Below are 144,179 nucleotides of genomic sequence, written 5' to 3' on the forward strand. Positions count from 1 at the left end.
GACAAAGGATGAGAGGTTGGATGGCATCACTGACCCAATGGACATGACTTTGAGTAAACTCCAGGAGTTGGTGATGGACAGGGAAGTCTGGCGTGCTGCAGTCCATGAGATTGCAAAGAGTCAGGCATGACTGAGTAACTGAACTGAACTGAAACCATATAATGCTGGAATCAAACTTGACCCATTTATAGAGCTCTACCACTGTTTTCATTTAGCAGGAAAGCAATGAAGTGTTATGTTGTGAGTGTGAGTTTGAAACAGGAACTCTCATGGGTGAATGCCTTTGAACCACACCAAATCCTTTCTTTTGCTAAAATCCCCCTTCAGACTTTCCAACTGACTATACGTATTTGTCCTTTATGCTTCATCGGTTTCTCAACTTGTAGATAAAAATAAAATGTTTTGCTCAGTGAATCTGTTCAATTGTAGTCACTGTAATTATGACTTTATTTTTAAATGATCCATGTGGTATTTTTTATGCTGTATAATAAATTAAAAATTTGTTTTGGGGAATTTCACTCTATTTTTTGTAGCAGCATAAGGTAACAGTTTTGCTCTACTTTCAAACAGACTTTTCACTCTATCTTCTCTCACTGTCCTCTGGAGTGTTAATTACATGTGAAATCTGATACTAATTGGACCAATTGTTATATATAGCCATACTTCTTTCAGAATTATTATATTTACCATATTTATTTAACTATAGATATCCACAAAAATATACTAATGATGTTGTTTTCCGTGTCTCCCCCTCCTTATTCTCATCAGAACATCTTCCTGACCTTTTGAAGGGAATTCATGTGTGTGTGTGTGTGTGTGTGTTTATCATATTTTTATAAAAAAATTTTTCTTAGTAATTTCTAAGCCATGAGGTGACACAGACATTAAATTTTATGACAGAGTTTCAATTGAACAAAATGTCCCTTAAAACGCAGTAGCAAAAAAGGAGGTTCTCTTTCCACTTTAGTCATGGAAAGCAAAGTATGAAAAACTGGATGTTTCTCTTTCTCCTATGGCACCCATTTTTCTGTTCACAACAGTGATGTTTTTACATCAGGAACAGCTAACACCTGGTTCCAAATGCAGTAGCAGCTTAAAGTTGTATGCACATCAGTTTCAGCTATAGAAATTTTAGGTGTTCACTCAGGCATTACCAGCGAGGTAAAATTTCCAAAATTTTACTAAGAATGTATAAACATGCCATGTCAAATCATTGTTCCATCATATCCTGCTACAAGTCTAAATGCTTTAGAAACCAAGTAAATTAAATTTGGCCACCTAACAAACCTGTATGAAATCTGTTTATTTGCTCATGCACATTTGTAAAAGCAGCAGTGTCATGATCCAATAGATAAATATTCAATTTATGAGGTAAGAAAATTTGTGACCATAGCATCAATATATTTATTCAAAAGATAGAATTAGTTTTTAAGTGTATTCAAATTTTTAGCCTCTGTGATGATTCATTTATCACGACTGAATGATAATATTCATTCATTCTCAGTGTGTGTTGTTGCTGCTGCTGCTGCTAAGTCGCTTCAGTCGTGTCCGACTCTGTGCGACCCCATAGACGGCAGCCCACCAGGCTCCCCCATCCCTGGGATTCTCCAGGCAAGAACACTGGAGTGGGTTGCCATTTCCTTCTCCAATGCATGAAAGTGAAAAGTGAAAGTGAAGTCGCTCAGTCATGTCTGACTCTTAGCGACCCCATGGAGTGCAGCCCACCAGGCTCCTCCGTCCATGGGATTTTCCAGGCAAGAGTACTGGAGTGGGGTGCCATGTGTGTTAGACCCTGGGAAACACTTACCTGGTATACAAAGTCTCTGGCCACACTGAAGAGCTGATCTTCTAGTGTAGCAACTTGGCAGCAAGCTAGCAATAAAATAAATCAGTGAATTAAATAAGTATAAAAGGTGATGAGTACAAGGGAAAAAATGACCAGTTTATTCTGAGAGAGAATAAAAATGATGACGTTAGACAAGAAAGGTCTTTCTATGAAACTAAGACTCAGTGCTTGCTTTGGCAGCACATACACTAAACTGAGACCCAGAAGATGAGAAAGCCTCTTTGGAAATAGTTGCAGGTCTTGTGGTTCTGCTGGAGCAAGGAAAACAAGTGAATGATGAGAAAATGGACTGTTGATTAAAACAGTTTGCTGATCATGGGGTAGGAGCTCTAGGACACGGTGGTGGCCAAGGGAGAGTGAGTTAGACTGGCCACAGTGCACAGAGCTCAGAACAGGGATGAGGCAACAGCATGGACTGGAGGGGCTCGGGCTTCATGTCACCAAGGAAACGAGCTGGGAAGACAAGCAGAGTTAACTGCAATATATTCTTAATTAAAAGTAAGCATTGTTTCAGCACTGCAGTCTCAAATATTTTGTTGGGTGGTATGGCATCCTACCACCAAAGAGGTGGCAAAAATACACAGATCACATCAGATCAGATCAGTCGCTCAGTCGTGTCCGACTCTTTGTGACCCCATGAATCGCAGCACGCCAGGCCTCCCTGTCCATCACCAACTCCCGGAGTTCACTCAGACTCACATCCATCGAGTCAGTGATGCCATCCAGCCGTCTCATCCTCTGTCGTCCCCTTCTCCTCCTGCCCCCAATCCCTCCCAGCATCAGAGTCTTTTCCAATGAGTCAACTCTTCCCATGAGGTGGCCAAAGTACTGGAGTTTAGCTTTAGAATCATTCCTTCCAAAGAACAGGGCTGATCTCCTTCAGAATGGACTGGTTAGACCTCCTTGCAGTCCAAGGGACTCTCAAGAGTCTTCTCCAACACCACAGTTCAAAATCATCAATTCTTCAGCACTCAGCCTTCTTCATAGTCCAACTCTCACATCCATACATGACCACTGGAAAAACCATAGCCTTGACTAGACGAAACTTTGTTGGCAAAGTAATGTCTCTGCTTTTGAATATGCTATCTAGGTTGGTCATAACTTTCCTTCCAAGGAGGAAGCGTCTTTTAATTTCATGGCTGCAGTCACCATCTGTAGTGATTTTGGAGCCCCCAAAAATAAAGCCTGACACTGTTTCCACTGTTTCCCCATCTATTTCCCATGAAGTTTTGGGATCTTTGTTTTCTGAATGTTGAGCTTTAAGCCAACTTTTTCACTCTCCACTTTCACTTTCATCAGAGGATTTTTAGTTCCTCTTCACTTTCTGCCATAAGGGTGGTGTCATCTGCATATCTGAGGTTATTGATATTTCTCCTGGCAATCTTGATTCCAGCTTGTGTTTCTTCCAGTCCAGCGTTTCTCATGATGTACTCTGCATATAAGTCAAATAAGCAGGGTGACAATATACAGTCTTGACGGACTCCTTTTCCTATTTGGAACCAGTCTGTTGTTCCATGTCCAGTTCTAACTGTTGCTTCCTGACCTGCATACAAATTTCTCAAAAGGCAGGTCAGGTGGTCTGGTATTCCCATCTCTTGAAGAATTTTCCACAGTTTATTGTGATCCACACAGTCAAAGGCTTTGGCATAGTCAAGAAAGCAGAAATAGATGCTTTTCTGGAACTCTCTTGCTTTTTCCATGATCCAGCAGATGTTGGCAATTTGGTCTCTGGTTCCTCTGCCTTTTCTAAAACCAACTTGAGCATCAGGAAGTTCATGGTTCACATATTGCTGAAGCCTGACTTGGAGAATTTTGAGCATTACTTTACTAGCGTATGAGATGAATGCAATTGTGCAGTAGTTTGAGCATTCTTTGGCATAGCCTTTCTTTGGGATTGGAATGAAAACTGACCTTTTCCAGTCCTGTGGCCACTGCTGAGTTTTCCAAATTTGCTGGCATATTGAGTGCAGTACTTTCACAGCATCATCTTTCAGGACTTGCAATAGCTCAACTGGAATTCCATCATCTCCACTAGCTTTGTTCGTAGTGTTGCTTTCTAAGGCCCACTTGACTTCACATTCCAGGATGTCTGGCTCTAGGTCAGTGATCACACCATCGTGATTATCTGGGTCGTGAAGATCTTTTTTGTACAGTTCTTCTGTGTATTCTTGCCATCTCTTCTTAATATCTTCTGCTTCTATTAGGTCCATACCATTTCTGTCCTTTATTGAGCCCATCTTTGCATGAAATGTTCCTTTGGTATCTCTGATTTTCTTGAAGAGATCCCTAGTCTTTCCCATTCTGTTGTTTTCCTCTACTTCTTTGCATTGATCGCTGAAGAAAGCTTTCTTATCTCTTCTTGCTATTCTTTGGAACTCTGCATTCAGATGTTTATATCTTTCCTTTTCTCCTTTGCTTTTTGCTTCTCTTCTTTTCACAGCTATTTGTAAGGCCTCCCCAGACAGCCATTTTGCTTTTTTGCATTTCTTTTCCATGGGGATGGTCTTGATCCCTGTCTCCTGTACAATGTCACGAACCTCATTCCTTAGTTCATCAGGCACTCTATCTATCAGATCTAGGCCCTTAAATCTATTTCTAACTTCCACTGTATAATCATAAGGGATTTGATTTAGGTCATACCTGAATGGTCTAGTGGTTTTCCCTACTTTTTTCAATTTAAGTCTGAATTTGGCAATAAGGAGTTCATGATCTGAGCCACAGTCAGCTCCTGGTCTTGTTTTTGCTGACTGTATAGAGCTTCTCCATCTTTGGCTGCAAAGACTATAATCAATCTGATTTCGGTGTTGACCATCTGGTGATGTCCATATATAGAGTCTTCTCTTGTGTTGTTGGAAGAGGGTGTTTGTTATGACCAGTGCATTTTCTTGGCAAAACTCTATTAGTCTTTGCCCTGCTTCATTCTGTATTCCAAGGCCAAATTCGCCTGTTACTCCAAGTGTTTCTTGACTTCCTGCTTTTGCATTCCAGTCCCCTATAATGAAAAGGACATCTTTTTTGGGTGTTAGTTCTAAAAGGTCTTGTAGGTCTTCATAGCACCATTCAACTTCAGCTTCTTCAGCATTGCTGGTTGGGGCATAGACTTGGATTACTGTGATGAATGGTTTGCCTTGGAAACGAACAGAGATCATTCTGTCGTTTTTGAGATTGCATCCAAGTACTGCATTTCGGACTCTTTTGTTGACCATGATGGCCACTCCATTTCTTCTGAAGGATTTCTGCCTGCAGTAGTCGATATAATGGTCATCTGAGTTAAATTCACCCATTCCAGTCCATTTCAGTTCGCTGATTCCTAGAATGTCGACATTCACTCTTGCCATCTCTTGTTTGACCACTTCTAATTTGCCTTGATTCATGGACCTGACATTCCAGGTTCCTATGCAATATTGCTCTTTACAGCATCGGACCTTGCTTCTATCACCAGTCACATCCACAGCTGGGTATTGTTTTTGCTTTGGCTGCATCCCTTCATTCTTTCTGAAGTTATTTCTCCACTGATCTCCAGTAGCATATTGGGCACCTACTGACGTGGGGAGTTTCTCTTTCAGTATCCTATCATTTTGCCTTTTCATACTGTTCATGGGGTTCTCAAGGCAAGAATACTGAAGTGGTTTGCCATTCCCTTCTCCAGTGGACCACATTCTGTCAGATCTCTCCACCATGACCCGCCCATCTTGGGTCAAAATACACAGAAGAACTGTACAAAAAAGATCTTAATGACCCAGATAACCACGATGGTATGATCACTCACCTAGGGCCAGACATCCTGGAGTGTGAAGTCAAGTGGGCCTTAGGAAGCATCACTATGAACAAAGCTAGCAGAGGTGATAGAATTCCAACTGAGCTATTTCAAATCCTAAAGGATGATGCTGTGAAAGTGCTGCATGCAATATGCCAGCAAATTTGGGAAACTCAACAGTGGCCACAGGACTGGAGAAGGTCAGTTTTGATTCCAATCCCAAAGAAAAGCAATGCTAAAGGATGTTCAAACTACCGCACAATTATACTCATCTCACATGCTAGCAAAGGAATGCTCAAAATTCTCCAGTCTAAGCTTCAACAGTACTGAAAACTTCCAGATGTTTAAGCTGGATTTAGAAAAAGCAGAGGAACTAGAGATCAAGTTGCCAACATCCACTGGGTCATAGAAAAAGCTAGAAAATTCCAGAAAAACATCTACTTCTGCTTCATTGACTATTCTAAAGCCTTTGACTGTGTGGATCACAACAAACTATGGAAAATTCTTAAAGAAATGGGAATACTAGACCACATTACCTGCCTCCTTGAAGGTCAAGAAGCCACAGCTAGAACCGGACAAGGAATGATGGACTGGTTCAAAATTGGGAAAGGAGTACATCAAAGCCGTTACCTTGCTTATTTAACTTCTATGCAGAGTACATCATGGGAAATGCCGGGCTGGGTGAAGCACAAGCTGAAATCAAGATTGCCAGGAGAAATATCAATAACTTCAGATATGCAGATGATACCACCCTTATGACAGAAAGTGAAGAGGAACTAAAGAGTCTCTTGATGAAAGTGAAAGAGGAAAGTGAAAAAGTTGGCTTAAAACTCAACATTCAAAAAACTAAGATCATGGCATCCAGTCCATCACTTCATGGCAAATAGATGGAGACACAATGGAAACAGTGACAGACTTTATTTTCTTGGGCTTCAAGCAGATGGTGACTGCAGCCATGAAATTAAAATATGCTTGCTCCTTGGGAGGAAGGCTATGACCAACTTAGGCAGCATATTAAAAAGCAGAGACATTACTTTGCCAACAAAAGTCCATTTAGTCAAAGCTATGGTTTTTCCAATACTCATGTATGGATGTGAAAGTTGGACCATAAAGAAAGCTGAGCACCAAAGAAATGTTGCTTTTGAACTGTGGTGTTGGAAAAGACTCTTGAGAGTCCCTTGAATTGCAGGGAGATCAAACCAGTCCATCCTAAAGGAAATCCTGAGTATCCATTGGAAGGACTGATGCTAAAGCTGAAACTCCAATACTTTGACCATGTGATGTGGAGAGCCGAGTCATTAGAAAAGACCCTGATGCTGGGAAAGACTGAAGACAGGAGGAGAAGGGGACGACAGAGGATGAGATGGTTGGATGGCATCACCAACTCAATGGACGTGGGTTTGAGTAAACTCTGGGAGTTGGTGATGGCAGGGAGGCCTGGCGTGCTGCAGTCCATGGGGTCACAGAGAGTCGGACACGACTGAGGGACTGAACAACTATAACAAATGGCATCCGAAGCCCACTGACTAGTTAATAAAGCACCGCAGCTCAGATTTGTGATGACAAAATTTTTTCATCATTTTCAACTAATTATAACAATTTAAAAATAAAACGTGATAAATTTGCATGACATTTTTTTGACACTACCTAATACCTCTTGTTGGGCTGAACATTCAGTAGGAGTAGAACTGGGTACCAATGTATTTTGACTCCCTACTGGAGTCACTCCCTGGAGACACTCCTGGAGGCTCCCCTGGTGGCTCAGTGGTAAAGAATCCACATGTCAATGCAGGAGGCATGGGTTTCATCCCTGGGTTGGGAGGATTCCTTGGAGAAGGAAATGGCAACTCGGTCCCATATTCTTGCCTGGAAAATCCCCATGGGAGAGAAGCCTGGGGGGCTACAGTCCATAGGGTTACACAGAGGCAGACATGACTTAGTGACTGAACAACAACAACCACTCCTGGAACTTTTACCACTGATAAACACACTGTCAAACGATGGTTTTAGGATAACAAAGTATTGTGTGCTAAATCACTTTTTCTTTACACAAAGCTGGTTATCACAAAGTGGGCTCAGTTGATTATTGCCAATGCTGATGGTTAGTAACTGAGTTAGATTTGCTCTCTTCCAAGTCCTCAAGTGGTACTCCTAAAACAACCAGTTTCACAAAAGAGCATGTCTGTTGTTATTGTTAAATTATCTGCCATTACAAAATAACTCAAAGCACAATTCCTAAAATCACAGATCAAAGGGTCATACTCAAAAGATGTTTAGTACATTCTGTTTTCATGTAGTAAAATTTTTGTATCATACTAAAACATCGACATTAACAAATGTATGTGACTTGCTGGAATCATCAAGAACAACCATGATGAAAAAGAGAAATGAATACCCAGCCTTGACAGTAAAGAATATTGAGGCTTCAGTTATGTTAAAAGCAGCCTTATCATACATATGATCACTAACATGACCCAAAAAGAACTGCCTGGCCATTTACAGGCAAATGTGGTAGAACACCGAGAAGATGATGGCACCCCACTCCAGTACTCTTGCCTAGAAAATCCCATGGATGGAGGAGCCTGGTGGGCTGCAGTCCATGGGGTCACTACAAGTCAGACACGGCTGAGTGACTTCACTTTCACTTTTCACTTTCACACACTGGAGAAGGAAATGGCAACCCACTCCAGTGTTCTTGCCTGGAGAATCCCGAGGACGCAGACGCCTAGTGGGCTGCCGTCTATGGGATCGCACAGAGTCAGACACGACTGAAGCGACTTAGCAGCAGCAGCAGTGGTAGAACAGAAGGAGAAAGGATCACGTTAACCAATTCATTTAAAGTTTCCATCTTCCTTAAAAAAAATAAGAGTGAAAAGAATGAGTTTTTTAATCTTTACTGTCAAGACAAAGAAACAAAAGTCTGTTAGAAGCTGGAAAAATCTAGGTGTCTGGAGGTTACCTAAGAATAGGAGAATTAAAGACATGAGCTCCTATAAACATAGAAGTAATAGTCTGAGAGGCAGAGATTTACTTAGAGAACCCAATAACAGAGCAAGGAACTCCGGTAAACTGTAGAAAAGCTTTTTTAAAAGGGGTGACCTCTAGAGAAATGCATTAGGCTACCTTTTATTCTCTGCTAAAGAATTGAAGTCAGCTCACTGACAGAGCAAACTGAGAGCACAGTCATAACACAGTGAGTCTTGATGTGTCTAAAGAAGATATAACCCCAAGGACACTGTGACTTGGTCACCAGAAGCAATGGCTGTATTATTGCATATGACAAGGTATCCAAATGGTTTCCTCAAAATCCAAAGGCCAGTGAATTTTGGAAGCTTTCCATAATCACATCAGAACACTATGAATTTGGAGTAGAATAGATTTCCCTGGCCCCAAATGACAAGCTTGTTTTGCTTCCATAGGACATGATTGACAGGAAATATTACAAGTTCAGGCAACAGAGGTGCAAAATATAATAAGTCGTAAATGTGTAGTTCTAGAGAACACTGACCTTCTGGTCCACGAAGGGATAGCAAAGATTGTCAATCACTTTTTTGGTTGGGAAGAAAGTACAAATCCAGGCCCCCTGCATCAAGGATCTAAATGTCTCACCATTTCACTACAAGAGTAATAGAAAAGAAATACTTTCCATGGTACAGTTTCCGTGTCAAACTCCAATCCAACTAAGAATGTCCTTGAAAGAAATAAGGTCCCCAGGGCGGTGGGTACTAAGAAGTCTAGACTAAACTCCACCAGTCACAAAGTTATCTTTAACCAGAACTTTTCAGCCATATATGGTGAAAGAGGCTGAAGATACTTAGGTCAGAACAGATGGCATGATAGTGTTACCAGCTTCCTGCTACATGTTCACATGTTAAACTTAAAGAAGTGATGTGAACGGTATTAATTCCCCCTTAAGTGTCCCTGAGTCACACTGATGCAAAGCAATGGGTACCAAAAGAAATAAGGCCATCACATTCTGAACCAAAGTAAGCAGTTTATCTCTAGTCATAATAGCGTTGTCCAGTAGGTAGCCTCTAGCTACATGTGGCTATCGAATACTTGAAATGTGGCTGGTAATGTGTTTATAGTACAAAATATGAACTAGATTTAGAAGACCTGGTACCCAAAAATGTACAATAATTCATTAATAATCTTTATATTTACTACATGTCAAAATTATACTCTATTAGAGATATTGGGTTAAATAAAATATATTATTAAAACAATTTTACTTCTTTTTAATTTTTAATGTTACTAGAAAATTTTAAATTACATATGTGTCTCACAATATTTTTCTATTAGATAGCACTCAGTTACGGCTGCCATATGGTCCTGATTGAAACAGATGAAACAGCCATGGCGACAGGAGTTTCCTCTTCCAGGAAGTCTTGGCTGGAAACAGCCTTACCACATAGTCTTTGTATCACTAAGAAGCTGATAGCGAAGGCTGTACTTTTCCAAGGTGACTAAGAAACTAGGAAATCTGTGAGTCTGCAAAAATTAAACTGCAGAGCTATGAAATAAACTATTCATGTTGGAAACTGTACGGGCTTTTAAAAGAACAAGAGAAAAAGGGCTCAAAGAATCGTGGCATACACATCACTCACACAGATGTACTAAAGATAATCAGTGTGAGAACTGTGTGAATTCGTATATAGAAACCAAAGTGAGACACACTCCAGAATGCATAGGTAATCATGTTGTAGGCATGCTCCCACAGAAACCGATCCCAACAGTGAGAATTTTGCTGTGAGATAATGAGGATTAGCTTGTCCTACATCTATGGTTGTAGCCTTCTGGTGTTCCTTCCTATAACACAGAGACGGAAAGCGGAAGAGTACCTCTCCTAGACTCTATAACAGCTTGGCTTCTAGATGTGGGTTCGGTGGTATCGCAAATCATCGGAGAATAAGTCACTGATACGATGTGCCATCACACTCATGAAGCTGACGTTCATTTCCTACTAATGAGGACATTCTGCTATACAACCACAACGCAATCATGCAAAAGTTAACACTAATACGTTACCACCAGCTAATCCTCAGGCCCCACTGGAGTCTCACTAATTGTTTCAATGATGTCCTGTATGGGATCCACTTTAGAATCATGCACTGCATCTAGTTTTCTTTATTCTCCTCCCATTTGGAATAGTTCCTTGACTTTCATGAAAGAGGCATTTTTAAGGTTTATAGGTAATTTGTTTTGTGGCATTATCTTCAGTTTTGGTTACTCTGATGTTTTTTTCACAATCAGATTAAAACAACACAGATAAGAAGCTGTATTCTTCTCATTTCACCCTATCAAGTGGCAAACAACCTATTCCCACCATTGCTACTAATTTCACTTTGATCATATCTCTGAGGTGGTAACTCTCTGTACTTAATAAGTGTTTCCCACGAACTTAATAAGCTGTTTTCCACAGCTCAGTGGTAAAGAACCCACTTGCCAAAGCAAGAGATGCAACAGACATAGGTTCGCTCCCAGGGTCAAGAAGATCCCCTGCAGAAGGCAATGGCAACCCACTCCAGTATTCTTGCCTGGAAAATCCCATGGATAGAAGGGCCTGGCAGGCTAGAGTCCCCAGGTCACAAAGAGCTGGAGATGACTGAGCAACTGAGCAAGCACATAAGAAGTAGTTGTGGAGAAGCATTTCAATCTATGTAAATATCCCTTCTCTTACCAAAATTTTAATTTATTCAATTATCTTTCTATATCAATATGGATTCATGGTTTCTGATTTTATTAAATAGGTTGTAATCCATTATTCGCATTACTGATTTTGATGCTCAAATTGCCTCAGATCTGGTCAGTGGGAGTTCCATCAGCCTGGCTCTGTGTCAGGTTGTTATCGTCCACATCATCCTTAAATCACTTTTGTACTTTCTAACACAAAAAGATGTTCCAGATACATACGGGACTTTCCCCGCCCCAGCCCGGAATGAACCATTTCTCCAGGAAGCCCTGATTCTTCTTGGTTGAAAGTAGGAGTAATGTTAGCAGTCAGCCACTTCAGGGAGTGCCTTGGCTCCAGAAAGCCACCTTGCCCAAGGTCACACTCTATCCGGGCAGCCAGGCCCGGAGGGAATGAAAGTCTGGTAAACCCAAACTGCACCTGCAACCCAGATCTATCACCAGCTGTGGTCACTGACTGAGATGCTGCTTTCCCTAGGCCCTCTCAAGTGGGCAGAGGTGTTGTGTGTGGGTGTGAACATGAGCACATTTACAAGAGTAACTATTCACACATCTGCAACAGGCTGAAATACGACACCACAAAAGATATTCACACCCTAACTCTGCAAGCTGTGAATGCCACACAGTTGAAATGCTACATACAGTTGAAAGGGAGGAATAACAGAAGGAGAGACTTCATTGTTGTTCAGTCACTCAGTCGCGTCCGACTCTGCGACCCCATGGACCGCAGCACGCCAGGCTTGCCTGCCCTTCACCATCTCCCAGAGTTTGCTCAATTCATGCCCATCAAGTCAATGATGCCATCCAACCATCTTGTCCTCTGTCATCCCCTTCTCCTCCCGCCCTCAATCTTTCCCAGCATCAGGGTCTTTTCCAGTGAGTCAGCTCTTCACATTAGGTGGCCAAAGGATTGGAGTCTCAGCTTCAGCATCAGTCCTTCCAATGAATATTCATGGTTGATTTCCTTTAGGATGGACTGGTTTGATCTCCTTGCTGTCAAAGGGACTCTCAAGAGTCTTTCCCAATGCCACAGTTCAAAAGCATCAATTCTTAGGTGCTCAGTCTTTTTTATTGTCCAACTCTCACATCTGTACATGACTACTGGAAAAACTATGGCTTTGACTGTATGGACCTTTGTAGGGAAAATAATGTCTCTGCTTTTTAATATGCTGTCTAGGTTTGTCAAAGCTTTTCTTCCAAGAAGCAAGCGTCTTTTAATTTCAGGTCTGCATTCATCATCCATAGTGATTTTGGAGCCCAAGAAAATAGTCTGTCACTGTTTCCACTGTTTCCCCATCTATTTGCCATGAAGTGATGAGACTGAATGCCATGATCTTTGTTTTTTGAATGTTGAGTTATAAGCCAGGTTTTTCAGTCTCCTCTTCCACTTTCATCAAGAGGGTCTTTAATTCTTCTTCGCTTTCTGTCATAAGGGTGGTGTCATCTGCATATCTGAGGTTATTGATATTTCTCCCAGCAATCTTGATTCCAGCTTGTGCTTCATCCAGCCCAGCATTTCACATGATGTACTCTGCATAGAAGTTAAATAAGCAGGGTGACAATATACAGCCTTGATGTACTCCTTTCCTGATTTTGAAGCAGTCTATTGTCCCATGTCTGGTTCTAACTTTTGCTTCTTTCCTGCATACAAGTTTCTCAGGAGGCAGGTAAGGTGGTCTGGTATTCCCAACTCTGTAAGAATTTTCCACAACTTGTCATAATCTAGACAGTCAAAGGTTTTAGTGTAGTCAATGAAGCAGAAGTAGCTGGTTTTTTCTGGAATTCTCTAGCTTTTTCTATGATCCAGCAGATGTTGGCAATTTGATCTCTGTGCCTGTGCCTTTTCTAAATCCACAGCCTTCATAGAGAGAATTAAACAAAAAAACCTTGAGATGAGTAAGTTATCCTGGGTAACTGGGCTCAATGTCATCACATGGGTTCTTCTAAGAGAGAAACATGAGCATCAGAATCACAGAAGGAGAGACAACGATGGACGCAAAGGCCAGGGTGATATAGGGCCACCAGGCAAGGTATGCTGGCAGCTTGTAGAATCTAGAAAAGGCAAGAAAATGGGTTCTCCCCTATAGCCTCCAGGAGGAATATTAACTCTGCTAAAATGTTGATTTCAGCTGAGTAAAACTGATGTTGGATTTCTGGCCTCCAGAACCGTGAGAAAATAAATTTCTGGTGTTTTAAGCCACCACGTTTCCGGTGATTTTTTAATAGTAGTCATAGAAAATTCACCCCAAATCTTTGACAACATGGAAGCCTTCTTCACCCAGCTCAGGCCACCATCCTCCTCACCACACTGGGTGTCATGCTGGGGCACAAAGCCCCCCGGGAGAGTGACCAACTCACCCTGCTCAAAGTGGAGACCTCACCCATCTGGGTCACGCTCAGCACAGACACTGCGTCTCACCAAGGTTCCCACGCCGCCTTTCTGTGCGTTTGCCCGCCTCTCTGTCTTGCGCCCCTATAAGCACTCCAATCTGCCCTCCGTGGGTGTATCTTTTTCCCACTGTTGGCAATGAAGTAAACGTCTTCTCTCTTCCCATCATAGGAGGTCAGACTTCTGCGCTCTGAGAAATTACACCAGAGTGTCTCCAGACTGGAGAATACCAGGCCTCTGGGGGATTAACAGACTCTCTTCGGCCTTTCTCCAAAAAGGCTGTCAAGAGAAATTGCACTCAACCAGGGAAGAGATTAGGGGAATTGTCTCTGGAGAAAGTGAAAGTGCAAGTCACTCAGTCATGTCCAACTCTTTGCCACCCCATGGACTATCCCCGTGGAATTCTCCAGGCCAGAATCCTGGAGTGGGTAGCCTCTCCCTTCTCCAGGAAATCCCTACCCAGGAATTGAACCTAGGTCTCCTGCATTGCGGGCAGATTCTTCACCAGCTGAGTCACAAGGGAAGCCCAAGAATACTGGAGTGGGTAGCGTATCCCTTCTCCAGCCAATCTTCCTAACTCAGGAATTGAACCCGGGTCTCCTACATTGCAGGCAGATTCTTTAGCAGCTGAGCACCCAGGAGAAAGTGAACAGCCTCAAAGAGGAGACCTACAGATACTTGTATTTGAAGCAACTGTCCCAACAAACAGACTATTCCACTGTTTATAGGCTGACAAGTTCCACTCAGGCAAACAGGTTCTGATAAGGGTCTTCATATACAACACTTGATTTTTTGGACAGCAAAGTATCATCAGATTATTCAGAAAAATCCAAAATGAAAGTTCTTTTAAGAAATCAAGAAGACAAAAGAACTTAGAAAAAAAAAGTGCAGGGAATAGCAAAACAAAATTTAAAATATATTCTCAGAAGGATAAAAGGAAAATAGAATTATATAAAAGACAAATAGACAACAAGAAAGAACTCTTAGAAATTAAAATTGACTCAATTTTTAAACTCAGGAAAAATGGTAACTATGAAAAATTACAGATGAGTTAATTAACCTGATTGTGGTAATTATTTCATAAAGTATGCATATACCAAATCAACATGTTGTGCACTTTAAATATATACAATTTTGTCAATTATACCTCAGTAAAGCTGGAGAAAACATTTTAAATAAATGCAAATTCAGTAGAAGGGTTGAAAGTTAAAATTGAGGCTTTTTTTTTTTTTTTCACAAAATGGAACAAAAAGACAAAGGAAATAAAAAATCAGAGAGGAAAAAATGAGGAAAAAGAGTATCATTCTAGCCTATATAACATCCAACTAATAGGAATTGTAGAAAGAAAAATATGGAAAATTATCAAAGGTATAATACAAAATTTATCAGAGATGAATGGCATAAATCTCAATAATGGCATAAACCTCAATATATAAAAGCAAACAATGCTCACATCAAGACTCATCAGAGTGAAATTTCTAAGCACCGGGGTAAGTAGAAGACCCTAAAAGCTTCCAGAAAAATCTAGGTTACATAAAAAGGGGTGTGAGTGCATGCATTTTCAGTCGTGTCCAACTGTTTGCCACTCCAGGGACTGTAGCCCTCCAGGCTACTTTTGTCCATGGAATTTTCCAGGCAAGAATATTGGAATGGGTTGCCATTTCCTACTCCAACAAAGGGATTGGATTAGAATATAATCAAATTTCTCTATAATTTAGAGTTCTATATTCAACTACTCTGTTAGCCAAAAAAGAGGGTGGTATAGCAATGTTTTCAGATCAGAATGGCTCAAAAATCTATTTCCCATGAAAACTTTTGAATCAGTCAGGTGAGGCAGGTTACAAGTAATACCAAAATCTGAATCTGAATACAGCAAAGTTTTCTTGGTGTACTTGAAATTTATGTGAGTACAGGAGATTATCTGGGGTTCCCAGGTGGTGCTAGCAGTAAAGAACCCACCTGCCAATGAAGGAGACATAAGAGACATGGTTTAAATGCCTGGGTTGGGAAGATCCTCTAGAGGGAGCAATCCACTCCAGTATTCTTGTCCAGAATCCCATGGACATAGGAGCCTGGTGGGCTACTGTCCATAGGCTCGCAAAGAGCCGGACACGACTGAAGCAACTGAGCATGCATGCATGCACACATGAGAGATTCTCCAGGTCAACCATCTTACATGGCAACTTAGCCATCCAGGTTTAGTCTGGGTCTTATGACTACCTCCATTCAAGGCCTGGTATCTTCTTCCATGGGTAGAGTATGCTTTTGCCTGAACTGGTATGTGTCACTTCCACTCACAGACCACTGGCCAGAACTAGATAATGACTTACATAAAGCAAGAAGAAAGTGAAGTGTCTCTCTCCCCTTTGTCCAGGAAGGTCTTAGAGAAGTACTATAAGTGTCTGATTTTTTTTAAGAGTCACTGTTGAATGTGCTCAACCCAAGCAAGGAATTATCCAAGAAAAGGAAAAATATGAGACCCAGAAAATAAGGATTCCATGTCATTATATCTGGAAAACAATCAGTCCAAATTAAAGCAGGAGAATTCAGGGCTCTGGGAAAGAGGTCATGAAAGGAGGAGGGAAAATGGAATCGATGGACTATATTGCATGTGTGAGGATTTATAAAAAATGGTCATAGTCATCTATAATAGAATATATTAGAAAAGTTCTTAGAAAACAATGGAAATAAAAACATGAGTTAATTAGGGAAAATGAAAATTGTATAAGAAATAAAATGTAATTATATTCACTGCTTGGCTTAACCATAACATAATTTAACAAAATAATGCAAACATCACTTTGAAACAATTATTATTTTATTTATTTAGTTATTTTAATTGGAGGCTAATTACTTTACAATATTGTGGTGGTTTTTGCCATTCATCGACATGAATCAGCCATGGGTACACATGTGTTCTCCATCCTGAACCCCCCCTCCCACCTCCCTCCCCACCCCATCCCTCAGGGTTGTCCCAGAGCACCAGCTTGGAGTGCCCTGCTTCATGCATCGAATTTGCACTGGTCATCTATTTTACATATGGTAATATACATGGTGGCGGTGGTTTAGTTGCTAAGTCATGTCCGACTCTTGCAACCCCATGGATTGTAGCCTGCCAGGCTCCTCTGTCCATGGGATTTTCCAGGCAAGAACACTGGAGTAGGTTGCCATTTCCCTTCTGCAGGGGATCTTCCTGACTCAGGAATCAAACCCAGGTTTCCTGCATTCCAGGCAGATGATTTACTGACTGAAGCCCGGTTATATACATGTTTCAGTGCTATTCTCTCAAATCATCCCATCCTCGCCTTCTCCCACAGAGTTCAAAAGTCTGTTCTTTACATCTGTGTCTCTTTTGCTGCCTTGCATATAGGATCGTATTATTGTCTTTCTAAATTCCATATATACATGTTAATGAAACAAAAATTATTACATAACTATATTGGAGTGAGAATGAAAAGAAAAAGGGTGTAAAAGATAGTTAAATGCTCATCAGCCTGAATCAAGAAATCAATAATGTCTAAACTTGATATATCAAGGAATAAATACGGCATATGTGTTATACAATCACTCACATGGCCCCCACTGTCTCCTTTCTGAAGGCGCTGCCTATACCCTGGGCTGATCCACCACCCCACTGATCACTTTTGCCAAGCTCCCCAGCTGGCTGGAGTTAAGGTGAAGTCTAGCACTTGGATGGCCCACACAAGCCCTCGTCCCGTACTGAGCCTGTCCATGCAATGCAACGCAACACCACAGAGTGTGGGATAAGCTTCTAGGAGGTCACCCCCAGATGGCATGATTCTGAACTATGGAAGAGTTAGCTCCCCATAGAGTGAACTCAGACTAAAGAGAAAAAGTAGATCAGAGCAAGCCAAGCAGAGGAACTTCTGTCCAAGAAGTATTTGAAGGCGGGGCTACTGATCACGTTCCATGGTGACAAAACCACATGCCCGGTTGACGTGCTTGCTAAGCATCCGTCGTGTAATGTATTACGTGGCCCTGCTTTGCAGCTTTCCCTGCCTCACTTCTCTTTTTTCTTACCTTCATCTACTTGGGCTTATACCATCCAAATAAAGTATCAAAACATTAATCCCTGAATTTAATCTGTTTTTAGAGAATCTAGGCCAAGATAGCATATTATTTTTAAATATAGAGATGGGTATGTACTGTTGCTGGAGAATATGATTATATGATTACAGTATTGCAAGAATGAGAAGAAAGATTATTAATTTCTTTTATATATTTTCTGATATTACCGACTTTAAAAACTATCTCCATATATTACTTTTATAAATGAAAATTAATTTAGGAAGAAAATATGTGATGATTACCATTACATGCATTTTAAATTGCTTGCAAAAGTTTATATTGCTTTTGTAAGTTTTCCCCATAGACCAAAGAAACAAGCTAACAATTATTTTAGTAGTAGTATAATAATGTTGTAACTTAAATCTCTGTCGTCATACACATATTATAGATTTTTCTAAAAAAAAAAAAAAACCCTTTTATGAAAAACGAAGGAAGATGTCACCTTAAGATCAATACTTTCTTGTATCCTGCTTAAAGTGCTATATTCTTGAAATGACAGCAAGTGCTTTATGGCAGAGTAGCAATAAGTCAATCTATACTCATCTTAATGAATTATAGAGGAAAGAGAAGCAGCTAAAAAAAGAATCCATTTTATTTTTACATTGACTGTCTTTTGAAAAATGAAACTAAGGGTAGAATTAATGATTTAATTAAACCACTTAATGTTTTATTAAAGTCAATATGGCCTAGTGTTTCTGTGCAACCATCAGCTTATCAATAAAAGCTCATATTTGTTTTTGTCAAAGAATTCATAATTTTTATTAGAGGTGCCTGTATTATAGAGCCTGTAACTGTTTTCAGGAAATCATATATACCTTTATCTTATAAAACCTTTCCATTAGGGGACCACAAAATTCTACTGAAAAAAAAAAAAATAGGTCAGATTCTGAAGGCATGACTTATTCAGCCTGGTTTACTACTCACCACGAGGAGCTTTATTTCTGCTCTATTCAGCAGAATATCTGTTGAGCTCTCACAGCAAAGGAGGGACTCAAGGTCACCAGAGCAAAACCCACCTGAGGCTGATGTACTCAGCAAGAAGGACCGAAGCGCCAAAGATATTCTCTCACTAGAACCTGTTAGTCCTTCCCATTTCTTTGGAGTATGTCTTTATTTATCTCTAACTCCCCCATTTCTATATCCAACATAAATTACTGACAGTAAATAGCCAGTTAAGGAAAGAGGAAAGTAGGTAAGAAGAAGCCTCTGGGATAATTTACAAATGCAAACCCATCTATTTCATCTGAAGCATTGAGATCAGATGGGAACAATTCTGGCAGAGAGGAAGGGAGTGGAAACGCAAGGCCAAAGAATAAAATGTGACATAACATTTATGCATTCCCTGCCACCCCATTACCTTACACGACTTCCCTTACACATCTTCACTTATAAGACCTGGGACAGTGTGAGACTATAGATCAATGAGACAGAGGACACGTCCCCATGCCTACGCCATCCTATTAGTATTTCCCCTTGGTCTCTGTAGTGCTAGAGGGCATCTTTGCAGACAAAAAGCTGCCTTTTAACTAGAAAAGAGTATCTGTCCCTGAAATGCTGACTTCTATGTTCACAGATCAAAGCCTCTGTGGGTGGGTCGTGTTCCCACCCTCTCTTAGGACAAGCGTCTTCTCAGGCCCATCTTTTCAGACCCACAAAAGAACTGTTTTCATCATATTTGTCATAAATGCTTCAGGCCCACCCAATGTCACAGACTCATTTTCTCCACACTTTAGTCTAATGGATCTTTATGACACAGTTCAAAATAAAAATTTGAAATTCCCAAGTTTCACATTATTTCTTTCACAAGACATTGACCAACTGGAATGACTGACTCTATAATTGATTTTCTATGTAATATAATATACATATGTAATATAATATACTGGGGAGGCCTTATAAATAGCTGTGAAAAGAAGAGAAGTGAAAAGCAAAGGAGAAAAGGAAAGATATAAGCATCTGAATGCAGAGTTCCAAAGAATAGCAAGAAGAGATAAGAAAGCCTTCTTCAGTGATAAATGCAAAGAAATAGAGGAAAACAACAGAACAGGAAAGACTCGAGATCTCTTCAAGAAGATTAGAGACAACAAGGGAACATTTCATGCAAAGATGGGCTTGATAAAGGACAGAAATGGTATGGACCTAAGAGAAGCAGAAGATATTAAGAAGAGGTGGCAAGAATACACAGAAGAACTGTACAAAAAAGATCTTCATGACCAAGATAATCACAATGGTGTGATAACTCACCTAGAGCCAGACATCCTAGAATGTGAACTCAAGTGGGCCTTAGAAAGCATCACTACGAACAAAGCTAGTGGAGGTGATGGAATTCCAGTTGAGCTATTTCAAATCCTGAAAGATGATGCTGTGAAAGTGTTGCACTCAATATGCCAGCCTTTGGAAAACTCAGCAGTGGCCACAGGACTTGAAAGGGTCAGTTTTCATTCCAATCCCAAAGAAAGGCAATGCCAAAGAATGCTCAAACTACCGCACAATTGCACTCATCTCACATGCTAGTAAAGTAATGCTCAAAATTCTCCAAGCCAGGCTTCAGCAATATGTGAACCGTGAACTTCCTGATGTTCAAGCTGGTTTTAGGAAAGGCAGAGGAACCAGAGATCAAATTGCCAACATCTGCTGGATCATGGAAAAAACAAGAGAGTTCCAGAAAAATATCTATTTCTGTTTTATTGACTATGCCAAAGCCTTTGACTGTGTGGATCACAATAAACTGTGGAAAATTCTTCAAGAGATGGGAATACCAGACCATCTGACCTGCCTCTTAAGAAATCTATATGCAGGTCAGGAAGCAACAGTTAGAACTGGACATGGAACAACAGACTGGTTCCAAATAGGAAAAGGAGTCCGTCAAGACTGTATATTGTCACCCTGTTTATTTAACTTATATGCAGAGTACATCATGAGAAATGTGGGCTGGAAGAAGCACAAGCTAGAATCAAGATTGCTGGGAGAAATATCAATAACCTCAGATATGCAGATGACACCACCCTTATGGCAGAAAGTGAAGAGGAACTAAAAAGCCCCTTGATGAAAGTGAAAGAGGAGAGTGAAAAAGTTGGCTTAAAGCTCAACATTCAGAAAACTAAGATCATGGCATCTGGTCCCATCACTTCATGGGAAATAGATGGGAAAACAGTGGAAACAGTGTCAGACTTTAGTTTTTTGGGCTCCAAAATCACTGCAGATGGTGATTGCAGCCATGAAATTAAAAGACACTTACTCCTTGGAAGAAAAGTTATGACCAACCTAGATAGCATATTCAAAAGCAGAGACATTACTTTGCCAACAAAGGTCCATTTAGTCAAGGCTATGGTTTTTCCTGTGGTCATGTATGGATGTGAGAGTTGGACTGTGAAGAAGGCTGAGCGCCGAAGAATTGATGCTTTTGAACTGTGGTGTTGGAAAAGACTCTTGAGAGTCCCTTGGACTGCAAGGAGATCCAACCAGTCCATTCTGAAGGAGATCAGCCCTGGGATTTCTTTGGAGGGAATGATGCTAAAGCTGAAACTCCAGTACTTTGGCCACCTCATGGGAAGAGTTGACTCATTGGAAAAGACTCTGATGCTGGGAGGGATTGGGGGCGGGAGGAGAAGGGGACGACAGAGGATGAGATGGCTGGATGGCATCACCAACTCGATGGACGTGAGTCTGGGTGAACTCCGGGAGTTGGTGATGGACAGGGAGGCCTGGCGTGCTGCGGTTCATGGGGTTGCTAAGAGTCGGACACGACTGAGCGACTGAACTGAACTGAACTGAATATATATATATATAGGACTGTACCACAATACTCTGTTTTCTTGTCCGCTTCATCTTCTCGTCCACCATTTGTCCCTTATGTGTTTCCACTCCCCTTCAATCCTCTGCCTCAAGTGTTTCCACCTTCTTATTCTTGTTCTGATTGCTGCTTCTGCTGCTGCTATTTAGTCACTGAGTTGTGTCCGACTCTTTGTGACCCCCTGGACTATAGCCTGTCAGGCTTGTCCTCATTACGGAATATGAAATAGGAATTCTTTTTCTCATTCTTTTCTTCTCCTGGTTGCTGCTAAGGAGTATGTGGTAGGAAAACAGAAGACTGGTGTTAATGTTGGCATTTTAATACACCGCACATGATATGATGACCTTCAGTAAATGCTCTTTTTTCCCCTAAAACATCCAAAAATTAACACATATATTCCTACTATCCATTTCCAAAATTATTAACTTTTAATATTGAATTAATTGCTCTACTATTGCTTCTGTGTGGATAATTTAAAATAAAACTGCACAAGCAATTTATGCTTGCTTTGTTTAGGGAAGGAAGGGGTAAAGGGAAGCCAGGAGGGGAGGGAGGAACTTAAGTGCTCTTTGACAACCAGCAACTCCTTTCTCATTTCTCCTCCTTATTCTCTGCCCCACAGGGAACTCGCCCACACCAGGCAACCAGTAGCAGCACGTACATAACTTAGATTTTTTTTCATGCTTATATATGTATCCAGAAATAACACACTCTGCATATCTTCTGTCACTTGCTTTTTCACTCAGCATTAAGTTTTTGAGCTCCGTCCCTGATGATTTATATAGATCTAGGGCATTGTCATTTATAGCTTTGTCAAAAGTCCCCTCCCTGCTTGCTAAGGAAGTAGTGTCATTTGCTGAGTATATAGGGATATGCTCAGCCTCTACCCACATCAAGCCCTCTCATAAGTATGTTCACCATCACTGAAGGGTGGAGGCTACTTTGGCAAATTCGTAGAAAGACAAATTTACAGTAAAGTCCAGATTTAAAACCAAAATGAAAACTTTCTGTTGGAAAGTTTAAATAATTTTATACTCAAAAAAAAAAAAAAAAAAAAAAGGCATTTCTCCAGCTGGCTAAATTAAGGCACTACTAAAGTTCAAACCAAGAATATTCCTTGGCTTTGAATCTATTGCCTTTTCTTATGGCTGGAAATCAGATACATTTTTTTCCCCTAAAAGCTCTTGCCAATGTATACTTTCCTCTAAAAGAGTTAAATAAATGTCAAAAGGCAAGCCAGCTCCCTTAATATTTCCTTTATTCAGATGATCTATTTTGGTTGAAGTTTTGCATATAGAGATGCACTCGCTCTTCTTGACACATTTCCAGAAAATATGCAAATAAGGCTCATATTCTTCTAAAGTCTTTTGCTCCACTGATGTTCAATATGTAACTTTCCTTCCCTTCACTGCCCTGAAGGATTAACTCTTTATTCTGATGCTCTCAGAGAAGAGAAGATGCTTTTGAGAAGTTCTTCCTTTTCATTTGGTGGTCTTGTCCTACTAGTGACTGATTTAGGAACTGTTCTCAGATAGTATACACCTGGTTTTTTTCATTTCTTTCGCTTCTTCAAACTCTCTTTCTGGACCCCACTGGTCCTTATCCTTTAGAATTGTGAAAAAAGTGCCCAAGAAAGGCACACATGTGCACAGCAACTCCAACACTGTGCATATATGTATCAGAAGGATGGGGGCTCTTTAGATACACATCTAGACTCCAGTCTTGGTTAATCAACACTTGCCTATTTGCTGCTGTATCTGAGACCTCTTACCTGGCACAGGTAACACTGCTTCTTCTCTTTTAATTCCTACTTCCCCAAGCTCTTGTATTCTCAATCACACACACACACACACAAACTATTTCTGCTCATAAATGCATACAAAGTTGCTTGACAGTATCATTTTAGGAACCATAAAACCTGTCCTGTGTGCCCGAATGGAAATGAATGCTGCCTTTAGCCATCGGTAGGATAAAAAGTGGCATTTGTTGATGAGGAACAGTGGCACAGTGAATGAAAACAAGTAAATGCACCAGATACTGAAAAGCACACCATCTCTATACAGTCGGACGCTCTGGTTGACCCACCACCCCCAGATGGTTTCTGCCCTTCTGCTATTCACTCTCTACTCCAAAATATTTTTTCCATTCCTTCCACGATATGAACTTGAATGACCTAAAGGTTAAGGTTTAGAGGTGTTAAAAGAGGAATTGCTAGTCATGTAAGCTGCCAAAAACCAGCTCACTCCAGATACCTTGGAGAATTCAATACTTAAAACAAAGAAACATGAGCTCTTGCATCTGGGACATCACTTCTTCTGTGTATTTTTTCCAGTTTTGCCAGGAATTCATTGTGAAAGCTGGAGACAACTGAGGTAATACCCAGACAGATTCACCTTAAGCTCATCAATGACTCATCTTGGTTTCTACCATGTGTACCTGAGGAATAAAAATATAATGGTTTCTTAATTATCTCCATGTGTTATTCTTCAGGCTTCCCTGGTGGCTCAGACAGTAAAGCGTCTGCCTGCAATGTGGGAGACACGGGTTCGATCTCTAGGTAGGGAAGATCCCCTGGACAAGGAAATGGCAACCCACTCCAGTACACTTGCCTGGAAAATTCCATGGACAGAGGAGCCTGGTAGGCTACAGTCCATGGGGTCGCAAAGAGTAGGACACAACTGAACGACTTGACTTTCACTTTCTTTTGCTATTCTTCTGTAAAATTCATATTTAATCTGATTTTGCTGCAACATGCTTCTGAAGGAAATACCCCAGTCACCAACTGACTCATACTGAGAGAACCTATTTTGATATCAGCCTAAGTAAAACACACTGCAGAAGATGTGTATTTCGCCTAGATTTCTAACTGCATTCTTTCATCAAAGGTATGTAATTTAGAACTTAAAAATTTATTTTGGATGATTTGCACTTATCATCCATCCTATCTGGGTAGGTAATAGCCCTATTTTATTGCTTGTCACAGAGAGTTTCTAGAATGAGTGTTTTTAGTATCAAAAATGAAAACAGATGTATGATATAGAGTCCTGCTCCATGTAATCCTGCCTCTGTGTCAGAGAGTAAGTTGTGATAAGTCTCGGATGGCCTCAATTATGCAGCTTCACACTAGGATGAGAACACTGAACCCAATCTGCTCATCACCTTTCAAACACAGTGTCTCATGTAACCCACTACCCGTCCTGTGCTCCATAAATCTGCCATCAGATCTAATCAGATATTCCTAAACTCTTTAACTGAAGTCCACATCTTTCTTGTTCTCATTATCATTGCCCTCATCTCCATCACTATGATTTTATTTTCTGTTAGATTAGCATCTTCCTTCACTGTCTCCCTGGTCCTATCCATGCTCTACCTGACTGCTGAGACAGAAAGCAAAAGTTGCTCAGTTGTGTCCAATTCTTTGCGACCCCATGGACTATAGCCCGCCAGGCTCCTCTACCCATGGGGTTTTTCAGACAAGAATACTGGAGTGGGTTTCCATTTCCTCCTCCAAGGGATCTTCTCAACTCAGTAATCAAACTCACGTGTCTTGTATCTCCTGCCTTGGCAGGCAGATTCTTTACCATCTGACTGAGAGATCTTCCTAAAATGTCACTTTTATCATGTCAGAACCCATTCCTGAAACCTCTGCTCCCCAAAAGTGTAGGCAATACAATGTCCGCCAAAGCTGTTGCATGTCAGATGTTCTTGACATGTCATGTTATATGACAAAAGATACTCTGTACACATAATTAAGGCTACTAGTCTTAAAAATAAGGAGTCAGTCATGGTTCAGTTCAGTTCAGTCACTCAGTTGTGTCTGACTCTTTGTGACCCCATGAATCGCAGCACGCCAGGCCACCCTGTCCATCACCAAGTCCTGTAGTTTACCCAAACTCATGTCCATCTAGTTGGTGATGCCATCCAACCATCTCATCCTCTGTCGTCCCCTTCTCCTCCTGCCCCCAATCCCTCCCAGCATCAGGGTCTTTTCCAATGAGTCAACTCTTCGCATGAACTGGCCAAAGTACTGGAGTTCAGCTTCAGCATCAGTCCTTCCAATGAACACCCAGAACTGATCTCCTTTAGGATGGACTGGTTGGATCTCCTTGCAGTCCAAGGGACTCTAAGTCCAAGAAGACTTTTCAAGAGTCTTCTCCAACACCACAGTTCAAAAGCATCAATTCTTCGGTGCTCAGCCTTCTTCACAGTCCAACTTTCACATCCATACATGACCACAGGAAAAACTATAGCCTTGACTAGACGAACCTTTGTTGGCAAAGTAATGTCTCTGCTTTTGAATATGCTATCTAGGTTGGCCATAACTTTCCTTCCAAGGGGTAAGCATCATTTAATTTCATGGCAGGCCCAATTTAATCATGTGAGCTCTTGAAAACAGAACATTCTTAGGCTGGAAGCTGAAGAAATGCAACAGAAAGGAAAGTCAGAGAGATTCAAAACATGAAGACTCAACTCATCATTGCTGGTTCAAAGCTGACAGGAAAGATAAGAAGGAATGTAAGTGGCCTGAAGGAGCTAAGAGAGGAGTCTAGCTGACAGCCAGCAAGGATGCACACTCAGCACCATGACCATGAGAAACTGAATTCTGCCAACAATCTGAATTTTCTGGGGAACAGATTCTCCCCCAAGGTGTCTGACTAACAGCTCAGCACATCCAACATCTTGACTTCAGTTCTGGGAGATTCAGAGAAACCAGATTTCTGATCCACAGAGCCATGAGATAGTACATGTGCACTGTTTTAAGCCACTCAGTATAGGATCATTCATTATGACAGCAAGAGAAAAATACGGCACCAGATAATCAATCCAAACTATTCTACTCCAAGAGCCATCAAAGTCTAGGCCTCCTTGACTAAGCCCAGCTGATTGTCTTCTGCTCTGAAACACTTATTTTGATTTCCCCCAGGTCAGGTTACAGGTTAAGCTTTGTACACAGACCTTTTATTTTTTGGAGTAGGAAAGAAAAAAGAAAAGCAGTAGAGAACTACCTGAATAGTATGAATTCAGAGAGTGTGTGGTAGATTCAGAACCATGCTGTCACAACCTCCCTCAAGGGAGAACTTTCTGCCCAGCTACGGCATGCAGTCAGCAGCAGCCCTGGCCACCACCCCTCTGAGGATCCACTTGAGCTGCAGGCAGCCATCTGTCTCAAGGCCACACTCTTCCCAAGGAAGTCTGTATCTGTGACTAAGTGGAGAAGTGGGGATAGAAGAAAGTGAAAGGCACTCAGTTGTGTCCGACTCTTTGCAACCCCATGGACTATACAGTTCATGGAATTCACTGGAGTGGGTAGACTTTCCCTTCTCCAGGGGATCTTCCCAACCTAGGGATCGAACCCAGGTCTCCCACATTCCCCGTCTGAGCCACCAGGGAAGCCCGAGAATGGAGAGGCTTAGGCATCTGGGCTCACAAGAGCCACTCTAAGATGCTCTTCACGAGACTGGCTGAGGCTCTTTCCGGCCCACATAGTAGTTTGACTTCTTCCTGTGCCCAAACCTGTGCCCCACTTTCTTCACAGATTCATTCCTAATAAACAATTCAAACCCCACACTCTATCTCAGCATCTTCTTCTGTGACAGAATGATGAGTGCTAATAAGAAAATAAAGCAGGTTAAAAAGACAGTATCTGGGATAGCAACCCAGAGGAAGAAGGTAGCATAAAATAATCATGCTACAAAGACTCAGAAAAGTGATATCAAAAAGAAGCTTTTACAAATTAGGTCTAAGCATATGTGAAAGTAAGAGATGCCCCAGATTGTAAGAAATAAAAGCTAAACTGAAAATCAAAGTAACAAAAGTGTAAGCTGACATGGAATGGGATATGGGAAATAATTGTACCTGGAAATAGGACCTGATGGCCAGAAGCTTTTTTTTTAATATAAATATAGCTGATTTACAATATTGTGTTAGCTTCTGCTGCTGCTGCTGCTGCTAAGTCGCTTCAGTCGTGTCCGACTCTGTGCAACCCCATGGACTGCAGCCTACCAGGCTTCTCCGTCCATGGGATTCTCCAGGCAAGAACACTGGAGTGGGTTGTCATTTCCTTCTCCATGTGTTAGCTTCAGCTGTACCAAATAGTGATTTTTTTTCTCAGTTATACTCCATTATAGGTTATTACAAGATATTGGGTATATAATTCCCAGTGCTGTACAGTAAATCCACGGAATATAAAAAAATAATGCAGATGAATCTATGTACAAAACAGGAACAGACATACAGACCTAGAAAACAAACTTATGGTTACCAAAGGAAAGGGGTGGAGAGGGGGACAAATTAGGAGTATGTGATCAACAGATACAAACCACTCTACAGAAGCTTTGGTTGTAATTAACACAGGGGGAGGAAAATAGAGTTCAAGTCCACATGAAACAGAAATTGGAGCTGAGACTCTGCATAAACATAGGTCACTGAAAGAGCTGCATCCTCAGTAGAAGGAAGGCTGAAAACACTCAACCTATCTGCCAATGAAATTGGCTCCGCCTTGACTAGGAAAAAGAAACATCCCCCTGTGTGAGTGATAGGCAGACAGAATAGATTACAAGTGTAAACAAAATGATTCAAGGGATAAAAAGGTATAGAAATGACAGGAAAAGAGTAAGACACTAAAAATAAAAAAAGAAAACTAGATAAATTGAGAAAAAAAATAGAACCCCTAATAGTGAAAAGCCTTATAAGTTGAAAGTAAAAATTCAATGATTAGATTAAACAGAAGGTCAAATAGAACTGGAGAGAGAATTAGCAAAGTGGAAAATGGATCTGGGAACATTTGTCCAAGGCTGTGGAGGCCATGGAGGTGTGCTACTAAGATTTCCTCTAAGATATTCTGTTGAAGAGAGCTTAGTTGATCAATAGCCTACTGAAACCTTTGGCTTCACCACTCTGTTCCCTTTGAGACCTAGTCTCAGGGGTCCTAGAGTCAAGCCTTCCTACTCAAGATGAAGTGGGCATCTTTTTTTAATGTCTTTTTTTTTTTTTTTTCAGAAACTTCCCATTATCCTGATATAAACCTCTCTAAGTTTAAGTAATGCTCAAAATTCTCCAAGCCAAGCTTCAGCAATACCTGAACCGTGAACTTCCAGATGTTCAAGCTGGTTTTAGAAAAGGCAGAGGAACCAGAGACCAAATTGCCAACATCCACTGGATCATCGAAAAAGCAAGAGAGTTCCAGAAAAACATCTATTTCTGCTTTATTTACTATGCCAAAGCCTTTCACTGTGTGAATCACAATAAACTGTGGAAAATTCTGAAAGAGATGGGAATACCAGACCACCTGACCTGCCTCTTGAGAAACCTATATGCAGGCCAGGAAGCAACAGTTAGAACTGGCCATGGAACAACAGACTGGTTCCAAATAGGAAAAGGAGTTCGTCAAGGCTGTATATTGTCACCCTGCTTATTTAACTTATATGCACTGTACATCATGAGAAACGCTGGACTGGAAGAAACACAAGCTGGAATCAAGATTTCTGGGAGAAATATCAATAACCTCAGATATGCAGATGACACCACCCTTATGGCAGAAAGTGAAGAGGAACTAAAAAGGCTCTTGATGAAGGTGAAAGAGGAGAGTGAAAAAGTTGGCTTAAAACTCAACATTCAGAAAACTAAGATCATGGCATCTGGTCCCACCACTTCATGGGAAATAGATGGGGAAACAGTGGAAACAGTGTCAGACTTTATTTTTGGGAGCTCCAAAATCACTGCAGATGGTGACTGCAGCCATGAAATTAAAAGACACTTACTCCTTGGAAGGAAAGTTATGACCAATCTAGATAGCATATTCAAAAGCAGAGATGTTACTTTGCCAACAAAGGTCTGTATAGTCAAGGCTATGGTTTTTCCTGTGGTCATGTATGGATGTGAGAGTTGGACTGTGAAGAAGGCTGAGTGCCGAAGAATTGATGCCTTTGAACTGTGGTGTTGGAGAAGACTCTTGAGAGTCCCTTGGACTGCAAGGAGATCTAACCAGTCCATTCTGAAGGAGATCAGCCCTGGGATTTCTTTGGAGGGAATGATGCTAAAGCTGAAACTCCAGTACTTAGGCCGCTTCATGCGAAGAGTTGACTCATTGGAAAAGACTCTGATGCTGGGAGGGATTGGGGGCAGGAGGAGAAGGGGACGATAGAGGATGAGATGGCTGGATGGCATCACTGACTCAATGGACGAGAGTCTGTGTGAACTCCGGGAGTTGGTGATGGACAGAGAGGCCTGGCGTGCTGCGATTCATGGGGTCACAAAGAGTCGGACACCACTGAGCGACTGAACTGACTGAACTGAAACCTCTCTAAAACTACATTCCAGTCTAAGGTTCTACCTACCAACTCCTCCTTTCTGTCCTTCTTTCCACAGCTGTCAGCCATGCAACAACATTCTGCAGAGTCTCCTTGTCAATTCCTGCTGCTTCTCTATCTTTAAAGTCTTTCAAAAAAAAATCTCTTGCATATATATTCTTGTCTTGGCTTCTCTTTCTTAGAGAATCCAAACTGACACAAAAAAAGAACAAGCAACATTAGCATTGAATACAGGAGGACATGATCAACATTAGGACATTAAACAGTTTTTTTATTGTATGAAGGCAAAGAGTTTGCCAAAGTGTTTGATTAGATTTGTATATTTTAAGAATAAATGTTTAAAATGTGAAGACAAACATTTTTTTCTTTTTTCATTGAAGGAAAATTGCTTTACAATGTTGTGTTGGTTTGTGCCATACAACATGAGAATCAGCCGTAATTATACATATGATCCTCCCTCTTGAGCCTCCCTGTCCTCACCCCATTCAAACTTTAACAATTGCAAATAGAGTGCATTATTGCAAACGCAGACAAGTTAAGAAAACTTTATCAATCTAACAAAAGAAGAAAAAGCAAAGCAATAAAAAAGTAAGATAACTAAAATGTATAATTTCTGATAACCAAAAGGTATGATTACTGCACAATTGAACTCATATCACATACTAGCAAAGTAATGCTGAAAATTGTCCACGCCAGGTTTCAATAGTATGTGAACTGTGAACTTCCAGATGTTCAAGCTGGATTTAGAAAAGGCAGAGAAATCAGAGATCAAATTGACAACATCTGCTGGATCATCAAAAAAGCAAGTGAGTTCCAGAAAAACATCTACTTCTGCTTTATTGTATGCAGGTCAGGAAGCAACAGTTAGAAATGGACATGGAACAACAGACAGGTTCCAAATTGGGAAAGGAGTACATCAAGGTTGTATGTTGTCACTCTGCTTATTCAATTTATATGCAGAGTACATCATGAGAAATGCTGGACTGCATGAAGCACAAACTGGAATCAAGATTGCCAGGAGATATATCAATAAGCTTAGATACGCAGATGACACCATCCTTATGTCAGAAAGTGAAAAGAACTAAAGTACCTCTTGATAAAAGTGAAAGAGGAGAGTGAAAAAGTTGGCTTAAAGCTCAACATTCAGAAAACGAAGATCATGGCATCTGTTCCCATCACTTCATGACAAATAGATGGGGAAACAATGGAAACAGTGACAGACATTTTTTGAGGGGGCTCCAAAATCAGTGCAGATAGTAACTGCAGCCATGAAATTAAAAGACGCTTACTCCTTGGAAGGAAAGTTATGACCAACCTAGACAGCATATTAAAAAGCAGAGACATTACTTTGTCAACAGAGATCCATTTGATCAAGGCTACGGTTTTTCCAGTAGTCATGTATGGATGTGAGAGTTGAACTATAGAGAAAGCTGAGCACCAAAGAATTGATGCTGTTGAACTGTGGTGTTGGAGAAGACTCTTGAGAGTCCCTTGGACTGCAAGGAGATCCAACCAATTCATCCTAGAGGAGATCAGTCCTGAATATTCATTGGAAGGACTGATGCTAAAGCTGAAACTCCAATACTTTGGCCACTTGATGCGAAGAGCTGACTCATTTGAAAAGATCCTGATGCTGGGAAAGATTGAGGGCAGGAGGAGAAGGGGACAACAGAGGATGAGCTGGTTGGAAGGCATCACCGACTCAATGGACATGAGTTTGAGTGAACTCTGGGAGTTGATGATGGACAGGGAGGCCTGGCGTGCTGCAGTCCATGGGGTCACAGAGAGTTGGATACGACAGAGCAGCTAAACTGAAGTGAACAATTTTCAATGGCAGAAAATTCAAATTATCACAATAAATTTTTCATTTAAATTGAAACTATTATATGAGCTTATTTAAAAAATCAAGCTGCATATGGTAATAAGAGAAACACCTAACTACAATGTCCCCTCAAGATAGATACTAAAATTATGAAGACAGATGTTAAGAATTTTAAAAAGAGGGATAGCATTTTAAATACCAGATACAAGGTGATTTTAAGATTTTTTTAAACCATTATAGAGAAAACAAGGAACATTTCATAATGATAATTAATTTACTGGAAATATAATAATCTTAAAACCGTAAGCACTAAGTAACATAGCTTGAAAATATCTAAGTATGAGGGAAAAGATTTCAAGAGATATAAAAGAATACACAATCATAATGAGAATATTTGATACATCTCTCTCAGGCACTTGAGAATGAAGTAAATAAAAATTATTAAGGACACAGAATACTTAACTATCTCAATTAACAAGAACAACCTAATATATATATATATATATATAAATCCACAGTTATTTGAGAACTTCAGTTCAGTTCAGTCGCTCAGTCCATCTCTTTGCGACCCCATGAATCACAGCACGCCAGGCCTCTCTGTCCATCACCAACTCCCGGAGTTCACTCAGACTCACGTCCATCGAGTCAGTGATACCATCCAGCCATCTCATCCTCTGTTGTCCCCTTCTCCTCCTTCCCCCAGTCGCTCCCAGCATCAGAGTTTTTTCCAGTGAGTCAACTCTTCCCATGAGGTGGCCAAAGTACTGGAGTTTCAGCTTTAGCATCATTCCTTCCAAAGAAATCCCAGGGCTGATCTGCTTCAGGATGGAATGGTTGGATCTCCTTGCAGTCCAAAGGACTCTCACGAGTCTTCTCCAACACCACAATTCAAAAGCACCAATTCTTCAGCACTCAGGCTTCTTCACAGTCCAACTCTCACATCCATACATAACCACAGGAAAAACCATAGCCTGGACTATACAGACCTTTGTTGGCAAAGTAATATCTCTGCTTTTGAATATGCTATCTAGGTTGGACATAACTTTCCTTCCAAGGAGTAAGTGTCTTTTAATTTCATGGCTGCAGTCACCATCTGCAGTGATTTTGGAGCCCAAAAAAGTAAAGTCTGACACTATTTCCACTGTTTCCCCATCTATTTGCCATGAAGTGATGGGACCGGATGCCATGATCTTAGTTTTCTGAATGTTGAGCTTTAAGCCAACTTTTTCACTCTCCTCTTTCACTTTCATCAAGAGGCTTTTTAGTTCCTCTTCACTTTCTGCCATAAGGATGGTGTCATCTGCATATCTGAGGTTATTGGTATTTCTCCCGGCAATCTTGATTTGAGAACATACATTCTTTTTAATGTTTTCCTGGTGGCTCAGCTGGTAAAGAGCCTGCATGCCAATGCAGGAGATGCAAGAGATCCGGGTTCAATCCCTGGGTCAAGAAGATCTCCTAGAGAAGGAAATGCAACCCACTCCAGTATTCTTGACTGGAAAATTCCATGGACAGATGAGCTTCGTGGGTCTGTATAGTCAAAGCTATGGTTTTTCCAGTAATCATGTAAAGATGTGAGACTTGGACCATAAAGAAGGCTGAGCACCAAAGAGTTTATGCTTTCAAACTGTGGTGTTGGAGAAGACTCTTGAGAGTTCCTTGGACTGCAAGGAGATCCAACCAGTCAATCCTAAAGGAAATCAATCCGGAATATTCATTGGAAGGACTGATGCTGCAGCTGAAACTCCAATACTTTGGCTACCTGATGTGAAAGCCAACTCATTGGAAAAGATCCTGGTGTTTGGAAAGACTGAGGGCAGGAGGAGAAGGGGACGACAGAGGGTGAGATGGTTGGATGGCCTCACTGACTCAATGGACATGAGTTTGAGCAAACTGTGAGAGATTGTGAAGGACAGGGAAGCCTGGTGTGCTGCAGTCCATTTTTCTTAACTGTACAATAATGCAATAAAACTAGAAATCAGCAACAAGATAAATCCCAAATTCCATATATTTGAAAATCCTTTTTAAAACTGTTATACAAACAATGTGACCCAAAAGGGCTTAATTTCCAAAATACACAAATAGCTCATAAGACTCAATAATGAAAATAAAACATACAACCCAGTTTTTAAAAATGGGCAGAAGATCTAAATAGGCATTTCCTCAAAGACATCCAGATGGCCAACAGACATGTGAAAGGATGCTCAACATTGCTTGTTATTATTAGAGAAATGTAAGTTAAAACTATAATGAGGTATCACCTCACACTGTTCAGAATGGCCATCATCAAAAAGTCTACAAATAACAAATGTTGGGAAAAGTATGGAGAAAAGAGAACTCTTCTATACTGTTGGTGGGAAGGTAAATTGGTGCAGCCACTATGGAGAACAGTATAGAGGTTCCATATAGATTGAACCACCACATGATCCAGCAATTCCACTTCTGGGCATATATCTGGAGAAAAGTCTAATTTGAAAAGACACATGTACCTAGATGCTCCTAGCAGCACTACTCGCAATAGCCAAGTGATGGAAGTATTCATTATGTTCATTAACAGATGAATGGACATATATATAATAGACGATTGTGCTCAGTTGCTTAGTCATGTCTGACTCTTTGAGACCCCATGGACTATAGTCCACCAGGTTCCTCTGTCCATGGACCTTTCCAGGTAAGAATACTGGAGGGGTGGCCATTTCCAGTTCCAGGGGATCTTCCCAAGCCAAGAATCGAACCCATATCTCCTGCATTGACAGGCAGATTCTTTATCACTGAGCCACCTGGAAAGCCCGTGATGGAATATGACGCAGCCATGAAAAAGAATGAAATAACATTATCTGCAGCAACATGGGTGGGCCTAGAGATGATCATACCAAGTGAAGTAAGTCAAAGAAAGACAAGTGTGGAATCCAAAATATAATACCAATGAATGCATTTACAAAATAGAGACTCACAGACATAGAAAACAAACTTATGGTTACCAAAAGGAAACAGGGATAGGAGGGACAAATTAGGAGTTTGAGATTAGCAGATATAAACTACTATGTATAAATAGATAAACAGTAAGTTCCTACTATATAGCACAGGGAACTATATTCAATATCTTGTAATAAACTCTAATGGAAAAGAATTTTGAAAACTTGTTAAATAATTTGTAGTCCAAAAGTTGAATCATCATGAAAATTAAAAAAAAAATTAGAATTAAACAGCAATTCAAAAAAGGTAAAAACTATGTATCAGAACTGGTGGGATATAGCTGCTATTATACCTGAGAGTAATTAACATAATCCACCTAAAGTCATGGTTTAAAATAATGAGTTAACCACACAACTTTAAAAGTCAGTGTAAAATATAAAAAGTAATCCTGAATAAACCAAAAGTAAATAATTGAGAAAAGGTAATAAATGAGTACAAGGGGCGTTGGTATTTATTTTAGGCAAGATGGGAAGAAATGGTCTCTCTAAAGAGAGGAATTTGAACAGAAATATGCAAAGTGAAGATTTAAAATATCAATAACATACTTTTTGAAAGTAACAATATGCACATTTTGCTTTCTCGTCTGCCACGAATAAAGACGGAAAATTGGCTTCCCAATCTGCAGTTCATAGCAGGTGTATATATAGAGTGGAAAAAATGATGCGTCTCTAGGCTCACGAACCTTCCCTCAGGGATAAAGCCATGGATGCAGGCAGTGCCGTGAGAGTGGCTCCTTGGGGAGAGGATGATGACAGAATATACGAAGGAGATTTACACACCTGAAATTTGGGTAGTCTCCCAGTTCTGTCATCCAGCTGCCCCCGTGGCAGTCAGCATTTTCACCTCGCAGCCCAGCCACACAGCACTGCACCTCGCGTGACCTGGCCTCGTACCAGCAATCGAGACTCGTTTGTAACACCGCGCCCCAGCAGTGCCCCTGGGGGCTTGTGCGCCCAATCTTAAAGTTCCTTTCACTTATCCTCATTTCCCTTCATACTCTGCTAATCACTTCATCCAGATTAAGTTGATTACTGATGTTCTCACAGCAGAGGACTCCCTCATCCCGGTCACATCACTGCCACCAGTGAGGGTCATCCATCATCATGAGACCCTCTCACTTCCCACTATTCTGTAACTCCACTAGTTGGATCCAACTTTCCATACCCACCAGCCTTCCGAAAATCCATCAAGGGACTCCCTCTCACATCACTCTTCTCCTCTAGAGACTACTTGAAAGTGAAAGTGAAGTCACTCAGTCGTGTCCGGCTCTTTGCGACCCCATGGACTATAGCCTACCAGGCTTCTCTATCCATGGGATTTTCCAGGTAAGAGTACTGGAGTGGGTTGCCATTTCCTTCCCCAGAGGATCTTCCCGACCCAGGGATCGAACATGGGTCTCCCGCATTGCAGGCAGACGCTTTACCCGCTGAGCCGCCAGGGAAGCCCAGTACTTAGCATCTGATGGTTTCCTTGTTTCTTTATTTGATTGCTTCTTTCATGTCTCCCCACCATCACCGCCACCACCACTGTCCGAATGTTATCTGCATGAAACAAGAATCTTCCTCTTGTTCACTACCACATATTAGTTGCCAGCACATTGTGGGAACTTAATAAATACTTTAAAAGATGAATCAAGTAATGAGTGAATTTCTCCACATATATCCAGGAACTCTTCTCTCTGCATAAAGGCAAGAGGGAGGAACATTAGCACCAACACCCATTCTTTAGCATGATGCTGTCATTTCAGATTTGTAAGCAACTCCAGAGATAATGTTGTCCAGCCCCCCTCATGTCCATCTTTGCCGCATGAGAATTATGCTCCTGCTATGCTGGCCCCACTCCCAGATTCAAAGGACTGTACTACATTGATTTTAGCTGGGGCAAGATGCCAGCCAAGGACCATTTGGGAAGAATTTCCCACAGTAGGCAGAAAATGACACCACAGTTGCAAGCTTAAATGCCTCTCAGCAGCAAGTGATGCTAAACAGGCTCCATTTGAGGCTGCTCTGTGGGAGAGCACACCTGGGCATTCTGGAACATGATATCAGCAGCCAAACTGCATCTTGTTTAAACCCCAACCCAGGCAAACCTAGGAAATCCACTCACGCAGCAAGAACCTATTGAACCTTGTTAATCGTGAACATAATTAATCCCTGCCTCCTGGGAAGTTTTTCTCTTTGGCATTTGCTTGCTTCAGAGCTGTCTAAAAGTTCAACAATTGGGAACACTCAGGTCATAGTCACTTTTTTTTTTTGCCAAAGTTGTGTGTAGAGCCAAAAAATAAAATCTCAGCTGGGGGGAAAAATGGCCGTAGAATGGAAATGTTATCTTAGTCAACCAACAATTTCCCTGCCAAATATGCACACCATGGCAGAGAACCAATTCTAACAGTTAATAAGTAAATTTGACAGAAATTGCTAAAAACTAAATTTTAACATAAAACTGTCAGAATTGCAACCAGTTCAGCTAATTTTTATTGAGTATCATAACACCAATCCTAGTAAGGTCTAACTCGCTACACCCAGGCTGTCCAAACCACCTTAAATTTTGCTTCTTCCATGAAAAAGAAGCTTCTCTGATTCTTTCAGGACTAAGTGTCAATGCTGTTTGTTATGGAATCTTTTATTGACTCCTGCTAATTTTTATGAACTCTTGCTTCTTCAATAAAATGTAAGCTCTTTAAAGATGAGGATCAAGATTGTATCTTTAGGGTTTAGCACATGACCTGGGATAGACGGGTGACAATTAAGTGCATTTGACTGAATAGATGGATGAACACGTGGATGGACAAATGAACTGATGAGGGAACCAGAATGAGCATTCTAGAAGACTTTTTAAGTACCCTGTATCACAGTCCCCTCCGATTCTAGGACAGCTGCAAGTGGACAATATGTGATGGCTCAGACTAAACCATCTCACCGCATTCCACTTCAATCTGCACATCTCTCTGCTCTGCCCAGGGTCTAACACTGCAGGTACCTACCTCTTCAGCCCACACACAGGCAGTCTGGTCCGCAAGGACAGTGGAATGAACATTCTTAGGGAAATCCTCACCTGTGGGCTGCAAGAGTCAGTGGATAGATGTCCCTTCAGGCAGACAAGCCTCAGAGACAATCTGTACAGGTCTTATCAAGTCTCAGCAGAATCAAGCCTCTGCTGCCTACAGCAATGTCCTCGATACTACATCTTTATGCTGGCTTTCTCTCTGCTCAGTCCTTCACGTCTGCTTCCTAGGATCACCTCGCAAAGAAAATGTTTTCACCCAAACCTCTGTCTCAAGCTTTACTTTCTTGGAAACCCAAAGAACTTGTGTCATGATGAATCTAATGTGAGATGCTCAACCTAGGAAAAATGTCCAAGGACCTAAGTGATCCAAGACGGGATAGCCTCAGAAAACATACGTGAGACAATATATTACATATGGCCCTCCAGTAACAACATAATGAAAGACAAAACAACGAACACAGTCCCTAAACCCGCAGATGTGTGTCAATCATTCCTTCCTCTTTCCTGGCTGCTTCCACATCCGTGTGCACCGCTTCTTCTGCAGGCTCAGGACCCCAAGCACAGACGTCAGCCTCGAAGGCGCTCCCACCACCATCAGTCAGACAGGAGGCTCTGTCTGTCTCTGGCTTTCCACCTCTCTCTTCATCTTCCTGTTACTAATAAACCTAAATGGGATTATACCCCATTGCCACTCCAAAACAACAGAATGTTTCTTTAAATTAGTAGCAGCTTCACTTCAGAGTGTCTCTGTGGAGTAATAATTAAACCCCAGGCTCTAAGCCTTTGAGAGGGTTGATATAAAATGGCTAGATGAAACCATCTTCACAGAAAATATAATGAACCTAACTAGACCATTGACATGGGCTTTGCTGGTGACTCAGTGGTAAAGAATACAAATGCCAGTGCAGAAGATGCAGGGCTAATCCCCGGGTCAGAAAGATCCCCTGCAGAAGCAAATGGCAACCCACTCCAGTCTTCTTGCCTAGGAAATCCCATGGACAGAAGAGCCTGGCGGGCTACAGTTCACAGGGTTACAAAGGAGATGGACACAACTTAGAGACTAAACAATAACAACAATAAAGCCACAGAGGCTCGAAAACCCTCAAGAATTTGAATTTTGAAGAGAAATGTGCAGAGGTAGAAGAAGTCCTAGCCGAATCATTTGGATGGTCCTGCCGGAGTTAAAGAGGCTGCCCGTGTCCTGCCAACATTCTCTGAGCTGCCCTGGTTTCTGCACATCTCAGCGCCTGAGTGCTCATCCCCTTAGTAACATGAGCCATCTCTCCAGAATTCATCTCTTTAATTTCTCTCTTTTATTGGCTTAAGCTACCAAGTCAGTTTTCATTGTCTTACAAATAAAAAATGCTAAATGATAAAATTTTATTACTGTAAATCACGTCCTTATTCCAATAAAAGTGCCGGGAATTCCCTAAAGCAGCACCCTGGTCACTCCCTACCTCCTGCTAGATCGTCCTCCTAGAATAACTCACCCGATCGGTGACTCTTTAAGAAGGAAATAAGCATGCCCAGTTCAGACCTTCTTTGCCCCTCTTTCCCTCAGCCAGACGATCTACAGCAAACCCTATTTAAAGGAGAACTGGGTTTGCCCCTTTCCACCACTGATGGTTTCATAATCTCTAATTCAGCATCAGCCAAGCATGTGTGACTGCTGTCTTTCTGGCATCAGCAAACAAACCTGATTCTTTGATATTCATCTCTCTGTCTCTCTGTCTGTCTGACTTCTGTCTCTCTGTCTCTATCTGTCTCTTTCGGTTCTGACTTAGATGGTAAGGAGCAGCACTGTTTACTAGGCCTCATCAAACCCAGACAGAAAGCTGACATCTAAAAGGTTTTGGGAGTGAGTGGAAAGCTTCAGAAATTAATAGTGATGGACTGAAAGGTATACTTAATATGTTCACATATTGACCCTAAATTCAATGGTTAGGGATCTGGGCAAGAAAATTACACATGAAGGATAATCTCCAACTGTAAGTTAATATACTTGCTTTGTGACTGTTAGCATGTTATGGTCATAATATTTCATTTATTCCTCTGTTCTTTGCTTACCACAAGGAAAAACAGGTATAAGAAAACAGAAGTCTTGACACAGTGTGTTCTTAGAAGCATTATAGCTCCTTCAGCTAAAAGGACCAATGAGTTACTAAGTTGCTTTTGAGATCTGCTAATAGACTGATGAATTCTAAATTGTGACACCTTTCTGTATAAAGGTCTCAGGAGGCTTCTTATTCTAAAACGTGAGGCTAATGGTGAATAACTATCTTAGCTTATAAATCAAAAAGAAGTATTGACCATTAAAAGTTATAAAAGTTGATGTTTAGTGTAAAAAGTACAAATTATACTCTAGTGTTGGTATTTAGATCTTCCACTTTTATAGAAAGTATTAATTCATTAATTAATATTATCAGTTGACTAAATGAGCAAAATCAATAACAATATTACAAGTACTGGAGTATAGCCTCTGCATTCAGTCACCCTTGCCTATACCAAGCTTCATTGCTTATTCCATAAAATTAAACATGGATGTAGCTCCCAGGAGGGTCACATATAGACAAGTAGCATAAATCTGGATTTGCAAAATGAGTGTAGACATCACAACTTCTCCAAGATTACATTTTCATTTTAGTGATTTTTACCCAAAGATGTCAGAAAGCTTGGAGTTTCAGTCACTGAGGGTAACCAGATGAAGAAGTTTGGGAGACAAAGTGACCTTAAGACAAATTTTACTAGCATCCCACCTAACTGCAAGATCTAACCTTATTCTCGGACCCTTTGAAATGCCGAAAGTACATTTCATAAAAAAGAGACTATAGTATTCCTGTGTTTTTACTACCCTTGGATTACTGAGGCATCCAAACTTCAAGTGAGCAACATCACAGTTCCTGCAAACACACTGTGTCTTAGGAAAGAAATCACAGCACGTGCAGAACTCTGATCTCACATTTGCAATTCTCAACCACTTTTTCAAGCACCTTGTTTCTGCAGAGAGAAAAATCATTCCAAGTCTAGGAATTAGTGGCGAGTGAAGTTGGCAACATTTGAATTCTTCACATGTCTAATCTTCACACTTTATTTTAAACAAATTCAACTTAAAACAGAAACCCTAAATATATCGTGGACAGAATTTATCTAAGTGGTGGCTAAAATGAATTGCAGTCCCACTTCTGTCTCTACCAATACACTGAAACTGTTTATCCCAATAAACACAATGGTTAAGCAATAAAATTGAGTTTGCAGCTTCAGGAGTGGCCCCAAATCTTCATGAGCTTCAAAGTTATCCCCAATAAGTATGCAATCTGGATAAAAACAGTGGGCGTGCTATGCAAACATAACATCAAAAGGAACTCTAGTTTTTCCTTCCAATCTGATTGTTGTCCTAAGCCTACTTATATAGATACTCTGGGCCCATGATTTATCACTTAATTTTCTAAATTTAATAAGTAAGCTGAGAAGTATAATAACAATACTTAGCCAGTGATAGGCTTGGTGATACTATTATTGGTACTTCGTTTTTTTATTATCATTATATGAAAGTCTCCAAAAAGACCTTTGACCCTTTATAAAACATTTGTTTTAATTAAAATATGGGAAGATTTCTATTGTCAAAATTAATAATTCAACACCATGAAATTTGATGAGAGAGTCAAAGCAATTTTGTCAAATGGATTTTCCAGCCAGTTAAATATATGCTCTGATCAATTTCAGGATACTTTTTTTTCACATGTTCAGTGTTGGTTTTCCTACTCAATGAAAGGAATAAAAGAGAAAGTAAATTGAAGATTTTCATTTGTGTTGGGTTCTGTGCTAACCCAACACCCAGTGAGGACTAAACTTTGCTTCTGTCGTCCTATTTAAGGAGCCTTAGGGTCAGAGTTGTTTAATAGCTCTCTCAGTATCACAGTGACAAAGGTGGAACACAGACAAGAGAGGGTGAAAATCACTGGCTAATACTTGCTGCTGATGTTACAGAAGACAGTTACTTTGGATCAAATGATATATCCCCGTCTCTGTCTCTCTTTCTCATCTCATTGGAATTTTAGGAATAAGATGCTATGACACTGTGTCTAGTATGTACTATATCACGTTAAAAAATGCTCTGGGGCTTCAGTAGAAAACTTCTTTTAAACCAGGAGTGAGACATTATTAAGTTTTGCCCAAACAAGGGATAACAAGATCTAGGAGTGAAAACAGGCGTGCAGAATTTGTGTGACTATAACCTCTGGTAGAAAATGGTAGAGCATCCAGCTAAAAGCAGGAACAGAGGGTCCGCGTGTGGACAACGCTGAAGTGGGAATTCGGAACCAGACGATGGTTCAGCTCAAGCCTGTCAGTGAGTTTCAAACAATCAACTAGGAAAGAAGAGAAGTAAAAACTGTCTTCTCTCTAAATTCTTCAGTACTGCACATTTAGCACAAATAGAATGCAGAGGCTAACGTGAAGTCTGGGTTTGAAAAGTAGAAGTAAGCTTAGTTACCCTGAGAGTTGTTTCAAAAAAACCGCTGCTCCCAGAATCAAACTTTAATTAACCATCAAGGGCCACAACGGCAACCAGTGGTCACCTCTCTTCAAGGTCCAAAGAATGGTGGAGGGCGCTGTGAGCTGTATTCACGAGCGAGAGCTGGAAGTCTCCTCAGGTGACACGCCTGCAAACTCATGGCAAAGTCAGGGTCAAGAGCGCGCCAAGGAATGGCACCAGGAAAGGGGTGTGTCCTGTCTCTGTTTGCTTGTGAGTTTCGTCACTTGAGAAAAATTATCTGGAAAAACCAAAGTACTTCAGTGGCCTGAGGACAAGGTTACTTGAAAGAGAGTTTCTTCCTGGGGTTGGAAGGAATGGGAAGAGGATAACTGTGGAATCCTTATTCCTCAAGGCTGAAATATTAGCAAAGAGCAACCCAAAACACAGGCACACGCCCACTGAAATGAAGAGCAATCCAATCCTACATTTGTCATAAACAAGCTGTATCTTAGAGGTTGATATTCCTCAGCCTCCTCAGCCTGCCCGTCTCTTTCACCCAGGAGTTTAATTTTAGCTCTGTATTAATTATACATTACAATTACACATGGACTTGGGCAGGCGCACACACTGTAATGATTCTGCCGCCCTCACGGACTCGCTCCGGAGCTCATTCGGGTCACCTCCGTCCCTATGGGATACGATGTTGTTTACTGCCTACTGCCTCACACTCATTTTCCCTGGAGATGGTTGCCCGGAAATAAGCTTCCTCCAAAATGAAAGCTCTCTGCCAAGGCTTTTCAGGGGGAAGAGATAAGCTCTCTGCATCACAGGCCATGCAATGACAGAACGTGTACACGGCCACAAAACCAAAATCCTCCAACCAAACGTCTTCGGCAAGAGTGGCTTCACGTGCCTGGAGGTCCATACAGGTGGCCACGCCTCACCCGGCTGACCCAGTTCAGAAATGCGGCTCTTGTGTGGCAAGGAAGTGGGCGTTGAAGGCTTTTCCTGTCGTTGCCGCAGTGCTGGTGATTGCCAGACGGGCTGGGAAACAAAGGCTCAGCAGAATTATCTCTGCACTTCCCCCAAGCCCAGCTGCTTGCCCTTGACATCTTGAAAGGAGCACTTCAATGAGCTCTTAGCCTCTGAGAGTGATGCCTGAAATGCAAGACCAGAAGCATCTATTTATTAAGCTCAGTCACTAAATGAATCTTGCCCCATGGCCAGCTACGCAGTGGAGTTAATGAGGATGGAGCAGACGCTGAGCTAGGACATATTTAGCCAGGGGCTGCACCCCGAGGCCTGCCTCCCTGCAAAAGAATTGAGGACAGCTCTCTCCTGACATCAAAAGGGCTTGAAGGGGACATGCAAGCAGAGAATTCAGGCAACTTTCACTCCTCACACACTCCCTTTCTCTATTACTGGAAGCCTGGCTGTGTGGTTCCTCCAACACAACGCTGGCCTGACAGGACTGCAGGCTTTTCTCAAGAGTCAGGGCTCTTCATTGGCAAAGGGGTCGCATATCTACTGTGACCCTCCCACGTCTGAGCGCTAGGCCGTGTGCTACAGATACAGCTTGAACAAAGCCAAAGTCTCTGCCATGGACTCCTCTCCAGCAGTGGGAGTAGCCGGCAAGGACTCAAACAAATACACCTGTGATTTCCTGATTCTGATACTGCCTTGGAGGCAGCTGTGGTGTGGAAGAATAACAATCTCAGAGAGTGTGGTCAGGGGAAGCATCTCTCAGGAGGCATTGAGTCCCCTGAGCCCTGCCAAGCCCCGGGGTGGCGGCCCGAGCACATCCTCCAAAGAACATGGAGGAGGTGAGGTGTCCAGGGGGTTAAACACATCTCTGCTTTGATAAATGCGCCTGCATTTTATCCCCCCAATCACCTAGGGGGAAGGGTTTACTACCGGGGACGTGGCTGTGTGATGGATTCAGTTATTTGGGCACTGAAGCTTTCAGGAGGCCACAATACTGAGAGAGAGATACGGGTCCAAATTCCCAGCACTCCGATGACTGTGCAACGTGAAGCATGCTCTTTAACTTCTATGATCCTCGGTGTTCTCATTGGGAAGAACGGGCTGACATAGGGATTAAACTACAGAGCATGCCCTAGTTCTGTGGCATGGTTCTTGGCACACAGTAGGTGTTCCAGGAGCGCTCGTTAGAGTCAACAATTGTGCTTGCTCCAGATATGAAGGTAAGCCCTTTGCAGACTTTTAAAAATGTAATTCTCCCAATGAAACAGATGCTATCGTTATCACCATCTTAAACAGGAAGAAGCCGGAGTCTAGAGGACCTAAGAATAAACTGCTCCATTCATAAAGCTGGTCAGCAGGAGAACCGGTACTCAACCCTGGATTGGCTCCCAGGCCAAACATTTAACTCACTTCCCTCGCACATCATAGGCGTTTGGGGAGTTTTAACTCTAAGCCGAGTCGCACCTCTTTGGGTGGAATCAGAAATCTCACACTGCTCTCTCATCTTCCTTTGAGGAGGTCACAAAGGAAAGGGAGTTGCATTCCATCCTGACCTTCTCTTTCTGGTTTCTTCTCAGCTAAAACAGCACAAGGCTGGAAGCTCTTTGGCTTACTTCTGTTTATTAAGGAAATAGGCTGGAGTGGGTGTAGCTGGGGTGAGATTCCTATTGCTCTGTGCAGGGAAAGGTTTATCAGACAAACACACCATGACAGATGAGGTCCGGTGATAGAAATGGCCCTTGAGCAGCCTACTGCTTCGCCGCTATCGCCAAAGAAAGGCTGTCTCTGTAAGGATGATAAAAACTTGGCCTGAAAAATCAACAAAGTAAAAAATAGCTCAAGTTCAACGAGACTGTCCATGAAAAACATCCTACCATCACTCTATACTCTATTGAGAATTTACAAGGACTTAGGCAGTCGACTGCATACAAACAAAAGGGGTAAGAAACCAAGAATTAGCTGTTTCAATAATAAGAATGACTATGTTATGTATATTCTAGGAAAGTAGTAAGAATATAAAAAGAAAGCCATGTGGGAATTTAAGGTTTTTCATTCATTTGGTGCACAAACTTTATTAAGAGCATATTATTAACTATGAGATGGTTGGATGGCATCACTGACTCAATGGACATGAGTTTGAGTAAACTCCAGGAGTTGGTGATGGACAGGGAGGCCTGGCATGCTGCAGTCCATGGGGTTGCGAAGAGTCGGACATGACTGAGTGACTGAACTGATGAAATATACTCAGCACTGTTCTAAATCCTGGGGATTCAGCAAGCAGTAAACAAAACAAACAAAAAGACACACCACCAAAGCGATCATAGCAGTAAATGCCCAGCATCATGGAACTTATTCTACTTGTGTAAATACTGATCATACAAATATTCATCATTTTTATCTCCTTAGCTTTGAGGTTGGCTCCTATTTCAGGGTAAGTACCTAAGAGTACATTCCTTCCATTAATTCTGTGTCAAGTGAGCCTTACCCCTTCCACAGCTGCCAGAGAGTTCAGTCTGGTAAGAGAAGGGGAAAATGAAAAGGAACGTATGATAGGAAATCAGGAGGAGTCCATCCCAGGTGAGCCTGGGGGCAGAGGAGGAAAGAAGGGAATGGTAACCTCTCACAGTTTTCCCACCCCAAACACAGGCAATAGGAAAGTAACTTCACCATCATTCACAGTAAACCACCTGCTACTGCGTTCAAAAAGGAAAAAAAAGGAAATCACGTAACGCACTTCAAAGTCCAGAAACAATGCGTGTGGTCTGAACTACCATTCCCTCTATTAGCAGGGATAATCAAGAGTCCACTGCGTGTGTTCAGTTCCAGCTAGCCCCGGGCGGGTCCTGAAATACCGCAATTACACGGTTTCCTCCCACTCCTGGCCTGCAGAATGGAGGCAGAAAGGGTGTTCAAACAGGCTGGAGCATCGTTTTTAGCGCGTTTTTAAAGCACAGCGTTTTTAAAACAGGTGGGAGAAAGGAGCTCCCCGCAACACCAAGAACAGTCCCGTTTTTTTGGAGGAGAGAAAGATGAGGCCAGAGTGACACGATGCGATCTGATTGGTCAGTTACCCTTGACTTCCAAAAGAAGATTCCAGGAGACCGAGGCCAGAGGCCAATCCAAAACAGTAGTTAGTCAGGAGCGGAGAACGAGCGAGTGAGAGGGGGGCGAGCAGGCTCCGGGCACTGTCAGATCTGCGATAAGGAATGGCACCATTATGCCCGCAGTTTCAGAAGTGGCCCTTCTCTCGTCCTGCTTTCAAAAGAAGCCCCTCCATTCACCTTCTCATTAAAACAGCCTCTCCAGAAAAAAAGTGCTGAGAACGCACAAAGCAGGACATTCATCACCAGGGCAACCCGTGTGCTCAATGAGAGCTGGCGAGCACAAAGGGCAGCTTAAGGCTTTGCGGGGAAACTGGTTCTCTTCGCCTCAGACCATATTTCAGATTTAACGCTGGATTTCAGACAGGAAACAAATTCTTTTTTGGGGGGGGGGGTGGTTTGTGCACTAGGAATACTCATGAAGAATGAAATCATCCTTTTAATTTATTTTTTCAAAGCAGGCAAGTTCTTGGCTGCTATTAAGCACCAAATTTCATTTATCAAAACAACTAACACCGTCTACATTCCATCCCATTTTATACCATCCCATTTATAGCATCTAAATTCAGTGTGGCTCATCGTCCCCCAAGATGTCCTGGACACTTAATGTGCAAGGACCATTCAGATATACTTCTTCCCAGCTCTGTTCCTACCTGCTCCCCAACCCCAACTGCCTTCCACCCTGCTGTAAAAGACCACACACACACACACACACACACACACACACACACACACACACACCCCACATGTCTCAGGGCTGGTAGAAGCTTACCCAGCTATAGCCCAAATATAATGTGTGAAATGATGCAAGAATCTGGCTACAGCACTATCCACACATATAATGCAATTTACTGAAAGTCATTTTTGTGTTATAAATCCTTTTAAGGGCTTTGAGATATTACAGTTACAAAAAAAAAGAAACCTTCCCTTCGGTAGAGGCAAGGGAGGCAAATTATCTTACAGCACACCACGTTTAGCTTTTAGCTAGTATGGTTACCTAATCAACTCTACTTAATTCCTGGACATCCTTATATACACCTCTTTCTTTTCCTGAAGATGAAATAGAACCATTACATTTGAATGGGAAAATACTTTATCTCAGTTTTATTTTAATCTGCTGTTGACAAAGCTTTTTCTCAGTCACTTTTCAGAGAAATATCATCTCCTGAGAAGTCATCTTTAGCATATTAGAATCTCAAGCAGAAGTTCCATTGTGGACACCTGAGGCAATTTTCTCAGATACAGGACAGACTTCAGCTGGAGTGTGAAACTGCGTCTTTTTTTGTTTTCAGTCTTTCTCATGTATTCCAAGGAGTGGGGTGAATTGGTTTAACACTCCTGTTTCATAAACTGTTTTTTTTTTTTTTTCATTTTGTTTAAAATCTATGCAAAGTACCTAAAAAAAAAAAAAAAAAAAAACTTAAAAAGAAATGCAGCTGAAATACTAACTCTTTCACATTCACCAACAAAGAATTAGAGAAATCAGGGACATAACCAGGCAGAGTTAATAATAACCAAAAAGAGTACCAAATCCTGAGTCAGTTAACAGATTCCAAGATTAACAGGACATAAATTCTGCTCTGGTATAAAGAGGACAGTGTATTTATCCATCTACAGAGAAAAGTTAAGTGTCTAAGAATAGGCAATACCTTGCAGCTAACTACCTAAACAAGAGCTGTTTGCACTCTTCTCAATAATTCAATGATTTTCAAGAGTCTAAAAACATCCTGAGATCAAAATGTTTGAAAGTTGCTATTTTAATCAGATTGAGTACAAAGTGAAGAAACAGGGACAGAGAGTAGAAGCAATGCTTTCAGGAATGCTGGCTATGAGGGGAAAAAAATAGGATTATTTAGAAGGGAAATTTGGAATCAAAGATGTTGGGTGTGTATGTGTTTTAAGATAGATGGTATTTAAATTTGAGCATGTTTAAATATGAACAATAAGGGTCCATTAAAGAGAGGGATGCTGTATATAGATGGGAGATGCGGTAAAGAGAACACAATCCCTGAGAAGACATAATTAGTCTTAGGTTGGAAAACCTGTGAAATTTCTCCTTTTAACAGGAGAGAATTAACGAGGGATTGATCCTGATGCTGAGGAAACGAGTATTTGCAGCAAAAAGTGGAGGGCACTCTCGTCTTATGGTTGCTGTACACTCTGAATTAGGAGGTGAGGTTATATGCTGAAGAAGAGGAGAAAGTTTGGGAGCCAGGGAAGAGCAGGAGATGGGAGAGACTGGAGAATGTCTGAAAGCATTCCCACGGAGGATGTGAGGGACACAGCAGGAAGCCGTGTGGGATCGGCCAGGAAGCACTGGAATATTGTTGGCGAAAGTTAAAGACCATCAGCTTACAGTGGACCAAATCAGCGGATTAACTTTGTTTTACTTTGCTGTGAAATATAACATACATACAGAAACATACATTAAATACATTTTAGAATTACACAAATGTTTCTAAAGTTAATCAATATTTTTACCCTACCAGATAGAAAGGCTTTCACTGTTTACTCACCTATCATTATGTCATTATTATCATGTATTTTAACACTGTATTTTCCTCTATAATACATTATTATCACCTTATATAGTAAGTGTTGATATATATTTACATATTTATGATTTCCTTTCCTCCCCATTCCTTCTTTCATGTTAGGCCTTCCATTTGGGCTTACCTTCCATTAGAATTTCCTTTAGTGACAGTACACTGGCACAAACACCCCTTACTTTTATTTGCCTGAAAATAATCTTATTTAACCTTTATCTTTTAAAGATTTTTCTCAGGATATAGAACTCTAACTTGGCATGTATTTTCTTTCATCCCTTTGGAGACATCATTCCACTGACTTCTGGCTTTCATTGCTGGGATTGAGAAGTCAACAGTTAACTGTTGCTCCTTTTAAAGTATTCTAACATTTTTCTCTGGCTGTTTTGAATATTCTTTTTTGGTGCTATGCAGTTTTATTGTAAAATATCTAGGTATGAAGTCATATTTACTCTGCTTAAGATTTTTATTAGTTTTTTTTTTTTTTTTGATCTTTGGATTGGTATATTTCATCAGTTCTGCAAAATTCTCAGTCATCAGTTCTTCAAGTACCACCTCTGCCCCTACTCTCTCTTAAATTAAATGATATACTTCCCTCTATGACTTTTAACCTTATTTTTATACTCTTGTCTCTTTAACATTTATTCTGTATATTTTTTCTCACCTATATTTCTATTCACCTTCTGATTAAGTCTGTGGATAATTTACTATTAAATCCAGACATTGAGTTTAATTGGGGTTACATCTTGGTTTTCATTTCTAGAAGTTTTACTTGGCTCTTTTTCATCTTTTAGGCTAAAGTTTAGAATTTCCTGTGTTTGCCACTTATTTTATAGAGTACACAAAAGTGTTTATGATTTGTGTCCAACGAATCCAAACTATGGTGTATTTGTAGACCTATTTCTTTAATCTGCTATTCCTAATTTTTCCTCTTCATAATATTCTGTTGCTTTCATTAAGTCACTCAGTCATGTCCAACTCTTTCTGACCCCATGGACTGTAACCTACCAGGCTCCTCAGTCCATGGAATTCTCCAGGCAAGAATACTAGAGCAGGTTGCCATTTCCTTCTCCAATTCTGTTGCTTAATGTGATTGATTTTATTTTTGACTATATACTTTTAATTTTTCCTGGAAAAAAAAAATTTGTGGGGATTCCTTGAAGCTTAGCATCAAGTTACCTACCTCCAAAGAGACTTGAATTTACTTCTGCCTGGAAACCAAGGGCATTATAGTCTAGAACCACCTTAAATCCCATATTTAACTTGAGGTTTCCCTAGGCAGCCTTTAGGATATATAAACTTAGCCTGAAATCTGCATGCAGTTTGGCCTGTGGCCACAACTTTTCAAAAAGTAGTTTTTCTTTCCTTTTTTTCTCTTCTATGCATAGTTCCAAAACAACTTTTCCAGCAGTTTCTTTCTGATTTACCCTGAGAGTCTAGCCTTTTGTGATTATGGCTTAATGTGAGGAGAATCTGTTATTAGATCCCCCACTTACATTGGCCCTGGGTCTGAAATTATGATCCCTTACCTGATAAAGCTGCCAAAAACAAGTGAAATTTTTACAGTGTTAGAAACTGCTTCTGGGCCAAGTGTCTTCAGTGTTCAAGTTACTTCTTTGAGTTTCTAGTTGGTCTTAAATTTCAGCTTGGTAATTTCTTAATATCTTAAAAATTCTTCAATGTTCTAAATGAGGTACTTTAAATATTATATCCACATTTTAAAATATTTTCAGCAGGAGAAAGTAGTCCAAATAATCTAGTCAATCATTACCAAAGTGAAAATCATGATATTTCTTCAGGAATACTCATCAGTTCAAGTACAGACACAGGGGAAATGGGCATTTTATTTCATTCAGGACTGGGGTTTCACCAAAAAAGAATAGAAAGAGGATGTGGCAAGTCAGCTTAGGGAATTAGTGTTTGAAGTCTTAAATTATAAAATGTGATCTGGATGAGAAAAATAGGAAATATTTGAAAGGAGACTGATAAACAGAGTAGACATCTCATTGAGGTCAAGGAACTGGTATGTTCCTTGGAACCACTTAGTAAGTATGTAAGTATGGTTCCTAGGAACCACTTAGTAAGTCGTAGATTTGATGAACAAGGTGAAATGGAAGGCAGTATACCAAGTGTCATTTGCTTTGCAGAGCAGGATAATTTTCACAGAAGTAGAATTATGACAAGGCAGATCTGGAAAACAACCAAATGGGACTTCAAGATATGAAACGTTTCTTAGCTTTTATCATTTCACTGTGGATTCCATTGAGAACTGAAGATTCACTTTCCTCTCTTCAGGGATCAAATCAAAGCAAGAAGAGAGGCCAGGAAATGGAAGACAGTTTAGCATTCAAAGAATTCGTTTTATTAATGGTCCAGGCAAGTGCTTCACAACCTGCAACATTTGGAAATCTCTAGTATATCTAGTATATCTGGAGTGGATTACATGGCTTAGAAAAACTCTCTGGCAGTATGGTATGCTTTACACTCTGAACAACAAATAAAAATGCTTGAAGCATTTCCACAGAAAAGATCCAAGATACCTGAGCTCAACATTAGAAGCAAGCACAAAACTCACAAGTAGGAAGCACCCTCTAGGCCAGTGAGGAGTGAGCAGCAGAATCAGACCTATAGCATCTTCATACACTTGAATTAGCAGCAGAGAATTTAAACTAAGTATGCTTGATATGTTTAAAGAAGTAAAAAAGGAGATATAAAATATGAATAAGATGTCCAGGCATGTTTAAAAAAGAAGCAAACAGGATTTCTAAATCTTAAAAAAAAAAGCAATAATGAAATTAAAAATCCAGTGATGGGTTAGGGTTAGGAGTTAGTGAATCAGAGATATGGAGCATTATCCAGAAAACAGCATGAAGACCCTAAGAGATGGAAAATATGAGAGAGGTAAGATAAACGAAAAAAATAACGAGAGATTCTAACATAAATCTAATTCGATTTTCAAGAGCAGAGATGGGGAGAGACAACTTCCAAAGAGTTTATGGCTAAGAATTGCTTAAAGTACAGCAAACCCAAAGCACAAAAAAAGAACTCACACCTAAACTCATTTTAGCAATTATAGGACACCAAAGAGCAGATAACCTACAAAGAACTACAGCAGACTTAAGCAAGTATTTTTTCTGGATTGAACCAAATAGCAAGTATTTTAGTCTTTACAAGTTTCACAGTCTTTATTTCAGCTATTCAACTCTGCCATTTTTGTGCAAAAACACCCACAGGCAACATGTAAATAAATGACCACGACTGTGTTCCAGTCAACTTGACTTATAAAAACAGGAAGCAGGACACACTTGGCTCATGAGCCATAGTCTGCCAGTTCCTGAACTCCAGAATGTCACCCTGACTCTGGATATCCAATAGATGTCTCCTGTTCCCTCCCCAAAGCCCTCACTGCCCACCCAACCTAATTAGTCCTGTTCAACATGAGACGTTAGAACAAAGAGTGACCCTGTCTACTCGGTTGGAACCAGCCAAGGAGAAAACTGCTCCCCACATCTCCAGCGACGCTTCCCCAGTGTGCCCCAATATGACCAGTGCAGACAAATGGAGCTCACAGAAGGTTATTTAGAACCTGCTTTTAGTATCCCTCAGCCCTTATGCTCGCCCCATCCCCAGGTCAAAGAGGGTAAGGCCCATGGACACATAGGCATGGGCCCATCATTTTCACAGTGGGTACCAATATCACATCCAGGAAGCTAAATAATGGACCAGTTTATGAAGAAGGATTATGGCCGCACTTTCTGTGACTATCCCACAACAGCAATGCCAGGAAGCTGACTATACCTCTGGAAGTACTACTGTGACAGCGTGTGAGATGACCATGTTGGGGAAAAAGCGTTCTAAGGATGTCCTTTTATATCAATGCCCCAAGGGGCCAATGGAGACTAACAAGGACCTTGACCAAAACTGCAGCAGGCAGTGGACGCAAAGCAAAAAGCAAAGTTGTAAACACCAGAACACCCTGAGGAGCACATTTCTGCAAGATTCCCAGAAGTTCGGGTTAGCATTAATCATCGCTCCTAATTGCTGTCTGTTAACTCTCCTGAGCCCTCTCCCAGCCAAGCCACCATCCCATGAAACACGTTGTCTTCCCTTATAATGCACTTTCAGTCTTGCCAGTAACAGAATCTGTGGCTTTGGGGTTCTTTTACAAGAACACTGATCGAATTACCTGAAGACATTTTGGTGTGTTCTGGGTTACTGGGCAGAATTCCAGAAACAAATGCCTACATTACCCTCAAATAGAATACCTAACTTTTCAAGACTGCACAGAAGTAGATGTCTCTCAGGCTTTTCCAGCTTAGTCACTGATGAAAGGTGCAGTGTATTTGACATCCTACTCTCTGTCCGCTAGGTTACACAGGCTGCACGTAATCTCATAACCTCTAAAACATTTCCAGTAAAGGCCCTTTGTTGCCACAGCATCCGATGTTTGCCACTGGAGATGCAAACAGACCAAGCTTCTTTTAGTCCAGGCCTGCATGCTGCAGACTCCTTTCCCAGCCTTATAAATCTCATGGTGATTTCCATTCCATTAAATCCATTCACTTAAGAAACTGCTGCCTATTCTATTATTTAAGTGCTCAGAAAAAAAACCAAATCAAACAAGCAAACAAAAACCTTGCCTCCTTTTCCCCCTAGTAAGTTTCAATACTTTGCAACATTTCGGAAGTTCTTTCTAATGGTATCCAGAAAACCTATCCCTTAAGATATGAATGGCAGTATAGACTAAGGCAGCGCTGTGGTTTATGCTCCTGAAAGGTGGAGAAACTGAGGCCTGCAGTCTGAATGACTTGTCAAAGAGCAAACAGTGTCAGAATCAAGTACAATTTCATTCTAATGATTCATTTCCTGCCATCTGATGCATATCTTAAAATCTGAGCTTTTCATTTGCACTACGATTCCAAGATTGCTAACTTCCTTTTCCCACAAACATTGCTGACTATATTTATATGTGTGTGTGTGTGTGTGTGTGTGTGTGTGTGTATATAATGTGTAGCACTAATAGAAGTTGATAATTGGATAGTCATCATGTCAACTTGACTTTCGTTTGACCTTGTGTCAGTGTTACTTAAAGTGAAGAAATCAAGATGATAGCACAGCAGATGCTGCCAAATGAAAAAATTTGCCGCAACGAGCTTTTTATGAAATATTGAGGCTGAGCAGAGAGCCAGTGCCTTTGACAAAAATACTCTCCGTCACTCTCCTCCCTAAATCACAGTGTGGAGGCTGCTGGCACTCTGGGTTTTCCACTGCCGTCCTGAATGTGCTGAGCTGGGAAACATCCAAGATCAAGAGTTGACCTTTTTATTGCAGACTGTGAGATCATCTTCATTCCCATAGGTTTACATTCCAAACAAGCATTTCGTTTTTGCAGGTTTTGGATTTCCACACAAATTCTCATTTGTACAAAGGTAAAAAAAAAAAAAAATTCTCACACTGAGCAGGAAAGGAGATTGCAAACCCTCCATCAGCAGCAGCAGGAGAGGCAGGCAGATATGGGTGGCGCGCTGAGTTCTCCCAACTCCATGGTCATGATAGTTGACCTTCACCCTCCCCTCCAGGGGCAAATCTAACATTACATGCCTAAACAGGCACACAGCTTATTACTTGGTCGATGCCTTTGACTGATCACCGAGTGAGGTCAGCCTCAGTTTAGAGGAAGGAAAGGAAGGCGTACCTAGAGATGGTGCCAGCGGGACAAGGAGGCTTTTCTGGGCCTAATGAGTGTGAAGGTAAAGACCACCTGAGGTTCCTTCAGTTCTCCTTGCGTCACTGGCTGGGGCACTCCAGACCCGACGACATTGACTGGGCACGCACGTGATCATGTTCTGGGTCCTGCTGGACACCATCACTCAAGGCTTGGCGGCTTCCGCAGGACAGGCTTAGAGATAAGGGCCATGCAGCTCTCCTCTGCAGACACACAGAGCCCACAGCCCCTCCACTCAGCGGCACGGAGCAGTGGGCAGGGGGCAAAGAGGCATAAGGTCCAGCTACAGTTCGACCACTCTCTGACGACACCACGGGAACCTTCCGCTTCGCCGACTTCAGTGGACCCGCTGTTCTATTCCCGGCACGATGCTCGTGCTGGCCAGGATTCATTTCTCTCTATTCAGCTCAAGTTGCAGTCACACAACAAAATGCACAGTGACAAGATTTCCTGAGGCTTTCAGGTGCACTCGGCCTGGCAGGCTGTGGCTTGCTGCGTTTCCAAGTCAGGGGTGAATAAATGAAGGTACCGATTGCTTCCAGACTCCAGTCAGCTTCCAACAGATATCGCAAATTAGTTACTCAGGAGACAGTTAAGGATCATTTGAGTCGTTCACGCAACAAAATATTTTAGAGCACCAACTATGTCCTCGCAATATGCTCAGCCCTGGCTGATACAAATATAGATAAGACACAGACAGGAGGAGTTTGCAGGTGAGTAAGAGAGAGAAGCGCACACACAATGCAATAAAGTGAGCGCAAGTCAGAGATACGTGCAGGAACCTCAGGAGATCAGCGTCTACCCAGCTCTGAAATGCATGAGAAGGCTTTCTTAGGAAAGTGTGCCCAGGAAAGGAGGGCAGAGGGATGAAGGGGTGTGTGTTACAAGCAAAAACAAATGCACACAAAGGGGAAAGAGCCTGAAGCAGAATGCTACCGCCTGCAGCTGGTTACTGCCACAATATGTCATGTGTGTGCTCTACAGGGATGGAGCCCAGGTGGAGGTCAGGTCAAGGAGATGTTAGGGTCCCATGGGAGGAAATTGATTCCACAGAAACTGAGAAGCTGCTGAAGGTTTTGAGCAGGGAGGAACATGGTCAATATGCACTTCAGAAACATCACTCTGGCAACATCGTAGAGAATAGCGCTCAGGGGACAAGAATGAAGAAGAGGAGGATAGTAAGGAACTTATTTCAAAACCCGGGATAAACAGCGGTGAGGTCTTGACTCCCATAGCGGACTACCAAGTCTGGAAACCCCAGGCATCCCCATTTAAACACAGTGTACAACCAACCTTGAACCCACTGCAAAAAATCTACTGCGTGAAGGGTACCTAAAGTTGGAATTCTTCCTAAAGCCGATGGAAGTAAGGACAGAAAAGGTTGAGAAATTCCATTCACCTCCCCAGTTGCCCAGGCCTGCTTCTGACCGCATTCCATGAGGGCCCAGACCAACCCCTACCTGACGGTACCTGGCTTGGTTCTCAGGATGTAGCTGAGAACATCCGCATGGATGTAGTGGTCACATCCATGACCACTGCTCATTCTCCATGCCTCCACCAGCTTCTAAGGACTTGCTTCTCATCTGTTTTATGGTCCTTGTCATGTCTGCCTCCTCATCAATTGACCTACAGAGTTGGTGCCTCCTTGACAGCTCAGCTCTGTGGTTGTTCAAATTCCATGTGATATAATGCTTGATGAGGGTGAAGAGTAAATCCCAGCATGTTACAGAGGGATGTGCACGGTCCCTTCCTTCTAGTAAGATAACACCAGGCATTGCAGTCTCACGGGGAGAATGTCTTTCAACCTTAAGCATTGAAAGGCCAGTCCTGTCTCCTTTTTAGGGCATCCGAGATAAGGACTCACCCTCTCTTTACACTTTAAGGGGTAATGTCATTCAAACTTGTTGAACAGCCAGCGCTCTTCAGCCTTCCGTCGTCCCCAGGCAGCAGAGCCCGTGTCGAGGCTCTTGGCTTCTCGCCTAGACTGGCTGAGCAGAGGTCTCTCTGGGCTGCAGACTCTCCCTCCTAGGTGACAGTTCCTCCTGCTACAACCCCTGGTGGCGATAAAAATTTGCTTCTCCTTTTCTGCTTTCATTGAAAAAGTGAAGAGAAAGAACGCATGCCTGGCACGTTCTTGTACACGTTCGGTTCTCCTCTCCCTTCTCAACTCTAAAAAAAAGCCAAGAAAACAAGGATCTATCGCTCGCCTCATTCCCACTCCCCACTAGGAGCCTCAGCATTACTTTTTGGAAGCAAGCTTGACGGAGTAGAGGTTGAAACAAACAACCTGTGCTTGCCCCCCTGGTCACAGTGTGATATGACAGTATAACTGCAGCTTTCTCGTTGTTTCTTCCCTGAGACTATATGCTCCTTGAAGAAACTGTGACTGCTTCTTCATCATCCTCCAGCCTAGCAGTGTCTGGGGTTCCATGGTTGTGCCATTAATGTTGACTGAATAAATGCACAGGGCCCACCTCCACTCACATGAGCAAATGACCATTCAGTCAGGCCTACAACACACCAAGAGCCACACCTCTGGGATGTTCCCATCCTACAGGCTGTTCTTTGCATGATTTTGAGGTCAATATTTTTTCCTTCCAAGACAGTCATGACCCTAGGCAGCTGTTCTTGAATAGCAGGTGTTTAATCAAAAGAAGAGAAAATTCTGCACAGCTACTCAAGAGTAAGCACTAGGAAACACCCACCGTGAATAAGAAGTCAGCGCACGTACTGGAGAGGGGGCATCCGTGGTGATTTTAAGTGACAAGACTTGGGCTGATGCTGGACAGAGTCACAAATGGCAGTTTGCCTCACGTCCTCTCTTCTTCCTGTTGGTATCATTTCCCACCACAATTGCTGCCATGGAGCCCGTGACACTGGAAAACACTCATAGCTGTATGCAACCTGTGGTGAAATCAGGACTGTCACGTCATGCCAGCCTGGGCATGAGGCTCAGCATTTGGACCTAGAACTATGGGCACTCTCTCAGATAGACCCCAAGGTCAGTCAGTCAGTTCAGTCACTCAGTTGTGTCCAACTCTCTGAGACCCCATGGACTGCAACACACCAGGCCTCCCTGTCCATCACCAACTCCTGGAGTTTAATCAAACTCATGTCCATTGAGTTGGTGATGCCATCCAACCATTTAATCCTCTGTCGTCCCCTTCTCCTCCTGCCTTCAATCTTTCCCAGCATCAGGGTCTTTTAAAATGAGTCAGCTCTTCACATCAGGTGGCCAAAGTATTGGAGTTTCAGATTCACCATCAGTCCTTCAATGAATATTCAGAACTGATATCCTTTAGGATGGACTGGTTGGATCTCCTGGCAGTCCAAGGGACTCTCAAGAGTCTTCTCCAACACCACAGTTCAAAAGCATCAATTCTTTGGCGCTCAGCTTTCTTCACAGTCCAACTCTCACATCCACACATGACCACTGGAAAAACCATAGCTTTGACCAGACAGACCTTTGTTGGCAAAGTAATGTCTCTGCTTTTTAATATGCTGTCTAGGTTGGTCATAACTTTTCTTCCAAAAAGCAAGCGTTTTTTAATTTCATGGCTGCAGTCACCATCTGCAGTGATTTGGGAGCATAATTAACTCTAAGCAGGATTTAGACAACAACTGGTATCAACTAAAATCTCGTGTGCGGGAGGCTAACTTCTGGTTTGGCAGAGTGAGGAGCGCTGATGACCCACTTTCGGTGAAACTGATGAAAATGAAAAAAAAAAAAAAAAAACAATTGAGGGACTTTGCTTGTGGTCTAGTGGTTGGGAATTCACCCGCCAGTACAGAGGACACAGGTTCAATCCCTGGTCAGGGAACTAGATTCTACATGCCGTGCAGCAACTAAGCCCGGGTGCCACAACGGCTGAGTCCACGTGCTCTAGGGCCAGTGCTCTGCAGCAAGAGAAGCCACTGTAAGAAGCAGCCTGTGCACCACAACCAGCGAAAGCCCAGGCACAGCAACAGGAGCCTGCACACGGCAGCGAAGACCCAGCGCAGCCAAAAGTAAGAAATAAATAAAATAAAATTGTCTTTAAAAACACTTTAAAGTCTCTGGAAATGGTCCTAGAAGCAAAGAGCAAGTGGAATATCTGTTTAGGAAAATCTGTGAAGATTTGGTAAGAAAGGTGAGAATCTATGGAATTTGAACCAAGCCCTCTGCCTCCCTCCTAACTCTCAGCTCAGTAAGATGGCAATTCCACTCCGGACAGCTGCAGCCCAGAGCACAGGGCTCCCTCTTCCCCCAGCTCCCGGTCACAGGGCTTTCTTCCCTGGAGGACTAGGACTTCGGTATTTCGGTGGTGCTCCAGCCACCTGTTGCTGAGGTTATGTCCTGGGTGAGTCGGGTGGAGCGGTGGAGACCCCCTTCTTCCATCAGTCCCTGCTTGTAGAACAGGAGCTGCACTTTGTGTGCCGCAGCCCAAGACAAAGGGAGTCTTGGTTGCTGTTGCTTTGACTCAAGAGCCAGTGATCCCACGCCAGAAAAGGCAAGCCTGGAAGACCCTGGACTGCGGCCTCTACCTTCACTTAGCACTGAACTCCTAAAACAGAGGGTCACACAGGTAGAAGCTTGCTATTACCCCTACTCCCATCCCTAGAGCCGAAGTTCAGAGACTTTTTGCCTGGAAGGAGAAGCAGACCATAAAACATGGAGCTCCTAATCTCTCCCAGAGCAACCAGCTTCCTTTGCAATGGAGGATGGAGAAATTCAACTTTGAGGGCTCTATCAAGAATAGTGGCGGTTTTGGTGAAAGGCAATTGAGAGGAGATCTGTGGATTTAATGAAGATACATTCTAGATTGAAGGCCAGCTAGTTTTTTGGCAAGAACCAGGGAATAAGACTGCAGGGGGTCAGAATATGGACCTCAGAAACCATTCCATCAAAGCAGCCACAATTTGATTGGATTCATTGGTAGAACAATCTAGACACCCCCCCCCCCCATGTTATTTTTGAAAAGAGTAGCACAATCAGCAGGCATTCAGTTCAGTTCAGTCGGTCAGTCGTGTCCGACTCTTTGCATCCCCATGAATTGCAGCAGGCCAGGCCTCCCTGTCCTGGAGAAGGCAATGGCATCCCACTCCAGTACTCTTGCCTGGAAAATCCCATGGGTGGAGGAGCCTGGTGGGCTGCAGTCCATGGGGTCGCACAGAGTCGGACACGACTGAGCGACTTCCCTTGCATTGGAGAAGGAAATGGCATCCCACTCCAGTGTTCTTGCCTGGAGAATCCCAGGGACGGGGGAGCCTAGTAGCCTGCCGTCTATGGGGTCACACAGAGTCGGACACGACTGAAGTGACTTAGCAGTAGCAGCAGGCCTCCCTGTCCATCACCAACTCCCGGAGTTCACTCAAACTCATGTCCATCGAGTCGGTGATGCTATCCAGCAATCTCATCCTCTGTCGTCCCCTTCTCCTCCTGCCCCCAATCCTTCCCAGCATCAGTCTTTTCCAATGAATCAACTCTTCGCATGAGGTGGCCAAAGTACTGGAGTTTCAGCTTTAGCATCATTCCTTCCAAAGAACACCCAGGGCTGATCTCCTTTAGAATGGACTGGTTGGATGTCCTTGCAATCCAAGGGACTCTCAAGAGTCTTCTCCAACACCACAGTTCAAAAGCATCAATTCTTCGGCGCTCAGCTTTCTTCACAGTCCAACTCTCATATCCATACATGACCACAGGGCAAACCATAGCCTTGACTAGATGAACCTTTGTTGGCAAAGTAATGTCTCTGCTTTTTAATATGCTCTCTAGGTTGGTCATAACTTTCCTTCCAAGGAGTAAGCGTCTTTTAATTTCATGGCTGCAATCACCATCTGCAGTGATTTTGAAGCCCAAAAAAATAAAGTCTGACACTGTTTCCACTGTTTCCCCACCTATTTCCCATGAAGTGATGGGACCAGATGTGTGGAGTTAAACATCTGGGTGAGTCTAGGTCTCTTTCTAAATACTCCTACCAACACCACTGTCATCCCAGGGTGAGTGGGGAATACCCAAAGCTGCACCTTCCTGAGGAGCAACGTAAGAGACTTATTACTGTGGGAAGGAAATACACTTCTGCTTTATTGACTACGCCAAATCCTTTGATTGTGTGGACCACAACAAACTGTGTAAAATTCTTAAAGACATGGTAATACCAGACCACCTGACCTGTCTCTTGAGAAATCTGTATGCAGGTCAAGAAGCAACAGTTAGAACTGGACATGGAACAACAGACTGGTTCCAAATAGGAAAAGGAGTACATCAAGGCTGTATATTGTCACCCTGATTATTTAACTTATATGCAGAGTACATGATGAGAAATGCTGGGCCGGATGAAGCACAAGCTGGAATCAAGATTGCCGGGAGAAATATCAATAACTTTGGATATGCATATGACACCACTCTTAGGCAGCAAGTGAAGAGGAACTAAAGCTCCTCTTGATGAAAGTGAAAGAGGAGAGTGAAAAAGCTGGCTTACAGCTCAACATTCAGAAAACTAAGATCATGGTATCTGGTCCCATCACTTCATGGAAAATAGAGAAACAGTGGAAACAGTGACAGACTTTATTTTGGGGGGGGGCCAAAATCACTGCAGATGGTGACTGCAACCATGAAATTAAAAGACGCTTGCTCCTTGGAAGGAAGGTTATGACCAACCTAGACAGCATATTCAAAAGCAGAGACATTACTTTTCCAACAAAGATCCGTCTAGTCAAAGCTACGGCTTTTCCAGTAGTCTGTATGGATGTGAGAGTTGGACTATAAAGAAAGCTGAGTGCCAAGAATTGATGCTTTTGAACTGTGGTGTTGGAGAAGACTCTTGAGAGTCCCTTGGACTACAAGGATATCCAACCAGTCCATCCTAAAAGAAATCAGTCCTGAATATTCATTGGAAGGACTGATGTTGAATCTGAAACTCCAATACTTTGGCCACCTGATGCAAAGAGCTGACTCATTGGAAAAGACCCTGATGCTGGGATAGATTGAAGGCAGGAGGAGAAGGGGACGACAGAGGATGAGATGGTTAGATGGCATCACTGACTTGATGGACATGAATTTGAGTAAACTCCGGGAATTGGTGATGGAAAGGAAGGCCTGGCATGCTGGAGTCCATGGGGTTGCAGAGTTGGACACAACTGAGTGACTGAACTGACTGAACTGACTGTGATTACTTCAGAGATGTGTGATCATTTATTAAGATTTAAGGAGATCTTTTTCTGAGACACTGAGAAGAGAGAGCAGGAGTGGGGGCGTGGGGAGGCGCTCTTTTTCTGTTAATTTTCGACCTGGAAAAGCTTGGGTCTGGAGTGGCCACTGTGGCACCATATAGAGCTGAAAAATGAAGTCAGTTTTGAGGTGAGGCGAGAGCTGGAGAACAGATCTTGGTGCGGTCCTTTCAGCCCTGGATCAAACACACCTGAAACTTGTATTGCCCTGTGAACCAATGAAATTCCTATTTCCTTTGGGCTTTGTCATTCGCAGTTTTAAAAATGGAGGGAGATATTATGACAACTTAGTAACCAAGTGAGTAGACAAAGCAGAACAAGCTACATGGCATAGTATGGGAGACAGTGTTTCTGTGGAGAGTTATGAAGAGAGGCATCTCCATGCATCAGGGCAGACGTCTAAAAGGCAGTGACCACGATTGTCAGGACGTCGTGCAACCACACGAGTACTCGGATGGAAAAACAGGTATGAAGATTCTGCCAAATCTGATGTTCAGAGGAGCGTAGCAGGCAAATAAGAGGGCAGGGACTCGGAACCAACAAGGTGCCCCAAGGGCAGCCTAGGAGGTCCTTGGGCTCAGACCTGACTGACAGTAAGGTGACTCACAGACCAGCGTATACACCTGCCCTCTGCCTTTGCCCTTTGTTAACCCTCTGATTTCTGGTCCTACCATTCTCTTCCTGCAGACTCCATTCCAGCCATAGTGGCCACCTCATGGGTCTTCCAAGTGCATCAGACATGCTCTCCCCGGGGACCCCTGCCCTTGTTTCACGTCCCTAGGAGGCTCTTTCCCCAGATATTTGCATGGCTCTTGCCTTCACTTCCTGCAGGCCTCTGCTCAGATGTCAACATATAGACAGGTCTTTCTGGATCAGTCTATCCGAATTAGCGAAACTCCACCACCAACCTGATTCATTCTAAGCTCCTTTCCTGCTTTCTCTTTTTCCATAGCACCTAATGCTATCTGACACACTACATGTGTACTGTTCATTTGTTATGGACTTTCCTTAATATTAACAGAAAGTTAAGCACTGTGAGGACACAGCCTTGTGTTTTTTGCTGCTATATCCCTGATACCTAGAACAGTCTAGATCACAGTATGTGCTCAATAAAATGCTGTGGAAGGAAGGCAGGAAGAAAAGAGGGGAGGAAGGAACCAAGATTTGGCAGCCATAATTGGGGCACTGAATCCTAAGTCTGTGTGAGGGTGTCGACTATGGTCACCACTTAATGAGACTGAAGTGGAAGCTTGCCTCCCTCAGGGTGCCAGGCTCCGCTTCCCCCTACCAGTTCTGTGACTACCCTTTGAATACCACTGAACCCCTGCTAAAATAATAAAGGTGGTTCACTGATAGATTGAAGGTAAAATATATTTTAGATGTCTGCACAATTTTTACTGTCTTCGGTAAGGATTTCCTTAGTGCCTAGGATATGCATGAACTATAGTATTGGCTAGGAGCTGCTGGAGCTACAGATATTAGAATAGTGGAGAGGATGTCTGGTGAAGCTATAGTCTCATTTGCAATGTTCAAAAAGGACTGTTGGAGATCTAACAGTTTTCAAAACTCAAAGAACTGCAATTATGGTGACATCAGAAGTGGTGAGGTTTATATCTGGGAATAAGAAGTCTTATCCAGCCCTCTCAGTGGTATAGAGTTGGCTTACAGCGGCTAATGAAAGCCAATTGATTTTTCAGGATTTTTTTAAGGACAGTTGTTAAACACAACCACTGTTTAAAATTAAGTTACTTAAGCTCCAATTAAATAAATTAAAAACAAAGGTAGTAAAAAATAAGTAAGGCATCCCTTTCTAGGATTTCATTGCACCTTATTATTGCTTTATGCTCTCAGGGTTGTTTACACCTATTATTATCATCACAGTCACACTATGTGATGGCAAGCTACTGAGCACCTTTCCCCAGCTCCGCATTCCACAATACCATATTGGAGGCCTGGAATCTGTCATGGTGAAAGTATTCACACCATGGAAATCACACCATGGCAAATTGCTACAAGCCAGGGCTTCATTTATTGTTTTGATGATTGTCAAGACTTAAAACGGTGGAGGAGCTGCTGGTAGAGTTGATTAGAATTAAAAATGTGTCATGTCTATGGCTGGCACATTGTGAAAACTCAAAATGTTCTCCTAGTATTTGAAAACTGTTACCCGAGTCAGCAAAATGTAACTTACGTCATTGACAAGCGAAGTTTCAAAATACATCTTTGTTTTTTCACTGTATTCATGTCGTAACATGACATTCATGTCATAACTGTACCCGCTCATCAACTGCAATCATAGCTGATTAGGGACACAAACGTTTGGCAGAAACCAATAAAAGCATTCTGAATAACGAAGAGGATTGTGTATTTTATTACTTGTAAATAGTGTGCTACCCATCCTTATATCAGAAAAATGGATAATAAGCTAATGGACATACAAACTGGCATACTTTTTTTCAGCAAGCTGGTTCTTAAATATTTCCAGCACGCTACTGCCCACCTTCTTCCCTGACCTATATTAAACCAAGGATATTAAGTCACTTCATAGGACATAATAAGAAATGTAAATTCAGTCTCTATGCCAGCTTCCTAGCACAGGGTTCCTAAAACTTTTGTAATTTCCTGAATGATAGGGCTAATAGAAGCATCTTTTATTTCGCATTTTTTTCTTCACCCCAGGTTCCAGAGAACTTTTATTAAGATCAGTGGAGTCCCTGGACTGACCAGAGTGTCCTTTTGTGTGCTAATGAGGTAACTGAGAGCTGGGGTCCCCAGAAAGCTTCAGGCTGAACACCAGAAAAACCAAGGCCTGATTAGAGGACAGGAACTTTCAGCCCCACCTGCCAACCTCTGGATAGGGGAAAAAGGCTAAAGGTTGATTTGATCACCAATGGCCAGTAATTTAATCAATAATGACTATGGAATGAAGCCACTAAAAGACTCTAAAAAATGAGATTTACAGTTCCTGGGTTGGTGAACATACCCACATGCCAGGAGAGTGACACACGATCACACCCCAAGACACAGAAGCTCCTAAATTTTATTTTTATGTATAATGGCTATTCTATTTGTTATTGTGGCAGAAATCTTTAGTGTTCACCAAAATTCATATGCTCCTTTGCACTTTCCAACCTTTCTTTCAGTTAACTTGGGCTCTGTGAATAGTGCTACCCAGTGGAATATGCACAGATGTGACATGTGACCTTCCAGACCAAGACAAGAGCTGATGCGTCTCCTTTTCTATTCCCCTGCCTGCTCAACTCCGGTCCAGTTGGCATGGTTACAAGATAAAGTCAGTCCACGCTGTTGAGTCATGTTTTGGGTGAGAGCCACACAGGAATGTCAGCTAAGCCACATCAAACTTTGAGTGAGTATGAAATAAACTTTCTTTGTGTCAAGCTACTAATATTTTACATGTTCTATATAGTCTACGGTTCGGTTCAGTTCAGTTCAGTGGCTCAGTTGTGTCCGACTTTTTGCAACCTCATGAATCGCAGCACGCCAGGCTTCCCTGTCCATCACCAACTCCTGGAGTTCACTCAAACTCACGTCCATTGAGTCAGTGATGCCATCCAGCCATCTCACCCTCTGTCGTCCCCTTCTCCTCCTGCCCCCAATCCCTCCCAGCATCAGGGTCTTTTCCAATGAGTCAACTCTTAGCATGAGGTGGCCAAAGTACTGGAGTTTCAGCTTTAGCACCATTCCTTCCAAAGAATACCCAGGGCCGATCTCCTTCAGAATGGACTGGTTGGATCTCCTTGCAGTCCAAGGGATTCTCAAGAGTCTTCTCCAACACCACAGTTCAAAAGCATCAATTCTTCAGCACTCAGCTTTCTTCACAGTCCAACTCTCACATCCATACATGACCACTGGAAAAACCATAGCCTTGACTAGACAGACCTTTGTTGGCAAAGTAATGTCTCTGCTTTTGAATATGCTATCTAGGTTGGTCATAACTTTCCTTCCAAGTAGTAAGCGTCTTTTAATTTCATGGCTGCAATAGCCTATGGTACACCTATGAAATTCCAATTTATGCCAGTATGAAATATCAAAAGCAATAAGCAACTGAAACAATGATAAATTTATATACATAATGTGCCACAACAAGGCGTTGGACCCTGCTACCTAATTCAGATACCAGGTCCACCAGCATTAGAGCTTAGACACGTGACTGGCCTGGGACGCATTCCTTAATCACTCTGTGTTTCTCGTGCAAAACAGGACAGTGGTGATGATCAAATGAGTAGTGTAACTAAATACGTGTGTTGGTATGTATTGAGTGTATACAAAATGGGTTATGTATGTGAAGAATAATTTGAACTTGTCAATATAAAGTTTTTACTATCATTCACTCAAGTTTATCAAACAAACTACAAACAAACATATTTAACAAAACCATACAGCCAACACTAAACTAGATCCTGAGCATACAAAGATGAAGGAAACATGGCTCAATTTTCATAGAACTCACAACTTACCGGCCATACTAATGTGATTAATGACAACATACAGAACCATGTTCTGGGCTTCATAAATATGCCTTGTTCCAAAAATATTTCATTTCCAGTGCCCTCTGGAATGCAACTTGAGTATTCTGGCACAAATAACCTAGCCTATATCAGTCAGTCAGTTCAGTTGCTCAGTCATGTCCAACTCTTTGCGACCCCGACATCAATCTCCCAACTCACTTTCTGGATTCAGTTTCCCCTCTCTCCAAATTGTCTCATTTGCCTCTTAGAACGGGGATCTGATTAAAATTATTCTACTTAAAAATCCTTACTATATCTCCATTGATTGCATATAGAATAAAATATTGTAGAGTAGCAAGACCACCTGCAATCCTAAACTATCTGCAACTAGTATCCTCTCATGTAGGGGAATGGGAGAAATATTGTCTAAATAGAACTGGACTAGAAACCCTGAATACAGACCTAATTCTGCCTCCTACGTCTTTGGAACCTTGGGTGAGAAACTTAACTTCTCTAGATCTCAGTTTCCCCATAAATACAAAGGAGATGTTACTTGTTCAAGGTTGAGTCAAATAACATCATAAGTGTTACAAGTTATCATTTATAAAATATAAAGATACACATATAGGTAATGCTTCTGAAACTTTAGTGTAGGGAAAAAGTCCTCTGAGGACGCTGTTAAATATATATTCATCTAAGCACGTTCCCCAAGGACCTTGATTCAGTAAGTCCAACCTAGAGACAGGAAATCTGACTTTTTGCTAAGCACTGCAAGTGATTCTGATGTAGGTAGTCCATGGACCACACTTCGAGAAACACTGATGCAAAGTATCCTAAGGGCTTCCCTGGTGGCTCGGTGGTAGACAATCTGCCTGCCAATGCAGGAGACACGCGTTTGATCCCTGGGTCAGGAAGATGCCCTGGAGGAGGAAATGGCATCCCACTCCAGAATTCTGGCCTGGGAAATCCCACGGACACAGGAGCTTCGTGGGCTACAGTCCACGGGATCACAAGAGTCAGACTGCGACTTATCGACAAAACAACAAAAGTATCATAAATTCCAGAAGGAAGCATCCTGTACAATGTAACTATTCAGTTCAGTTCAATTGCTCAGTCGTGTCTGACTCTTTGCAACCCCGTGGACTGCAGCACGCCAGGCCTCCCTATCCATCTCCAACTCCCAGAGTTCACTCAGACTCACATTCATCAAGTTGGTAATGCCATCCAGCCATCTCATCCTCTGTCGTCCCCTTCTCCTCCTGCCCCCAATTCCTCCCAGCATCAGAGTCTTTTCCAGTGAGTCAACTCTTCGCATGAGGTGGCCAAAGTACTAGAGTTTCAGCTTCAGCATCATTCCCTCCAAAGAAATCCCAGGGCTGATCTCCTTCAGAATGGATTGGTTGGATCTCCTTGCAGTCCAAGGGACCCTCAAGACTCTTCTCCAACACCACAGTTCAAAAGCATCAATTCTTCAGTGCTCAGCTTTCTTCACAGTCCAACTCTCACATCCATACATGACCACTGGAAAAACCATAGCCTTGACTATTACTTGATTCAATAAAAATATATCTTCAGCAATATCTTTCATATTTTTATTATTATTCTAACAATGGAAACTGTTGTCAGACTTAGTAAACTGCAAACATGTATTTACTGAGAAACCCAGAAACATTTACTGAGACACCCAGAAAATTTCATTTCATTTTAGTCCTTAGGAAAAAAAAATTTTAAATATACATTTACTCCCAATTTAATGATAAGGAAACTGAGGCTTAGATGTTGTAGAAACAAATTTCAAATCTCTGGTGCTGTCTGGAATGGAATTTGAGAACTTTTGGAGCCTGAGTATAAACCCACAGCCTTTCCATTTCATGTGGCTGCCTCCTAGATGGAGCCAGAATTGGCCAGAAGCCAGATTCTGTAGCTGCTCTTGAGGTGTAAAGGCAGCTATTATCAGTCCTGATGAACTTCAATTCACAAATCAATATTTCTCCATTACCGGTCCTGCCTCCAGACATTCTTTGTATTGTATTTGAAACATAGAAAATATTACCTCTATTGTAGTTATTTCTCTTCTCCGAATTGAGCACGTGCCCCAGGGCAACTTGTGGGAGGTGGAGTGGAGGCTGGGGCTGTCCCTAAGAGAGTTGCCCACAGTTGAGAGATTCAGAGGAGACTGATGGTGATAATTCTTGAAGTCCTGTGGAAATTCCATTCTGCCTTATAGTGAGAAATGTAACTAAGGAGCTGAATATATATGAATATATACATGTATTTACTGAAAGCCCATTGGCAAAACAAAAATTAAGCTATCTAAAGGACTTACACTTTTGCCACCCAAGTGTTCTTTGCTTTGTTTTTAAGCTATCAATAAAACAGATGAGAAAGTATCACACAATTTACTGGCCAAAGTACACAGTAGCCTTAACAAAAAGAGAGAACTTACTCTCAAACCTTGTTTATCTCAATATATTGATTAATAGTTATAATTAAGCACTGTAAAATTCAGAGGTACATGATCATATAGGAAAAAATCATTTTCATATATGAAAATAATAATGCCAATATAATTTAAATTCCAAATAAATCCTTATTTTAATAGAGGGAAGAAGCATTCCTATTTTTATTTACTCCTAGGTGTCTGCTTGAAGCTAAGTGGCTATAATACATTAACCGAGGAGCTTTTAGGAAACGAGGCAAGGTAATAAAAAAAAAAAATGCAGAAAAACATTTTAAATATAGGGGGGAAAAAATCCCATGCACCATCCTATAACTCACTATTCAAATACACACACACACAAAAACTGTAACAGATGTGCAGCAGAAATTGAAGGAAAATTTTTCTTGTGCTAATCTGAGCTAACAGCTGCTATTAAGGCTGACTCTTTAATACTTTTGTCATCACTTCTAAAAACCAGCTTTTCAAATGTAGAAAGGAGAATTCGCAAATAGGGAGGGGAACTTTAGGAATATGAATTTGTCTGTGCTCAGTACTGAAGTTCCTCACCTTCTTATTTTTTTTTAATTTTATTTTATTTTTAAACTTTACATAATTGTATTAGTTTTGCCAAATATCAAAATGAATCCGCCACAGGTATACATGTGTTCCCCATCCTGAACCCTCCTCCCTCCTCCCTCCCCATACCATCCCTCTGGGTCGTCCCCAAGCATCCAGTATCGTGTATCGAACCTGGACTGGCAACTCGTTTCTTACATGATATTTTACATATTTCAATGTCCTTCTCCCAAATGAAGTTCCTCACCTTTTTAAAGTCACAATCAATAATTTTCCATTACCAGCTCTGCCTCCATACACTTTTATAGGGAAGCCTTGAAAATATCACTTCTGTTGTGGTTATTCCTCTTCACTCTATTAACCACATTTTTGAAGGAGATCATATAGCATCTTGAACTTCTTGTATTGCAGGTAAACTTCAAATGAATGTATCTCAACAAGCAAAGGTTCCCGCGACTCAACCGAAGGGCTCTATGCATAGTGATAAATAAGCATCAGGGGCGTTACAGTCAGAGGGTCCAGATCTAATACCACCCTCACCATTCTGTGACGCTAGGTGAATTATTTAAGCTCTTTGAGCCTCTATTTCCTTCTTTGCAAAATAGGATAATAGCATCTACCAATATCAAGTTGTCATGTATGGATGTGAGAGTTGGACTATAAAGAAAGCTGAGCACCGAAGAATTGATGGTTTTGAACTGTGGTGTAGGAAAAGACTCTTGAGAGTCCCTTGGACTGCAAAGAGATCCAACCAGTCCATCCTAAAGGAGATCAGTCCCGGGTGTTCATTGGAAGGACTGATGCTGAGGCTGAAACTCCAATACTTTGGCCACCTGATGCGAAGAGTTGACTCATTTGAAAAGACCCTGATGCTGGGAAAGATTGAGGGCAGGAGAAGGGGACAACAGAGGATGAGATGGCTGGATGGCATCACTGACTCAGTGGACATGAGTTTGGGAAAACTCCGGGAGTTGGTGATGGACAGGGAGGCCTGGCATGCAGTGGTTCATGGGGTCGCAAAGAGTCAGACATGACTGCGTGACTGAACTGAACTGAACTGAACTGAACCGATATCAAGGACATCTTGAGGATTAAATAGTATACACATATACATGTATGTGGGTTTCCCTGGTGGTTCAGTGGTATAAAATCTGCCTGCCAATGCAGCAGATGTGGGTTCTATCCCTGGGTCAGGAAGAAACCCTGGAGAAGGAAATGGCAACCCCCTCTAGAATTCTTGACTGGGAAATCCCATGGACAGAGGAGCATGGCGGACTACAGCCAATGGGGTCTCGAAAGAGCTGGACACAGCGACTAAACAACAACAGTATATACATATGTATGTGTGAGGTATGTGTACGTGTGTGCATGTTTACATGTGTGTATGGCTTAAAGCCGTGATTAGTACATCATATGCATTTTTTAGGGGTCAGATGCTATTGTTGTTATTTATTATTTATTGTATGTTATTTATTATTAGCATGATTACAAAACTACCATACAACTTAGCCTACAGATCAGACTGGGGCATTAATTTAGAATCTGTGTCTCTGTAAACGTTAACTCATGAGAAAACTCCAGCTAAATATATATACATATATTTTCTTTTCTTTTCTTTTCTTTTCCCACTGAGCACTGTTTTGAGGATGTTATATTTACTGAATGGACTGACTGACTGGTGCTGTATACATGCAGGGAGAATGTGACCATGACTCATCTTGAAGCTGTTTTATCAAATTCACTTCTCTATCACGAGTCAGAAGACATCAAAGATTTCTACAATTTCACAGTCAGCTTGTGGCAACCAGGGGGATTTTGTTGAGCGAATTACTTTAATGACATTTCAGTTGGTTCTTATCCAGTACTTAAGCAGAAGGTAGCATTCTTTTCTGCATTCTTTGATGAGGGTTGTTTTAGGGGCTGGAACTAATTTCCTTAAGTCTCTGAATTGAGTTGACTGTCAGCATGGGAGAGTGAAGTGTGGTTTACCAGAGGAGATAAAGAGATTATGTTTTCAACCAATTTTTCTAAAAACTAAAGAGCCATATTCTTTCACCATGAGTAATGCAATTTCATTTTTGTCTTCACTAACAAAAATATATAGTTTTGTCTTCACCAACAAAACTATATATTGACCAAAAAAATAGGAAGTATGCATAGCTATAGGATTATTACTCTTCCTTTTGCTAAATAAAAAAAATTCCAATTCTTCTTTTCAGAACATACCTTTACTTATTCTTTTCCAAATAGCTCTTCTATTTCTTCTCTTTTTCATCTATCAGACATTAATTTTTTTCAGCACTTAATGAAATGAAAATTAAGTGGCTCACATTGTATAAAATTAAAATCACTTTTTGTCTTATTTTAATAAAATATGCCCTCAAACACCAACATATCCAACTGGGTGAGCTCCAGCTTGGAAAGAAATATGTTTTTTTCGTTCCCTCCTTCTATAGGAGAAGGACTATAGGAGAAGGACTGAGTGTGAGCTTTTATAGAAACAACTAAATACGTGGATTCTTATAGTGCTTTTCACAGTTGTCAGAAACTCAGTGGTAAACTTTTCCGTATCTTTAAATTCTGCATGGCCTTGAGGCTAAAATACGAACCCTCTTTATCTGCCTTGTCACTGGAGATATTTTAAACAATGCGTGAGTTTTAGGTGATTAACAAACAGCAACTGAAAGGTACCAGATAACAGAATAATAAAGCGCGTGATAGCACCCTTCCTGCCAGATAAACGTGCCTCACGGAAAGCTTAGCTGTCAGATACTGCAGTTTCATCTGTTTGAAAGAGATTTAATAATAGCTTGGAATGTCAAAATTCAGCTGCCAATACTAAACAGTGGCTTTCAAAATGCTCTATGGTCCCATAGGGCATAAATTCCAAGAAGCAACTGAGCTGCCTCACAGCTTGACAGCCTATCCTAGTCCTGGGAGAGCCTTGCATCTGTGCAAGTCCAGTAACTGCAGCTTTTTTTTTTTTAAGGACCTGCGATTGGGGCACATATGTGCCTCTGTCCTCTGTCAGGACTCTTTGTGACCCCATGGATCATCTGTCCGTGGGATTTTCCAGGCGAGAATACTGGAGTAGGTTGCACTTCCTACTCTAGGGGATCTTCTCCACCCAGGGATCGAACGCATGTCTGCTGCGTCTCCTGCATCGGCAGGAGGATTCTTTACTGCTGCGCCACCCAGGAACCCAACTGGGGCTCAACCTCTCACAAAATAACACAGAAGCATTTTGGGTGCTAGAATATTCCAAAGCCTTTTGAGGTCTCTGGAGAGGAAACTAAATTCAGCTCCACGAGTTGGATCACAGCTGGGCAGAAAGCATTCGGGCACTACTTCGGCCAAGATTCTCAAGGCGGAAAATGATATCCTGGGACTGCTCCTTCCTCACCGGTGACCCTGCTAAGTAGAAGCAATTTCCCCGATTACAACTGCAGTTTCTCATCAAGCATTACATAACCCATATCATTTCATCTGCCTAAAATAAATTATTCATGTCATTTGGGAATTCATCTGGGAGCTGCAGATCAAATGCCCCATTTGCTGCTAAATTACTGTTAACATTTTTCTTTCTCTTTTTTTTTTCTGATTTATTAGTTGTTTACACAGAGTATTGCTTGCATATAACTCATTTTCCTCAGTGTTGTTTTTCTGTAAAAAATTACATCCTTATTTTCTTTTGAATCCTCAAGGGCAAGTTGAAGATTCCTTTTGGCCCTAAAAAAAGTAGAATACCACCCTCAAAAATTTCCATTATATACAAAAAATTTCTCAGTTGATGCTATCCCATCAAAGTCTTGAACACATAAAATGCTGTTCTACGAAGACAGCAGTGTGATGGAAATAGTCTGATTGTGGGGTTTTTACCCCATCTCCTCTGCTTCCTAGCTGTGAGACAAGAGGCAAAGTATTTTCTTCTTTTGGTCTAACTGGTTTAATTTCTATTACAAACATACTGTTAGCGCAAATTTTGGTAACTACCATAAAAATTAAATTAACTAATACATAGAGTGTTTACACCAGCACAAAACATTTATTAAATGCTTGTTAATGGAGTTGGTAATGGACAGGGAGGCCTGGCGTGCTGCAGTCCACGGGGTCGCAAAGAGTCGGACACGACTGAGCGACTGAACTGAACTGTTAATACTAACTGTTGTTTTTTATTTATTTAAAATAAATGTCACATTATCCTGATTTGATCTTTTCAGGAATTCATTATTTTACATGAACGATAGTGAAAGTGAGTCCACAAACAGTGGAATTATGTGACTTCTGGAACGTGTTACTACTAATATCGCCATGCAGCTCAGCCATTCATCTATCAAGGATTGGTAAATTAGTAGCCCAAGGCATGTGCCTAGGAAAGGGAGAAATTGCCATTTTACTCGGGAAGTGTCAGAAGAAATCACAGAGCTCCAGTTCTTATCGATACAAGTGAATATCCTCTGAGGGCCAGCCTGGACCTCCTAGTTTGGGCTGATATTTCTCCTTTCATTTCTTGTTATTTTGTTTATTTGGGTCCTCCCTCTTTTCTTTTTGGTGGGCCTGGCTAAAGGTTTATCAATTTCATTTATCTTTTCAGAAAACCATCCCTTGGTTTCAATAATCTTTTCTGTTCTTAATCTCTATTTTATTTATTTTCTCTCTGGGCTTTATTATTTCCTTCCTTCTACTGGCTTTAGGCGTAGTTTGTTCTTTTTCTAACTCCTTTAGGTGGTAGATTTGGCTATTTATTTCAGATTTTTCTTGTTTCTTGAGAAAGGCCTGTATCCCTATAAACTGCATCCCATCCATCTGAGAGTGTTGTGTTTCCATTTTCACTTGTCTGGCCTATTTTCTAATTTCCTCTCTGATTTCTTCATTGACCCATCGGGTTTTTTTAGTAACATGTTATTCAGTCTCCACATGTTTGTTCTTTTTCCATTTTTCTTTCTGTAATTGATTTCCAGTTTCATAACGTTGTGGTTGGAAAAAAGGCTTGATATAATTTCTATCTTCTTAATTTTCTTGAGGCTTGTTTTATGGCCTAAGAGAATATTCCATGTGCACTTGGAAAGAATTTATATTCTGTTATTTGGGGATGTAAGGTCCTGTAGATTTTAAGTCCAACTGGTCTATTACATCACTTAAAATCACTGTTGCCTTACTGATTTTCTGTCTGAATGATCTGTCCATTGATGCAAGTGGGGTGTTAAAGCCCGCTACTGTTATCGTGTTATTATCTGTCCACTGATGCAAGTGGGGTGTTAAAGCCCGCTACTGTTATCGTGTTATTATCAAATTCTCCTTTTATGTCTCCTAGTATTTGCTTTGTCCATGTAGCTGCTCCTGTATTGGGTGCGCGTATGTTAATGAGTGACCATCTTCTTGTATTGGTGCCTTTATCATTATATAATGTGCTTCTTTGCCTTTTGTTTTTGTTTGAAAGTCTATTTTTTTTCTGATATGAATATTGTTGCCCTTCTTTCTTGTTTCCATTTGCATTAAATTTCTTTTCCTACTCCCTCACTTTCAGTCTGTGAGTCCACTGTAGGCAGGATATAGAAGGGTCCTGAGTTTTGTTGGTGGTTTGTTTTTTTTTTTTTATCCAATCAGCTCCCTGTGTCTTTTGATTAGAGCATTTAGTCCACTGACATTTAAAGTAATTATTAATGCATACATACTTATAGCCATTCTGTTGCTTGTTTTTCCATTGGCTTTGTAGTTCTCTCTTCATTTCTTCTCTTGTGCTTTGATACTTTTCTTTAGTTGCATGCTTGTGTTCCTTTTTATTTTATGTGTACCTATTGTAAATTTTTGATTTGGTTATCACAGGGTTAGTATATGTTGACCTGTAACTATATCTACTTGTTTTAAACTGGTGGTCATTTAAAATCTACATATTTTGACTCACCTACCCCACATTTTGTGTTTTTGATGTTGGATTTTACATCTTCATGTTAATCCCTTAACTTATGTTTATTGTAGTTACTGTTGCTTTTGTAATTTTTTGTCTTATAATCTTCATACTGGCCTGTTTAAGTGATCGACCCTCAATCCCTGCTGTGCATTTGCGTTTCCTAGTGGGATTTTCCCTTTCCTATAGATTCCTCTTCACTTAGAGAAAACCCTTCACATTTCTTTCAGTGTCGGTTTAGTACTGATGAACTCTTTCAGTTCTTGCTTGTCTGAGAAGTTCTTTATCCCTCCTGCTATTCTAAATGACACCTTGATGGGGAGAGTATTTCAGGGTTTTCCCTTTCAGAACTTTGAAAATATCATGCCACTACTTTCTGACTGCAAAGGTCTGTGCAGAGAAATCAGCTGATCGCCTTATGGGGATTCCCTTGTATAAGACTGTTTTATTCTTGCTGCCTTTAGAATTCTCTAACATTTCCTTTTTAATTACATGTCTTGGTATGGGTCTGTTTGAGTTCATCTTGTTTGGGAACCTGTGTGCTTCCTATACCTGGATAACTGTTTCCTTCTTCAGGTCTGGAATTTTTAGCCATGATTCCGTCAAATGCATTTTTTAATGTGTTTTACTTTAACTTCATCTGTTCACTGATTCATGGCTCCTCTGGGTCTTCACTGCTGCCTGCAGGCTTCTCGTTGCAGAGGCTTCTCTTCTTGCACGCCACGGGCACTAGAGCACGCAGGCTTCAACAGTCAGGCGCGTGGACTCAGCAGTCGTGGGTCCCAGGCTCTCGAGCACAGGCTCAACAGTGGCAGCCCGTGGGCTTAGCTGCCCTGTGGCATGTGGCATCTTCTCTGATCAGAGATCAAACCCACATCTCCTGCATTGGCAGGCTGATTCTTTACCACAGAGCCACCAGGGAAGCCCCCTCAAATACATTTTTTTCTTCCCTTTTCTTTATTTCTTCTTCTTCTGAGACCCTGATAAGGCAAATGTTGGTATGCTTAAGGTCAGCCTAGTTCAGTTCAGTTCAGTCACTCAGTCGTGTCCGACTCTTTGCGACCCCATGAATCGCAGCATGCCAGGCCTCCCTGTCCATCACCAACTCCCGGAGTTACTCAGACTCAGGTCCATCGAGTCAGTGATGCCATCCAGCCATCTCATCCTCTGTCTTCCCCTTCTCCTCCTGCCTCCAATCCCTCCCAGCATCAGAGTCTTTTCCAATGAGTCATCACTTCATGGGAAATAGATGGGAAAACAGTGGAAACAGTGTCAGACTTTATTTTTTTGGGCTCCAAAATCACTGCAGATGGTGACTGCAGCCATGAAATTAAAAGGTCAGCCTAGAGATCTCTTAAATTGCTTCCAATTTTTAAAATTTGTTTTTCTTTTTGCTCTTCTCATGGGATGATTTCCATCATTCGGTCTTCCAGAGCACTTACGTATTCTTCTGGATCACCGAGTCTGCTACTCATTCCTTCAGATGTGCTTTTTATTTCAGCTATCAAATTCTTCATTTCTGATTATCTTTTTTTATATTTTCTAGCTCCTTGTTTACATGTCTACTGTTTACATCAATTTTTTTCTCTAAAGTAGTTAACAGTTTTATTACCAATGGGAAAAAACTCAGCTGTTTGATGTGGAGGCCGCCTAGTCCCAGGCTGGGACTAGTGGGTGGGGGGCAGTGGCCTCCACTGGCGCCTACTGAAGCAGTGAGCCAGAAGCAGCCCAGATACCTGCTCCACCATGGCTCACCTCCTGAAACGTGCTGAAAGTCCATGTGGGCCCTGCCCACCCTGCAGGGTGCTTCCACGGTAGAGCAAGAATGGTGGGGGCCATGATCAGTTGTGAAGAATAAAGGGGACTTACTCCACACTGTGTCTGAGCAGAGCCGGAGACGCCTGCACAGCAGCACATCAGACCTCTACTGTGCACGGGTCCCCTTGCTTTAGCATGCTTCCCTCTGTTGCAAGGAAAGGGAAAAACACATGCCTAAAGGGAACGAGTCAGACTGGGCCCAGACCCTCAAGGCTTCTGCTCCAGCAGCTAGGGATCAGACCCCACCCCTAGTAGGGCAATGATGGCCGTGGGGCAGAGGGGAATCCCACCTCCCATCTGGCCCCAGTTCCAGCTCCTCCATCTCCAGCCTCGCTTCCGCCCTCCCCATTACCAAAGTAGTAGCTGCCAGCATACCCTGAAGAAAGGCGTGACTTATTTCCACATCAAATTCAGCTCTCCCAGCAAAGGCACTGGCACACACTGTCTGTATAAGGATGCTCCCACGTGGGAACACCCCTTCAAGACTGTAATAGATAACTGTTCCATCTAAATTCATAAAAGCAGAGAAAGTTAAGCAAAATGACAAGGCAGAGGAATGACTCTCAGTTGAAAAAGCAAGAGAAAAATCCTTGAAAAAATAATGAAACCGAAAAAATCTACCAGATAAAAACTGAAATCCCCACTGTTAAACTTGACTTTGCTCCTTTATTTATTGTCTCCTCCACGCATTTTTCGTGCATTTCTATTTCTACTTCTCTTTTCCATCCACAAAATTCAGGGCAAACATTCCTATGGCCAATTTGCTTCTCACCACCTTGTCAAAGGAAGCAAAGCATGTGACCTACCCCAGGAGCATTCTCCTGCTGCCCATGTGAAACATCAACACCTCTATGCATGTGGCACCACGAGAGGGTCCAAGCTCTAGTCATAGGAATCATAATTGCAACAATTGGTAACCAATTATTATTGGCTATTAAATGTGAGGCTCTCTAAACATACTGGTCCCAACTTAAGACACTTGGTGGCTCTTTTGCATCAGTGGGTGCCCTGTATTTTCTGTCTGCCAAGGGCTCACTTTCTTCCTTTCTGATAGAATGACAGAAAGTATAAAAGAGGATCTTTGGCCTTGGATGCAGACACTAAATTATTTCATAACAACTATGACAACCAAAGTAACATCTAGTTTACAGTTCTGTGTACAGCATTTTCATATATGAGGATAGATACATTTCCAGACAGGGCTTCCCCAGTGGTGCAGTGGTAATGAATCCACCTGCCAATGCGGGAGACACAAGAGACTCTGGTTCGATCCCTGGGTCAGGAAGATCCCCTGGAGAAGGAAATGGCAACCCACTCCAGTATTCTTGCCTGGAAAATCCCAAGGACAGAGGAGCCTGGCAGGCTATAGTCCATGGGGTCGCAAAGAGTTGGACATGACTGAGTGACTGAGCAGGATGAGCACGATCTTCCAAGACAGTTCAATATATTGAAATTATGAGTACACTACTGTATCTGTTAGCTTTCATTTGAAAGAAATCAAATTTAGAAAATGTTTCTATAAGCATCACCTTCCACATGAAGTCACTCAGTAGCGTTCAGCTGGCCAATGGAAAATCTCAAATGGGCTCATTCACATATCTATGCCTTGACAAGGACGCCTGAAAAAACAAACATTGACCTTTACATAGCCTCTCCAGTATGGCAGTCTCAGGGTATAAGACTTCTGACACGACAGCTTGGAGCTCCTAGAGGAAGAATACCAACAGACATTGAGTAAAAGCTGCCAGTATCTTAAGGTTGAAGCCCCAGATAGCATCCCTTCTGTCATTTTGTATTGGTCAAAGCAGACAGAGAGTCCTCCCAAATTCAAAGGAAGGGAACATTGACTTGAGATCCCACCTCTCAATGGAAAGAGTGTCAAAGAACTTGTGACTGCCCTTAATCTCAAATACAATCAATCCACAGTTTTAAAAACAGCTATACAGCATCCACTAGTGAGCCAGTGAAATATTCTTTTACCATATATGATTTTATTCTTTATTAATAATCAAAAATATGCTGTAAGAAAATATACACATTTTAAAACTTAAAATTAAAGACAAAACATGATATAAAGAAAAGTCATTTTTTTCTGTCAATAAATAGAAATCAAAATGGCTAAGTACATTGGTTTTTGTGATTGCTAATTCCATCCTCCCAAAATTCATATGTTGAAAGTCCTAACTCTCAATACCTTAGAATGTGAATGTATTTGGAGACAGGGTCTTTCAAAAGCTAACTAAGTTAAGGTGAGGTCATTAAGGTTGGCCCCAATCCAATATGCTTGTGTGCATGTTCAGTCGCTAAGTCACGCCCAACTCTTTATGACCCCAGGGACTGCAGCCTGCCTGGCTCCCACGGGGTTTTCCAGACAAGAATGAGGTACCATTTCACGCCAGTCAGAATGGCTGCAATCCATAAGTCTACAAGCAATAAATGCTGGAGAGGGTGTGGAGAAAAGGGAACTCTCTTACACTGTTGGTGGGAATGCAACCTAGTACAGCCACTATGGAGAACAGTGTGGAGATTCCTTAAAAAACTGGAAATAGAACTGCCTTATGATCCAGCAATCCCACTGCTGGGCATACACACTAAGGAAACCAGAAGGGAAAGAGACACGTGTACCCCAGTGTTCATCGCAGCACTGTTTATAATAGCCAGGACATGGAAGCAACCTAGATGCCCATCAGCAGATGAATGGATAAGAAAGCTGTGGCACATATACACAATGGAGTATTACTCAGCCATTAAAAAGAATACATTTGAATAAGTTCTAATGAGGTGGATGAAACTGGAGCCTATTATACAGAGTGAAGTAAGCCAGAAAGAAAAATACCAATACAGTATACTAACGCATATATATGGAATTTAGAAAGATGGTAACAATAACCCTGTGTACGAGACAGCAAAAGAGACACTGATGTATAGAACAGTCTTATGGACTCTGTGGGAGAGGGAGAGGGTGGGGAGATTTGGGAGAATGGCATTGAAACATGTATAATATCATGTATGAAATGAGTCGCCAGTCCAGGTTCAATGCACGATACTGGATGCTTGGGGCTGGTGCACTGGGACGACCCAGAGGGAGGGTATGGGGAGGGAAGAGGGAGGAGGGTTCAGGATGGGGAACACAGGTATACCTGTGGCGGATTCATTTTGATATTTGGCAATACTAATACAATATTGTAAAGTTTAAAAATAAAATAAAATGAAAAAAAAAAGAAATGAAAAAAAAAAAAAAAAAGAATACTGGAGTGGGTTGCCATTTCCCTCCTGAGAGGATCTTCCCAGCCTAGAACTTGAACCCTAGTCTCCTGTGTGTCCTGCATTGGCAGGAGGGTTCCTACCACTGCAGCACCTGGGAAACGCCCTCAGTATGACTGGTGTACTTATAAAGTAGAGATTATGGCACACGCAAGTACCCAGGTAAGACCATGTGAAGCATTTGGAGAAAAGGGCAATCTACAAGTCAAGGAGAGAGGCCCAGAAGAAACCAACTCTGCTGATACGGACCTTGGACTTCTGGCCTCCAAAGTTGTGAGAAGATACATTTATAGTATTTAAGCCACCCAGCCTGTAATATTTTGTTATGGCAGCCCTGACAAACTAATACAATGATGTTTGGCTTTAGTAAATACATTGCTAAATTTCATAATCGCTCTTTTCTTTTTTAGCTACTGAAGCAGATATGCTGAATAGAGCTAACACTAAAATTTCTTGCCCCCATAGGAAACTTTAAATAGCTTTCCATTAATTTTAATTTCAGATGCAACAACCGAAATTGTCAAAAACAAGATTAACAAGAAATTTACTTCAGGAACATTTGAACTCATAACCTAATATTTACAAAAACATTATCTGAACAAACTTGCATATGGTTTACTTGTTCACTTTTTAATTATTAAATAAAGCTAATTGTCTTGCTAATTATTTTGATATGTCACCTTCGAATTTCCTTGGCATTTGTTATGCTTCTTTAAAAAAAAAAAACTTTTTATCTTATATAGGGATACAGCCAATTAACAAACAATGTTGTGATGGTTTCAGGTGAACAGTGAAGGGATTTAGCCATACATATACACTTATCCTGGAGAAGGAAATGGTAACCCACTCCACTATTCTTGTCTGGGAAGAAATGGGAAAATCTGGGACAGATTTTCCAGAAAATGGAAAAATGGACCAAGGAACCTGGCGGGCTACAGTCCATGCAGTCCAAGAGTCGGACACAACTTAGTGACTAAACAAAAACACACGTATCCAATTCTCCCCCAAACTCCCCTCCCATCCAGGCTGCCTCGTAACCCTGAGCAGAGTTCCGTGTGCTCTACAGTAGATCCTTGTTGGTTATGCATTTTAAATATACCAGTGTTTACGTTTTTATCCCAAACCCCCTAACTATCCCTTTTCCCCAACCCTTTGCTCCCAGCAACTTTAAGTTCACTCTAGTCATAATGGACTTTTCATCAATTTTAACTGGATTGGAATAAAAAAATCTAAATAAGTCAGCAGCTCTACGTAGCCCTTAAAATCTTAGTTCTAGCTGAAATTTTTTCTCTCTCAATTCATTATTCTATTTGCTCCCAAATTCTACCCTCTCTTTGTTTTCTTCTTGCTCTTCTAGTTGCTAATTTTCAGAAAAGTGTTTTAATGCTCCTCTTCGAATGACGATCCTTCACCAGTCAGTGTCCCCCACAAATCTACAGCCGGCACTCGTCCCTTTCCCTTTACAAACACTCCCTGGACGACCTCATTCAGCCTCGAGGTTCTAGCTATCCTCTATGTGCCAAGGACCTAAAACATTTTATTTTCAGCCCAGGCTTTCCATGTTCTCCAGACCCATATATCCAACACTAACTGGAATTTCTGTGTGAGTATTCTACTGCTACTTGTACTCTTGTTCGTTAATATTATGAATGATCAATTACACCACAAATTACTCAAGCAGAAAATTTGAAATCATCTTTGACTCCTTCCCTTTTTTACTCCAATTAGTCCTCAGAGCACAAGTCCTCTTCCTTCTTAATGTTTATTGAATATATTTTATACACACACACATGAATATATATATACACACATATATATACATATTTATATATATTCTTCTAGTTCCTGGGTTCTGGTTCTTATAATTTATTATCTAAGTTATTTTAACTGCCTCCTAAGACATATCCTTTCCTTCCAGCTTTACCAAGCTCCTAATTCATCCTCCACACTGTCACCAAAGTGCTCATTCTAAAAGGGAAATCAGAGCAAGCCCTCTTTTGGTTAGAATTCTGTCATGGTGCTACACGGGACCACATTCGGCTCTGGGTAAAGTCCAGATTTCCTACTATGGCATTCAAGGTTTTGGTTCCTGCTTGTTTGTTTGCTTAATTAATTCAACTCCTGCGTTAAAGCATGCTTCCCACCCACTCCCAATTTTGTCCTTGGTTGCCTTAGGCCTACTTTCACCACAGCATTTTCATGGCCTTTCATAATCATGCATATATTCCTCTCTCATCCAGGAGGTTGTTAGCTCCTAAAGAGCAGCTATTGAGTTTTACTTGTATCCTGAGCCCATAGGATAGTTGCTATTCAATATATATTTTCTAAATAAATGAGTGAATGCAATTGTCATATTGATGAAACTTCCACTGACTCTCAACTAAAGTGTAACAAGGAACACCAGTGGGTCTCAGTTAAAAAGCTGGAGCCACAGGAAGCACTCCCCAGTGGGAACTCTGTCCCTTGTAAAGCAGAAGATCCTCTCATTTGGAGAGCAGTCCTTAAAAGTGCTGCTCACTTGCTGACTCTTAAAGAAAACCTGTGTGGAAAATGCTGGCATGATGGTCATTTAAAGAGCCATTAGCTGTGCACAGCACTGAAAATATTTCTGGCTAGTCTGAAGGAGAAACATAAGGATGCTCTTAAAGCCACTGAGAGCTAGCAGCAAAGGCCCAAACACATGTGAAGGCAGTTATGATCTGGAGGTCATGATTCTAACCTTCAGTGTAATAATACAGTGCAGAACCACAGGACGTATTTTGCAAATTTAATATTAAGGGACAAAACCAAAACAATACCTTGAAAACACAGAGTGTACTTAATGGAATACATTTTTTCCTTCCTAAAATAAGTATATTCTTTGACAACATAATGGGCATGGATCTCAGTCCACAACTCTAGCTGTATTAAAAAAAAAAAAAAAGTCTCTAGTGTGGAGAAAAAGGAACCCTCTTACACTGTTTGTGGGAATATAAATTGGTGCAACCATTATGGAGAACAGTATGGAGGTTCCTCAGAAAACTAAAAATAGAGTTGCCGGATGACCCAGCAATCCCACTCCTGGGCGTATATCCAAACAAAACTATAATTCTAAAAGACGCACCCGCCCGTGTTGACAACAGCACCGTTCACGATAGCCATGAATGGAGACAGCCGAAAGGTCCACTGACAGGTGAATAAGACAAAGACGCGCGCGCGTGCGTGTACACATACGGAATACTACTCAGACGCAAAACTGAGAAGGAAACAGTGACGCTTGCGGTTACATGGATGGGCCTGGAGGTTATAACACTAAGCAAAGCAAGAAAAAGACAAGGATATCATATCACTTACAGGTCATGTCAAAATATGACACAGATGAACTCATCAATGAAACAGAAGCAGACTCACAAACCTAGAGAACAGGCTTGTCATTGCCAAGGGGGAGTCGGGGTGGGGAAGGTTGTATTCGGAGTCTGGGACTCAAAAATGCAAAGTATTATCTATAGGATGGATAAACAGTGAGGTCCTATTGTATAGAACAGGAAACTATACTCAATATCCTATAATAAACCATAATGGAAAAGAATAGAAGAAAGAATATATGTATATGTAAAACTGAATCGTTTTTCTGTACAACAGAAATTAATGCAACATTGTAAATCAACTATACTTCCAATAAATAAATAAGCCCTCTATTTTCTATAATAATTTCTGACTCAAAGCACCATTTCACTGAGGTTGTGGGAAACTTAATGTTAGCTCTTTGGGAGTTCCCTGATCCTTTTCACAGTGTTCTGTCAAAGTTCTAGGATCTTCTGCAAAGCCAATAAAACTGGGAAAATGTGGAGAATGGTGTACCTGTCCTTAATCCCCGCTCACACTGGTTGCCTGTGAGGTGCGTGACATCACTGAACAGGCCCCTCTTGGTCTGTGGGCCTTGGTGCTTCAGAGCTGGAGCTGTCTATGGTTCTCTCTGCCCAGACTCAACAAGAAGCTTTTCTTCACAGGGGATAACAAAAGTAAAACTAAAAGTCCTCTTTCAATCCCAATAACTCTGGACTTCCCTCTCTTCCTCTCAGCGGACTGGAAGCACGTCTTTATCAGCTGTAAAGCATTCCCTAAAAGCATTTTGTCTAAACCTGTGAACTCTGAACTATGGCTTTTTTAGTAGTGGAAACGACTTACAATGGACATTTCCTGTGTAAGATGACATTTTACTATCATTTTCCGCTCGTGCGAAATCAAACCACTTATTGTTGTTTAAATAACCAATTAAATCCACATGACCAGGATGCTCATCCCTTTGAAATAAGTCTATAAAGGCTGGTACATGCCTACAGGAACCACACCAGTAAAATAATTTGTGTAGCCTGCTGGCAGGAGAATATGGGATCTGAAGTGAGTGCTATCCCTCACTTTAGACCTGTGGTTAGATCATCCACTTTTCAAGAGATGCTGAAAGTATAGATTTTTGTGTGAAAGCTTTGGGATTTTTAAAAGGCATCTCAACTGTTAAAACACACTATATTTATACACAATGCAGGTTAAACAAAAAACACCCAAGGGTAGAAAGACCTGATCCATGAGCTACCAATCTGCATAATCTAGATATGTCATTTGGATAAAGAACCAGTGCTACTGTACTTTGGCTCCAAAATCACTGCAGATGGTGACTGCAGCCATGAAATTAAAAGACGCTTACTCCTTGGAAGGAAAGTTATGACCAACCTAGATAGCATACTCAAAAGCAGAGATATTACTTTGGCAACAAAGGTCCGTCTAGTCAAGGCTATGGTTTTTCCTGTGGTCATGTATGGATGTGAGAGTTGGACTGTGAAGAAGGCTGAGTGCCGAAGAATTGATGCTTTTGAACTGTGGTGTTGGAGAAGACTCTTGAGAGTCCCTTGGACTGCAAGGAGATCCAACCAGTCCATTCTGAAGGAGATCAGCCCTGGGATTTCATTGGAAGGAATGATGCTAAAGCTGAAACTCCGGTACTTTGGCCACCTCATGCGAAGTGTTGACTCCTTGGAAAAGACTGATGCTGGGAGGGGTTGGGGGCAGGAAGAGAAGGGGACGACAGAGGATGAGATGGCTGGATGGCATCACTGACTCAATGGACATGAGTTTGAGTAAACTCTGGGAGGTGGTGATGGACAGGGAGGCCTGGTATGCTGCAGTCCCTGGGGTTGCAAAGAGTCGGACATGACTGAGTGAACTGGACTGAACTGATACTATGCAGAAAAGATTTCTTTTAATCAGTGACTTGTGAGAATCCATAAGCTCTTTTTTTTTTCATTTTGTAACAAAACTCAAAAATTTTGATGCTAAAAATTATAAAGGCAAGATGTGAGATTTCCTCTCTATTGTTGAAGGAAGGTATCCCTGACTCTTTGGACATGATATATTCAAGCAAAATCATAAATACAAGGAATCTGTTTTCGTGGGCTTCCCCTCCCTTTTCCAACCATTGCCACTTTTCAAACCTTTTGGAGTGCCACAAGCACAGCACAGTCCCTACTCAGTCAACAGAGCTCCACTCCATCAAGCCCTTTCAGTAAACGTTAATAACCCTATGGTCCACCAAATCATTTACTATCAGACCAGAGTGCAAAATGGCATCATCTTTCCAAGCACATCCTGACAGTCACTGCTAAGTCCCTTCAGTCGTGTCCAACTCTGTGCGACCCCATAGACGGCAGCCCACCAGGCTCCCCCGTCCCTGGGATTCTCCAGGCAAGAACACTGGAGTGGGTTGCCATTTCCTTCTCCAATGCATGAAAGTGAAAAGTGAAAGTGAAGTCGCTCAGTCATGTCTGACTCCTAGTGACCCCATGGACTGCAGCCTACCAGGCTCCTCCGTCCGTGGGATTTTGCCAGGCAAGAGTACTGGAGTAGGGTGCCATTGCCTTCACCGTGACAGTCACTAAACTAGTCTTTTCCCAGAAGCCAAGAATTCATATACATATAAATTGTTCTTTGGAGTTATTCAAGGTACTATTTGCCCTTTTATTTCACTGAGCTGTAATTTTCATAAGCTTACTTTCTAGCATGGAATGGCGACTCCTTGTTTGTTTTCTTCACTAGTTAAAAACAGAAAAGGAACTCTCCAAAACTCACCATGAAACCTCATTAGTATTTGCAAACTTTATTCACACATCATTTAATTTAGTCATATATTTTGTTGGAGCATAAAATGCTTCCAAAGGCTTTTGGTATTTTGGTCACATTATATTAGGTGTCTGTTGCCATACAACAAACTGCCCAAAGCTTAATATCTTAAAACAACAATAATTTAGTATTTCTCATGATCCTCTGGTTGGATGAGCAGTCCTCGTCTGCTTTGCCTGGCCTCACTCGTGTGAGTTTGTCACACTCTAAAGGTGGCCAGGCTGGAGGATCCACATGGCCTTACATGTCTGGGAGTGGTTGCTGACCATCAAGGGGTCTTGATTCTCCCCAGCATGACCTCTCCTTCTCCAGTAGACAAGATTGGCTAGACTCCTTTCATGCCAGTCTCAATAGAGAGGATAAAAGCAGATGCATCAAGGCCAGAATTGGCAAAATTTCACATCCGCTTCATTTTATTCACTGAAAGGAGTCACAAGGCCACCTCTAGTGGTATAGCTCCTCTTGATCAAGAGACTTTATAAACTAAAAGAAAAAAGTTACCTGTCTGTCCAGATTCAAATCAGCAGAGAAACAGACTCCAACTTTGAATGGGAGGAATACATATACCAGGTTGAAAAGAATTTGCAATCATCTGAAAACATTCTGCAATCCACCCCACATGTTGACTCACTCGTAAAAATATTTCAAAGTTATTTGATATGTAATAGAGGGACACAGATTCTAAAAATCCTCTGTTTAAAAAAAAAAAAAAACTCTTCTGAACAAGCACCTAACCAAAGATGTCGGTTACCTCCTAAGTGACAACTGTTAATTCCTCTCACTTTTATTTTTGTTTGAGCTGCAGCCACTGCCACCAACTTGCAAGACTCCAACCTCCTTCACAGAGGCTGAACTCTCCCTAGGAATGCAGTCCTGGGCAAATGTTTTTAGCAGAGTCCCGGACTATGTAGGGCTTGCCTCATAGTTCAGTTGGTAAAGAATCTGCCTGCAGTGCAGGAGACCTGGGTTCGATCCTTGGGTCGTGAAGAGCCCCTGGAGAAGGAAATGGCAACCCACTCCAGTACTCTTGCCTGGAGAATCCCATGGACAGAGGAGCCTGGCAGGCGACAGTCCATGGAGTTGCAAGAGTTGGACACAACTGAGCGACTAAACCACCAACCACCTCCACCTGACTGTACAAACAGTGACAGCCAGTCAACATGAGCATGGCAGCACCGGTCTAGACGCCCAATCTCACACCATCCTATAGAGGAAATACTCTTCTGACCACCTGCCCTAATGTTTCTCACTCCCCTGAGACAGTTAATAATCCATGGTGCATCTCTTTGGCACAACTTTCTGATGGGCAGTTATTCTCAAGATCAAACTCACACTGACTTAGTGAATCACTGCCTTTTAAGTTAGGAGACTTTTCCAAAGTCCCAGATGCTCTCTCAGTTCACATGTAAGCACTGCCCAGAAATGGAAGAGAATTATAGCCCCTAGGGGACAACTTTCAATAAATGGGGGTTAGAAGACAGCGATTAAATGCTCCAGCTTCCCATCTTATGGACAGATAATTAGAGAGACATTCTATACATTTCTCAGAATTCCTGGTAGAACGGAGCTCCTATTGCTTACTGCGAGGACCGCAGTGATGCACTCCTGTATTCTTTTTCTCCTTCCCTCTTGCTCGCAACTTCTTCACTCCTGCTTCTTGGGATCACTGTCCAAATAAGTTACATAAACCCTAAGCCATTATTCAGGCTTTGCTTTCAGAGGAACACAAACTAAGATACCATGGGATTCCTTTTTTTTTTAAATTGCCAACACATGTGCAACCCAAAAGTGTGGAAGAAATGAGTCATACCATGGAGGAAAACTGTGATGAAAGAGAATCAGTCAGCAGAAGAATACTTGCTGCCACCTCTACCCTACAGACGCTTCTGAAAAGTAATTCTTTAAATGGCCTCATTGAGAGTGCCTTGAAACTGGACAAGTAGGCTCAAAACCAGGCAGTGGCCAGTTTGATAACATAGCTTCATATTGGTTCTCCTTCTTTATCTCATTCCCTTTTCTGCTTCCTCCTGTTCCCTGTGACTGAAATCCTTATTAAAATAATAGCACATTAGCCTTTAACACAGACATTGCTTCCCACATGGCCCAAACTAAGACAGTACACACAGATAGTTAGTGAGAAAACATGGGGCCTGGTGGTTATTAAGAGTTCAGGTGGATGTCTAGTTTCTGGTCTGGCATGTAAGAAGCTTAGAAATCATGAGCCCATACTACTAAGTAAAAAGCTAAACAAACTGAAAAATCAACAGTTTCTTAGATCTCTTGGCAATATGAGGTCACAGGACGAACTGCTGCCCCCTAAATTAGAGAGATAGATGGGTAAATACAGAGAATTACAACTTACTAGAGCAAAATCTGTGAAAGAACCAGGTGCTGGGCTAGAAAAACTTGAACTACAATTGACAGATTGCTGGAGGTTCAGTGTGGAAACTCCAATAGTTAAAAAAACAAAACTCCACAGGGACCAAGTCACAGCAGGGCACCCACACTTCTGTGAGTTTTACTTCCAAGAACTCTACCAGGTCGTCACAGGGAAAATCAGAGAACATCAGTGAATTCCAGCAGAGGGAGGGGAGAAGGAACCATCGTGAAATACATCAGAGCATACTGTTCTTACTACAAGGCTTGCCCTCAGGAGAAACTATTTTACCAGCGCTTAACCTGATGGGGTTTCATCAGAACCTGTCCTACCTGGAGGAAGAGAAACACTCAACTCCAACCCCTTCTAGCCATCCAGCTGGAGTCAAGGCCAGCGTAGGGTGGGGGGCTGGGGAGGGATTGATAAGATCTGGTGAAGTTCACAGCTCAGAAGTACAGAATCACCAAAAGACTGAACCCTAATCATAAGACTACAGCATGTTTCATCTCCCCCCTCACCTTACCAATGCATTACTGAAGGCCTCCCCTACACCTTACCAATGCATTCCTGAAGGCCTCCCCTACACCTTACCAATGCATTACTGAAGTCCCTTTTACCCACCAGGCCATATTCACCCTTCAACAAAAAATTACAAGACATACTAAAAGGCAAAAAATACAGCTTAAAGAAATGAAACAAACATCAGCATGAGAGTCAGATATGGCAAAAATGTGGGAATTATCAGACCAGGGATTTTTAAATCTACGACTAGTATGCAAAAAGTTTTCATGGGAAAAGTAGACACATGCCAGAACAGAGAGATAATGTAAACAAACAGATGGAAATTCTACGAAAAATCAGAAGGAAATGTTAGATATCCTCAAAAACACTGTGAAAGAAATAAAGAATTCTTGTGATGGTGATTCCAGTAGTCATGTATGGATGTGAGAGTTGGACTATAAAGAAAGCTGAGTGCTGAAGAATTGATGCTTTTGAACTGTGGTGTTGGAGAAGACTCTTGAGAGTTCCTTGGTCTGCAAGGAGATCCAACCAGTCCATCCTAAAGGAATTCAGTCCTGAATATTCGTTGGAAGGACTGATGCTGAAGCTGAAACTCCAATACTTCGGCCACCTGATGCGAAGAGTTGACTCATTGGAAAAGACCCTGATGCTGGGAAAGATTGAAGGTGGGAGGAGAAGGGAACGACAGAGACTGAGATGGTTGCATGGCATCAGCAACTCAATGGACATGCGTTTGAGTAAGCTCCAGGAGTTACTGGATGGACAGGGAGGCCTGGCGTGCTGCAATCCATGGGGTCACAGAGAGTCGGACACGACTGAGCGACTGAACTGACCTGTGATGGGCTCATTAGTAGACTAGACTCAGCTGAGGAAAGAATCACTGAGCTTGAGGATGTGACAGCAGAGCTTCCAAAACTGAATGACAAAGAGAAAAATGACTGGGAAAAAAACCCACAAAATAGAATATCTAAGAACTGTAGGACAACTACAAAAGTTGTATTATATGTGTGATGAAAATACCAAAAGGAGAAGAAAGAGAAAGGAAGAGAAGAAATGCTTGAGGCAATAATGACTACGAATTTCCCCAAATTAATGTTAGACACCAACCCACAGATGCAGGAAGCTTACAGAACATCAAGCAAGATAAATTGCCAAAAACTACATCTAGGCATATCACATTCAAGCATCAAAGATAAAGAAAAAACCTTGAAAGAAGTAGAAGGGAAAAAACACCTTACTCACAGAGGATTAAAAATAAGAATTAATCTGACTTCTCCTCAAAGAAAGAAGAGTGGAGTGAAATATTTAAAGTGTTTAGAGAAAAAGCCTACCAACACAATAGAATTCTGTTTCCTGTGAAACAATTCTTCAAAAATGAAGTAGAAATAAAAAATTTTTCAGACAAACAAAAACTGAAAAAATTTGTTGCCGGTAACTTATTAAAAGTTTTTTAGAGAGAAGAAAAATAAGATAGGTCAGAAACTTGAACCTACATAAAGAGCAGAAGAGCATATTGAAGAAGGAATAAGTGGAAGTAAAATAAAAGCTTTTATTTTTCTTGTTCTTAATTGATCAAACAAAAAACAGTTTGTTCCAAATGATAGCAGCAAGGTATTCTATTATGTATGCTAATGTATACATATATATGCATATGCATGCATATGTTTATGAGTGTTTATGTATAAGTGAAATGAATGACAGTAGTGATAAGAGGGACAGATGGAGGAATTAGGGATGTTTTGCTATTATAAGGTACTCATACTACCTGTGAAATGTTATTTGACAGTGGACTTGAATTAGCTACAAATACATATTGCAAACTCTAGGGCAACTACTGACAAAGAAAAAGTGTAGTTGATATACTAAGAAAGGCGAGAAGATGGACTTGTATAACATGTTCAATTAAAGCAATAAAAGGCAGAAAAAGTGTGGAAGACAAAAACGGGAGTGAAGAACAAGAGCAACAAATGAAAAACAGTAAGAAATATGGTAAATATTAATCCAACCATATGAATAATTACTTTAAATACTAATGGCCTAATCATGTCACTTAAAAGACAGAGATTGCCAGAATGCATCACAAACTAAGACACAACTCTATGCTTTCCCAAGCACACCCAGTTTAAATACAAGCACACATACAGATTAAAACTAAGGCAAAAGCAAGAGAGTTGCAGAAAAGCATCTATTTCTGCTTCATTGATTACGCCAAAGCCTTTGACTGTGTGGATCACTACAAACTGTGGAAAATTCTTCAAGAGATGGGAATACCAGACCACCTGACCTGCCTCCTGAGAAATCTGTATGCAGGTCAAGAAGCAACAGTTAGAACCGGACATGGAACAACAGACTGGTTCCAAAAGGGGAAAGGAGCACGTCAAGGCTGTATATTGTCACCCTGCTTATTTAACTTCTATGCAGAGTACATCATGAGAAACGCTGGGCTGGAAGAAGCACAAGCTGGAATCAAGATTGTAGGGAGAAATATCAATAACTTCAGATATGCAGATGACACCACCTTTATGACAGAAAGCGAAGAGGAATTAAAGAGCCTCTTAGTGAAAGTGAAAGAGGAGAGTGAAAAACTTGTAAAACTGAGTAAAACTGAACATTTGAAAAACTAAGATCATGGCATCCGGTCCCATCATTCCATGACAAATAGATGGGGAAACAGAAACAGTGAGAGACTATTTTCTTGGGCTCCAAAATCACTGCAGATGGTGACTGCAGCCATGAAATTAAAAGACAGTTGCTTCTTGGAAGAAAAGCTACAACAAACTTAGACAGTATATTAAAAAGCAAAGACATTACTCTGCCAACAAAGTCTGTCTAGTCAAAGCTATGGTTTTTCCAGTAGTCGTGTATGGATGTGAGGTTTGGACTACAAAGAAAGCTGAGCCCCAAAGAATTGATGCATTTGAGCTGTGGTGCTGGAGAAGACTCTTGAGAGTCCCTCGGACTGCAAGGAGATCCAACCAGTCAATCCTAAAGGAAATCAGTCCTGAATATTCATTGGAAGGACTGATGCTGAAGCTGGAACTACAATACTTTGGCCACCTGATGCGAAGAACTGACTCACTGGAGAAGACCCTGATGCTGGGAAAGATTGAAGGCAGGAGGAGAAGTGGACAACAGGGATGAGATATTGGATGGCATCATGACTCAATGGACATGAATTTGAGTAAGCTCCAGGAGTTGGTGATGGACAGGGAAGCCCGGCGTGCTGCAGACCATGGGGTCGCAAATAGTCGGACACAACTGAGTGACTGAACTGAATTGAACTGAACACTAATCAAAATAAAACAGGAACAGCAGTAATAATTTCAGACTAGAAGACTTCAAAACAGCAAATTTATCATGAATAAAGTGGAGCAATACATAATGATAAGGGGTTAATACTTTTAGAATACAAAATAATCTTTAATAATGTGTATGTGTCTAACAATAGAGCATCAAAATGCATGAGACGAAAACTGGTAGATCTTTGAGGAGAAACAGATGAATTGCATTATTAAAATTGCAACACCACCCCTCTATCAGAAATGGAAGAATCCAGCAGCTAAAAAATCAGTCAAAACAAGGTTGAACTCAATCACACTATGACTCAACTGGTCATATTGACATCTATAAACTACTTCATCCAACAATAGGAGGATCCACATTTTTCTCAAGATTTCCCATGATAGACCACATTCTGGACCATAAGAACACACCTTAAAATTTAAAAGAATAGAATGCATCATATGTTGCATACTTTCAGATCATAATGGAATTAAACAGGAAATCAGTAAAAGAGAGATAACTGGGAAACCTCCAATTTAATAAATAGAGAGAGGCTGAGATTCTAAATAACATGTGGGTAAAAGAAGTCTTCAGAGGAATTCCAAAATATTTTAAACTGAATGAAAATGAAAATACAACTTTATGGGATGCAGTGAAAGCAGTTCTTAAATAGAAGTTCATAGAATTGAAGGCATATATTTAGGGGAAAAAAAGAACAGAAATTAATAGAGACAATCAACAAAACCCAAAGTTGGTCCTTTGATAAGCCTCTGGCCAGGTTAACTTTTAAAAATGGAGACAAAAAAAAAATTAAAAAAAAATAAATAAAAAAAAATGGAGACAAAACACAAACTCCCAATATCAGAAATTAAATAGGGAACATTATATTCTATATACATTAAAAGGATAATAAAGGAATAGTATTAATAATTCTATAACCACAATTTTGATAACAAACCAATTTCTTGAAAGATGAAACAAATTTATTAAAAGATACAACTTGTCAAAACTCAAGAAGAGATAGACAACTTGAAGAGGCCTATGTCTATTAAAGAAATAAAAAATTAATAACCTTTCAAAACAGAAAGCACAGGCCCAAATGTTTCTACCACTCAGTTAAGTTCAGTCTCTCAGTTGTGTCCGACTCTTTGCGACCCCATGGACTGCAGCACACCAGCCTTCCCTGTCCTTCACCAAATCCTGGAGTTTGCTCAAATTCATGTCTATTGAGTCAGTGATGCCATCCAACCATCTCATCCTCTGTTGTCCCCTTCTCCTCCTGCCCTCAATCTTTCCCAGCATCAGGGTCTTTTCCAATGAGTCAGCTCTTTGCATCAGGTAGCCAAAGTATTGGAGCTTCGGCTTCAACATCAGTCCTTCCAATGAACACCCAGGACTGATTCCCTTTAGGATGGACTAGTTGGATTTCTTTGCAGTCCAAGAGACTCTTAAGAGTCTTCTCCAACACCACAGTTCAAAGGCATCAATTCTTCGGTGCTTAGCTTTCTTTATGGTCCAGCTCTCTCATCCATACATTACTACCGGTAAAACTTAGCTTTGACTATACAGATCTTTGTTGGTAAAGTAATGTCTCTGCTTTTTCATATGCTATCTAGGTTTGTCATAGCTTTTCTTCCAAGGAGCAAGTGTCTTTTAATTTCATGGCTACCGTCAAGTAACCTAAGGGAAAGAGAAATTGAGTCACTTGACTAGAGGTGAACTGTGGTGGTTCCTTTACAGAAGAAATTATGATAATTCTCCATGATCTCTTCCAGAAGACAGAAGAAGAGGGAATAATTTCTAACCCATTCTATACAGCCAACATTACTCTAATACCAAAACCAGAAAAAGGTATTATAAGAAAGAAAAAAACAGACATTTTGGAAGAGTTCAGTCACATAGACTAATTGTCTCTAATATTTAACTAGCTGTTCACCTCTAGTCAAGTGACAATTTCTCTTTCCCTTAAGTTACTCATCCATGAAACAAAACTGAAGAGTCCCTCCCTCATGGGGTTGTTATTTAAATTAAAGGGGGAAAATGCATATAAATTGACTAGCCCAGTGCCAGGCAGAAAACTAGCTCTTGCCAAGCCGTCTTATGTATGAGAAGCACCCTCTAGTACACTCTGGAAGATATAAAGAAGATAAAGGATAATGAATACTCCCTATTAGTTCACAATCTAGGAGAAAGTATGGAAATATATTGACATTAGTTCATAATAAATTTTGTCATAGTGAGATACACGATTTAATCAGAAGTTAAAGGTCATAAAAGGGCATTTCATCATGATCTATTGTAAAAAAAATATAAATAAATCTCCAGGCACAATTACAAGAACAAAGACTGTCGTGGACTTTTGGTGACCATTTAGCCTTCTGTAGAACTCAAATCCTGGTATTAGTCAGCTTTATAACTTTGATGAACTTCCCAAACAGGAAGCCACAAAATGCTCCATCAGTGCTATATTTGGTACTGGTTTAGCCCTTACTTAGAGAACTCTATTCCATATTGATCCTCTTACCTCAGAAATGACATAACTACCCTTGGGGAAGTGAAAATATACAGAGCTATTCAAGCTAGGCTTAGCTCTGGGATTTATGTCTGCAAGATACAAAACACTAAATAGGCAAGGGAGCTCAAGAACACACTTTCATCAAAAAGGCATAGAGACTTGTAATCCCTGCTGTTCAAATAACTCTCTAGCAACCATTCTGGAAATATGACCACAAAATAGAGGCAACATATTACAGTTGTTAATTAAAAATATAGACATACTTGACCCAAAGCCCATCAAAACTTGCTACAAGCTTCACTGGACACAGCAGAAATCAGTACATAGGAGATTACTAAGGTTAAGACATTCCTGTCATCTCAAACCAACTACCATAATTTCATTTTTAACAATAATGAAATCCTCCTGGTGTGACTCTAAGGATGATTCACACTGAGGTTCTGACTTAGTTACACAGAGTAATTTTAAGCATCACATGATAGAAACACATTAAAGATAGAATTTTACTGAATTCAGTGATGAAAACTGTTATCAAAGAGTCACTATCAAGACTTCTAAAGGAGTACAGTTTAATTCAGTGTCTGATTAGACCTTTTGAACCCAAGCAGAAATTCAAATTTTATAAAAATTAACACAGTTTAAAAACTTATTTAAATGATATTCATGACATCCTTTCTGGCATTTTATTTATGCTAAGTAATTCTAAAAGCAAGTAGAGTATAATGGAATATATATCTCCCATCATAATTCAAATAAATGTAATTTCTAGTCCAAAATTGCCTAGGAGGCCAATTTCCAATTTCTACTTCTGCAGAAAATCCATTTGTACAGACTATCGAGGGTCTCAAAACATTCTTTAAAATACTGTTTTATTGGTTTTCAACAGTAGATTCAGGGTCTGGATAAGCAGAGATGACATATTTGTGGCTGTAGAATGGAATGCAAATGTTAACCTTGACCATGTAAAAGCCAAAGAGTAGCTGATATGAGGATGCAGAAATAAGAAAGGAAAAGTAAGAAAAAAGTAGGGCTCCAGCTACTTAGATCTGCTCATTTTACAAAGCAAGGAATCAAAATATCCTCCCAATGTTCTATGTTATTTAAAAATTACAGAGGTTTAAAAAACTAAAAATAATATTAATATCAAATTTTAACAAAGGAGATGGGCATGGGAGAGGAATGTGAGTGAGTTATTACCTCAAGTTTCTTAATAGGAAGTCTTTCAGTTCTGTTCAATGCAATCGCTCAGTCGTGTCTGACTCTTTGTGACCCCATGGACCGCAGCACGCCAGGCCTCCCTGTCCATCACCAACTCCAGGAGCTTGCTCAAACTCGTATCCATTGAGTCAGTGATGCCATCCAACCATCTCATCCTTTGTCATCCCCTTCTCCTCCAGCTTTCAATCTTTCCCAGAATCAGAGTCTTTCAAAATGAGTCAGTTCTTCACATCAGGTGGCCAAAGTATTAGAGTTTCAGTTTCCCCATGAACAGTATGAAAGGAAGTCTATTAATGTGGTTTATTGATTTATGGAAGAGTACAGGAATAAACACCTTTTCTAACATTGTCAAGCTAATCTTCAAGCGAAATCTAGAAATCTAAAAAGTTAACAGCATGAGTTTGCCTTTGTGGAGAATAGTTGGAAATAGAGAATTTTGGTTGAGAAACTGTTACTTTTCATCATAAACACACCTGTATAGTTTTACACATATAATGTGTTAGTTTGAAAAAACAAATTTTAAATAAAATATCACTATGCATATTGGCATTACTTAATAAACATTTAGAGAGAAATACTTAAATGCAATAATAGATAACTTTAAAAGAAAACAGAGCATTTTCATCTTAAATCACCATAAAATAATTTAAGAAAACTTTTTTCTGAAAAGCCTAGTGTTTTCCAGCTTATTAACATTTTCCCAATGAAACAGGTCCAGGAAAGAAAACCCTATTTCAATTTAATAGCTGAGGACTCACTCAGGAGGGTAAAAGAAAGAGGAACGAAAAAGAGACCACATTTCCAGGCACTGCCAGGGCTATCACTGGGACATTGAGAAAGACACTTAATCAACTGGGGCCTGAGTTTCCTTTTCCACTAAATGAGACTTGGGAAAAAGGCCTTGCAAATAGCTTCAGACTCAGTGTTACGCACTCTTCAACAAAGCAGTTTACACACTCTTCAACAAAGCAGTTCATTTCATGTAGTTAGACTCAAAGATTTCAAAACTAAATCATATCTTGAGTCAGTTCTACTCCTTACTCTGCAAAGAGGTAGGCGAGGTCTTATGAAACCTCCAGAGCCACAAGCACTAAGGGTAGTAGATTCAGAACAAGGACCCAGGACCACAGCCTTGCTGTGGGGGGGGTGGGGGGGGTGGGGGGGGGTGCGGTTAGGGCTTCAACATATGAATCTGGAGAAACACAGTTTGGTCCATAGGAAAGTCTTTCCAAAAATGGATGGCACAACTTTTCCACATCCTTTCTCCCTGCCAACAAAACACAACCCTTGTTTCTATATTTCAACATTTCCATGTGAGGGAAATAATATCAGGATATAAAAAAGGAAAATATACTAAGCTTTACATTGTTTCCCATTTGTCAGTGATGACTTGTTTTAAGACCAACTGCGTAAAGATTTGCATGTGACACATTTCTCACTTTTTCCACATCAAAGAGCAAATCCATCAACACAAGTATAATGATGCTAAGTTATCCCGTGATAATTTTCACAAAACGATAGCCCACACCTTCCTTTTAAAATGACAAAATAAAACAATGCATTCAATGTCTGGGTGAGGTAAGGCTGATACTTTCAGCTTGGTGTTTAGGAAAAGAGCTTGTTTGCTAAAGGCAAAAAAGCATATGCAGTCAGTGAAATTCAGAAATAAGGAGCCGAGAATAGGAAACTCAGGTTTAGAGGAAACTGGTACTTACATTACAATATGTCTAGAAACGGGAAGAGACACATGAAACCCATGAAGTTGCAGATAGGGCAACTTATTTAGCTAAAAGGAAACATAAAAACATACGTAAGACAAAAGAGTACACACTATAAATCAAGTAGAAAATCTTTTAGTAGAAATTTTAGAGAGAAAGGACCAAGGACAAGGAGATTGATTTGATTCACAGATCTCGTATTTCTTCTGAGAGGAGAGAGTGTAGTGACCCAATAACACCTCCTTTCCTCAGCCTCTCTATCCTCAACTTCCCTCGGCAGAGTCAATGAGCTCCTCCCTGGCTCCCACAGCATCCAGAATAAACACCTTTATTGTAATCCTTGTGCTGTCGTCTTGCAGCATTTTTTCCAAATGTGATTCTCACACTCTCTGCATCAGACTCACCTCCATCATTCCCTAGACCTCTCACACCAACACGCTTATTAAAAATTTAGATTCTTTGGCACTTCTATAGAAAATATCCCCCCAAGGATGTGCTTAGGAATCGGCATTTTTTTCTAGGCTTTCAACTGACTATTCTGTATACTACATTCCGAGAATTTCTACTGTATATTCACTATTGGCCTGTCTCTTACTAAACTTTGGGTGCCTCTGATGACAGGCACTATGATTTATCCACCTCTTTATCACCAGTGATAAGCTCAAGTAGGTTCTCAATAAATACGTGTTGACTGGGACCCTGGGGAGCACCTCTGAGCAAAAAGAAGGCGGGGAACTTGAACTCATCAAATGACCGCAACAGAGGATCTAAATGGCATTTAATCTTCAAGGTGAAATGAGTACAAAATTATTTTCACTTCTGGTACAGAATTGATTCAATATTTCACAAACCATTTCTGAAACATTTACTCCGTGGGAAACCAGACTTAACGGAGGCTCCAAAGAGCTTGGTCTCTGGAGAGCAGTGACTCAGGAGAGACACAGCAGCGATACTTAAGAATGCCACCAGAACCAGTCAGGGAGATGGCCACCAAATAAGCTTAGAAAGTCCCTCACTTTCTGGGAAGGATTTGCAGCTGGAACTGAGGTTGAGATGAAAGCTGCACGAGAAGCAAGGGGTCAAAATGAAGCCTCCAGGACTCACACAGGAAGCCACACACCAGAGGACGTCCCCAGCACTGAGCTGATTTCCACCCTGCAATCATGTTCGAGAAAGCAGAGACTAGGACTGGAGGTGGTTTTTCCAGAAAGAGCGCTAGGATGCTGATCGGTCCATGGAAAATGAAAGTGTGAATAGTGAGACCTTGATTTAAAGCTATGGAATCTTGCCTACCACCTGAAAAGGTAGGATCTGGGGAAGAGTGATAAGACTTGGCACCTTCTGCCATAAAAGAACACTCAGGCTTGCAGAAGCAGAATATGCTGCCTTCCCAAGGAGGCAAGCTATACATTCTAATACTAGGCCATGTCCAGGTTTCATGGTCAGGTCGGTCTCTAGGTCAATATCATTATGATACCAACTTTATTCAGTTCAGTTCAGTTCAGTCGCTCAGTCGTGTCCGACTCTTTGTGACCCCATGAACTGCAGCACATCAGGCCTCCCTGTCCATCACCAACTGCCGGAGTCTGCCCAAACCCATGTCCATTGAGGTGGTGACGCCATCCAACCATCTCATCCTCTGTCGTCCCCTTCCCCCCCTGCCCTCAATCTTTCCCAGCATCAGGGTCTTTTCCAATGAGTCAGTTCTTCGAATCAGGTGGCCAAAGTATTGGAGTTTCAGCTTCAACATCAGTCTTTCCAATGAACACCCAGGACTGATCCCATTTAGGATGGACTGGTTGGATCTCCTTGCAGTCCAAGGGACTCTCAAGAGTCTTCTCCAACACCACAGTTCAAAAGCATCAATTCTTTGGCACTCAGCTTTCTTTATAGTCCAACTCTCACATCCATACATGACTACTGGGAAAACCATAGCCTTGACTGGACAGACCTTTGTGGACAAAGTAATATCTCTGCTTTTGAATATGCTGTCTAGGTTGGTCATAACTTTCCTTCCAAGGAGTAACCATCTTTTAAGTTCATGGCTGCAGTCACCATCTGCAGTGATTTTGGAGCCCAAGAAAATAAAGTCAGCCACTGTTTCCACTGTTTCCCCATCTATTTACCAACTTTATTAAAAAGAACTATATTTTACATTAGGTTTGGGGAGAAAATAGACTTAATCTCACTTAATGTTATTTGTTGTAAGTTGTTCCAGTAGAAGTTGTTTAGCCCTTTAGAAAACAACAGTACCATCTTAAGATACAGTCTGTGATGAAGCTTAAATCGAAAACAGAAGGCAGCTGGGGGCTGATGAATAGTTCAGAAAATAGAAATAGCTAGAGATATGTCCTTTACATATAAGGAGGTAACAGCCCTTGGAGAAGTTCCCACCCTTGCCTTCTGGTGGCCTGCCATTCCTTCCCCTGTCTCCATTCTGCTCCTGATCACAATTCCATAATAGTTACTCCAAACCATCTTCGTAGACGCCGAGCCACCGCTCTCCCTATCACTTTCACCTGGTGACCTCATATACTTAACAGAGAAAATAAGACACCAGTAACGAGAGTTTCTTCACTTTCCTGCTTGCCTTCATCCCCCACCCAGAAAAGGAACTTATCCACACTCACCATCACTTCTTTCCCTCATCTCAGTGGAAGGACAAGGGAGGGGCCCCTACCCATATCCCGGTCTAGACTTTCCATCTGACCTCAGGGTTCCTTCCCCTCCCAGCCATTCAAGCAACTGGCCTCAATTATTACCAGTTCCTCTTCTGTGTGTTTAACCAGTTTCCAAGGATTCCCACCCCCCACAGCCTCCTTAAGTATAATGAGTTTTGGTGTTATTTTTTGTAAATTACCTTTGTGTTTTCTAGTCAGATTTATTTAAAGAACAATCTTCACTGGCTGCGTCCAAATGCTAGCCTCCTATCTGCTCCTTCACTCCTTCTTGTACTATAATCCAGCCTCTGAATCTACTTCTTCATTGGAACTGCTCTCACCACGGCTCCTAATCACTTAGAATCACCAGGCGTGCATACGTGCTAAGTCACTTCAGTCATGTCCAACTCTGTGTGACTGTATGGACTGTAGCCCGACAGGCTCTTCTGTCCATGGGATTCTCCAGGCAAGAATACTGCAGTGGGTTGCTGTGTCCTCCTCAAGGGGAATCTTTCCAACCCAGGGATTGAACCCATGTCTCTTGCATCTCCTGCATTGGGAGGCCGGTTCTTCAGAGCTGAGCCACCCAGGAAGCCCTCAGAATCACCATACCTAGTATTAGTCATTTCCTCCTTAGCCTTGACCTCAGGGAAACACTTGATATGGTGTTTTCCTCCCTTCTGATTCACTCTTTCCTCTAAGACCTCTGTATTAGCACGCTCTCTCTCCCTCTCTCTCTCCCCCAACTGATCCCTTCTCCCGTCTTCCCTTCTTCTCCCTCCTCTCTTCCCACAAGCTCTTTTTCTCCTGCATTTTCCTATCTGTATAAGCCTTCCAAGTCTCCTAGGAACATTCAGCTTCTCTGTCCCTTCAAATGTTCCTCAGAATTCTAGTGTTGGTCATCTTTTCTTACACTCTACCCAGAACCTCATCTATGTGGCCTCTGGCCCTATTCCAGAAACCCTGCCCTTCCAGCACAGAACCTTCTTCTGAGTTCCAAAACCATTATATCCTGCTATCAGTGACACCTCAGACTCAGTATTGCCAAACCTAAAATAATCCTCTCTGCCCATGTCCCCTTACTCAAAATCTACCCTTTCCCCAAAGTTTCAACCTTGCTTATGGGAGCAATCATTGCCCTTGTCACACAATGAATCAGAAGTTCTTTGCATGCATGTGTTTGTTTTTCAAAAATACTTTATTCTCATTTCACACACAGTACCCAAAGTCAATTACACTGGTTTCTAAGAGGAATAACATATCCTGGGGTAAGCAATATTTTACAACGTTTTTTCTTGCTGTCTAGGGCAATGCATTATTTTTCTGGTTATTTGCCTGTCACTGTTCCAGCTACTGGCGTGGGGTGGGGAGATATATGGCTCGCACATACACCACAGAAACAGACTGAAGGAAACTATCCATTAACTTTTAACATGATCACAGTGTAGAAATGCTGCAGATTGATATTATAGAAGTGTTGTAGGAAAGGGGACCCCTTCCAGGGCCCAAAACTGGGCTCTTGTCTAACACTCAGTCCGAGGAGACACATGTGTTGACAAAGCAAGAGATTTTATTGGGAAAGGGCACCCGGGTAGAGAGCAGTAGGGTAAGGGAACCTAGGAGAACAGCCCCGTCACGTGGCTTGCAGTCTCGGGTTTTATGGTGACGGGATTAGTTCCCGGGTTGTCTTTAGCCAATCGTTCTGACTCAGAGTCCTTCCTGGTGGTGCCTGCCTTGTTCAGCCAAGATGGACTCCAGAGAGAAGGATTCTGGAAGGCAGTTGGACATGTGGTGTCTCCTTTTGACCTTTCCCGAACTCTTCTGGTTGGTGGAGGCTTATTAGTTCCCTCTTCCTTACCAGGACCTCCTGTCCTAAAACAACTCATGCAAATGGTTACTATGGTGCCTGGCCAGGGTGGGCAGTTTCAATCAGCGTGCTTTCCCTAACAGAAGTAGTGTATGTGATGGGACTTTGGGTTATTGGGTGTGGTCTTGGTAACTTGAATTATACTGCATTTTTTTTTTACCTAGTAAAGTATATTATAACTTCTCTACACTGCATGAAGTAACTTAAGAGTGACATCTTCCCCCTATATTTTATTCTGAAAATTGTGTCTTCTTTAAAAAAGCATATATTTATAAAACCAGATCCTACTCTATCTGGGCTACATTTGCTTTATCACACATTAAACCATCTAGACTTCCATCAATCCATCATATTTCACAGTAGCTTATAGACATCAGATACTTCACCTCTAAACACTTGACCATGCCTATTATTAAGAGGAATTTCATCTTTTGAAAGGTACAGATCTTCAGTGTATCATTCAAAGAGCAACTCATTCTTGGCTGCTTCTTCCTCCCACTCGTCTCATGTTCAATCACCTTCTTTATTACTTAACACTCTTCCCTCTCTTCCAGCCCCACAGCTTTGGTTCACACTTTTGTTATTTCTCATCTAAATTACTGGAAAATCATCCAGTTTCTTCCATTCTAATCTTCCCACAACTCTGTTAAAGTGATTTTTTTTTTTAATCACAAATCTGATGTCATTTCCTGTCTAAATTCCTTCTCTTGTTCTACCCCAAACATTTAAGGAAAGCGTAATTTCTTGGAAATTACACAAGGATCTGACCCTGTTTCTCCAGCCTTATTTCTTCCACGGTCCCCCTTCTCTGATTTCTTCTCAACCCCATCGCACACAAGCACAAGCCACCCATAGTGCAAAGCTCTTTGCAACATCTCATGTGCCTGCCTGCTCCTCACCTTCTCAGATGCTGTTCCTCTGTCTGCAATGCCCTGCTCTCCATTTCATTTCATCTAGCCACTCTCCACTTGCTCTTCCTCACTCGGTTCAGGCACTGCCTCCTCTGCAGGTCTTCACGTCCACCCTCCACTGCACTGTAGACATAGGTGGATGCCCCTCCTAGCATTCCTAAACACCACGCACACATATTTGTCTTGGAATTTTTGTCTTTGTTTGCCAGTCATCCCAACCAGTCTGCAGCTTCTTGAGGACAGAGAACAAACCCTGTGTCTCAGCCCTTTGATCCCAGATACATAAATTTTTAGTAAATGTTTCTGGAAGGAAAGCCAACAGGAGGAAGGCAGAGATATTAAGAGATGCCTGAGAATGTGTAACATTCAAGGTAAATGACTGGATAGCATTAATTCAAGAAAACACTTATTATAAATTTAAAACAAAAGGGGCCATTGTAGTCTACACAGGCACTTGCCTGTGACCTCAAGAAAACCATAAATAAGATCACACACCACTTTTTTATTTTTTTATTTTTAATTGTGGTAAGTATAGCATAAAATTTACCATCTTAGCCATTTTAAGTGTACAGTTTGGTAGTGTTAGGGGCTTCCCTGGTGGCTCAGATGGTAAAGAATCTGCCTGCAATGCAGGAGACGCGGGTTCAACCCTGTGTGGGGAAGATCCCCTAGAGAAGGGAACGGCAACCCACTCCAGTATTCTTGCCTGGAGATTTCCATGGACAGAGGAGCCTGGTGGGCTACAGTCCATAGGGTCACAAAGAATTAGAGTGACTAACACTTTCACTTTCATGCTTTGGCAGTATGGAAGTAATTATATTCACATTAGTGTATGCACATTTTTAATTATATAAATAACAAGGTTATATTTCGTTTTGTAAAAAGGAAAAACAAAGGCATCAAGAAAGCTATGAATTAAGGAGGCTAGATTCTTGGCTAAAGTATAAGGAGTAGCTATGCAGGGACTTAGCTATTAGGGTTTCCCAGGTGGCACTAGTGGTAAAGAATCTGCCTGCCAATGCAGGAGAACTGAGAGACACCAGTTCGATCCCTGAGTTGGGAAGATCCCCTAGAGGAGGAAATGGCAACCCACTCCAGTATGGAAAATCCCATGGACAGAGAAGCCTGGCAGGCTATAGTCCATGGGGTCACAAAGAGTCGGACATGACTGAAGTGACAGCGAATACAGGGACTGCTTGAAGGATGCACCACTAATTACCTGACAGCAGCTTCCAGAGCTGAAAGTGAAAGTGTTAGTCACTCAGCCATGTCCAGCTCTGCGCATGTGACCCCATGAACTATAGCCCAGCAGGCTCCTCTGCCCATTGAATTCTCCAGGCAAGAATACTGGAGTGGGTTGCCATTCTCTTCTCCAGAGGATTTTCCCAACCCAGGGATAGAACCTGGATCTCCTGCATTACAGGTAGATTCTTTACCATCTGAACTACCAGGAAAGCCCTCTAGAGCTGAAGGCAAAACTATCAAATCACAGTAATCAGATGATGTTTTCTTCCAAAGAACAAGCGCATCAGAATTCCTTTCTGGTGTTAAAAATCCCATGGGTTTTACGCTTGATGGCAATATCCGGTATACTTTAGGCCTGGTCCTGATTATCCAACTTATTATATATTATATATTATATATATATATATTATATATCTTATATTATAGAGAAACACAAAAGATCCAAACTATACCATTAATTAAACAGCACATCACCTCACATCTTATCCAAGAAAATGAATCTTCATCTAGTTATAAATTTCTCTGGACTGGATTACTTGGCAGTCCTCCACAGCAAGTAAGAAAGAAGATAAGAAGCTTGAAATATTTAATATATTGACAGTATCTGCATTCAGGCATTTGATAGATGTGCTGCACCAATTCTAACACAGTCATATCATAGCACAGAGCAGGTCAGTACCCACCGAGAAGCTTTGCACCATATGAAGGACTTAGAAAAGAAGTCAAAATGAATCGCCTGCAGCTATTTATTCAGACTCTAATATGGACCATCAGTGTGTTAAATATTAATGAAAAGAAACTGAAAGTCATTCAGTCGTGTCTGACTCTTTGTGACCCCATGGACTATCCATGAATTCTCCAGGCCAGAATACTGGAGTGGGTAGCCTATCCCTTCTCCAGTGAATCTTCCCAACCCAGGAATTGAACTGGGGTCTCCTGCATTGCAGGCGGATTCTTTACCAACTGAGCTATCAGGGAAGCCCAAATATTAATACTATAGCATTAAAATTAGCATGCTGCTGCTGCTAAGTCGCTTCAGTCATGTCTGACTCTGTGCGACCCCGTAGACAGCAGCCCACCAGGCTCTCCCATCCCTGGGATTCTCCAGGTAAGAACACTGGAGTGGGTTGCCATTTCCTTCTCCAATGCATGAGAGTGAGAAGTGAAAGTGACGTCACTCAGTCGTGCATACTGACTCACATATTTCAGAAATAAAACTTTTAAACTATAAAAAAAAAAGAAACCTGACTATAAGTCATAGAAACTGGGAGGTAAAAACGATCTTCAAAACTTGGAGAGAGTATAAACTGACAGGAAAAAACCACAATTGACTACACAGGGAAAATCATAAAAAGAAACTAAAAGGTTAGGGATGGTTATTCAGAATTAGATGCTGATTTTCACAATAAATTACTGTTTTTCTTTATCTGGGACTCCAGAAAATACTAGCTGATCAAGCAGAAAATACTACCTGATCCACACTGGGGAAGGAAATGAAGATTAGGGAGTTAGGAGCTGTGGTTACATTCACCATTGCCCTGGAAGGTCAGATGTTCCCATTCCACTTCTCTTGGTTTGTCTGCTTCTTTGCAGGTAGGCTTTCTCCACCTTGGGATGCACATGACCCAAATATGTTACCCCTGAAAACCCTATTTTTCTATCCCCTCATCCAGTAAGAATGAACTAAAGCCTCTAAGACCCAGTTTTAAATTTTTAAGTGGAAAAACGAATGACAGCTTAGGTCAAGTGTCCCAGATGTCTGTTGCCTTTGACTTTTCCAAAAGACTAATTTCTAGGACTCCAGATATGATACTGCATTTTGATGTTCTACCCAGATCACACAATGGTAACGAATCCACCTGCCAGTGTAGGAGGTACAAGAGATGTGAGTTTGATCCCTGGGTCAGGAAAATCCCCTGGAGAGGGAAATGGCAACCTGCTCCCGTATTCTTGCCTGGACAGTTAAGGGGGTCACAAAGAGTCAGACACAAATGATCGTGCACACAACACAAATGCACACAACTATAAAAATGCTTCAGTACCTACAGAGCACTTTGATTCATCCAGTAGCCAAGTGAACTTACAGAAATATGATGTGAGAATATTCAGTTCCAAATTCTTAAATTAGCAAATCAATATTGTTGCTTTTCATCCCATCCAACAAGAAGCACATGCATTTCTTTTTTAAGTGAAGAGTTTCAAGATATTTTTAGGATATACGGTTTATACTCTTTTTTTTTTCCCCACAGGAGGTAAACTCATCCTTACTTACTGGAAAAATCAGTCTGTGCAACTGTTCTCATCATCAAAGTGGGAGTCTTTATCTGGAAGGCTAAGCATTTATCGACTGCTAAGACTGTGGCAACACGCAGACAGCATAAACCACCATTTCTTACCCCAGATGCTTTGTTTCAGAGACTCAGAGCTGCTCTTGGTAACAAATGCCGGAAGGCCCTGAAGTACCAATTACTCACTGTTTAAGACAATGCCCTCTCCAGAACGGAATAAAGCTCACAGTCACAAAAAAGTTGATTCTGCTGCGGGGAGCCAAGTAGATCCACGCTCTCTCTAGCAAGCCTTTATAATCTGTACTAATCACAAGTTTCTTTGGGAATTCTTGTCTAGGGATAAGCTTAAACCATTAATTAAGTCGCTGCATATGATGCTATCGTCGTTCGCTCCTTGTTTATAATACGCACTTGTCTGCTGGTCTGAATGTGGAAAATGGGATGCAGATGCCCAAGCTGCCTGCCTCTGCAGAACCCATACTGCTGGGTGCTGCTTTGTTGTGGGCAAACTACGTCCCCTCCACATTTCTATACTGGAGTCCCAACCCCCAGCACCATCGAGGCTGATGGTGTTTGAAGACGGGACCTTTAAAGAGTTAATCAAGTTAAAAGAAGATCACTAGGATGGGATGAGTCCTAATCCAACCTGATGGTGTCCTTACAAGAAGAAGAAATCTGGGGACACACAGACAGAAGTTTGAGCTCTAGGAATGCTTGAGCACAGAGAAAAAGATAATGTCAGGACACAGTGAGACATGGTGGCCATGTGCAAGTTAAGGAAAGAGGCCTCAAAAGGAACCAAATTGCAAACCCCTTGATCTTGAACTTCCAGTCCTCAGGACTGCAAAAAAAAAAAAATGAACTTCTGCTGGTTAAGCCACCCAATTTGTGGCATTTTGTTATGGTAGCTTAGGAAACTAATTTGGTCCTCCACGAGAGGTTTTAATATCAGCGGATTCTCTAATCCTTTTCCTCAGGGTGACCCGTTCACAGGTCTAACTGTGTGTGACCCCAATTTAGTCTCTTTCAGATATAGAGAGAAACTGCAAGAGCTGTTCCCACGACACAGTGGGTCCTGTATCCCTCAGGGTGACAACTGAACGGAACAGGTAGCGACTGTCTGCCTTCTCTGAGATATACTCCCGTTTCACACGGTCCCTCATATTCCCTGGCGTTGTAGACCTGACTGCTCCACCGGTTTATAATGCCTGTCTGACCTCTGTAAGCGTGCGAGCCCCTGAGACGGTCTGCTCAGAACCAGGCTCCTGGAGTCCCAGTGCTTCTATCCCTGGCGTGGAGACAGTGATTAAGTATCCCAGGGAGACCTGGCAGCAGCAGGTCCATTAAAAACATTTCCTCTAAAGCCAGTTGACATTGATTTTTTTGGGGATACACCTCCAGAGGACAAAACGCAACTACAGAATCAAAGAAGCAATAATTTTTCTCTGGCTATTGCAATTGCTGAAGCAGGGTCACCTTGCATACGTACCAGATAACAAAAAATTGGGCTATCTCCCCCTCTAAGGAAGGAATATTTTTATGTGTCCAAAGGGGGATGTTGTGCTTTAGTCTGAATTAGGGGTTTGAGTTGTTGCAGGGCTTTTTAGTCGATGGTTAAAAAGATTAATTTTGTCACAAATAAGGTTTATTAAGAAGTTGTTCTTTGCAAGTTTTTGATGCCACCCAGCACCATGTCAGTCAGTCTGAGGCAAATTTGTGGAAGTTGCAAATAATCCAAGGGGTGCCTTTAGAGATATTCTTTTAGTCCTGGAACCCAGACTACTCCCATGGTCAAGGAGAATCCCCACAGGGAAAAAGCCAAGATTGTTCTAGGGATGTTGGAGCCACATGGAGGTCAACAGTAGAGGACCTATCTCTCTTGTTCTCTGTCTCTCCCTAAGCCCCTCTCCTCTCCCTCTCATTCCATTCTCGTTCATTCACTGTCTCCTCCTAAAGCAGATGGGAAAGGTTTTCAGTTAATGGAAAGGGTGGAAGGCTCTGCAAGAGTTCAAGGGTGGCTTTTGAAGGAGGCTGAGAACTTCTCAGGACTTGCTGTCGAATCTCACTGGCACAGGCACCGGTGAGCAGTAAAGCAAAGAGCCAGCATCTCAGCATTGATTTCCCCATAAACTAAGGATGGGAAGTTTCACCTGTGCAAATGGCCAGGTATTAATTCAGTGGCTGCCTGGACAAAGGCTAAACCCATACTTCCCATCAAACATGCACACCGCAACCTTTCCTCCCACATGAACACACTAACCACCGTTCTCACACACAAGTATACACACTGTCAAGTACCACACATGCACAGATCATCAGCCAAAGCACCCCCACACACACATGCATCACAGCAGCCATATTACAAAAACCCATTACAAAAATTCAACCCTTACAAACAAGTTGAAAGAAATGTGAATAACAACAACAACAACAACAAAATCAATAAAATTACCTCTATTCTCTATTATGCCCTTTGTTCTCTTAGATTCCTTACCTCTGATTTTCACTAACCCAGATTTTGACAGATTTTAGTGCAGAAATGGCTAGTACATTTGCTAGCAACCATTTCTTCTATCTTTTCCCTGTTTGTTTGGCCTGGAGTCTCCTAAGTAGAAGTCAGTGTAGGGGAGACAGTCTGTTGCGATCTTCTTTGCTCAGGGTGTAACCAAGGCACAGCTGCACTTGATAACTAAGCACCAGCCCACATGCTCTCGTCTGCCTTCATGCCCGAGCCATGAAAGCCTCTGTACTAATGGAACAATTCAGCGTTAAGTAATCAAGCCGTTTTGGAAGAGCATGTATTACGCGCATTATGGGGAGTGAGAGGGGTGTTCAGCTTTTTCAGAAATAAAAATTTGACCCATTGCCTTCATCTAATTTGGAAAGAGATTATCCAAAAGCAGTCAACTCATGATTATACTAAATCTAATGCTCAAGCTGATGACCTTGAGCCCTCTTTTTCCCCTTCTGCTGACTACTCTTTCTGTTGTGTCCACTGCTCACTCTATTCTTTATCAACATGTAGAGAGAAAGGTCATAGTGATGTTCATTCAATCCTTTTTGTTTTACCTTTGTAACTTGGCAAAAAAATTTGGAAAAGAAATAAGCCAAAATATATATGAGACCTAAGGATCACCTGAGAATTTTAATTATCTCTGTGCTCTTTGCCATCCCCCCCACCAACTTGTAATTATTAGAGTTGGTTATATAAACCTTTCAATGAGATAAATATGTGTTTGTTTATCCATTTTGGGGTCGGTGCAAGAAATGCTCCAACAGGTAACTTGGCAAATGAAATGATCAACAAGAGCTACTACAAAAGGCTTGCTAACCCAAACATGATCTGTTTATATTCTTCTGCCAAGTTGTAGGTCATCCACACCAAAGTTCTCAAAATTTTGTATCTCTGATAAGATTTGACATAACAGAGAACTGAATTTGAATTGGATATATGATTCTGTGATGCCATAATTGCACAGAAACTGTCATCTCTGGCCACTGATAAACTCTATTTGACCTTAAAGAAAGTCACCTAAATTTTATGACCTTTAGTAGAAGCATCTGCAATAGATTCACTGCTCAACTTCACAGTGACACGACTGTGAGCTGAACATATGGGTTTCTCAAATAGTTCAAGAAGAATTTAAAAATTCTAATTTTTGAGGGTGATTAATGGAATCAAGGTTGGTGGGAGAAACATCAGCAACTTCAGATATGCAGATGATACCACCCTTATGGCAGAAAACAAAGAGGAACTAAAGAGCCTCTTGATGAGGCTGAAGAAGCAAAGTGAAAAAGCCAGCTTAAAACTAAATATTAAAAAACCTAAGATCATGGCAGTCAGCCCCACTACTTCATGACAATGGCACCCCACTCCAGTACTCTTGCCTGGAAAATCCCATGGACAAGAGGAGCCTGGTGGGCTGCAGTCCATGGGGTCGCTAAGGGTCGGACACGACTGAGCGACTTCACTTTCACTTTTCACTTTCATACATTGGAGAAGGAAATGGCAACCCACTCCAGTGTTCTTGCCTGGAGAATCCCAGGGACGGGGGAGCCTGGTGGGCTACCATCTATGGAGTTGCACAGAGTTGGACATGACTGAAGCAACTTCATGGCAAAGAGAAGGATAAAAGGTAGAAGCAGTGATAGACTTCCTTTCTTAGGCTCTAAAATCACTGCAGTTGGTGACTGCAGCCATGAAATTAGAAGACAATTGTTTCTTGGCAGGAAAGCTATGACAAACCTAGACAGTGTGTTGGAAAGCAAAAATACCACTTTTCCAACAAGAGTCTGTCTAGTCAAAGCTATCATTTTTCCAGTAGTCATGTACCATTGTGAGAGAGTCTTTATCATTGTAAAGAAGGCAGAGCACCAAAGAACTGATGCCTTCGGACTGCGGTGATGGAGAAGACTCTTAAAAGTCCCTTGGACAGCAAGGAGACCAAACCAGTCAATCTTAAAGGTAAATCCACCCTGAATACTCATTGGAAGGACTGATGCTAAAACTGAAGTTCCAATCTTTTGGCCACCTGAGGCGAAGAGCCAACTCGTTGGAAAAGATCCTGATGGTTAGATAGACTGAAGGCAGGAGGAGAAGAGAGTGACAGAGGATGAGACGGTTGGATGGCATCACTGATGCAATGGACATGAACTTGGGCAAACTCCTGGAGATGGTGAGGGATGGGGGGCCTGGCTGCATGCAGTCCATGGGGTTGCGAAGAGTCAGACATGGCTGACTCTTTAATATGAACAATATTAATATTAATACATTGATATTAATGCATCAATTAATCATTGATATTAATACATTGATTAATAAATACATTGATATTAATCAATATTAATACATTGATTAATACAATATTATACATTGTATATAGTACAAAATAGATAGGTTGAAAGGGTATTAATGTTGATCAAGGATACTGTGCACTTATGCAATTAGACATTTCATTGTTAGGTGAATAATCAATTGGGCTATACTTCATGGAATGTATTGACTGCCAATTGACTTCAATGATACTTATTCCACTGTTCAAATATAAAGCTTTTAGATTAATCACTGAAGCATCTTCTGAGGCTATGTTCCTTGTTTCTGTCAATATTTGCCTTCTCTATATTGTAACACTTTGGAAATTATCTTAAGCTTAACCAAGACTATTGATCCTATTTCATCCCCAGTTAAAAAAACAGCAACAACTTATCATTTCCTTAATTGTGTAAGCCCACTACACTGCCACTCCTTTGTGAGTAGTAGTTGTTGCTTGTGGTATAACGACTTCATTCTAAACAGCATGGAAAAAACAGCTAAAGTTTTTTTCTGTCGTCAGAGATCTCGGAGTCAAATGCATAATGGCTGAGAGTTCAGGATTTAGAGGTATGTGGAAGGAGATATGTGGAAGGCAGCTTGCTATTCTGTGCTTTAATATGTTCCAATTCTGATGATTCTAGCTAAAAATTGGGTCAGGAAAGTTTGACGGCTCTAAATGAAGAGATTTACTTCATGCTCTAGGTCAATGTCTGAAGTCAGATCTTTATCTGCTCACAATGAATTAATATGTATTAACAGCCAATGGTTAGATTTATTGAGAATTAAGGCTAATGAATTAGTGAGCAGTTCAGTTCAGTTCAGTTGAGTCCTTAGTCGTGTCTGACTCTTTCCGACCCCATGAACCATAGCACGCCAGGCCTCCCTGTCCATCACCAACTCCCAGTTTTATGCAAATAAAAAAGCTGACGTTTATATTTTGCCATGTAGAATAACACTGGTAATATCTCACTAATGAGAAAATTAAAAAAAAAAAAAAAAACCATTAGTTAAAACTTTTGAAGTCCCAGACATTATTCCAAGTGCTTTATATGAATTATCTCACTGAATCCTCAAAAAGCTCCATGTTGCAAAATTGAGACAGAAAAAGGTTGAGTAGCAAGTTCAAGGTCATACAGTTTTTAAGGGGCAGGGACTGGCTTTAAACTGAAATGTACTTAGTTCAGATAGCCTATGTTAAACTGGTAGGTTTTATAGCCTCTAAACTGAATTGTAAATCACACTGCTACTGAAACTGTTTTGGATTAGCTCTGAAAGAACAAATGTTTATGCCATTAAACAGTTTTATTTCCCTCTTACCCTTCAACATTCAAAAAGCACAGGTGATATGCAGTCACCTTCTGAATTTCCTAAGTCTTCTCACAATTAGGGATTTTTTTTTTTAAATTAACCAACATTAATTGGAAAACAATAGCATATATGAGAGTACATAGAATCATGGTGCAAAAGAATCACCTCCTAGAAGCCAAATCAACTTGAGAATTAGAGTTAAGAAATTCTGCCTCGGCCAAGGAAATGAAAAGGAAATCGAGTCAAGGAGTTCATAGTCTTATGTTTTTTCCCCTCCGATGACTCATGTCACCTCAATCTTAGACATATCTGTACACATTCCAGTCTATTCATCATTCAACAGCAACACTAAATCTTTCTTCAATGAAATACCAAGGACCTATAACAAACTTCTCCCTCAAAAATACCAAGCTACTCTTTGCCGTTAATTTAAAATCTTTTAAAGTGTCATTTCTCCCATAAATCCATTCAAAATTCATCACTGAAAAGCTACGGCTCAGCTATTCTTCACCCTGGACGTTGGAGTTCAACAGCTACTTTTCCTAAATTCTAACCAACTTGTATCCACCTACAGATGACACTCTTTAAATGTCGTATATCTTCAAAATTATGGTTGCGATAAACTATCTAACTTTCCTACGGTATTTGTATATAGTCCAATATCATTCAAAATTACCTTCTTGAGTAATAGCTACAAAACCATATTATTATTAGAGTGGCGGGGGGGCTTCAAATTTCTGTCAGTATAAAGAGTTGTTCATAAAAAAATATTTAACACCTTCAAGAGGCACGCCAACTGAGGAGTTAAATTTGTTGACTATTTCAAAATACACTTTTTTATTTGTTGGAAATTGGTTAACTGTGTCACAGTATTGATTTTGTTTGTGAATGTGAACCAACAACACCCATTCACATGCACCTTTCCTTCACACTAGGCAGCTCTTTTCTCAGAGATAATGGTCTGCTTTGCAGAGTACCTAATTGAATGGTAATATGACAGTTTTAATAATACCATCTACAGGCATTGAATTTCTTTGCTATTTAGATAGTTCATTGCATTTAATAAGAAAAATTGTGTAGACATCAAGCACCTCTGGCACTAAAATTGATTTTATTTGCCCTACCCTTTAGAAGGCTTAAATAGGCAGCATGTATCTTTTGTATGAAATATAATATGGAAAGTGGCATGTTTCCTTTTAATGCAACAAATTTTCTTTGAGTGTTTGGCCAGGCAATAAGAAGCTTATAGTCTTATAGGTTAAAAAAAAAGATCTGATGATACATGAAATACTGACAAGATAAGATGCCATATGAGCAAAGGACAATGTGAGTCCTGGAGCCAGCCAGTGGGATCAGAAGATGGCATCAATACAAACAGGTTGTGAGTATTAGGAAATCATCTCAAAATGGAGGAAGAAATAAAGGGAATTTATTAATTCACAGGCCTCAGAGGCCCAGACCCTGGCCAGCGTTTAAGTGTGATGGGTGGTGATGGTGTTGAGACTCGCTGCAATTCTCAATAATGCTCCCAGCTCTGCAGTTCTACCTACCAGTCCCCTGGATGACTTCCTCATGTAAACAAAAATGGTGTGGTCGTTTGAGGCTATTCCCCCACACACCAGACAGAAGCATCTTTTCCCAGAATTCCCAGGGAAAGTTCTAAATTCATTCTGATTGGACAGGGTCATGGCACCTGTGAATCAGTTACTGAATCTGGGAAAAACAGCTTCCTAATTGGATTAAATCAAACATGGTTTATGCCCCTAGCTCAGTGTCACCTCCCTATATCCACATTGCTCCCTTATGGCAATCAGGGTTATTAGCTGGTGCAAAGGGAAGAAACTGTCAGGTAACCAATGGCTTACTTTGACTGTAAAATTAATTATATTCAGGACTGGAAAAGGTCAGTTTTCATTCCAATCCCAAAGAAAGGCAATGCCAAAGAATGCTCAAACTACCGTACAATTGCACTCATCTCACATGCTAGAAAAGTAATGCTCAAAATTCTCCGAGCCAGGCTTCAGCAATATGTGAACCGTGAACTTCCTGATGTTCAAGCTGGTTTTAGAAAAGGCAGAGGAACCAGAGATCAAATTGCCTACATCTGCTGGATCATGGAAAAAGCAAGAGAGTTCCAGAAAAACATCTATTTCTGCTTTCTTGACTATGCCAAAGCCTTTGACTGTGTGGATCACAATAAACTGTGGAAAATTCTGAAAGAGATGGGAATACCAGACCACCTGACCTGCCTTTTGAGAAATTTGTATGCAGGTCAGGAAGCAACAGTTAGAACTGGACATGGAACAACAGACTGGTTCCAAATAGCAAAAGGAATATGTCAAGGCTGTATATTGTCACCCTGCTTATTTAACTTATATGCAGAATACATCATGAGAAACTCTGAGCTGGAAGAAACACAAGTTGGAATCAAGATTGCCGGGAGAAATATCAATAACCTCAGATATGCAGATGACACCACCCTTATGGCAGAAAGTGAAGAGGAACTAAAAAGCCTCTTGATGAAAGTGAAAGTGGAGAGTGAAAAAGTTGGCTTAAAGCTCAACATTCAGAAAACGAAGATCATGGCGTCCGGTCCCATCACTTCATGGGAAATAGATGGGGAAACAGTGGAAACAGTGTCAGACTTTATTTTTCTGGGCTCCAAAATCACTGCAGATGGTGACTGTAGCCATGAAATCAAAAGACGCTTACTCCTTGGAAGGAAAGTTATGACCAACCTAGACAGCATATTCAAAAGCAGAGATATTGCTTTGGCAACAAAGGTCCGTCTAGTCAAGGCTATGGTTTTTCCTGTGGTCTTGTATGGATGTGAGAGTTGGACTGTGAAGAAGGCTGAGCACCGAAGAATTGATGCTTTTGAACTGTGGTGTTGGAGAAGACTCTTGAGAGTCCCTTGCACTGCAAGGAGACCCAACCAGTCCATTCTGAAGGAGATCAGCCCTGGGATTTCTTTGGAAGGAATGATGCTAAAGCTGAAACTCCAGTACTTTGGCCACCTCATGGGAAGAGTTGACTCACTGGAAAAGACTCTGATGCTGGGAGGGATTGGGGGCAGGAGGAGAAGGGGACGACAGAGGATGAGATGGCTGGATGCCAAGATTGACTCAATGGACGTGAGTTTGAGTGAACTCCGGGAGTTGGTGATGGACAGGGAGGCCTGGCGAGCTACGATTCATGGGGTTGCAAAGAGTCAGACACGACTGAGCGACTGAACTGAATTGAAGTTTATATTGTCATTTCTATGTTTGCATATACAATGTAAATCCAGCATGACGCCCATCTAAAGAAGCCGCTGATGACTAAGAGTTGGTGGCAGATTCTCCACATAAGGACCCCAATCTTCATGGAATGACAGCCAGTATTTCAAAGTCAAATAAAACCAGTTTCATTCTCAGTTCTGCCACACTGCATAACCCCAAAGTAGTCACAGCTCATTGCACACCTCAGTTTCTTCTCAATATACTTCAATTCTTCTTTGTAAACTGGATATAAACACCTTACCTTAGCGAACTATTGGAGAAATTGATGATGACAAAGGGAATGTACTTGGCCCGTGGAGGTGGTCAAAGAAGCTATTATTATTACTGTTATTGCTGTTATCCTCATCACCAAAAGCTACATCATCACCCCAACCCTGAACGGACAATGGTAACAGAGTCATAGATGGACAGACTTTTAGGGTAAGAAGGGTGCCTTAGAAATCAAATAATCAGCAGAGGCCTGTAGTAGAAGTTGACTGCCTTTGGCCTTTTCAGTATAGAACCAATGCTCTCCCTTTCAAACACTTCTTTAAAAAATTTGACCATTAGCTGTACAATCTAAGGCAATTTATTTGACCTCTTTAAAATTAGTTTCCTCATCTGAGAACATATTAAAATATCTACTTCATAGGGTTAAATAAATTAATGTATGTATATTACACATTCCGTAAACAAAATACCAAGTATTTTGCTACTATCATTGTAATTATTACAAAAATATCCCACTAGATACCAGGAGAAACAGTACTCTCCAAACTGAAAGCACTTCCCTGATACCGTTTTGGGAACAGCACTGCTGTTGCCTTAAAATGTTGTTCATCCTCCATTTGCATTCTCATTGAGACAGGGTTGAGAAAGATAAGTCAGGAAAGCCACTTAGGAAAGTTTCCACCTGCAACGTTTGGGAAACAGAGAATGTGAACCACACTGCCGCTCATCCACCCTATCGTTGTGCCTTACCATGAAATACACTTGCTCTAATGTCTCTTCCTACTTATTAAGCAAAGGACACAATAAAGAGCCATTTTGTGAGAAAGCATGAAGGCAAGGACAGCATGTTCTTTACAATGAAATGAAAAATTTTCTTTAAAAGACAAATCCTTCCTTCCAAAAATTTGACTAGGAAAATATGTAGCAAATAATTCCAGGTAGCTGAATTTAACGAAAGGAAAAAGTCCCATAAAATGTGTTCTTGGACCTTTACTTTATATCTGTTAAATTTTCATTTACTGTTAGCCACTGCCTCCAAGTTTTGATTCTAAAGTAGCTGATATAAAGAGGAATGCATTTGATTCACAGATATAGAGAACAAATGAGTGGTTACCAGTGAGGAGAGGGAATGAGGCAGAGGCAAGACAGGGTAGGGGAGGAAGAGGTACAAACCTTAAGGCATAAAATAAGCTACAGGATACATTGTACAACAAAGAGAAAATAGTCAATGTTTTATAATAACTATGTGTGTGCTAATTGCTCAGCTGTGTCCAACTCTTTGCGACCCCATGGACTGTAATCTACCAGGCTTCTCTGTCCACGGGATTCTCCAGGCAAGAATACTGGACTGGATTGCCATGCCCTCCTTCAGGGGATCTTTCCGACTCAGGGATCAAACCCAGGTCTCCTGCATGCAGGAGGACTCTGCCATATGAGCAGCAAAGAAAGCCTCCATTATAATTACTATAAATGGAGTATAAAATTGTGAATCACTATAGTGTATACCTATAATACATAATACTATACAGCAACTACATTTCCATTTAAAAAATCATAAGAAAGAAATGTATTAATAAATGCATTTATTATTCAAAAGACACTATCAAGAGAGTGGAAACACAATCCACAAAATGGGAGATGATATTCAGAAATCATATCTGATCATGGAATACAGATATATGAATTATCTTCACAAATATGAAGACATACGAAGATGTATTCTTCATACAGAGTACATAAAGAACTCTTAAAACTTAGTAAAACGACATATAACCCAAATTCAAAATGGGCAAAAAACCTAAAGAGATGTTTCTCCAAAGAAGATAAACATATAGCCATAAGCACAGGTAAAAATGCTCAATATCATTAGCCATTCGGGAAATGCAAGTCTAAACCACAATAAGATGCCATTTCTTACCCACGAGGATACCTTGAATCAGAGAGATAGACAAAAATAAATGTTTGCAGTGATATGGGAAAATTGGGACTCTCTTACACTGCTGGTAGGAATACAAAATGGTACAACCACTTTGGAAAGCAGTTTGGAAGTTTGTCAAAGAGTTAAACACAGAGTTACGATTTGATCCAGCAATTCCATTCCTAGGTATGTATCTAAGAAAACAGAAGCAGAGGACTACACAGAAACATATATCGGGGCGCTCACAGCAGCGTTATTTATAACTGTCAAAAATTTAGATGACCCAATGTCCATCAGCTGATGAAGGACAGATAAAATGTGGAGTGTCGATACATGGAATATTACTTATTCATAAAAAGGGGTGAATTATAAATACATGCCATAACGTGGATGGATCTTGAAAACATTATGCAAAGTGAAAGAAGCCAGACACACAAGTGCATGTATTGTATGATTCCATTTCTATGAAATGTCCAGAAGACGCAAATCCATAGAAACAGAAAGACTAATGGCTTCCGGGGCCCGGGAGAAGAGGAAATTGAGAGTGACTGCAAATGGGCATAGAGTTTCTTCTGGGAGTGATGAAAATGTCTGAAATCAGATTTTAGCTATGATTACATAACTTTGTTAATACACTAAAACCTGCTGAACTGTACACTTTAGAAGTACATATTTTATGGCATGTGAGATATTTTAAAAGCCAGTTTTAAAATGTAGCCTTTATAATACTCTCCATCTAACTTAAATAAGGTAAATACCCACTTTGTGTGGATTTTGGCCTATTTGTCACTTAAATATTAAATGATTGTCAAAGAAATGATGCTATTTAGCAATATCATTTGTCATATTTACACATCAACTTGCCCTTCTAATATATTGCTTCTTTCATTTTAAATAACTACATCTTTAAGAGACCTTTTAGAATCAACACTTTGGCCATCCACAAAAATCTAATGACTAGATTTTTAGTCAGTTTAGGAGACGGTACTCGTTAGGTGAAGCCTTAGGTCATCGTCATAGGTGGCCATTTTAACTGTGACTCTGCTGCTTGCTGTGAAGGTGGGAGCTTTAATGTTGCCTCACCATCCTTTCCATATTTCTCCAAGGCCACTTGCTTTGTTCCAGTGCATCCATCCTAGAAGGACTTGGTAGAACCTTAAGGAAGAGGGGAGGCAAGTTCAGTAAGCATTTTTGATTTCTCTGTACAACTGCATGCCTGCTTCTATGCCTATTACCATTAATAAATCCGTAAAGTTTGTTCCTGATCTATTATCAAAACAATCTAAGTTGTAGTACATATACACAGTGGTATATTCAGTTCAGTTCAGTCACTCAGTCGTGTCTGACTCTTTGTGACCCCATGGACTGCAGCACGCCAGGCCTCCCTACCCGTCACCAGCTCCTGGAGCTTACTCAAACTCATGTCCATTGAGTTAGTGATGCCATCCAATCATCTCATCCTCTGTCGTCCCCTTCTCTTCCTGCCCGAAATCCCTCCCAGCATCAGGGTCTTTTCCAGTGAGTCAGTTCCTCGCATCAGGTGATCAAAGTACCAGACCTTCAGCTTCAGCATCAGTCCTTCCAATGAATATTCAGGACTGAGTTCCTTTAGGATGGACTGGTTGGATCTCCTTGCAGTCCAAGGGACTCTCAAGAGTCTTCTCCAACACCACAGTTCAAAAGCATCAATTCATTGGCACTCAGCTTTCTTCACAGTCCAACTCTCACATCCATACATGACTACTGGAAACCATAGCTTTGACTAGATAAACTTTTATTGGCAAAGTAATGTCTCTGCTTTTTAATATGTTGTCTAGAATGGTCATAGCTTTTTTTCCAAGGAACAAGTGTCTTTTAATTTCATGGCTGCAGTCACCATCTGCAGTGATTTTGGAGCCCAAGAAAATAAAGTCTCTCACTGGTTCCATTGATTCCCCATCTATTTCCCATGAAGTTATGAGACCAGATGCCATGACCTTTATTTTTTGAACATTGAGGTTTAAGCCAGTTTTTTCATTCTCCTCTTTCACTTTCAAAAAGAGGCTCTTTAGTTCCTCTTTGCTTTCTGCCACAAGGGTGGTGTCAACTGCATATCTGAGGTTATTGATATTTCTCCCAGCAATCCTGATTTCAGCTTGTGCTTTATCCAGACCAGCATTTCACAAGATGTACTCCGCATATAAGTTGAATAAGTAGGGTGACAATATGCAGCCTTGATGTAATCATTTCCCGATTTGGAATGAGTCTGTTGTTCCATGTCCAGTTCTAACTGTTGTTTCTTGACCTCTATACAGGTTTCTCAAGAGGCAGGTCAGGTGTTCTGGTATTCCCATCTCTTTCAGAATTTTCCACAGTTTATTGTGATCTACACAGTCAAAGCCTTTGGCGTAGTCAATAAAGCAGAAACAGATGTTTTTCTTGAACTCTCTTGCTTTTTTGATGATCCAACAGATATTGGCAATTTGATCTCTGGGTCCTCTGCCTTTTCTAAATCCAGTTTGAACATCTGGAAGTTCTTGGTTCATGTGCTGTTGAAGCCTGGCTTGGAGAATTTCGAGCATGACTTTGCTAGCGTGTGAGATGAGTGCAGTTGTGTGGTAGTTTGAACATTCTTTGGCACTGCTTTTGTGTCATTGTACAAAATGAAGGAGGGCAAAGCCTGACAGAGTTTTGCCAAGAGAACGCACTGCTCATAGCAAACACCCTCTTCCAACAACACAAGAGAAGACTCTACACATGGACATCACCAGATGGTCAACACTGAAATCAGATTGATTATATTCTTTGCAACCAAAGATGGAGAAGCTCTATACAGTCAGAAAAAAAAAAAAAAAAACAGGACCAGGAGCTGACTATGGCTCAGATCATGAACTCCTTATTGGCAAATTCAGACTTAAATTGAAGAAAGTAGGGAAAGCCACTAGACCATTCAGGTATGACGTAAATCAAATCCTTTAGGATTATACAGTGGAAGTGACAAATAGATTCAAGAGATTAGATTGAATAGACAGAGTGCCTGAAGAACTATGGACGGAGGTTTGTGATATTGTCCAGGAAGCAGTGATCAAGATCGTCCCCAAGAAAAAGAAATGCAAAAAGGCAAAATGGTTGTCCAGGAAGGCCTTACAAATAGCTGAGAAAAGAAGACAAGTTAAAGGCAAAGGAGAAAAGAAAAGATAAACTCATCTGAATGCATAGTTCCAAAGAATAGAAAGGAGAGATAAGAAAGCCTTCCTAAGTGATCAATGCAAAGAAATAGACAAAAACAACAGAATGGGAAAGACTAGAGATCTCTTCAAGAAAATCAGAGATACTAAGGGAACATTGCATGCAAGGATGGGCTCGATAAAGGACAGAAATGGTAGGGAACTAAAGGAGCAGAATATGTTAAGAAGAGGTGGCAAGAATATACAGAAGAACTATACAAAAAAGAACTTCACAACCCAGATAACCATGATGGTGTGATCACTCACCTAGAGCCAGACATCCTGGAATGCGAAGTCAAGTGGACATTAGGAAGCCTCACTACGAACAGTTAGTAGAGATGATGGAATTCCAGCTGAGCTATTTCAGCCTAAAATATGATGTTGTTAAAGTGCTACACTCAATATGCCAGCAAATTTGGAAAACTCAGCAGTGGCCACAGGACTGGAAAAGGTCAGTTTTCATTCCAATCCCAAAGAAAGGCAATGTCAAAGAATGGACTATTCAGATCAGGTTGGATCAGTTGCTCAGTCATGTACGACTCTTTGCAACCCCATGAATCGCAGCACGCCAGGCCTCCCTGTCCATCACCAACTCCCGGAGTTCACTCAGACTCACGTCCATAGAGTCAGTGATGCCATCCAGCCATCTCATCCTCTGTCATCCCCTTCTCCTCTTGCCCCCAATCCCTCCCAGCATCAGAGTCTTTTCCAATGAGTCAACTCTTCCCATGAGGTGGCCAAAGTACTGGAGTTTCAGCTTTAGCATCATTCCTTCCAAAGAAATCCCAGGGCTGATCTCTTTCAGAATGGAATGGTTGGATTACCTTGCAGTCCAAGGGACTCTCAAGAGTCTTCTCCAACACCACAGTTCAAAAGCATCAATTCTTCGGCGCTCAGCCTTCACAGTCCAACTCTCACATCCATACATGACCACAGGAAAAACCATAGCCTTGACTAGATGAACCTTTGTTGACAAAGTAATGTATCTGGTTTTGAATATGCTATCTAGGTTGGTCATAACTTTCCTTCCAAGGAGTAAGCGTCTTTTAATTTCATGGCTGCAGTCACCATCTGTAGTGATTTTGGAGCCCAGAAAAACAAAGTCTGACACTGTTTCCACTGTTTCCCCATCTATTTCCCATGAAGTGATGGGACTGGATGCCATGATCTTTGTTTTCTGAATGTTGAGCTTTAAGCCAACTTTTTCACTCTCCTCTTTCACTTTCATCAAGAGGCTTTTTAGTTCTTCTTCACTTTCTGCCATAAGGATGGTGTCATCTGCATATCTGAGGTTATTGATATTTCTCCCGGCAATCTTGATTCCAGCTTGTGTTTCCTCCAGTCCAGCGTTTCTCATGATGTACTCTGCATATAAGTCAAATAAACAGGGTGACAATATACAGCCTTGACGAACTCCTTTTCCTATTTGGAACCAGTCTGTTGTTCCATATCCAGTTCTAACTGTTGCTTCCTGACCTGCATACAAATTTCTCAAGAGGCAGATCAGGTGGTCTGGTATTCCCATCTCTTGGACTATTACTCCTCTATAAAAAAGAATGCATTTGACCTAGTTCTAAGGAGGTGGATGAACCTATAGCCTACTACACAAAGTGAAGTAAGTCAGAAAGAGAAAGACAAATGTTGTACATTAATGCACATACATGGAATCTAGAAAGATGGTACTGTTGAGCCTACATATAGGGCAGCAAGGGGGATGCAGATATAGCGAACAGGCTTTCGGACACAGTGAGGGAGAGGGAAGGTGGCATGATTTGAGAGAGCAGCGTTGAAACATATACATTACCATAGGTAAAGCAGATAGCCAGCGAGAATTTGCTGTTTAACACAGGGGACCCAAAGCTGGTGCTCTGTGACAGCCTAGAGGGGTGGGATGGGAGGGAGGTTTAAGAGGAAAGGGACGCATGTGTACCTATGGCTGACTCATGATGATGTATGGCAGAAACCACTATAATATTGTAAAGTAATTATCTTCCAATTAAAAATAAAAGACTGAAAGACTGTCAAAAATCTAATCCTTAAAAACATATAGCAAATTTGACTGGGCTAAGTAATGTTTTAAAATATAATTCAGGACTTATGATAGATTTTTATATGCTAATGTGAGGTGTGCATGTCCAAGGGAGAATACATCATGTAACATTAATAGAGCATCTATTAATTTTTATTGGAACACATTTTGGGAAATGCTGCTATAAGATTATGCCACTGAGGATTCCACCAGACTAAAAACACAAGAGAAGGCATTTAATTTTGCTTTGAATGTGGGGACTAAGATTTGACAGTTTATTAGGAAATGTTCAGATTCTCTGTTTAATAAGCTGCACACCCTCATCCGGACAGGAGAGAGGAAAGAAGCTAGACTGTATCAATCATTCTTTAAACTTCAGATTCTTCATGTGAAAATAAATCTGCAGGAATAGATGATCTTTAAGTTCCTACTAAGAGGACTCTCTGACCCTAGTACTAATATATCGCAAATATGGTACTATTTGATGTTAAGAAATTTCCTCCCTTTGAATATTATCCTCAAAAAATATCTTGAAAACAATAATATACCTACTTTTCTCCCCTAAATATGCCAACAAGAACAGATCATGTCCTTTTTTCTTTTGGAAGTAGCCACTGTGAGCCAGGTTGGGAGCAGTTAGGTTAGTTCCTGAGCTAACAAAACACTCAGGTTGCAGTTAGGTTCTTAAAGACAGTTGTCCTGGTGAATGGGATATAAAATCTCAAATGGATTTCAGAAACTGAGAAAATGTTTATTGTTGGTTTCATTCCACTTAAACCCAAGATTTTTTTATTCACTATTTACCCTTTTTCTCTAGACTTCCTTTCATTAGCAGTTTAAAATATTGACCGCAATTGAAAGTAAAATCAGGATATCTTTTGTTTTATACCTGTTTTATGATTACGATAGCAAGATATACATACTAAAGAGACATCAAAAAATACTACAAAGTGTAGAAAAGATCTTTTGGTCACTTTTAACTAATTCTTATCTAAAGGCACTTATTCAACAACTCCATTTTTTTTTTGACAAAAGTCCTACATTTTAGAGCTTGCTTATTCAATTATTCCAAATTATGGTCAATCTTCAACCTTTTTGGAAATATAAGTTCACTGAACCCTCTGTTTCCTGTCAATACATTAGTTGAACATTAGGAGCCTTCTCTCTCTCTCTCTCTTTTTTTTTTTTCTTGGCATTTCAAAACCGGCTTAAATACTCATCAGAGGGCCGTGCAAAGGGGGCTGGGGTGAGAGCCTGTTACATCTATGAATGGGGGTTGGGGTGCCCTGAGAGAAAAGGGACCCACCAATCAGGGCAGCTGGGGTGCCCTGGGATTAAGGAGCAGATAGAATTCCCCTCTGGAGGTCCCATGGGCCAGCTGGGAGCCAGCCCTCCCTTCGAGGCAGATCATCGGGGAGGGGACCCACGAGGAGCGCCCGCTGCGGCCGTGATAGGGGGTCACGTCCTCAGGGGTACTGCTGCTAACGGGGGTAGCCTAGGGCCGGGGCACCCTCCTTAGGGGGGACAGCTGGCTGGGGTCCTCCAGGAATGGGGGTGCAATGCAGAACTGCTGGGTGCGGTGGCGCGTGAGAAGGATGAGGGTCAGAAGGAAGCCCCCCATCATCACCAAGCCCCCCACGTTCAAGGGGCCACTGCAGACCGCCAGCACCGCCTGGGTCAGCGCTCCACGGGTGGTGGAGCCCAGGAATCTTCCTTGGCCCGCAGCCACAGCAGACCGCAGGCAGCTGTGGAAATCAGCGCCCCCCTACACTCCGCGAAGCCCCCCGCAATCTGAAGGGCTGTGATGCTTACAGCTGTGACAATGCGTCTCCATCGGTGCCCAGTTTCCACAGGACCGCCAAGAAGACCACCGCCGGTCACACCCGCGGTGAAGGTAGCACCACGATCACCCGCGGTGAAGGTACCCGGCAATCACTCCCAATTCGCCACGTGCAAGGCTCCCCGAGCCTTCTCTCTCTCTCTCTCTTTTTTAATATATGCATTCAGCATCAGTTTCTCGGTCCATCATCACTGAAAACTTCCCGCCCATGTTCTAAATTCACTTGCTTCTCACTGGTGGAGCCAAATCCCACCTCTGGGGGTTTTCTCTCTCCCTTCCGTGAGTGACCGAGCCCGGCTTTTGGAAAAAGTCCGCCGTCAGGGCCGAGGAACGTCACCATGGATTCATAGCAGCAACTTGAAATGAGCTCCACCGACCACCTACAGAATTCCTCAGGACCTCGGGGTCACTCGCTGAAATGACTGGCACCACCTTCCAAATAGTTGCTCAGACTGGAAACCTAGGAGTCCTCTTCAGTCTTCCCTGCTCCTTCATCTCCATGTATAAGCCATCATCAAGTCCGTTTCATGGTTACCCCCTAAATATGTTTTGATTCCATCCCTTTGATGCTATGTCTCCACGTTCATCTCCTTAATCCAAAGTACCATCACCACTGACCTATTCTACTGCCATAATGCCCTGGCTAGGTTCTCTGACTGTGCTTCTCCTCCTTCTAATCTCTTTTCTGCACTGCAGAAGAGGATGAAAATTTTAAAACACAAATACTATACTATGTTCCCTAACCCCTCTTCCCATAACACCACACTCATCCCCGTCTTCAACTGCTCCATCCTACGACAGGGCTTCTGAAGTGCTGTTTCTCTGTGAAGGATGCTCCCGGTCCTCCTCCCCACGCACCTGCTAAAATCTCCTACCCACGCATCAGGCTTTCATGCACTTGTCAATTCTTCCATGAATTAAACCCCACATTATGCTAGGCTCCCTGTCATGGGGGCTCTCAGTCTCCTTCCTTCTTAGCACTTATCCCAGTTGTAGTTTTATACTTATTCATGTTTTTTAAAAATTAATATGTCTTCTCCACTACGTTAGAAGCATAATGATGACAGAGGCTATTTTATGTTTGCTCACTGTTGAATGAACAGCTCTCTAGTATAGTGCCTACCACACATTAGGTTTTAACAAAGGCCTGTGACATGAATCAATTAACAAGGAAGAAAACAAATCACTCAAAATCCCAATGCCCCCCAAAATCAGTTATATTTGATGTATTTCCTTCCAATAATTTTAATGCTTGATATGTTGATATTTTTATATCTGGATAGATATTATAAACATAATTGTAATTATAATTCTTACATCAAATTCCAAGAATTTTCTAATATCTTTAACTATTCTTCAAAAACTCCATTTTTAATGGCTGCATATTATTCCAACTTCTGAGTCTAGTCTAATACTTTTGAGCACTCTGCTATTATTAGGATTTCATGAAAGCATTATTCTTATAATGTCATAGCAGCCATTTTGCACATTTTATGCATTTAAATTTATGGCCACTTACACAGGACAAATGCCTAAAATAATGTAAATTCTTAAGTTATGATGCATAGATTTTGTTAAGACTTGGGAATACCTGGTATTATAGTATTTTCATATTTCTATGTTGAAGTATATTACTCAGATTTAGATTGCAAGGCATCGATAGACTAATCAGTTCATTGCAAGCATTTACTCAACTTTTAAAACTATACCTTGTACACAGCTTACTCTAGGGAAATATTGACAAAATATTTTGCAGGATGGACTTATTTTTCAGCACTCTGCCTCAGTACCCTGAAAAGAACCCATTGGAGAAAATACTTTCCCAGTTGGGGATTATTTTTTCTGCTTACAAATCTAGACTATTGATAGACTATTGTAAGACTATTGATAGTTCAATGGGGTCCTTCACAATATTTTCCAGTAATAGTTACACTTTACAAAAGGAACACAAATACATCCTAAAGACTCTACTAATTGTATATGCTTAAAAGTTGTTCCAAATATTTCTTTAGATACATTAATCAAGGACCAGTGTTCTGACATGGGGTAAGATATCAATTAAAACACCAGGCACTAAGGTTTCAAGAAGGTTAAATTATCTGGAATGCTGTATATGCTCTCCCTGCTTTCTCCAATTATAGGATTTCCTTTTGGGAGGTTTCCAGACAAGAGTTTCAATTAGAAGAGTCCATTAACAAAAACAAAGCCTTCTAGACAGGCATTTTTTGCAAGACTATTATATTCAAAACAATTGCAGCAATACATTCAATAAATGTTTATAATTTTCTGATGCTTGATATGAATGTCAGAAGCATCCATTTTTCATTCTGAGAAGATTCAATTCTCAGTCTACTATGTGAGCACACATCAAGCTAGGAAAAGAAACCCATGCACAGCATGACCTATTTCTGATGTACTGAATTTCTTCTTGAAAAGAATTAAAAACTGTCATTAAAAAATCTAGACAGAGAAGCATGAATACAATGGATGTAAAAGCATATTTCAACCTAGTAAGAATGAGTTGTATTTCTCATGAAGTTCTACAACAATAATGTTTAGGTGTATTTTGCTGTCATATGCATGAATGTAAATCCTCTCAGTTTTCGGAATATACTTAAATTCATAGTCATATCCTCAGTTGCCTACTCCAGTAAATAATTCTTTTTGTAATTAAAAGAGCAGCCTTTATTAAGGTAGATTAAATTTTGGTGCTATGACTATCCATATTTTTGTCATACTATTATGTTTTTCATTTAGACATGCTCAGAGATACTCTTGCTTCTACAGCAGAATTTTTACTTTTGTTATCTAACTCTTCTGCTTCTGTTATAAAATGCTCTAGGATTTAAAAAAATTTTTTCTAACATTCACAACTCCATGATATATGCATATATACTTACTTTACAGATGAGGATATCAAGGTTCATAAATAATAAATAATCTGCCTGGAGTTCAATAACTAGAAAAGAATAAAAGCAGAACTGGAACCGAGTTCTTTTGGGCTCTGTACCTCCGCTCTTTCCACTACGTCAGGTAACAAATCACACGACCGTGATACCTCTAGTTCTGAGCATCACTGATGATATAATTTGGGGCCTATTTTTGGCATTCAGCAAATGACACCTACATGTTGTCATCACCACCATTTTTATAATATCATCTATATATGAGCATGCCTTACCAGAAAAATATGCTATCAAGAAGGCCTCTTCAACCAGAGCATTTTCTTTTCCTCGCCTATGCCGCCCCTCTATTACCTCATGAATGAAATACAGTTCCACTTTTTCTCCCCTACACACACACTTAAGGACAGTAGCAGTAGAGCAGAAAGAACACAGGCTCTTGAGTCATCTAGACCTGCATGTGACTCCCAACATCACCACCTTCAGCTACGTAACCATGGACAGTGACGTAACTTCTCTGAGATGAAGATCTTTCCATCTGTTAAGGGAATGGTGATGCCTGTCTAATAGTGTTTGCACATTAGCAGCAATACACGCACATAGCAGGCACTCTGTCAGTAAATTCTCACAATACCCTATGCTTTGGTTAAATCAGACCACATACCACCCCCCTACCCTACCATCTGTGCTTTGCCACAGCATCGGCCTGTAATTCTTTCCCACTGTCCTACGATTCTTAATTCAACCTTTACTCAAAAGTCACTTCCATTAAGCTTTCCCAAGTCCTACTAACCAGAAAACAGCTCTCCTCTATAGCTTGCTTATTAGACCCACTGTATCTTGTGTCATGAATCTGAGCAAACTCTGGGAGATAGTGGAGGACCAGAATCTGGCTACAACCCATGAAGTCGCAAAGAATTGGGCCAAAAGGAACTGAACAACAATGACATCATATATCATAATGTTTATATTTGTCTATGTCATTAAACTGTAAGAACTTGGATTACATGTGTAACCATTTAATCTTCTCCGTTTTCTCCAAGTACCTAGCTAGGATCTGACACTCAACAAATGGATGAATAAATCAAATATATAAAGTTTTTATGGAATCTATATTCTATCTTTAATCATCTCAAAATCTCTTAATTTAAAATGTGCAGGAACTCTTAAGAGTTTTAGACATACGACCCATTTTTAAAGTGATTAAGTCAAACTTTCTGTTCCTTGACCCTTCTCTAGAGGACATTCCTTTAAGGATGGGTGTGAAGAAGGCTGAGCACCAAAGAATTGATGCTTTTGAACTGTGGTATTGGAGAAGGCTCTTGAGAGTCCCTTGGACTGCAAGGAGATCCAACCAGTCCATTCTGAAGGAGATCAGCCCTGGGATTTCTTTGGAAGGAATGATGCTAAAGCTGAAACTCCAGTACTTTGGAGTACTGGAGTTCCAGTACTCATGCAAAGAGTTGACTCATTGGAAAAGACTCTGATGCTGGGAGGGATTGGGGGCAGGAGGAGAAGGGGACGACAGAGGATGAGATGGCTGGATGGCATCACTGACACAATGGACATGAGTCTGAGTGAACTCTGGGAGTTGGTGATGGACAGGGAGGCCTGGCGTGCTGCGATTCATGGGGTCACAAAGAGTCGGACACGACTAAGTGACTGATCTGATCTGATGAATAAACTCGGAGAAGGCAATGGCAACCCACTCCGGTACTCTTGCCTGGGAAATCCCATGGATGGAGGAGCCTGGTAGGCTGCAGTCCATGGGGTCGCTAAGAGTCGGACATGACTGAGCAACTTCACTTTCACTTTTCACTTTTCACTTGCATGCAGTGGAGAAGGAAATGGCATCCCACTCCAGTGTTCTTGCCTAGAGAATCCCAGAGACGGGGGAGCCTGGTGGGCTGCCGTCTATGGGGTCACACAGAGTCAGACACAACTGAAGCGACTTAGCAGCAGCAGCAGCAGCATGAATAAACTGGAATTTCCAGAAGAGCCTTAAGAGCACTGAGGCGCACTGTAGAAATGCAGCCTGAAACAAAAGGGATGGGAAGATTACAACAGTGTGGTCTAAAATGGGGAAGTGATGTGGAAAATCAGATGAAAAGAAGCGATTCTGATGAGAATGAACATCTTTTGGTCAAGAAAACTTAACGTATTTGTGAGAAATCAAACAATTTTGTTTATTATTGACTCTTGTACTAGGGTTCTCCACAGAATAGAACTAATAAGTGTGGTGTGTGTGTGTGTGTGTGTGTGTGTGTGTGTGAAGTAAGGAACTGACTGACGTTTATGGAGGCTGAGAGGTCTCACAGTCTGCCGTCTGCAAGCCAGGGTCACTCACAGGAGTGCCCGTGGGGTAGTTTCAGTCCAAGTCTGAAGGCCTGAGAACCAGGCGCCTCAGTGGTGTGAGTCCCAGTCTGAGGGCAGGAGAAGGTCAATGTCCCAGCTCAAGCGGTTAGGGAGAGAAGGTGAGGGGGAGGGAGGGAGGGAAAAAGAGAGAGAAATCGAGACTGAGAGAATTCTCCCTTCCTCCATCTTTTTTGTTCTAATCAGGCCCTCAAGGCACCGGATGATGTCCACCTGCACTGGGGAGGAAAATCTGCTTTATTCCATCTACTGATTTAAATGCTTATCTCGAGACACAATCACAGACACACCTTAAAATAATGTTTGCCCAAGTATCTGGGCACCCTATGATCCAGTCAAGTTAACAAATAAAATTAACCATCATAACCCTCGTGTCTAAAAAGATGTCATTTCAGCAAAAACAGGAAATTCAGCAACCCAAACCAGGGTGGCAAGTAGTTTGTCCATCTGTTGCTGATCACAGGCAGCAGTCTGCGGATGAATCACAGCAGGAAAGCCCTGGATGAGCGACATGGCAAGCACCGAAGCTCATCAGGCGCTCTGCCTGCCACGCCCTACCGTGTGGTCTGGGGGAAGGGTGCCTTTTCCACATCTGCTGAGGAGCTAAAACCCTAAGGGTTACAACAGGATACCGGGGAAGTTGTTCCAAACTGTCTCCCATGGTCAACAGCAGCCTGTCCATAAACCCTCTGGGTCCATATCCACTAGGGAAAAGAAGAGGCAAACTTTTATCAGAATGCCAGAGGGTTTATCAACAGGCTGCTGTTGACCATAGGAGACAATCTGGAACAACTTCCCAGGTCCCCTATATGTAAAATAGACAGCCATCGGGAATTTGCTGTGTGGCTCAGGACACTCAAACAGGGGCTGTGCTTCAACCTAGAGGGGTGGGGTGGGGAGGGAGACGGCAGGGAGGTTCAAAAGGGAGGGGATGTATGTACACCTATGGCTGAGCCATGTTGAGGTTTGACAGAAAACAGCAGTTATCCCCTCAGTAAAAAATAAATAACCTGCTTGTGGACTGGGGCTATAAATGCTACAAGGTTCCAAATGTTCAGTGTGGCAAGACTTCACCTGTGCTTTCACTATAGACGAGTTATTTGAGGGCAAGGAAAACACCTCAAAGTCTCCGCTCCCTCAAAGGCTGGAACAGTGTGGACAACTGCACAGGTGGGAACACGGGACAGAACAGGCTGGAGAAGCAGCACACAGCTCCTGTTCCCTAGAGAGCGCCGCTCTTCAGCCTATCCTGATGGGACTTCTACCCCCGCTTAAGGACCTGGTGGGCTTCCAATGGCGGGTCAGATGGTAAAGAATCAGCCTGCAATGTGGGAGACCCGGGTTCAGTCCCTGGGTTGGGAAGATGCCCTGGAGGAGGGCATGACGACCCCCTCTGGTATTCTTGCCTGGAGAATTCCATGGACACAGGGGCTACAGTCCATGGGGTCACAAAGAGTCAGACACTGAGCGACTACAGTCCATGGGTTGCAAAGAGTCGGACACTGATCGACTTCTTTTTATTTTTTTTGAGCGACTTCTTTTTAAGGACTGGATAAATAACTGCCCCTCTAGGAAGGCCTGCCTAATCTTCCTCTTCTTTCTTTTCCCTCCTTCTCCCTCTCCTCCACTAGGACATGCTGAGATCTCAGCTTGACTTCCTCAGTAATACCAACTCATAACCAACCCATACTGCACTTAGCAGTATCTGAGTGTGTCTTGTTCACTGTGGTGGGATCTTTGCGTGTTTATCTCCCACATAAACCACCGATGACTTGAGGGTGGGACGGAGCCTCCTTCATTCCTATATACACCCAGCACTAGGCATATATACTGTGAGGCATATATCGGCCCTCCCATGGGCGGCCCCACCCGCCCAGAAGACATTTCCCTGTTCCTGACCCGCCCACCAATCCTTGAACCGACCACTTCTGAAGAGGGAGCCATTCATCACCGCACTGACCCACCCGTGAGGAGCTCCCGCAAGGACAAGCATGACCTTTGGTCCCGCTCTGACTCACTCCTCCACCCGAGGACAAGGCGTGCCACGTGCAGGGTTTGTGAAAGGGGAATAAGTACACCCAGTCCTGCCCTTGTCTTATTCCTTATTCTGGCTTTCACAAGCTTGTATTCTGGTCTCCAATTTTGTTTTCAGTCTTCAAGCATCAGTTCAATTCAGAGGCGTATTAGCAGACTTACCTGATTACATATGTAAACCATATCCTAAATTGTGTCAACAATAAGCTGACATTTGGATTTCCATCTGTCTGACTCCTTTGTCTTTCTCTCAACTGTTTCCAAGCAGGAGTGGGTGCTATGTACTGTCCACCTAATATCTTCATACTCACAAGTCCTACTCCAGATTATAATATTTCACTTCCTTGGAAACTCTTTCCTGACCACTGAAACATGGTTGGGTCCTCCTGTGCTATATATATATATATATATATATTTCTGTCATGGAACTTATTTAATAGCATATTTGTCTGTAGGACTGCTTTCTTAAACATTTTATTATAGAACATTTCAACCATACACAGAAGTAGAGATCCCCACACATCCATCAATCAGTTTCATCAATTGTCTACTAAATTTCATTTCACCTACACCCCCATCCTGCTTATTTAACTTATATGCAGAATACATCATGAGAAACGCTGGGCTGGATGAAGCACAAGCTGGAATCAAGATTGCTGGGAGAAATATCAATAACCTCAGATATGCAGATGACACCACCTTTATAGCAGAAAGTGAAGAGGAACTAAAAAGCCTCTTGATGAAAGTGAAAGAGGAGAGTGAAAAAGTTGGCTTAAAGCTCAACATTCGGAAAACGAAGATCATGGCATCTGGTTCCATCACTTCATGGGAAATAGACGGGGAAACAGTGGAAACAGTATCAGACTTTATCTTTTTGGGCTCCAAAATCACTGCAGATGGTGACTGCAGCCATGAAATTAAACGACGCTTACTCCTTGGAAGAAAAGTTATGACCAACCTAGATAGCATATTCAAAAGCAAAGACATTACTTCCCCAACAAAGGTCCATTTAGTCAAGGCTAAGGTTTTTCCAGTGGTCATGTATGGATGTGAGAATTGGACTGTGAAGAAGGCTGAGCACCGAAGAATTGATGCTTTTGAACTGTGGTGTTGGAGAAGACTCTTGAGAGTCCCTTGGACTGCAAGGAGATCCAACCAGTCCATTCTGAAGATCAGCCCTGGGATTTCTTTGGAAGGAATGATGCTAAAGCTGAAACTCCAGTACTTTGGCCACCTCATGCGAAGAGTTGACTCATTGGAAAAGACTCTGATGCTGGGAGGGATTGGGGGCAGGAGGAGAAGGGGATGACAGAGGATGAGATGGCTGGATGGCATCACTGACTCGATGGACGTGAGTCTGAGTGAACTCCGGGAGTTGGTGATAGACAGGGAGGCCTGGTGTGCTGCAGTTCATGGAGTTGCAAAGAGTCAGACACGACTGAGTGACTGAACTGAACTGAACACCCCCATCCTCCCCTAAAAACCCAGACAACTTTGAAGAAATTATACCAGACATCACATCATTTTATCTGTAAATATTTTAGCATATACTTCTGAGAGATAAACGCTAATCTCTGTTAGTTTTTCTTACTTAACCCATTTCTGGGATCATTTATTTTGATGACTGTTTCTACACATACTCAATTCCTCCCATAGGATTACAAATGTCAGATATATTGTCCATTTATCCCGACTGTAAACCCAGGTAGCACAGTGGTAAAGAATCCACCTGCCAGTGCAAGAGACGTGGGTTTGATCCCTGGGTCAGGAGATCTCCTGGAGAAGGAAATGGCAACCACTTTCATATTCTTGCCTGGAGAATCCCATGGACAGAGGAACCTGGCAGACTAAGGTCCATGGGGTTGCAAAGAGTCGAACACAATTGAACAACTGAGCACATATGTAAACCTGATACGTCATAGGTGCTTGATAATGAAAAGTAAAGGAAGAAATTTCAAAAGAGAATGCAGAAAACCATTTGTAACTAGGGGGCCAGTCAGCATCTATTCTCCTTCTGTTAGTAACCATACTCAAAATTTCCCTCAACTCTCAGTTCCTATGATTCAAACAGTATTGGCTACACCCCCAGCTCCAGGGGTATGACCCGTGGCTTGGATCTGATGAACCAGAGCAATGCAACCTCCTGGTCAACAAAGTTGGTTCACTGATGAGCTCAGGTCCCAATCAAAAACAAAGCAATGATGGGAACTTCCTGGGAAGCCAGGAGAGGAACGCATTTTCTCCAGCTGGACCTGAACCTGGAGAATGAGAGGCTCGTGTCACTGCCAGGACAGAATGTATTTGAAAACGGGTCTTTCACAGAGGAAACAGAACAAGAGATGGCGGCAACAATCAGGTCCTGCAGAAAGCACGGAGCACCTGAGACAAACCTCATGGGAGTTGCACCTACTTGTGAATTTTAAAGTTTTTTTTTTAACTCAATAAACACCTTGTGGGCTTAAATAAGCTTCAATTACATTTTTTCTGTAACTCGACTGAAAGTTTTTGTCTGATGACAAAGGAAGAGGGAAAAGATAATGAGCAAAGAAAAACTCCAAAACCACTTGAGGGATAAAATATATTCTTTTTCAGTCTAGTACTGGCTCTAGTACGTATATATCCTGAGTCCTCATGGCAAATCAAGCCTCTAGGGCTCCGATCCCTCATTTATAAGAAAAAGGGAACTAAGTGGTCTCTAAATTCCCTTTGACAAATTCTGTGAGTTCAGTGGGGAAAGCCTGGGAAAGTACATGAGGGATGTGGACTTCCTTGCTGGAAAGAGCATCTGCTTACTTGCCTATCATTTTTTTGGTTTAATTAATTTTTAAAGCATTCTATATCTTCTAGGGGAAAAGAAAACAAAACTCCCAAAATGAGAAAGACTCCTGCTTAGCATTTCCTTGTTAGGCAGTACATACTTTCTAGGAAAAATAAATCTTTTCTCACTCACTATGGCCCAAGATTGTATGATCAGCATCATGAAAACACATTCAGATATTAGATATGGTCAAGGGAGCCAGAGACATGCATTTGAAAATTTTCCCCAGCAGAGACTCTGCCTTCTGCAGAGAATAAGCTCGCCTTAGCTGCCATGGAAATTGCTTTTTTCCTCTTAAATATGTGTCTTTATTTCAAGCGCCTCTTTTTGGACTAGTATGAAAATGTTCACCTGGTTGAGAGACAAATCTCAGGATGCTTAAAGGAAATAAAACATTCAGCTATATTTAGGATTCTCTTGGCTTTAAAGTCTGACATGGTTCTTAAATTCTTTTAGGTGAAAATACATGTATAGAATTGCATCCAGGAATTGACTTTCTTAAAGAGGGTCAGAATAAAGTGTGGTAGGAAAAAATGCCCTTAAGAAGCACAGAGACAGGTCCTTGGCTAGAGGCCTCCCTGTGCTGCCTGATTTCCCACTGTTTCATAAGGAAAGACACCTAGACAATGAAAGAGCCCATTTCCCCTTTATATTCTCCTCCCCAAGAAGACACACCTCCCTTGATTTCACTGTATTTACCCAAATTTTTAAATGTAAATATCCATGCAGTCGTTCTAGGGGGCAGTTTGACAATATAGGCTTCAAAGCCCTACAAGTAGGTATACCCTTCGCAGCATAGAAAATGGCTCCCGTGGTCTGCGCTGCCTGTATCCGACCCTTGGTGCAGTTCCCTGCCACCAGGAAGTCTGGGTATGAGCCTGCATTAGCACCCCATGACTGCTGTGATAAATTACGAGAAGTTGAAAACAATACAAAGTTATTATCTTAGAGTTCTGGAGGCCAGAAGGTCAAAATGGACCCCAGTGGGCTAATATCATGGTGTTGACAGGGGTGCATTTCTTTGGAGGCTCTAAGGAAAAATCCGTGTCCCTGCCCTTTTCACTATCTAGAGGCTGCCTGCATGTCTTGGCTTGTGGCTTCTTTCCAGATAGCAATCACATCAGTCCAACATCCGCTTCTGTAGTCACATCTTCTCTGACTATAATTCTGACCTCTTGTTTTATTTCCCTGGTGGCTAAGGCAGTAAAGAATCTGCCTACAATGCAGGAGACCCGGGTTTGACCCCTGAGTTAGGAAGATCCCCTGGAGAAGGAAATGGCTACCTATTCCAGTATTCTTGCCTGGAGAATCCCATGGACAGAGGAGCCTGGCGGGCTACAGTCCACGGGGTTGCAAGCAGTCGGACACGACTGAGCAACTAACACATTTCACTTTCACTTGTTTTACTTATAAGGACCCTTGCAATTACACTGGACCCCCCCCCAGATAACCCAAGATAATCTACCTAATTTAAAAATATCTGCAAATTCCTGTTGGTATTAACAGATAACATATTCACAGGTTCTATTGTTTTAGGACAACTTTGAGGGGTCATTTTTCGGCTTATCACAGAGAGCAATGTAAAATGGCAGAACTAAACAGTGTGTTATTCCCTCTATGAGGTCATGAAAGGCAATGCAACTTCTGTCTCGCTTTCTGGAATGTTTTGTTCTGAGGAAGTCAGCTGCCACGTATGAGGACACTCTGCAGCCCTGTGGAGAGGCTCACGTGGAGCAGAACAAAGCCTTCCTACCCACAACCAGCACCAATTTACCAGCCATGTGCATGAGATACTCCATCTTTCGTCAAGCTTTTAGATGACTGCAGCCCAGCCAACATCTGCCTGCAACCTCAGAAAAGACCATGCCTAGCCACTCCTGAATCCTTGATCTAATAAGAAAAGATTTTTTTCATTTTATGTCTCTAAGTTTTGGGGTGATTTATTCTGTGGCATTATAATTAATACACCATTTATCCCAACTATTTCACTTCTAGGAGTGGAATCAGTTCTATGTGGAAAAAATTTTGAGGGATGAATCAGTTATATTGCACAAAAAATTATAAGTGCAAAAAATTCTGAATAGAAAAGATCATCTGAGTTGTTTATTAGTGAAACATTAAAAACAGCTTAAACATTCAGCTATGGGAGATTGGCTAAATAAAGAAAACACATAATGGATGAATATGCGTCCATTATGTAACATTATGTTACATAATGTAAATAGTCATGTTGTCAAATAATGGTTTTAAAATTATTTCTAGGTAGAACCTCTTGTTTAAGTAAAAAAAAAAAAAAATTAAGAGACGCCTGTACAATAAAAGCTGAGTCTTTCAGGTTTAGGTTCAGGTTGAGGTAGGCGAGTTGCCCTGAGCCAGAGTCTGGCTCATGATGGGATTAGTGTCCTCAAAGAAGCAGAGAGCAGAGACTTTTCTTCCTCTTATGACCATGTGAGTTTGTACTGAGAAGATGGCTATCTGCAAGCCCAGAAGAAAGCTCCCACCAGGAATGTTTTGTTCTGTGGAAGTCAGCTGCCACATATGAGGACACTCCGAAGCCCTGAGGAGAGGCTCACACGGAGCAGTACAAAGCCTTCCTATCCACAACCAGCACCAATTTACCAGCCACGTGCATGAGATACTCCATCTTTGGTCAAGCTTTTGGATGACTGCAGCCCAGCCAACATCTGACTGCAACCTCAGAAAAGACCTTGCCTACCCACTCCTGAATCCTTGATCTAATAATAAAAGATTATTTTCATTTTACATCTCCAAGTTTTGGGGTGACTTATTCTGCAGTACCTACTGGTATCTTGATTTTGGACTTCCCAGAAATAAGAGAAACAAATGTCGATTTTTTAAGACTGCCAGTTCATGGTATTTCATTATAGCAACCAAAGGCCACTCTAATGTTGCCACCTAACAAAGGTCCGTCTACTCAAGGCTATGGTTTTTCCAGTGGTCATGTATGGATGTGAGAGTTGGACTGTGAAGAAGGCTGAGCACCGAAGAATTGATGCTTTTGAATTGTGGTATTGGAGAAGACTCTTGAGAGTCCCTTGGACTGCAAGGAGATCCAACCAGTCCATTCTAAAGGAGATGAGTCCTGGGATTTCTTTGGAAGGAATGATGCTAAAGCTGAAACTCCAGTACTTTGGCCACCTCATGCGAAGAGTTGACTCATTGGAAAAGACTCTGATGCTGGGAAGGATTGGGGGCAGGAGGAGAAGGGAACGACAGAGGATGAGATGGCTGGATGGCATCACCGACTTGACAGACATGAGTTTGAGTGAACTCCAGGAGTTGGTTATGGACAGGGAGGCCTGGTGTGCTGTGATTCATGGGGTCGCAGAGTCGGACACGACTGAGCGACTGAACTGAACTGAATCTTAATTACTTCTTTAAAGGTGCTATCACAGTCACATTCGAGGTACTAGGGGTTAGGATTTCAACACATGAACTTGGAGGAGGACGAAGTCAACCCATAATATCATTATATAACTATCCCAATTAAAAAAAAATAATGAGCTAAAAAATAACGAAATGAGGCTATGATTGCTATGGTCCATGATATTGAAGAATGGCATTTTATGATATTACATGTTCATACTGGTTACAACAGACTTTTTAACATAAGTGAAAATACAGCTTTCTTAAGAGTGGCTATCTACTCTTCAAAAAAATTAATTCAAAATTTATCACAGACATTTTGTAAAATTCAAAACTATAAAACTCCTAGAAAATAACATAAGAGAAAGCCTAGATGACCTTGGGTATAGCAATAAATTTTTAGATATAATACCAAAGGAATAATTCATTAGAGAAGTAATTGATATGATGGGCTTTGTTAAAATCAAAAACTTATGCTCTGCAAAAGACAATGCCAAGAGAATGAGAAGTCAAGCCACAGACTGGGAGGAAATATTGGCAAAGCACACACCTGACAAAGGACTGTTATCCAAAATAGGTAAGAACTCTTAAAACTCAACAATAAGAAACAATTCAATTAAAAACTGGGCCAAAGACCTAAACAGATACCTCATCAAAGGAAATAAAACAGAAATCAGCCTATGAAAAGATGGTCCATATTATATGTCATCAAAGAAATGCAAATTAAAACAAGATCCCACTACATAGCTACTGCTGCTGCTGCTGCTAAGTCTCTTCAGTCGTGTCCAACCGACTCTGTGCGACCCCACAGACGGCAGCCCACCGGGCTCCCCCGTCCCTGGGATTCTCCAGGCAAGAACACTGGAGTGGGTTGCCATTTCCTTCTCCAATGCATGAAAGTGAAAAATGAAAGGGAAGTCGTTCAGTCATGTCCAACCCTTAGCTATCCATGGACTGCAGCCCACCAGGCTCCTCCATCCATGGGATTTTCCAGGCAAGAGTACTGGAGTGGGGTGCCATTGCCTTCTCCGACATAGCTACTAGAATGGTGCTTAAAAAAAAGGCAAACAAAAAAACACATACAACAACAAAAGGTTGAGGTTATGTCAAAAGCACACCAAAAGCCACCTGAAAGAGTTCCCAGTTGCCAAAGGGAGAATGTTTTAAGCAATAAAATAAAGTAGTATTGGATTATAACCCATTGTATACAATAAATATACATAGATAGATAGAAGAGACAACCCTTCCTTACAAAATTCCAAGGAGTATACGCAGATACACACCCACTTCAAGAAGTGAAATTTAATTCCCACCTTGTTCCCTTGAATGTTGGCTGGACTTCGAGACTCCTTTCTTTATAGTGGCTGAGTGTGGCAGACATCACCTTGACCATGTGCTGAAGTTTAACACTACCAGCAGCATGTGAATATCATGTTCCCCCCATATGATATGACACAAAGGGCACTTTGCCTCTAAGACATTCTTTCCAGAAATCCATAACCATTGTATAACCATGAAAAAAAGAAAACCAGATAAATCCAGACTTGAGATAGTCTATAGGCTATCTTGGAGAAGGCAATGGCACCCCACTCCAGTACTCCTGCCTGGAAAATCCCATGGATGGAGGAGCCTGGAAGGCTTCAGTCCATGGGGTCGCTGAGTGTCGGACACGACTGAGCAACTTCACTTTCAATTTTCACTTTCATGCATTGGAGAAGGAAATGGCAACCCACTCCAGTGTTCTTGCCTGGAGAATCCCAGGGACGGGGGAGCCTGGTGGGCTGCCATCTATGGGGTCACACAGAGTTGGACACGACTGAAGTGACTTAGCAGTAGCAGTAGCAATAGGCTATCTATCCAGTATTACTCAAGACTGTCAAGGTCTTGAGGGGAAAAACACAAAGACTGAGAAATAGTCCAAGACCAGGAGAGCCTAGGGAGAGGAGTATGAAAGGCAATATGGTTCTCTGTATTGTATCCTGGAACAGAAAGATGACATCAATGGAAAAACTGGTAAATGCACATAAAGTCTAGAGTTTGGTTTTAAAGGAAAAAAGTAAGAAAAGACTGTCAAGAATAGAAACTATATTCTGATATCTAACTCAGGGGGGAAAAAATTCTCACTCCCTAGAAGCAGGTAATTCATATTCTCAATACAGGAATGGCAAATGCGGCAATAACATCATCAAATCCACAAAGGAAGTCTCTATTACTGTTACAATTCAAAGCAACTTGTTGGAGTCCATGTTTGTGCAAAGTGTCCTTTAAATGCAGTACTTTTATGGACGTACTTGGGAACCTTATTTATATGGTCTACAGCTTAATAGTAATTTTTTATTTGGATTACCTGCATTCCTTTTAACACATAATTCCACCACGGAATGCACTTCATTCAATGAGAAATGGAAAATAGAAACTAAAAAGACCAGTAGTTTCATAGAATTTGTTCATGAGGAGGCCAGGGCTTAGTAGATGATGCTTTGGTCTTAACACTGAACTCGGAGAAAAAGGCTGATTCCATCAATTCAGGACACATTGCCCTTTGGAGTTAAATGACTACCTCACAGGGGGATTTTCATCTTTAAACTGACTCCTGTTGTCAATAGGGATGCAAAATCACATCCAGCACCTTTTATTTAGGTGGTGCTTTAATTTTAAAGCCAATAGCTCATTCCATTAACATGTGATCCTACAATAATTGGGATACAAAGGAAAATGGCATTAGAAGAATGTACAATGTTGTAGTGGGGAAGATAAATACATAAGTAGGCTAAACACATGATATTCTAGTAAGTAATTCTAAATAGGAAAGGTGAGGATTCTACGAATTTTGTCATCTTACTACAGCCCTTTTGAAATTCCTTGAGATAAGTAAGGAAGACATCGCTATCTCCATCTGACCGAGGAGGAAACAGCCCCTCTCTTGAGAGAAGGGCTTTGCCTGAGGTCATGCAGCTATTGTCGGCCTCGCTATCGCTGACCCCTCTGTGGGTGCTCTGTGAACTTTGTGGCACTGACCCAAAGGACAACCCAGTATCTGGCATAGAAATGCTCTGCTTCCACAATTGCTATACAGTTGGTTCAAAGAAGATGCTAGCCGTCAAAAGCTGGCCTGTTAAGAGCTTTCTCTGATGTGAATCAAATCACATTTTGGAAGGCACATTTCAGATGGTCTCTAAATAAGGCATTCTTGGGGTTTTGCATTTTCATTAAAAAGGGACTAAAAAAAAAAGTAACATAGAAAATTTGGCTCTCATTCTGTGTACATTAGAATCCTCTTGATGATTCTTGTAAAGATATATTAGAAAAATAAATTCCTTTCCATTCTCCCTTACACATGCCACAACCAGAAAGCCAATTCAGTTATAAATTATATGAGAGAATATTATTATTTACTTACAAAAAAACTTCAAGTTGAATTAATGGAAATCTGAAGCTATTTACACAATATGCCCAATGCTAATACAGTTTTAATCCCTTTAAGGAAGACTGTCAAGAGGAACAAAACTTCTAAGAAAAAAATGAGCTAATGATTTAACAAAAAGTCATATATAATCTTATATAAGCATATCAGAAGAGGCATTCTTATGAATTTAAACTAATAAGCAAAATAATATTCTTTCATTTCAGGGGTACTATAAAAAGCCACCAAATTTAGAAACTTTTCAAGGATACTTTCAGGGAGGGAGGGAGCTCCTAAAAAACAGAATGCAAGTATATTGTCTTTTGCTCAGATAATCCTTTACGTCATGCAAGCTGCTGCCCTCCTTTTCTGGCCTTTTCCCTTTCTAATTCCTTAAATCTATCTTTCTCCTGCATCTAAAATCAGAGAGCAAATCAGAGGGCGTGTGGCCCCACCTTTTATGGAAATATCTATACTCCTATTTGCATATGTTTGGACCATTACAGCTGCCCATAAAAGCAGCAGAGTGACCGTTCCTCCTTGTTATCTGGGCAGATTCTGTTCAAAGCCAAAGATTAGAACTGTGCAAATGGTAGAAAATAGCTTTTTTTTCCTCTGAAAAATACAAGAGCAGTTTAAAGTGAATAGAAATTAGTGGATCAGTGAACTGGAAGGAAACGTTATTGCCTCTGAAATAGCCTTGCTCCCACTCAACTTTGCATAACAATATTCGGTTTGCTATTATGCAGCACAACTTCCAGCCCACTTCCCAGCTCAGAGCAGAAGTTCCCCCTCCATACCGTTAGATCGGTGGGAATGAAACACACAATGTGACCAAACATAGTTAAACCTTTCAGAGAGGGCATTTTTTTTTCATCTAAGTAATTATTTCTGGTATTAACAGGTGTAAAATGTCTTCTAATAAGAAAGTGCAAAACAGCAAATGTGCTTTTGAAATATGCAGCACAAGCTGCATATAAATAAGACATTCTAGGAGCCTGTCTGCTTCAGTTTTATAAAGCAGATGTCTGCTGTCCTAAGCAAATAGTGCAAGTTGTTTTCAAAATATGGAGGCGAAAAGCAATAGAGGCACCATTTACACACTCATTAGTAACAGAGGAAATGCATCTGCTTTGGAAAATTGCTGCTCACTAAAAAGCAAGTTTCCCTAGCAACGGGTACATCACAAAACTCTGAGACCACTTCTAAGCTATGAGAGAAATTATAGGAAAATAATGATTTTTTTATCAAATATAGTTTATCTTTGCCATGGGAACACTTCCCCTAAATTTAGAAGTACCTAGGGAACTTAAAACTTTCTTTGCATTAATTTAAGAAAAAAGATGTATATAGTACCACCTCTCCTTGGGGAAGGGTAAATCTAAGGGCAAAGAGAAGAAAAACCCTCTCCATCATCAGGAGACAGAGAGAGGGAGGCGGGGAGAAGTGAAAACAGGGAAATGGATGGGGATAAGCTCTACAGCGATCTCAGTGTGGAGTAAGTTGGTCTGCTGACCTCCGACTCCATTCTTTTCTCTGTAGCTTTGCTGATTTCCTTCATTAGCCAAAGAACTGTTAACAATCAAAGAGTTTCTAACTGGATGATAACAGAGTCAACAGGTAGAGGCTTTAATCCCATAACTCTGTTTATAATTAGTTCATTACACTCCCTGCCCCAGGCTTACACACAGCTGCCAGCGGTGACATC

Source organism: Bos indicus x Bos taurus, chromosome 7 (assembly GCF_003369695.1).
Source record: "Bos indicus x Bos taurus breed Angus x Brahman F1 hybrid chromosome 7, Bos_hybrid_MaternalHap_v2.0, whole genome shotgun sequence".
In the NCBI taxonomy this organism is placed as follows: domain Eukaryota; kingdom Metazoa; phylum Chordata; class Mammalia; order Artiodactyla; family Bovidae; genus Bos; species Bos indicus x Bos taurus.